Source organism: Copidosoma floridanum, unplaced genomic scaffold (genome assembly GCF_036245765.1).
Source record: "Copidosoma floridanum isolate Cflo_tuat_1 unplaced genomic scaffold, Cflo_Japanese_pri ptg000014l, whole genome shotgun sequence".
Classification (NCBI taxonomy): domain Eukaryota; kingdom Metazoa; phylum Arthropoda; class Insecta; order Hymenoptera; family Encyrtidae; genus Copidosoma; species Copidosoma floridanum.
In genome coordinates, this window is record NW_028321891.1 from 7,387,025 (window position 1) to 7,531,203 (window position 144,179).

Genomic DNA, 144,179 nt, shown 5'->3' on the forward strand with positions numbered 1-144,179 from the left:
AAATAAATTTGAAACAAGTCAAAAGAAAGTTCTTCAATAATCCTTGCAAAGTTTGATCAAAAGCGGCTAGTTTTGATGTACGTAAAAACTTCACTTCGTATTAACTATTAGAAAACACTTTTACCTGACGCAAAATTCGATTCAAGATAAACAAAACTTCAATTGGAATTGTTTTACTAGTACAAAGTTACTGAGTAATGAATAATTTTAAAACAAAGAGTACCGAAAATTTATTTTTGAATACGCTTCTTGAGTTTCTATAACTTCGAGCTTCCTCAAAGTCTAACGGATGACTGGCGGTGAGCTCAGCCAAGCGCAGGTTGAGGCATGCTATAGTTGTGATGCCAAGCCAACAGAAAATCCCCACTAAGTTTCATGTTTTCGCTTCTTGTGATACATATTCTCGTTCAGCCAGATCTTTTTACTTTGTTATATATGTGTATGTATTTATATCTTACTCTACTCTAATGGTACTTTATTTATAAATGATACTGATTGTAGATATTTTTTTTTTTTTTTTTTTTTTGTTAAAGTTCAAAAAAATTCAAGATTTAAATGACAACATCGTATCAATTAAACATTTTGTATACATTTTATTTTTAATACCGTAATTTACAATGATACATTTTAATCTCAATTATTTACGGACAAAATTACTAAAAACTTTTGAAATCACAAGTTTTCAATTAAAACAAAATTTTTCACACTTATGTGAGAAGGCTTTTTATCTAGTTAGTTTGAGAAATTTTGAAACACCTGTTTTTATAACGAGTTAGCGCAACACATCATTAGTAATTAAAATTATGCAATTTTTTTTGGATAGTGTACAAAAATGATCACATAAATAAAATTTTTTTGTCAACAAAAATGTAATAAACAAACCTTTAAATAACCCTACATGACAGTAGCAAAACAATTAAATTTTTTTCAAAACAGTTAAGCGTTTATAGGAGAATAAAAGTAAAAGATATTTACGATCGAAAAAAATAATTAAAACAAAGTAAAACGTCATAATAAAATTATTCCTATACTTATTTTATGAAACCATTAATAATAATAATAGCTCAGTTTTAAATTATCTTTACTACTTTTACACTCTTGATCATTAAATTAAAATATTTCGGATTAATTGTACAGAGTTATAAATCATAAATAATATTAATAAGTACATTATTAATGTCAGTTTCGAAAAATTTTTATAGCTACGTTATGTAGGATATGTAATATATCAGGATAAATATTGGTTATGTTTACAAATTAATTAAATAACAAAACCTTTTATAATAGTAGGATTTACATGTAATTTTTACATACACATTACATACTTTTAGCAGTTTTCTACATTTTAAAGAATAGTGTATTGCATACTTGATGAACAAAAATACAGAAAGACCCCACTTGTAAGTAAAGTGAAAGTAAAGATATTTAACATGTATTATTGTTTTATACATTTGTCAAAATCTTAAACGATGAAAATTCAATTTAAGTTCATTTCTAGTCAATACCGTGCTATTAATACTATTTCAAACCAATCTTTTTGGAAATGGCACCCTTCTTATGTACACAGTGAATAAAAGTACTGCCATTGATCAAGACATACTAGAAAGTGATGTATATCAATGTTATTTACAGTCTGCATGTAGTGGTTTGTTGTGTTTATTTATTAATCTATGTCAATCCTAAGTATTTCATAATATATGTATAGTTTTATAAAAAATTAATTGTAGGTTTTAGCTAAATATACATGATAAATTTTCAGAAAGGAAGGTTGCATACTATGAAAATACAGTTCGAGACACTGATGATATGGAAAAATTGGGAAGTAAATCGATTGATAAAATAAAATTTGGATCTCTAGTAGATGAAGCTACTTTAAGAGGGTTGTCTAAAAATATCATTGAATTTGACGAAGAAGGATTACCAATTGGTACACCTTTGCAACCGGGAGATGAGTTGTTACCTTGGCGAAAAGGCAGAGTACATCACAGACCTAGGCCCTTATTAACCACACCTTGGAGAAAAGTTAAACCACGATCTCGAGATACCTCTACTGAAAAATTGTATCAAAAGATAGCAACAGTTGATGCTGTAAAACCATGGACCGAAGAAGAAGTTGTTTTAAAAAAAGCACCTCAAATTATTAAAGAGTTTCCCAAAGAGAAATTAGAAGAAGTTGAATTACGACCTGCGAAAACTGAAAAACGAGAAATTCAAAAGGAAACATTACAATGTGTCGAGCTGAAGCCTGTGCAAAAACAATTAAAAACAGATGATCTATTACTGAAAAAACTTCTAAATGAAGAGTTTGAAGATGACGATCAGCTGAATATTGATAGTGAATCAGAGAAGGAAAAAACTTGGAAAGACGAGAAAATAATTCTTAAGCCGTCGAAACCGGAAAAGAAACCGATTGTAAAAGAAGTACTGGAGGAAGTTGAGTTAAAGCCTGTTAAAACTGAGAAAAAAGATTTTCAGAAGCCTCAATTAGAAAAAGTTGATCTTAAATCTGTTAAGCAAAACGAAAATACTACTTTCAATCAACTGTTGGAGGGATCTGCAATATACACAGAAACCGAAGATTCTCAAATATTGAAGCTTGATGGAGACATAGATGAAAGACAACAACTAAAACCACATAAAAAAGATGTAGGAAAAGTTAAACCTTGGACACAAGAAAAAATAAGCCTAAAAAAAGTTGAAACAGGTAAAAAAGAACTCTACAAAGAACAAATTGAAACAGTAAAATTAAGACCGTTAAAACCTCAACAAATTGAAACATCAACTATTAAACTGGAAGAAGAAATACATAGCCAACCATACATTTCAATAGAAGACGTAACCAAACGAATCACAACTATAGATAGTAAAATAGATAGCGTTGATTCCAAGATACCTGCAAAAGAGGATATAAATGATTCAATTCTTCATAAAAACGAAATAAGACTACCATCATCCCAAATCAAAAGCACCAGCGAAAGAAAGCACTCAGAAAAATCTAGATTACCTTGGCGACAAGATAAAAAAACTGATAAAAAAGACTTTCATTCAGAAATGTTATATGTTGAAACAGACGACCATTATATTATGAAAAATATCACGGATAAAGAAATCGAAGAAGACAGAACAAAATTAGAAAAACCAATACAAAAAGTGAGATTACCTAAGGAAATTGAGACTTTGTCTACAAAGCCAATAAAAAAAGATGTAGAATCACAAGACGTAAAAACTTTAGAAGAGCCAAAGAAGTACACTTCTTCAACGTCATTAAAAAAGAAAGAACCTGAAGTAGATAGAAAAGAAACTGAGAAGTTGGTGATTGAAGAAGAAAAAGAAACACAAAAACAGACAACGGAAAAATCTACTATGCCATGGCAACGTAAAAAACAAAAACCAAAAATAAACGTCCCTTCAGAAATTATCGACAATGTAAAGGAAAAAAGTACTGCGTTTACTGATATAGACAAACAGCCAAAATTAATAACAGAGCAAGTTTCCAAAGAAAAGAAAGAAACTCAGACTCCAGAAGAATTACATTTACCTTGGATTAGAGGCAAGAAAAAACCGGAAATTGTACTGCAAAAAGAAAAACCTGAAGGGAAAGAGTCAGTTTCTTTGAAACCCACAAAGAAAGCTGCTAAACTACAAGATGAGTCGACTACAGAAATAGTTGCATTAAAACCAGTTCAAAGAACAGAAAAAGTAATAGAAGAAAGTAAAGAATTTTCCTTGAAACCAGTTCCACAGAAAATTCCTGAAAAAACTGAAGAGGAAACTGAAACAAATGATGTACAAAAAGATAAGGTAATCGAAAAAGAAAAAGTCGAAAAATCGACTGTGTCTTGGCGACGAGGAAAGAAAAAGCCTTACAATGAACAACTTACAAAAGATACTCAAGAAAAAACCACAGCAGAACTTGAAACTGATACACATCAGGAAACACTTACAAGGCATATTTCAGAAGATAAAGAGGTTGAAAATCCACAAGAAGAATCCCGTTTACCATGGATAAGGGGAAAAAAGAAGCCTGATAAGGTAGCATTAAAAGAAAAAAAATCTACAGAAGAATCAGTTAGTATTCTAAAAACAGAGAGAGACGTCCAGATAGAAGATCAAAAAACTCAGAAAACAAAAGAATTGCAGCCGATTAAAAAATTGGAAGAAAATGTAGAAGTAAGCGAACGTTCCCCTAAACCAGTTGAAAAGAAAGTACAAAAAGACCTAGACAAGAAAACCAAAGGTTTCAGTAATGAAGAGGAAAAGAAGGAATCAGAAGAATCTGCAGTATTAAGGCTACGAGAAAAGCAAAAACCGAAAGAAAAAGTCCCTTCAGAAAATATTGATAATGAAATATTGAAAAAAAGTACTGCCTTAATTGATGTAGATAAACAGCCAAAATTGATAGCAGAGCAAATTTCTGAAGACAAGGAAGAAACTCAGACTCCGGAAGAGTCACATTTACCTTGGACAAGAGGCAAGAAAAAAGTAAAAATCGTACGGCAAAAAGAAAAACCTGAAGAGAAAGAGTCTGTCTCTTTAAAACCCACAAAGCATGCTGCTAAATTACAAGATGAGTTGACTCCAGAAATAGTTGCATTAAAACCAGTTCAAAGGTCAGAAAAGGTATTAGAAGAAAGTAGAGAATTTTCCTTGAAACCAGTTCCAAAGAAGATTCCTGAAAAAACTGAGGAGGAGACTGAAACAAATGATGTACAAAAAGATAAGGTAATCGAAAAAGAAAAAGTCGAAAAATCTACTGTGTCTTGGCGGCGTGGAAAGAAACAGCCTTACAATGAACAACTTACAAAAGATACTCAAGAAAAAACCACAGCAGAACTCGAAACTGATACACATCAGGAAACACTTACAAGGCATATTTCAGAAGATAAAGAGGTTGAAAAGCCACAAGAAGAATCCCGTTTACCATGGATAAGGGGAAAAAAGAAACCTGATAAGGTAGCATTAAAAGAAAAAAAATCTACAGAAGAATCAGTTAGTATTCTAAAAACAGAGAGAGACGTCCAGATAGAAGATCAAAAAACTCAGAAAACAAAAGAATTGCAGCCGATTAAAAAATTGGAAGGAAATGTAGAAGTAAGCGAACGTTCCCCTAAACCAGTTGAAAAGAAAGTACAAAAAGACCTAGACAAGAAAACCAAAGGTTTCAGTAATGAAGAGGAAAAGAAGGAATCAGAAGAATCTGCAGTATTAAGGCTACGAGAAAAGCAAAAACCGAAAGAAAAAGTCCCTTCAGAAAATATTGATAATGAAATATTGAAAAAAAGTACTGCCTTAATTGATGTAGATAAACAGCCAAAATTGATAGCAGAGCAAATTTCTGAAGACAAGGAAGAAACTCAGACTCCGGAAGAGTCACATTTACCTTGGACAAGAGGCAAGAACAAAGTAAAAATCGAACGACAAAAAGAAAAACCTGAAGAGAAAGAGTATGTCTCTTTGAAACCCACAAAGCATGCTGCTAAATTACAAGATGAGTTGACTCCAGAAACTGTTGCATTAAAACCAGTTCAAAGGTCAGAAAAGGTATTAGAAGAAAGTAAAGAATTTTCCTTGAAACCAGTTCCAAAGAAAATTCCTGAAAAAACTGAGGAGGAGACTGAAACAAATGATGTACAAAAAGATAAGGTAATCGAAAAAGAAAAAGTCGAAAAATCTACTGTGTCTTGGCGGCGTGGAAAGAAACAGCCTAACGATCAACAACATGTCGAAGATACTAAAGAAAAAACAACAGCAGACCTTGAAACCGATAAACATCAGGAACTAGTTACAGGACTTATTTTAGAAGAAGAGAAGATGGAAAAGTCACAAAAAGAATCTCAATCACCGTCTATCAGATATAAAAAGGAAAAAAAAATGATCGTCGAAAAAAAAGAAATTCTAGAAGACACTGTTACAGCGCTTCCCATAGATCGTTTAGAAATTATAACGGATACATTCGAAAGTATACAAGAAACTCATTTTGAAAGAAAAGAGATATCTGATGAAAATGTTCAAGATTTAAAAACAGATAACGAAATGCATCATAAAATTTTAGATAAACAACAAATGCAAACGCAAATAGACATATCCATTATTGATGAAAGTAAGATCACAGCACCCAAATTTACTAAAAAGTTGAAGCCAGTTGCAGTTGATTCTGCTGCATCTCCTGGAAATCTTGTTGTATTGGGTAATTTCTTAGAATTATTTTATAAATCACTATATTATATTCCATTTTATCATTTTTTTACGTACGGTAGCACGTAGAAATTAACGTAACATAATTGAGAGATTCAACAAATCTCGCTTTTTATAATTTTTTTTTTTTACAAAAGTTCAATTTTCCTAGTTTGAAATAATGTTCTACACATCAAGTATTTTAGAAATTCTGTTAATATAACTTTTGATATAACGAATTCAAGCAAAATTAAAAGACTATTCTTATACATGCTGTCATTATATTTAAATGAGTATTTTGGTAGAGCTACAAGAGTAAACAGCATTAATTTTTATACTTCACATCCCTTCATAAAGTTTTACGATTTTAAAGTTCCGTAAAATACAAACTTTGCAGTGTGTGTATGAAAAAAAAACTTACACGCATCTCGGACAAAAGGTAAACTACCATCGCACATTAGCCATACGAGCTATAAAAGTTTACTTTTTAGCCTACGTGTATAATATATTACTTTTGTGAAAAAGACTAATGAATTCAGTATCTATGTATAAAATATATATTACGCTAGTATATTACTGAAAAATAAGTATTGATGACTTAATCATACTTAGTTATGTTCTAGACCCACTGATCGTTGCACAAGAACTAGATGTATCAATCTAAAATATGATGTCTTTTATTATAATAAAAAGATGAAAGACATCAAAACGAAATATAAAATGCTTGTGGCCATTATAGAACATAAATTACCCTCCATATTAGATTAACAATACTTCGATATCTTAGTGTAGATGTAAACATCTTAAGTATCCGTGGTGGAGATAGTAAATTTATTAAAGTATAATTTTCAGAACAAGAAGTAGAAGGCATTGCTCCTTACTTTATAAATCCAATAAAGCCCGTAGTAATCGAAAACACTGAGCCCAGAGTATTTGAATGTGTACTCACAGGAAAACCGTTACCTGAAATAAAGTGGTATCGCAATGAGACTGAAATTAAACCAGAAAAAAATAAGACTGAGATAAAGTTCATGCCAGAAACAGGACAAGCAAAATTAATGATTATGAATCCAACATTAGAGGATGAAACTGTTTATAGAGTACGTGCTGTCAATAAATTCGGAAAAGCAGAATGTAGAGCCAATCTTGTTCGCAAAACGGCCATTGTATCAAAACCAGAGATACTTTATGCACCAAAGATAATTCGACCTCTACCGGCAACGATTACACAGAGTGGTAGATCATTGGTTCTTTCAGTAGAATTTCAAAGTGATTCTATAGCAGAAGTTAAATGGTACAGAAATAATATCGAAATCGTTCCATCTGATAATAAAATAATTAAAAATTATAAGAATACTTCAGAGCTTCATATACCAGAAGTTAAGAAAAAAGATACCGGAAAGTATGAAGTACGTGTACAAAATACTGTCGGAGAAGCTCGAAGTTCTGGTTCAGTCTCAATAAAAGAAGAACAAGAAACAGACAAAGTAAAGGGGCCAAGATTTATTCAACCTATTCAACCACAAATTGTATCCGAGGGTGAAGTTGCTATTATGGAAACAACTGTTGAAGCTTACCCAACGGCCTCATTTCAGTGGTTCTACGAAAATCGTCCATTGGAGGTAAGTACCATTTTAAACGTTTCTATGTATTACAATAATTCTTTACATTTAAGAAGAGTAATAGTAGTGATAACAATTATTACTATGATAACCATTATGATTATTACTACAATTTTAGCAATTATTATAATAATTATCGTTATTGAAGGCTTATTTTTTATGAAAGTTCATATTAAATACCTCTACGTAATTTCTTAATGAAGTGTGAAAAAAATAAATAATTTTTTAATAAAAAAAAAAAAAAATAAGCTTCTCTCATAATTATTAGCTTAACAAAAATTAGAGCATCAAAGAATGTAACTATGATATGTATATGTCTTCAAGATTGAGTTTTGTACCCAGTATCCCGGTAATTGATGTATGACAAAATGAAAGTTTGTCATATTCACGTCTATATACATATTTTTTATTCTTTTTTATTTTACAGTATAAGTACTGACCCACTATAGGTCCACAGTACATTATATATATATATATATATATATATATATATATATATATATATATATATATATATATCCCCGGTCACGCATGACCGGTTATCTAGAACACATCAACAATTCTATATTTTGTTTTAATCGCTTATTATTTTATTTTCATCTTAGTATTGAAGCCTTATCCTAAGTCAATGTCATGTATTCGAAACCTGTCAAAAAGCATCAGAAAAAATCTGAGTGCCCCGACGGGTAATCGAAACCACGACCCATTGAGCTATGTTGTTTCAATGGCTAGTACGCTAACTAACTAAGCCAACGACGAGCTCCTCTATACTTATCATAGAATATACATATAATCATAGTATAATTTTAAGGAAAAATGACAAAAAATATATCGTAACATAAACATTTTTATAATACATACAAATAAAAATATTTTCAGTCGTCTCATGAAATACGCATTACAACAAAAGAAAACAAGTCTGTTTTGATGATCAAAGAAGTAAAACCTGAATTCGCTGGAAGATACACCATACGAGCTGAAAATGTTGCTGGGTCAGTAACAAGCTCAGCTAGTGTGGATATCCTAGAAATACCATGGCAAGAGACTGTAGAATTTGTATCACCTTCTTTCGTGAAAAAACTTTCTCCCATTCGCGTTATGGATGGTGAAAGTGTCAATTTAAAGTGTACAGTACATGGTAAACCAATTCCAAAAGTTGAATGGTTCCATGATAATAAACCTATTAAAGAAGGAAAACAAATCACAATCTTACAAGATACAGAGGGTGTGTGTAATCTCGCTATCAGCGAAGTATTTCCTGAAGATGCTGGCGAATATATATGTCAAGCTGTCAATCAAATAGGTACAGCTACATGCACGACGTCTTTAGAAGTTGAAGGTAAGATTACGTTTATAATTTTTTTATGGTTAGTATAAATTTTATTTTGCATGTCTTCACGGACAAATACAAGTTTCACAATCTAAAAATAATATCGGTAGTATTTTTAAACATTAGTTAAATATTGTTAAAATTTTACAAACATTAAGTGAAAGAATATCTATATTTGTAAACTATTTAAACAACAAAAAAATTAAAATATGTCTTATATGTACGGTTAGAAAGTTAGAATTATATTTTGGGGTGGTTATCTAGTCATTCATTAGTTAGTGTTAGTATCTAGATAGTCATTATACAGTTGTTTAGTAGTTTTTAAAATGTCAAGCTTACAGAAAGATCAGAATGAATATATGGTTGTTGATTTATTAACTTAGATCTAAATATGGAAGTAAGAAATTATTACACTTTACAAATTCTCAATCTCTTTACTAAGTCATAATATTTCTTGAAAATTAAAAAAAAAAAAATTGTCTGTGAGAGGTAATGATTTCACCTATTATAAAGCTTCATTATAATAAGTTCAATAAGTCCGTAACAATCTTCTCTTGTCCTATCCTTAAGTATACCTCTTAATTAGCCAGCCCTCTTAACTAGTATACTACAATAATTTTTTCAATAGAGTAAATTTGTGAAAAATTTAGTACCCTAGGATGGAAAAAAATCAAAAAACCGAACTAAAAGTTAATTCACATAAATCATATTATTTTAGCTTATGAATACATTCCCGACTCAGAAATATCATCATCAGCTGTAGCGGCATCACTGACAGGACAAAGTGAATCTGAAGAAGACTTATTATCACCTAAGGTAAATATGTTTCACCTTCGAATTTGCATTATTCTATAATTTATATACAACTTCTCGACTATCACCACACTTACACAAATATGTTTAGAAAAAACATATAATTATTTAACTCTTCACTTAAATAGATAATTAGATTAACTCTGTACATCAATATTGAAATAAATTTTATGCAAACAAATAATGCACACCAAGCTGACATTTTGAGTCTACTTTGAATAATCTAAATCAGAGATGCGAAATTTATGTACCAAATAAACGGTACTCTTACATCGTTTATTTTTTTCTTCCATTTAAATAATTCAATGTGGCATCAAATGCATGTAATAAGTAATATAATAATTCTTATAAATTGACGTTAACACAAATTAACTGATATGCGTAAATTATTCATGATTTCAGTTAACATAAATAAGAAGGAATTTATAAACGTTTAACAGTTTAATCTAAATAAGTAGCTGAGTAAAACTTTTTATTATAATTAGGAAGTACCATCGGAATCTGACACGGAAGAATTTGCTCCAGAAATTATTAAGGAACTTCCACAGTTGATATCAACCAAGGATGGCGTATTAACAAGGTACGGAATTTTTCATGGGGCACAATTTAAATTTATGCACATTAATAAAACAACTATTATACTGTGATTGAGCAGTATAAAATGTTGTAATGATATTTACCAGCAACACTGCGAATTCAACAGTATGATCAAATTATGATTTTACGATCAATGTTTATATCAGCCAATTAAATCAATAACATAAGATTTGATAAGGACTTTTTTAGTATCTGATAAATGTTTTGACAAAGATGTTTTGTAAAATACTAACATATAAATTACTTTAAAATAAAAAACGGTAGAACGATGTTTATTGTGTTTGCAAATTCTTATTCTTAGTATTTAAATGCAACAGAACAAAAATATTAATAATACAAATCAAACAAATCACTTAAATCTAATGACATTTTAATATTCAAGATTGGAAGTAAAAGTCAAAGGAAAGCCTAAGCCTGATGGCAAATGGTATAAACAAGATATAGAAGTACAACAATCCAATGAATTCCAAATAGAAGAAATAGAAGACGGTACACATGTTCTTACCATTACCGAAACTTATCCAGATGACACTGGTGAGATCACTTTTAAAGCACATAATCCCTTAGGTGTATCGACGACGACTACATATTTGACTGTGGAAGGTAATCAATTATGCAAAATTTATCTATACTATGTGATTGCATAAAATTATTAGAAATAAAATATTTTTTTCCGTTATGGAAGTTATTTTCAGCAATATCAACTGACCTCGTCTGCACATTAACAAAACTGCTCATCTTCCTTTAATACGCTTCCTCCCATCAAAACCAACACTTTATTAACACAAATGATTAGTTCACAGATATTATTTATACACGTGTGTGTACATGTATACATATAAAATTTAATGAGTGTTGACTGTAAAACATATGTTTTTTAATAATCTATCTAATAGGAATCATTGGAACTAAACAATATCGAAAACCTGAGTGGGTCACACAAATGGAAGAAATGCAAGAAGCCCTTCGAGGTAAGCATGAAAACTAAAATAAGTTGTAATAATGCATACACACTTATGTGTTTGGATGAGATCATATCGAATAATTCTGGTTAAAGGACAAGAGTCCGAGCCTCACGGCGGTTTCGACTCATTGCATGTATGTCTACATCTAAAGTTGCAATACACTTTGACCCACTACAAGCAGTTCCATCAGATGGAACTTATATAACGACAGAAGCCATTGACTCTGTTAAAAAAATTCTTTTCGTACTGAGTAAATTGGCCATCGCAAGTAATTTTTATGTTCTGTAGTACGTGTAAATTATACAATGGAGGCATATTCAAAAAAATAAAAAAGATATTTGTATTAATAAGTACCATAATAATATACCTGTGTTCAATTGAAACAGATCTAATTTATAGTAGATTCATGTCGTTTCATACATTTATTTCTTTAAAAAATTTAAAACATCTAATATTACAATAGATGAATTTTTTTTAATAAACTCATTAGTACTTATAGGGAGATTTTTGCAGTAAGGAGTCAATACTCGTGTACAATTTTTTTCTACCTCATGACCTTTTTTGGTACTCTCTGTAAGAAAAGCAGAATGTCACATAAGCACCATCCAACTGGGACTATACAACAACCCTGACTTAGTCCTAGAGACGATGGTGCGTGTGTGATGATAAAAATTTTTTTGCATCGATTAGTGCAATTTTCATCGGTATACAACAATTTAAGTTTAAAAACCGTAGATTTCAAGCTGCAGATGATTTCTGATTTCTAGTTTTTGTCTTATTAACTAATACGTGAATTAAAAAATTATTCATTAACAAAAAGTTGCGTTTTTTATCCTCTATAAGACAGAATTTTTTATGTATTAGTTGATTGATTTGAAAAATTACGGGTATCACACAGCCTATTCTATGATATTCCAGTTCTTGACTAGTATCTTGATACGGGTGTTCGCGTTGAAAGTTACATATTTATGATCTTCATTTTTAATGTTTAGAACAAGAAAATGCGCGTATCCAAAAAGTTTTTAAAAATAACCATAAAAATGACTTTAATTAGAATTTAACATAATATGTCCATGAATTACGTATACTAACTTCAAAGTACGATGACATTAATCGTGAGATTAATGATTTGAAATTCGAATTGGAATAATTTTAGTCGAGTTCCTCAGTATTCTATTTATCACGATCAAAATACATGAGTAGTAAAGTTCTTGATGTTAAGTAATATAAATCCATTTGAGCTTTTATCACGGTTTTGCAAATTACGAAATTTATGCCATATTAGAATAATATACAGGAAAACATTTTAGACCATAATAACAGTACTTATTTTTTTACTACAGCTACCCAATCAATACCTAGGTTTATTCAGGAATTTACTGATACTTACGTTCAAGAGGGAGAAACCGTTGAACTTGAATGTAAATATTCTGGAAATCCTACACCTGGTAAATGCCTGAGAACCGCTATTGTTTCAGTAAATTTAAAAAAATTAATTAAGCTGTTGATTTTATAAATCATAAACTGTTTTAGATATCGTGTGGTTTAAAAATGATAAAATGATGCGGAACACAGACAATATTAAAATTAAAATCGATGATCGGGAATTCAAAACATCATTAGTCATAAAAGAAGCTACTCATGAAGATTCTGCTACATATATTTGCAAAGCTACGAGTGATATTGGTTTAGCTACAACTAAAGCCCAATTACAAGTGACAGGTTGTATGCTTCTGACATATTTAAAAACATTTTATTTTGATCGTAAATGCAACGAGATTGATGTGATATTAATACAAGATTTTCTCGTTCATAATAGATGCTACAGGAGAACGACCAACATTAATTGAAGATAAAAAAGAAAAAGTGTCCGATAAAGTGCCCAAAAAGAAAAAACCAGAATTGAAAAAGTCTAAGGAAGTTCGAGAAAAAATAAAAATGGAACAAGCAAAAAAACAGACGGATAAAAAAACTGTTACTAAAGAGGAATTAGTCTTGAAAGATACATCACAAGAAATGTAATAAACATTTAAATTAATGTTTTTGAATTTAGATTTTTATACGAGGGTTTCAAAAAAATTAATTTGGAAAATGCGTAGACAGTCTTCAAATAGATTCTACTCCTGTTTAACTTTTTTTTGCAGGGAAGCTATACATGTTCAAGATACTCAGTTATTGGAAACTGTAGAATTGGTAGAAGAGGAAGCTACGAAGGTAGGAATTGGTTTTTGTATGTTCATGGTTGCGTGTGTTGGGGCCACGTGTGCAGTTAGTTAAATCTTAACCAAATAAAAAGAATAGATGAATCAGAATCAAAGTTTAGCATTAAGAGCTAATTTCATGATTGTATACGTACACACATATCGTGCATACGTATACGTAGATGTAAGAATTTATTCCGTTTTATGAAAAATTTTTTACTGGAAAAATTGAGAAATCCTATATCTAGTTACATATCTGTTTTAAAATACTTCCTCATGCTACAATACCTTACTTTACGGATCTCTTAAGTTATAAAGCACATTATAACAATTTTTTTTAAGCTATCGAGAGGCCAGATGGTAGTTCCAACGCATGAAGCGATAACAGTAGAAGTGACATCAAGTATGAAAAAAACTGATCATGAACCACAAGACCTAACTCGGGATCAGGCCCAAGTAACATCTGAAACATTAGAATCTGTATCGGAAATTTATACAGAAACTGATTTGCGGGAAACTAGAAAGAAAAAGAAAAAGCCTGAAAAAATAAAAGTAACTCAAAAAGAACTTTTGAGTAAAGTCGACGTAAGACTAATCATAGAAGGACAACAGGAGAGTATTGCTCAGGAAGTGGAAGAAATCATGGAACTATTTCATGCATCGGAATTTGGACCAGCAGAACAACCTCTTCGTGAATTAGCAACTATTGGCTACTTAGTACGGCAAGGAGTCACAGTCCACGAAATTAATGAAAGCTTATACAAAACGGACAAGTTTCCAGCATTGAAAACTCCAGACGCACAAAATGCTTTGGTGCAACTAGTTGAAAGACAAGGTCACGGACCATTAATTACTCAAGTTCTTACCGAAGAAACGACCACAGACGAAAGTATTGTTGCTGCAACAGTTGGATTCAGAGCTTTTATGAAAATGGTAGAACTACAACATGCGACTGTTGAAGAAGTCATAACACATTTTAAACCAGAAGATTTCCGACCACGTGCATGGGAAGTCGCAGAAGCAATAGAGGTAAAAAATTATTTTACTCTGAATAATTATCTTATGGTTATGTTATGAAGGTTCATATGTTCAAAGTACTACTTTTTAAACTGAAAATTAATATTATTTAATTACGCCCTATAAATACGTTATTCCAAACGTACTTAATATACGGGTATAAGTAGTTCTAAAAAGAAAAATTATCAAAAATTGTTTTACATTAAAAACAAACATCTAGTATAATCTGTTCTTTTAAAATCATACAGTTAACATACTTCCAAGTCTATTATTTCAACTTTTAAAATCAAGCTCATGTGTTGCTTTGTCATTTACTATTTCAATGGTTATTTAACATCAAAAATTTATAATTTTAATAATCAATTTTCCTAACACCCATTTTGTGTGGATGTCACGTTTTTTTTATTAGAAAAAATACTCCACAAATGTAACGAATTATATTATAATAAATTTTTATTTTTAATTAGAATACTGGAGGTGAACAAGTGACTACAGAAAGAGTTACAATTATTCAACAAACAGAATTCCACGTTGTAGGTAAGTTGCAATACTAAAGTTTGAATACTATTTATTCACGTAAAAAATAAATGGTTAGCAACTAATAAAGTAAAATATTGCTGATCATGTACGTGTGAAATAGGGATTTTGTTCGAGTGATAAAAAAAAAAAAAAAAAAAAGGTTTTTCTATAAAATTGTTAGAAACTTGCTTTTTCGTAATAATATGTTTTTCTTACAAAATATCAAAATATGCTACTTGAAAAGTAAGTGACTAAATTTATGAACAATAGTTTACTTTTGCGTAAAAGACATGGCTGCTGCATTTATTATTTATCACTAAGGCAAAAAGTATAATAACAATATACATAAACAATTGGATGCTGTAAAATAATTTTAATATCCTCGAAATAATATTGCAGGTAAAAGTATTTAATAAATAAATAAGAGCACTTTTTTGAATTTCATACGTTTTGTGTTCAGTACTTAATGGTAGAACTTTAATTTCTTGCAATAATAGATAAAAAGGTTTGTCCATTACATTATAAAGTAAAATTTAATTCACATATTAAACGTCAATTTGCAACGTTATGGCTATTCAGCAGATTTTTTTTCTGAGTGGAGTTAAAAGCAGAAGTGCTGGGAATATTTTTTCCTTTGATAAAATCTCTTTTAATGCAAACTATCAAATCCAAGTATGACGACGAAGTTGTCCATCAAATAAAAGCCCTTTTAGGTTTTATTAGCTCAAGTAACTCCTAAAATTTGATTTTGTACTTAAAGAGTCGATTCCGTCTATAATGTGAAAAACTAATTGTATTAAATTTGTTTGAGACTTAAAACTTTATTCTTTATTCCTTGCTAAGGACTCAAAATAGTAGTGGATTCTTGTATGTTTGTGCCCAAGAAGCGAACGGTATTTTTTTTTTTTTTTTTCGAGGGTGCAAAGTCTTACTTTCATGGTACTATTAATTATAAAGAGGTTTAAAAATTAGGCTTATCTTAAAATTTTTGCTTTAAGTAACGTATTTACCAACAGTAACTGTTTAAGAAAATCAAAGTACAAATTTCCGTGTATATACTGTAAGGAAACATGTCTTAGACCACACTAATTTTTTATTCAAAATTTTTTACAACATAAATGTTGGTTGCATATTATACTTACTTTTTGCTCTAGTGAAAATGCATAAAGCAATTTTGCCTGAAGTATTAAAAACTAACACAATGATTAGCGATAATTGAATTAAAATACAATCCTGTAGTTATAATTAATGACTTTAACACAATTGAATTATATTTTTATAGTAAAACATATTTTTTAAAAACCTTTTATACTCGAAAACAGTTAGGATTATATTGATAGTCAGTAAAAAAATGTAATAACAATTAAATGCATAGTATTTCTTATGGATTGTATTATATAATGTACACCGTAAAATTTTTAAATAAGCCTTTCTAACGCATGAAAAAAAAAAACTTGTATTCAACTTTTACGGGAGGATCCTAACACTAATGTTATAAAGTCACACATGTGGTCCATGTCAATAAGTAATGAAGAATGACGAATGGGACGAATCAGTACTATTCGTCAATTCTTCCATTCGGTTATTCGTCAAGTGCGCTGTTCACATGGAGCGGAATCGAATTGACGAACAGGTCAAATATACAAATTACCTTACTTGAAATCACTGTTAATAATCCATAACTATTTGCCATTCGTCATTCGTCGGCTCTATTCTGCTGCACGTATGTTCAGCCTAACTCATGACATGCGATCAAGTGGGATTCGTTTCCAGCAACTCCAGACAACTTATGCGCGTCTATCACTGCATTGTCGGAAAGTCATCTTTTTCTATTTTAGACATTAATTTGTTTTCAACATTTGAACGTTTGATTCGCCTTCAGTACAAAATCTAGAGTTCGACACTGATGCTCATCCAACTAGGACAATCACAAGGGTACCTCGGGCCCTGCTTTGCAGGTTCCTCAGGCCTTAGTACGAAACGTACTTACTATTCCGGCACTTGTTGCATAATAATTATTTACATAACAAGTGTAGGAAAGATAGCTTTTTATACAAGTGGTGAGAAACGCACATGAGCTACTGGTATCGAAGGCATTGGCTACGAGTGTGATATTATCACACGAGTGTTGGAATAATCTCACATGAGTTGTGTACAAGATTTTTTGTAATATTATACGGAAAATATTAAAATGCGATTTTGAAACTGATTAGTAAGTTTTTATAAGGCGTAGGGCTGGCGGTTAGGAAAAATAAAATCTTTAAAATGTCGGTATATGCTAGACAGATACTGATAGCTGATAGACAGAACTGTTTATGTGTCAAAAGTATATCATAGTGATAAGATTTTGTTTTTACTAAAATCGATGATTTAAAAAAAATGAAAATAATAAATAATTACCTGAATTAGTGGTAGGCTTAATTTAAATATCAAATTATTTAACAACTATAAGAGTAACTGCTTTTGTTTTTACTGCTCTTTATCTTTGTTAATGTAAATTAACGCCGTTAAAAAATAAAAACAAAACCCAAATTATACTTACAATTAAACTTCTAGATCCTCCCATTATTAATAAGAATTGCGTATCATTGAAAAAGTTATATGTTCAGATTTACAAAAAGTATTTCTTTCGCTGATTAGTGTATAAATTTTCAGAAACAAGAGAAGAAAGAACAGTTGTGCAACTACAGGATATTCGAGAAATTGAAGGTTTGGTTTCAAAAATTTAAAGCATGATTTGATATTGTGAAATTAAGAGTTCAAGTTGTTAACTTTAACGTTGCATTACAGTAAAGAATTAAGAAAAATGTGAAAAGTAAGAAATCAAGTGATTTAACATCATAAATTTCATTACATTAGTATAAAATAATCTTTTTAGTAGCATTACAACAACCGCATAATAAAATTGATAAAAAATATTTTTTTTTTTTAATTTTTTCATTTCTCACTTATGTATGAAATTTAGTATTTTAAAGCAATCATGTGTCATATTGCTGCAAAACAATCTGCTTATCTGTTTTAACCAATGATAGCGTGGAATAAGATTTGATGGTTCTGCTTACAACGCATTTAAATTTTTTTCCATTTGAAAGAACATAATGATGTTTTAAAAATTTACAAGTGTAGAAAACAAAAATTTATAAAAAAAAATTAATTTTCAATGAGAAAACTACTTAAGGTGGTTCCCTTGACTTATAGATTTATTTATAAATATTACGAAACTAAGGTACACAGTACTTTATGAAACCAGGTTGTCTGAATTCTTAAAAATTCTTTAACCGTCTAGTTTTTTAATCTTGTTGTATCATCAGTTTAATAAATTATTTTTTAAATATTTTAAATTGGAAATAAAGAAATATTTTTCCTACTCACTTTTTACTGATGCAGAAACAATATTGATATAAATATCAACAGATTATTGAGAATTCATACCAATTTATTTATTGAAGTATTAAAATTCTAAACCCTTAAAAGTTGTAATTTTTTTTAGTAAATGAAGATAATTATTAATTTTTATCAAGTGCGTAGAAAATAATACCACTAAGGTATAGTAAGGATGAATTTTTTATACGACCGTCAATTCTGTAAATACTAGTAAGTTAAAAATAATTTGAATTTTTGCGAATAATTATATCCTTGTTTTACTGAGGGAACTACTTTAAAGGTGACATCAAAAGATTCATACCTTTGTGAATTATAATTAATAAGATATATCAATTGATAAACGAAACTTTCTTACCCATAAGAAAACTTTCTTTCAAATATCGTATGTCTGACATAATAGAAATTAATGTAAAATTCAATTAACATAGTGAAAAACTATAATTTCATGTAACTGCTACATTAAGATCTATCTAATTATTTTATATTCTTTCAGATGCATGATGATTTATTGAATATAGCTGTGAATTTCCGCTTACGCCGCTATGCTTTCTATGCGCAGTATTCTCTCTTTTTCAAATATAAATTAAATTACACATTTTTTCAAATAAAATAACATTTAACTAATTAAGGAACATATTTTATCTAACTTTATATTAAGGTATCACCTAAAACGTCTCTACTTGTGATAATTTAAAGTAAGTACAATTATAACTTGATCATATTTTTCTATGAGGATAAATATGTAGTAACAAATAAATTTAAACTTTACATTTGCTAAAAATTTCCGTAATTTTTTTTAAGTGAACTTCATACGTTACGTACATTAATATCGAAGACTTTTTAAAATGAATTTAAAAAAAAAATTATAAGAATAACTTGGAAATATCATAAGTAAAAATATATTGCAAAAAATTAATGTTACCTCCAAATAAAAAAAATTCTAGATAATTTTGAATAATAAGTTCAAGATTAAGAGCGAGAAAATTCTTCACTTACGTTAAACGAAAATACAATGTCTGATTCCTTATACATACCGTTCCAAACATAATTTGGTAGTATTTGTGACTTAATTATTTTTTATTACCACTGTTATTTTTCACTATTAAAACGATCACATTTTAGACACGACTAATGTATGGGAGTGCCTTATTATACTTAAAATACTTGTACTTATAATCAATTACCTATATTCATGCTAATGTTGTATAGTACAACACTTATTATTCATACAATAAACTATTGTTTTAAGAAAAATTTGTTGAATCTTCTTGCTATTGTTCAACTAGAATTCCGAACGTCGGTTTTTATCCACTAAATTCTCGTTTAAATATACGACTGAGTGCTTTTTTTACACAATCGTGGTAACAAGATAATAACAATTACTCTTAGCTCAAAATTATTAAACTTATGCTTTCGCAAGTTGTTATTAATACCCATGTAAATGTTGTATCTTAAGAGTTAGAAATTAAAACATTTTTTAAAAATAAGTTAATTGATTTAAAAACATACAAGGCTAAGCTTCTTACTCTCGTATAAAAAAAAACATAGGTGCACAGAGCTTTTTACTTTGATGCAGTTGGCAGTTGCTTCACTGCGATACACTATCATGCGTAAGCTGAAGGCATTAACTTTGCTTTAGTATATTTTGTTAAAAAAGTTGCATTATGCTTTTTGTAGAAAATATTTCAAGTGTATATACACTTATAATATCAAGAATATTCGCTTTTTTTTGTGGTGCGTTCTCTGTGTGCAAAGTTCTCTCATAAAAATGTAATCGATATTTTGAATCCTGGAACTGGACTTAATAAAAATCATAACACATAAAACTATTAGTGATATTAATAAGTTAAAAATATTACAATACAATCAAATCACATCATGTGTATGACCTTCATCATTTATTTTTCACCAGGGTTCAAACAGCATCACAATTCTGCACGCAAAACAAAAAACAACAAAAATAAACTTACAATTAAATTTATAGTACAAAAAAATTAATAGCTTTCTAATGGTTACTTGCAAGCATTCAATTAATTTACATAATGCTGATTTGTATAAAACAATATTTTTAACCTATTATTTGCTCAGTAAACTACATATTTTTTATAATAAATTTTAAGATTATAAAATACTGATTACACAAATTTTTTAACGCACGAATTTAAAACAATTTAGGATGATTGTAAATCATTTTAAATGTAATTAGAAAACTGAGCAAGTAAAATATTACTGTACACGCTGTTCCTCATACGTAACATTCTCACATACTTTCCACAGAATACGAGGACACTCGGCAAGCACACACGACATTGCGTAAACCAAATGATACAAAAATAAAGGAACAATATCAAGTAGACGATACACATCAACACAGGGAGGAGGGGGTTGAAATCGTAGAAATCGAAGACACTGAACGCAGCATTTTAGACAATCAAAGTATTGGCCAACAGGAATCTGTAAAAGAAAATATAAAAATTGACACCAGTGAAATTATTAATAAAGCAGTAAAATCAACAATTGGTCCTGAAAAAAATATAAAAAGTTTAAAATTAAAAAAGTCGGAAGTTAAAAGTGAAGAAGCACCTGTTGGGAAAGTTGAAGATTTAAATGTTTTTCCCAGTGAAGCGATACCATCCATTTTACTGAATATCCCGTATCAACAAAGTGAAACTACGTCTACAAGTAAAGTTGTAGAACAAGCTCCTCATAAAACTGGGGAAGAAAAAGCAATTATGTTGTTAGATACAGTCATGGCATTAACAGAAGAACATCGTACAATCCAAGAAAAAGAAATTGACGAAGTAAATATTCACATGCCATTATCCCGGAAAGCTTCCTTAACTGTAATGCCTTTCGAACCATATTTAACTACCGATACCATGATAGAAAATAAAACAGAACAGTTTAATGAAGTAGAAAAGCCATTTTTATCTGAAGCTGCTTTAACATACACATCAAAAGAAGGGTTAATTATAGATGAAACGTACCTTAATGAAGCAAAACCAGAAGAACTAGAAGTAACACAAAATCAATTTAGTAAAGCTAAATCAATATTACCCTTACAAGAATCTAAAACTGTAAATGAAATAGTTTCTGATGAAAGAAAAGTTTTATCTAAGAATTATGAAGTACCAAACACAGAGCAAGCTAAAACCTCAATTATTCAACAACAAAGTATGATAGTTTCTGAAGTTCTAGAAGGTTATAAAGAAGAAAACTTAAACAAATTAAAGACTTCTACTGTAAAACCTAAAATCAAAGTAAATGAAATTGAGTCCCTCCAAATTCAAGAAGTTAATACAGCTGAAAGGCCTGATAAATACTATCCTGAATTGACAGTCCCAACAGAAACAGCTACCAGTTCAATTAACGAACATCAACAACATTTCACCCAAGTTTTAATTGTATCTGAAAAAGAAGGCGAGTATTTACCATATACATCACCAACGTCACAAACCGCTGACATTCAAATTTTTACTGAAAATAAAGCTGCCATGATTCAAGAACATTTGATTCAGGAAAAAGAAAAAATTTTTGCCCCAGACTATAAAGTAGATTCATACAAAGCAAGATCAAATATTAATTTGTTTGAGAGCATTAATGTCGTAAGTGTGGATTCTGAACAAAAAGAATTGGAACTAGATACACGAAAATCAGAAAGTTATAGTGCAAATGTTAATATTCAAGAAACGGTTTCTGTAATTACTTCTGAAGTAACAACAGCGGAAAAGGAAAATGCACATTACTCAAACGAGAAGACACCGATAAAGGTGGCAGAAAAAGTTATATTACCGTTAGAGTTAGGAATCCACTTGAGTACTGTAGTTCAAGAATCTGAAGGGGAATATCTAGAGTGCATTAAACCTACTTTTGCAAAAGCAGAAACTAATGTATGTTTAAAAGAGCATATTAATACGTCTGAAATCCAAACGGCTGATCAACCAGCTGAATGTAAGGACATAATCAAATACGTTACAGAAACTGGATCTACTATAATTGAAACAACAGAAGCAACATGTGTGCAGGAAATAATAGTCCATGATCAAGAAATTCTCCTTGAAAATTTGCATAGTCCAAAACAATACAATACACAGATATCATTGGATGAAATCAAAGGCTTACAAATACTTCAAATCGATACTGTAGAAAAGGAAGGTAATTTTAAAATGTATGATATACCAGAAAAGCAAAAGGTAAAAGAAGTTGCACCTCAACCAATGGTATCCTATCAAATGAGTGAAACACATTTACTTGATAATATTGGATCTTTATCTGAAGATATCCCTGGTGAAATGAAAGCTAAGTTAACTAGTAGTAATCTTGAAGGAATGATAGTTGATGAAATAATATCAATTGAAAATGTATCGTCAAGAACTCTAGAAATTCAGCCTGATTTTAAAATAGCTGAGGTAATTCTAAGTGAAGCTGATAGTATAAATACAACAGAGATAATAATAAATGAAAAGGAATGTGACTATGAGTCTTCACCAGATATTAGGAAATCAACTGCAGTTTCAAGCGTTTCTACCCAAATTGTTGCAACTCAAGAAGAAACTCGAAGTGAGTCTCCAATTGATAAATTTTTCTCAGATAAAATATTGGAAAAACAAATAACTCCATCTCAAGTACCATTACAAAGCATATTAGTTACTATTCAAGAATCAGTAGAAAAAGAAAATGTTTATGCAAAAGATTTAAAACCCGATAGTAAAAAAGCTACTGTTAATTTACCTGAAACTCAAAGTGGGGTCTTAGTAATGGAAGTCATAACGAGTGATAAAGAACAACCTAATATTCCAGATGTTGTGAGACCTTCCAATGAAACTGCCAATTTAAACGTCTTAGCACATACAGTTGCTTCAAAATCTGAAATTATAGTAGAACAAGTAACAGAAAACATTTCTAAGTCTGATTTCACTTGTGCTATAGCTTTGCAACATCAAGACGCTTTTCAAGAACTCACGATTACTGAAACAAATGTAGCTGAAGTAGAAAAACAACGTGAGAAAGATGTGTTTCCAAAAATACAAAAAGCTGATGTAGATTTTGAAACATCTGAAAATTTAACGCTCAATGAACTCGTAACTGTACTACATAAGGTTTGTATGTCTTAAAATACTTATTAAATACAATGCTGATTTTTTAATAACGCATAATTTTATTTTGATCATTATCCATTCATTTAAAGTAAAGTCACCTATTATGAAAAATCTAGAATAGTGACTCTTATTATTTAAACGCTGTTTGAAATCACATTTTCTTTAAGTAAAAAAGTAAATCTTTTTCTAAAAAAATTTTGTTTAGTAGTTTAAAATCAAAGTAAAAAAAATCAAAGTTTAGTAATTAAAAATTAAAAGTTAAATTATAACTGTAGAAAGAGTTGAAAATTATTCACCTTACATGTGGACAACTGTAATTTAATATGTATAAACAGTTTCATTGAATTACTTTTTTCTACATGAAAAAATACAATACACTACTCTGTTAACACAAAGTTCTTAATTATAAAACATAAAAAAAATAACGTTATAATAAGAAATTAGCGATTCTATGATCAGAATAAGAAAACCAGCTATTGTTTTTAATAATATTCTATTAAAAATAAATTCCTCCCACTCTAAAGTATATTTGTAATCATGACGTTATTGAAGTTCAGCCTTTTTTTACGTAATACTATCTCTTTCTTCAAAAACCAACAACTTTTTCCATCAAACAACAATTATATAAAATTCATTATTTTTCATTACTTATTAAAAAAAATATATATATATATATATCACTTAATTCAAATTTTATCTATTAAATCTTTATATTGATTTACTTATATATGATTAACATAACCTGAGAGCATGAATCAATGATTTGTGTAGAAGACTTTGTTAATGGGAAGTGGTTTTAACATAATTCTATCTCCGTACTGAATGAAGGTATTTCCAATGGTAACGAATCATGAAAAAACCTTAATATATAAATAAAGTATGATTAACAAGTTTTTAAAGGTTAGTATAAAAATGTCTAAATCCACTGTAAGACTGACGCCGTATATTATTTAATTGTACGAAGGATATTAAGATTCTTCGTTTTTATATCGATAACACAAGCTAATACAATTTAAAGAAACCACACTTGTGCTTGAAAAATAATTTTTAATTAATAATTGTTGACTTTTTAAATCATTTTATAATAAAATCCTTTACTACAGAATAAAAGGTGCACCTTTAGAAACTGCATTTTATAATTGGAGTTTAAAGTCCTGCATTATTTTAATGATATTAATTTGAAAAATCGACTGTATTTAACTTTTCAAAGCTATTTTTAAGAGAATAAAATCCTGGAGCTTCCGAAATCGTTATTAGCAAAAAAATTGACTGAAATCTTTTTCACAATAGGTGCCTTTACCTTAAGTGTTAACGACTTTTAAGATTTTCATTTAAATCTTACTTAAAACTATATTTTTAAGTATTACAATTTTTTGCATAACTAAGGCTACATACAATATTCATAAAGTATCTCAAAAAAGTTTGGATTTTTAGTAAAAAACTATGAAAAATTATTGGGATGGATTTTAAACTATAAGTCGTCTTTATTGATTCATTTTCATGAAAAATTTTATTTCGCAGGAGGACATTCATATAACGAGACACTCACCAACGGCACAAAAAATTACTTTAGATATAACAAGAAGTCATAAAGTTCCACAAACGGAAGAAATTGTTGCTGTAAATAGTGTTAACATATTAGTGAACGAAAGTGAAACAGTTGAAGCTGCAAGACCAGTGCAATCAGGTCTAGATGTTGCTCAAAAAACTGAAATAATTTTATCTGAGTTAGAAGATTTATTAACATCAGATACCAAACCAGACAGTAAAATAAGTGATGTAACTTACAAAGAATATGAGGGTCTCGAAATTGTAGAAGTTAATACACAAGATAAGGAAGGAATACTGAAAGAAAAAGAAAAACCATCAAAAAGTGAAGCAATCATCGGATATGATGTTAAAAAAGTTGTGACTAGTTTCGAAATTTTAAGTGACTACGGATTAGGAGACTTACCAGATGAAAATATAAAGTCCTTAGAGCCTAAAAGTACAGTATTGTCGTATCAGTCAACTCAAATTGAAGAAACAATAGTTCAAGAAAAAGAAGAACAATTTGCTGATGCTGAAGTTGTAGATAAAAAGGCTGGTATTAGTTTTGAAATTGATGAATCTTTAGTTGTTTCTACCGTTGATGCAGTAGAAAAAGAAATTGCCTTGCCAGATATTAAAAAATCAGAAACAAAATCCGCATCAACAATTATTTCAAGTCACTTAGTAGCTCAAGTAAGTGAAACCATACCGAGTACTGGTGTTCGTTCCTTGGAACTGATGAATACTGAAAAAACTTTCACTAAAATAGATCACATTCCTCATCATAGTATTCTTATGTCAGAAATATCTACTGAGGATAAAGAATCACCTCTTAACGACTTTATTCTACCGCAAAAGAAAAAATCTAATGTGATTTTTGAAGAAGGAGTAAGTTTACAAGTTATAGAAACAATTACTTCAGGTGACGAACCAAGACAATACTATAACGAAGAAAATATTACACAAACAGCTTCTAGTAGATACGAGGGTCACAAAGTAGCTGAATCAATGGTAATAACTCCCGAAAATGCAGTAGGCGATTTAACAGAGGTAATTCCAGACTTAGGCTCAGCATCAGAGCAACATACTTTGTTAGAGAGTATTATTCAAGAAGAAACAATAATTTCTGATAAGGAAAAAGAAATATCACAAAAAGAGAAATTATTAGGAAATAAAGCCAAGGTTGAAATTGTAGAAAGTATCGGCGTATCCTCGATATCAGAAGTGATTGTAGAAGCTAAAGAAGAAGATTTGGAAGTTTTTGAAAAATCAATGCCAAAATTCGTGCAGGTGAATTTATCTGGTCATAAAATTGCTGAGGTCTTAGAGATTGATGCAAATATTTATCCAGGAAATTTAAAAGAACAAAAACCAACATCTTTTTCAGCTGTAGAAAAATCCATTACTTTAGAAGTACCAGTAGTGGAAGTGATCGAAACTAATGAAAGTGAAAGCTATTTGAAGCCAGAAAAAAATTCTGATAAATTTAATGCTAATGCTGGAGTCGTAGAGGAAAAAAGTTTGATAATCTCATCGGTGATATTAGGGGATAAGGAGGATGTATATGAATTGGGAATAATGCCAAAATCTACATCTGCGAAACAAAATCTTGTTAGTGGACACCTTGTTCCAGAAGTTATGGAGTATACAATAAATCAAAATGCTAGTAAAATAGAAAGCGAAAAAGATTATGTAGTAAAAAATGCAAGTTGTATTGTTATGGAGCAAAATAGCCTACAGACATCTTTAACAGAGTCTCAAGTAGACATTTTTAATAAAGAAACATCGGAACTGTTTGATTTCAAAACTGCAAGTATGAAACAGGATGTAGTAGAAGGTGTAATTATAACCCAAAATACAATAGAAGAAAAAGAAAAAATACTTGATGAAACTATAACTGAAGCTGTACATCAAGCAGCATTGAATGTACAAGATTTACAACATGTAGAAGTATTTGAAATACTTCCTAAGGATAAAGAAGATACTTTTATATCAAAACCATCTTTTCAATGTATTGGTAATAGTGACTTTATCCCATTGTTACCTGTATCTGTATCTCAAATGATTTCTCAGGAGATCGAACCAGTTTTGTTTAACACGGATAAGCTAACAGTTCGAGTGGCAGAAAGTAAACTTGCACCAATCAATCAAAAAATTGCAGAAACAACTGAAGTTTCAACCTCAGTACACAGTGATATTTTTGAATCTGAAAAAGTTTGTCAAGAAAAAATAATAAAAATTACAACAGATGAATTCACAGCTTTGATGGTTTCTGAAACAATAGTAGAAGAAAGTGGTAGCAAATTAAAAGAGGAAAAACCTTTTGAAAAGTGTGCACAGTTAAATGTGATGGGTCAAGATATAGCAGAATCATCAGAGATATCAGCAATTTCTTCACTAGGTAATTTACCAGAAATAAAAACCCCTTTATCTGACAAAGGGGCAGTTAAAATTGAAATAAATTTACCTCTTCAAATAACTCAAGCAGTATCTGTAGAACAAGAAAATCCCTTACAAGGCTCAGATATCCCTACACATCAAAAAGCTAATACAACTTTACTTGGTAGAGAAGTTGCCGAAACTACGGAAGTATTACCGTTGGCAGTAACGAACGATTTCGACAAAAAATACGTTTATCAAGAATACACTGGAAAAGAAATACTGGACACCCAAAATCCTTTAATTATAAATGAGACTATACTTAATGAAAGTGAACAGATTTTAATAAATGAAAACATTCCTTGTTCTCAAAAAACGAAGACTAATATTGTCAGTACAGAAACAGCGGAAACTTTAGAAGTGTCAACAAACATAGGTGTTGAGAAAATTTTTGAGACTGCGATTCCGCAGGCACAAATTGGAAAAACAAATATCGAAACCTTAAAATCTGCTGTAACAACGCAAATAATTTCTCACGATGCTGAGGAAAATACTCCAGTCTCTGATGTACCACAAGTAGTGAGAACGGAATCAAAATTAGTTGAGAATGCTGCAATTCAAACTTTAGAAGTAACTTTTGCGAGAGATATAGAAAAGCTTAAACAAGATGTAGAAAATATAGAAAGAACAGGAAATGAAAAATTAGAAACTGTATCACCTTTAGTTATTTGTCAAACCTTAACAAATGAAACTCTTGATGTTCTACCAGCTTTAGCTATGCCAAGTATTAAAAAAGCTGATTTAAACATCGGTAGTAGAGACATCGCTGAAATATCTAAGGTGTTAGTTCTTGGTTTAACGCAAGAGCTAAAAAAATCTGAGGTACCTGATGAAATAACGTGCAAAGAAAAAATAGAAGCCTTTTCAACAGCACTAACTAGTCAGTGTACTATAAATGAATCAGAAATATCTATACCCGATGAAATGAGACCTGCAGAAAATTTTGCAACCTCTGATGTCAACAGTTATGAATTATTAGAGGTTACTGAAACGATACCATTAAATAATTTATTACCATTAGAACAAAAAAATTTTGAGAAGCAAAAAAGTAAAACATGTCTAGACTCCTTAAGCACAGTAACTGTTTCTGAAATCATGTGCAATGAACTGGAAAGCCTATTAACGAAAAAAAAAATTCCCATGTTATTGACTGCAGATTCACAAATAAAAGAAATAGAAACAACAGAAGTAACAGAAATCACTACTTCATTTTCAGTTGACCAATTGAAAGATTACGTTATCCCAGAATCACAAAAAGCAGTAGCGCAAATAAATGAAATGCCATATTTAAGTGTTACTCAAATAATTCCTACTGAGGCGGACAGTAAAACTGTTCCAGAAAAAGTACCAGAAAAAAGTATTGCTGTCGAAAGATTTAAGGAATACGAAACACTTGAAACCACAGAAGTGACAACTATTTCGGCGACCACAGATCTTCCCAGTAAAAATGTACCAGTCGCACTTACAGGTACAGCAAAAGTTGATTTTGAGAAATCTTTGATTGTCTCCCAAATTCAACCAAGTGAGCAAAGTGAAATTGTACAATTTCCAGAAGTACCTAATGTAAAAAAAGTTAACATAAATATTTCCAGTAAAGAAGTTGCTGAATCTTGTGAAGTATTATCAGTTATGGATACTAAAAATCTGGAAGATAATAAAAAAATAAAAGAAGAAGTTGCTATTATAAAATTACCTGAACATGAATCTACTCAAATAATAGAAGTTGTATCCTCCAATAGTGCAGATGATTTTTCTCTACCCAAATCATTATTGAGCCAAAATCTTGACAGCTCTTATCAAGAGTCATCCCCTATATTGATTATAGAAACATTCACTCATGAAAAAGAAGGAGTAATACTCACTACCAAAAAAACAGAAAAACAAGTAGCATCAATCGATATAAAAGGACAAAAAATCGCTGAAACTACAGAAATATTAACAGATACTAGTCTTGGTATCATCTACGAAACAGTTGCACCTGATCATCAAATTCTCACAGAGAATTTAAGTACCTTGCTTCCATTAAGACAAACATTTGTAAATGCTAACGAAGAAGGAATTGAGTTCAAAGATAAAAAAATGCCATCAGGAAGGTCAGCTTATATAAATTTACATGGAAACGAAAGCGCAGAAGTAACAGAAGTGATCAGTGTCATGAACGTCGAAAAAATAATAATACCTACAACTGATGTAAAACATAACAGTATATCAGAGCTTGAAGAATCATTTCCGTTAATAGTTTCAGAAACTGAGTTACGTGAAAGTGGAGAAGAAATTACTCCTAGCCACTTACCATTACAACAAAAGGTCGTAACATCATTTAGATACAACGAACCTACAGAAGTAACTGAAATAATAACAAACGATGACGTAAAAGAAATCGAATACATTTCCAAGTCACATGAGCATAAAGGAGAAGAGCAGTTACTAGAATTAAAATCAGTAACAGTTTACCAAACATTACCAAATGAAAAAGAAACAAAATTGTTTACATCACACGAAAAAGAACAAATTGCCCAAAAATTAATTTCTGAAAAGACAGCAATGACAGTAACAGAAACAAATACTGAAATAAATATCGAAAATATGAAAACAACATTATTACCAGCCTCAGAAACTGGCACTTCTAAAATGGATACGATGATACCACTGCATACATCAGAAGTGATATCAAATGACTCAGAATTTTGTTTCAAAAAAATGAATTCATCAAGAGTCGAAAAAATTGTACCAAAGATAGAAAAAAATGAGGCCGTAGGAATTTTAGAAGTTTATCAAATAACAAATGTTTCAACAATGACAGACAGTTTACAGCCTACAAAGAAAAATTTATTGATACAAATAGAAGAGGAAATAAAGAAGGTACCAGAAAAAACAGAAACCATGGCATTAGAAAACGTAGAAAACATTTTACAAAGTAAATCACCAGGTAAACAAGTAGGTAGGCTTGTTCAAGAAAATCTTCAAGTAATGACAATTTTAGAAACAACACCAACTGAAAAAGAAATAAGTATGCACAAAGAAGATACAAGAGAGAACCTTGCAAATATAATAATAGAAGGACGATTGGTACCACAAGTGAAAGAAACACTAGAATTCGTAAATACTAGTGAATTTTTAGGCACTACCTTACCACAAACAAGTGACGCTATATCAAAAATTATTGTTGTTGAAAGTATCGAAAGTAGTGCAGTAACACCCCTTGAAAAAGAAAAACCAATAAATTCAGAAGAGCAAATAACTGTCAAACATGCAAACTTACAACTTGAAAAGGCTGAAGGGGTATTTGTATCAGAAACGATTTTAGATGAAGAACTATTAAGTATAAAAGATCAATCAGTAAAAGAAACAAAAGTTCACGTTTCTTTTATTGATATCGCAGCAGCAGTAACGTCAGAAACAAAGCTGGAATCATTACCCACAGAAATCACACACAAAAAACCTATCACAGAAACAGCAAAAGAAGTAACAGACATTAAACATAGCATTATTTTATCAGAACAAAAATCTGAAGAAACTCAAATAGACATAAAACCCATTGAACAACATAAAATGAAAGCTGATATATCAGTAGAGATGAACCGTTTAAACACTATACGTAAGTATCTCATGTTGTAATTTAAAAAATATTTTAATCGTAATAGCATTAAAAATAACCATATACTTACTACAATACCATAAAAAAATAATATAAGAATAAGTATAAAAATGCATGATTCGATAGATTTACTTTAATGTAAAGTTTACTTTAAGCAAGAGTAAACATTTTATAATCATACTTTTTTCTAATTGAGCTTTTGCCATATTTAAATCAAACAACAAAAAAGTAAAAATGTATTAAGCAGATAAATAACAAAATTATTTGCCTTATACATAAAACAAAAACTTATAAAATTTATTTTACAACAATAAAAAAATTTTGATCTGATTGGTACCGAGGATACAATTACGCATAGACACAAAAGATCTTAACAAATCAGACCATTGTGGGCTCAATAATATAAACATCAATAGGTAAAAATCTTTGATACCATTTAATCAGTATGAAACTGTAAAAAAAATTGTGCATGTGTGCAAAAAATAAAAAATGAAAATGCATATACGTTAATTAGAATGCTGCAGTAGGAAATAAAGAAACTATAACATCGAAAAATATCATGTTAAAAACCAATGTAAAAGGTAACTAAAAAATTGTAACGGATACCAATAGCATTAAAAATCTAAGACCCACTACAATAATTGACATTGTCAAAAACCAACAACGTAAGCATTCAGACTAACGAAAAGGAAAGTCAATAAAAACTAACAATCAAAAAATCTACTGCATACATTCTCACATGACCAATATAAACAAATATATACAACATAATAAAACGTAACACGACTATCTAACATTTCAGAAACAACAAAAAATGAAGAAAAATGGTATAAAACACGTACACAAAATCAACCAGAAAACGCACACACACCCATGCCACAACAAAATAAAGAACAAGAAACTGTAGTAACAGAGGAGTATACGACAACGTTTGAGAGCGACAAAAATAAAGGAAATAAGCAAAGAAAGACAAAAAAAACAATAATTAAAAATATAAACAAAAAAGAAGGAAAAGATAGTACAATAATAATTGAAGAAGAAATAGACATAGATGAAATCAAATCACCATTTCAATCCGCAGAGAGCTTATTAAACATAGAAGAAGTATGCGAAAATGCTGATTCGGAAACAAAATCAGAAAATACGGAAGAACCTTCAAAACCAGATTATCTTGCTTCCAACACTAACCTCTTCCTTGAGCAGACAAGTTGTGTTTTACAGGATGCCAATAGAGGCCCATCAAAAAATATTAGTGCAGAACAAGTAAAACCACCAGTCACGAAAGATCACAAAACTCCTGTGGAAGACGTTATGCTTGAAAAAACCACTTACCTTATACCAATTGCTAAAGAAAAGCCTACTGACGATAAAATAACAAAACAGGTAACTGTATCAGAAACTTTAACGCCTAATAGTAAAAACGTTAAAATGACGAAGAAGACACTTACGAGAAATGAAGGCGAAAAGCAGCAAGTGACCGAAATTGTTACAGTCGAAAAAGAAGGGAAATCTCCTGTTACGACTGTTCATGAAGTACCAAAAGGAGTTGGGTTTGACGGAACAACTGGTCTCCTTCCTGTAACAGAGCACGAGACTTCTGCAGAATGTAAGGAGGTAATGGAAAAAGTGACTGTGGTGCAGAAAACAACGCCTGAAGGCAAAGACGTGAAAACCACAAAGAAAAAAGTGTCCCACAAAAAAGGCAAAAAACAACAAGTTACAGACATTGTCACGAACGAAGAAGAAGGAAAGCAACATGTCACTACAGTTCAAGAAGAACCTGTCGAAGACGTGCTTACGGAGACAACTTGTCTTTTACCAGTTGCTGAAGAAAAGCCGTCTGACGATATAATTACGGAACAGGTTACTGTATCAAAAACCTTAACGCCAGATGGCAGGGACGTTAAAATTACAAAGAAGACACTTACAGAAAAAAGGGGCAAGAAGCAGCAAGTAACCAAAATTGTTACAGTCGAAGAAAAAGGAAAATCTCCTGTTACGACAGTTCATAAAGTACCAGAAGAAGTTGTGTTTGACGAAATAACTGGTATCCTTCTTGTACCAGAGTACGAGACACCTGCAGAAAGTAAAGATGTAAGGGAACAAGTGACTGTGGTCCAAGAAAATATGCCTAAAGGTAAAGACGTGAAAACGACGAAGAAGAAAGTGACGCACAAAAAAGACAAAAAACAAAATACAGAAATTGTCACTGTCGACGAAGATCGCAAGGCACCTGTCACTATAGTTCATGAAGTTCCTGTCGAAGACATGCTTGAGAAGACAACTTGTCTTTTACCGGTTGCTGGAGAGAAGCCATCTGAAGACGTTATTACAGAACACATTACTGTATCAGAAACTTCAACGCCTGATGACAAGGACGTTAAAATTACAAAGAAGACACTTACGGAAAAAAAGGGCAAAAAGCAGCAAGTGACCAAAATTGTTACAGTCGAAGAAGAAGGAAAATCTCCTGTTACGACTGTTTACGAAGTACCAGGTGTAAATGTGTTGGACGGAACAACTAGTCTCCTTCCTGTAACAGAGTACGAGACACCTGCAGAAAGTGAGGAGGTAAAGGAACAAGTAACAGTGGTCCATGAAACAACGCCTGAAGGCAAAGACGTGAAAACAACAAAAAAGAAAGTGACGCACAAAAAAGGCAAAAAAAAACAAGTAACAGAGATTGTCACGGTCGAAGAAGAAGGAAAGCGACCTGTCACTAAAGTTCAAGAAGTTCCTGTCGAAGACGTGCTGAAGGGGACAACTTGTCTTTTACCAGTTGCTAAAGAAAAGCCGTCTGACGATATAATCACGGAACAAGTTACTGTATCAAAAACCTTAACGCCAGATGGCAAGGACGTTAAAATTACAAAGAAGACACTTACAAAAGTAAGGGGCAAGAAGCAGCAAGTAACCGAAATTGTTACAGTCGAAGAAGAAGGAAAATCCCCTGTTACGACTGTTCACGAAGTACCAGAAGAAGTTGTGTTTGACGAAACAACTGGTCTTCTTCCTGTAACAGAGTACGAGACACCTGAAGAAAGTGAGGAGGTCAAGGAACAAGTGACTGTGGTGCAAGAAACAACGCCTGAAGGCAAAGACGTGAAAATAACAAAGAAGAAAGTAACGCACAAAAAAGGCAAAAAACAACAAGTTACAGAAATTGTCGCTGTCGAAGAAGATGGAAAGCCACCCGTCACTACAGTTTTCGAAGTTCCTGTCGAAGATATGCTTGAGGAGACAACTTGTCATTTACCAGTTGCTAAAGTGAAGCCGTCTGAAGATGTCATCACGGAACGGGTTGATGTATCAGAAACTTTAACGCCTGATGGCAAAGACGTTAAAATTACAAAGAAGACACTTACGAGACAAAGGGGCAAGAAGCAGCAAGTAACCGAAATTGTTACAGTCGAAGAAGAAGGAAAATCCCCTGTTACGACTGTTCACGAAGTACCAGAAGAAGTTGGGTTTGACGAAACAACTGGTCTTCTTCCTGTAACAGAGTACGAGACACCTGAAGAAAGTGAGGAGGTCAAGGAACAAGTGACTGTGGTGCAAGAAACAACGCCTGAAGGCAAAGACGTGAAAATAACAAAGAAGAAAGTAACGCACAAAAAAGGCAGAAAACAACAAGTTACAGAAATTGTCACTGTCGAAGAAGATGGGAAGCAACCTGTCACTACAGTTTTCGAAGTTCCTGTTGAAGATATGCTTGATAAGACAATTTGTCTTCTACCGGTTGCTGAAGTGAAGCCGTCTGAAGATGTAATCACAGAACGGGTAACTGTATCAGAAACTTCGACGCCTGATGGCAACGAAGTTAAAATTACAAAGAAGAAACTGACAAGAAAAAAAAGGAACAAGGAGCAAGTGACCGAAATTGTTACAATTAAAGAAGAAGAAAAATCTCCTGTTATGCCTGTTTATGAAGTTCCAGAAACAGAAAATGTGTTTGACGAAGCTACTGGTCTTCTCCCTGTGACAGAGTACGGGACAACTGCAGAAAGTGAAGAGGTAAGGGAACAAGTTACTGTGGTGCATGAGACAACGCCTGAAGGCAAAGACGTTAAATCAACAAAAAAGAAAGTGACGCACAAAGAAGACAAAAAACAAGTTACAGAAATGGTCACTGTCGAAGAAGATGGGAAGCCACCTGTCACTACAGTTTACGAAGTTCCTGTCGAAGACATGCTTGAGGAGACAACTTGTCTTTTACCGGTTGCTGAAGAAAAGACGTCTGAAGACGTAATCACAGAACGGGTTACTGTATCAGAAACTTCGACGCCTGATGGCAACGAAGTTAAAATTACAAAGAAGAAACTGACAAGAAAAAAAGGCAACAAGGAGCAAGTGACCGAAATTGTTACAATCAAAGAAGAAGAAAAATCTCCTGTTATGCCTGTTTATGAAGTTCCAGAAACAATAAATGTGTTTGACGAAGCTACTGGTCTTCTCCCTGTGACAGAGTACGGGACAACTGCAGAAAGTGAAGAGGTAAGGGAACAAGTTACTGTGGTGCAAGAGACAACGCCTGAAGGCAAAGACGTGAAATCAACAAAAAAAAAAGTGACGCACAAAGAAGACAAAAAACAAGTTACAGAAATTGTCACTGTCGAAGAAGATGGGAAGCCACCTGTCACTACAGTTTACGAAGTTCCTGTCGAAGACATGCTTGAGGAGACAACTTGTCTTTTACCAGTTGCTGGAGAGAAACCATCTGAAGACGTTAATACGGATTTAATTACTGTTTCAGAAACTTTAACGCCTGAGGGCAAAGACGTTAAAATAACAAAGAAGACAATTACGAGAAAAAAGGGCAAAAAGCAGCAAGTAACCGAAATTGTTACAGTCGAAGAAGAAGGAAAATCTCCTGTCACGACTGTTCATGAAGTACCAGAAGAAGTTGTGTTTGATGAAACGACTGGTCTCCTTCCTGTAACAGAGTACAAGACACCTGCAGAAAGTAAAGAGGTAAGGGAACAAGTGACTGTGGTGCCAAAAACAACGCCTGAAGGCAAAGACGTGAAAATAACAAAGAAGAAATTGACGCACAAAATAGGTAAAAAATCACAAGTTACAGAAATAGTCACTGTCGACGAAGATGGGAAGCCACCTGTCACTACAGATTTCGAAGTTCCTGTCGAAGAGATGCTTGAGGAGACAATTTGTATTCTACCAGTTGCTGGAGAGAAGCCATCTGAAGACGTTATTACGGAACAGATTACTATATCAGAACCTTCAACGCCTGATAGCAAAGACGTAAAAATTACAAAGAAGACACTTACAGAACAAAGGGGCAAGAATCAGCGAGTGACTGAAAATGTTACAGTCGAAGAAGAGAGAAAATCTCCTGTTACGACTGTTCACGAAGTACCAGAAGAAGTTGTGTTTGACGAAACAACTGGTCTCCTTCCTGTAACAGAGTACGAGACACCTGCAGAAAGTGAGGAGGTTAATAAACAAGTGACTGTGCTGCAAAAAACAACGCCTGAAGGCAAGGACGTGAAAATAACAAAGAAGAAAGTGACGCACAAAAAAGGCAAAAAACAACAAGTTGCAGAAATTGTCACTGTCGACGAAGATGGAAAGCCACCTGTCACTACAGTTTACGAAGTTCCTGTCGAAGACATGCTTGAGAAGACAACTTGTCTTTTACTGGTTGCTGGAGAGAAGCCATCTGAAGACGTTATTACGGAACAGATTACTGTATCAAAAACTTTAACGCCTGACGGCAAAGACGTTAAAATTACAAAGAAGACACTTACAGAAAAAAGAGGCAAGAAGCAGCAAGTGACCAAAAATGTTACAGTCGAAGAGGAAGGAAAATCTCCTGTTACGACTGTTCATGAAGTACCAGAAGAAGTTGTGTTTGATAAAACGACTGGTCTCCTTACTGTAACAAAGTACGAGACACCTGCAGAAAATGAAGAGGTAAGGGAACAAGTGACTGTGGTCCAAGAAACAATGCCTGAAGGCAAAGACGTAAAAACGACAACGAAGAAAGTGACGCACAAAATAGGCAAAAAACCACAAGTTACAGAAATTGTCACTGTCGAAGAAGATGGAAAGCCACCCGTCACTACAGTTTTCGAAGTTCCTGTCGAAGATATGCTTGAGGAGACAACTTGTCATTTACCAGTTGCTAAAGTGAAGCCGTCTGAAGATGTCATCACGGAACGGGTTGATGTATCAGAAACTTTAACGCCTGATGGCAAAGACGTTAAAATAACAAAGAAGACACTTACGAGACAAAGGGGCAAAAAGCGGCAAGTGACTGAAATTGTCACAGTCGAAGAAGAAATAAAATCTCCTGTTACGACTGTTCACGAAGTGCCAAAAGAAGTTGGGTTTAATGAAACAACCGGTGTTCTTCCTGTAACAGAGTACGAGACACCTGCAGAAAGTGAGGAGGTAAAGGAACAAGTTACTGTGGTGCAAGAAACAACGCCTGAAGGCAAAGACATGAAAACAACAAAGAAGAAAGTGACGCACAAAAAAGGCAAAAAACAACAAGTTACAGAAATTGCCACTGTTGAAGAAGATAGGAAGCCACCTGTCACTACAGTTTACGAAGTTCCTGTCATAGATATGCTTGAGGAGACAACTTGTCTTTTACCGGTCGCTGGAGAGAAGCCATCTGAAGTCGTGATTACAGAACAGATTACTGTATCAGAAACTTCAACGCCTGATTGCAAAGACCTTAAAATTACAAAGAAGACACTTACAGGGAAAAGAGGCAAGAAGCAGCAAGTGACCAAAATTGTTACAGTCGAAGAGGAAGATAAATCTGCTGTTACGACTGTTCATGAAGTACCAGAAGAAGTTGTGTTTGATAAAACGACTGGTCTCCTTACTGTAACAGAGTACGAGACACCTGCAGAAAATGAAGAGGTAAGGAAACAAGTAACTGTGGTCCAAGAAACAATGCCTGAAGGCAAAGACGTAAAAACGACAAAGAAGAAAGTGACGCACAAAATAGGCAAAAAACCACAAGTTACAGAAATTGTCACTGTCGAAGAAGATGGGAAGCCGCCTGCCACTATAGTTCATGAAGTTCCTGTTGAAGACATTCTTGAGGAGACAACTTGTCTTTTACCGGTTGCTGAAGAAAAGACGTCTGAAGACGTAATCACAGATCGGGTTACTGTATCAGAAACTTCAACGCCTGATGGCAAGAACGTTAAAATGACAAAGAGGACACTTACAAAAGTGAGGGGCAAGAAGCAGCAAGTAACCGAAATTGTTACAGTCGAAGAAGAAGGAAAATCCTCTGTTACGACTGTTCACGAAGTACCAGAAGAAGTTGGGTTTGACGAAACAACTGGTCTTCTTCCTGTAACAGAGTACGAGACACCTGAAGAAAGTGAGGAGGTCAAGGAACAAGTGACTGTGGTGCAAGAAACAACGCCTGAAGGCAAAGACGTGAAAATAACAAAGAAGAAAGTAACGCACAAAAAAGGCAAAAAACAACAAGTTACAGAAATTGTCACTGTCGCAGAAGATGGAAAGCCACCCGTCACTACAGTTTTCGAAGTTCCTGTCGAAGATATGCTTGAGGAGACAACTTGTCATTTACCAGTTGCTAAAGTGAAGCCGTCTGAAGATGTCATCACGGAACGGGTTGATGTATCAGAAACTTTAACGCCTGATGGCAAAGACGTTAAAATTACAAAGAAGACACTTACGAGACAAAGGGGCAAAAAGCGGCAAGTGACTGAAATTGTCACAGTCGAAGAAGAAGGAAAATCTCCTGTTACGACTGTTCACGAAGTACCAGAAGAAGTTGGGTTTAATGAAACAACCGATGTTCTTCCTGTAACAGAGTATGAGACACCTGCAGAAAGTGAGGAGGTAAAGGAACAAGTTACTGTGGTGCAAGAAACAACGCCTGAAGGCAAAGACGTAAAAACGACAAAGAAGAAAGTGACGCACAAAATAGGCAAAAAACCACAAGTTACAGAAATTGTCACTGTCGAAGAAGATGGGAAGCCGCCTGCCACTATAGTTCATGAAGTTCCTGTTGAAGACATTCTTGAGGAGACAACTTGTCTTTTACCGGTTGCTGAAGAAAAGACGTCTGAAGACGTAATCACAGATCGGGTTACTGTATCAGAAACTTCAACGCCTGATGGCAAGAACGTTAAAATGACAAAGAGGACACTTACAAAAGTGAGGGGCAAGAAGCAGCAAGTAACCGAAATTGTTACAGTCGAAGGAGAAGGAAAATCCCCTGTTACGACTGTTCACGAAGTACCAGAAGAAGTTGGGTTTGACGAAACAACTGGTCTTCTTCCTGTAACAGAGTACGAGACACCTGAAGAAAGTGAGGAGGTCAAGGAACAAGTGACTGTGGTGCAAGAAACAACGCCTGAAGGCAAAGACGTGAAAATAACAAAGAAGAAAGTAACGCACAAAAAAGGCAAAAAACAACAAGTTACAGAAATTGTCACTGTCGAAGAAGATGGAAAGCCACCCGTCACTACAGTTTTCGAAGTTCCTGTCGAAGATATGCTTGAGGAGACAACTTGTCATTTACCAGTTGCTAAAGTGAAGCCGTCTGAAGATGTCATCACGGAACGGGTTGATGTATCAGAAACTTTAACGCCTGATGGCAAAGACGTTAAAATTACAAAGAAGACACTTACGAGACAAAGGGGCAAAAAGCGGCAAGTGACTGAAATTGTCACAGTCGAAGAAGAAGGAAAATCTCCTGTTACGACTGTTCACGAAGTACCAGAAGAAGTTGGGTTTAATGAAACAACCGGTGTTCTTCCTGTAACAGAGTACGAGACACCTGCAGAAAGTGAGGAGGTAAAGAAACAAGTTACTGTGGTGCAAGAAACAACGCCTGAAGGCAAAGACGTAAAAACGACAAAGAAGAAAGTGACGCACAAAATAGGCAAAAAACCACAAGTTACAGAAATTGTCACTGTCAAAGAAGATGGGAAGCCGCCTGCCACTATAGTTCATGAAGTTCCTGTTGAAGACATTCTTGAGGAGACAACTTGTCTTTTACCGGTTGCTGAAGAAAAGACGTCTGAAGACGTAATCACAGATCGGGTTACTGTATCAGAAACTTCAACGCCTGATGGCAAGAACGTTAAAATGACAAAGAGGACACTTACAAAAGTGAGGGGCAAGAAGCAGCAAGTAACCGAAATTGTTACAGTCGAAGAAGAAGGAAAATCCCCTGTTACGACTGTTCACGAAGTACCAGAAGAAGTTGGGTTTGACGAAACAACTGGTCTTCTTCCTGTAACAGAGTACGAGACACCTGAAGAAAGTGAGGAGGTCAAGGAACAAGTGACTGTGGTGCAAGAAACAACGCCTGAAGGCAAAGACGTGAAAATAACAAAGGAGAAAGTAACGCACAAAAAAGGCAAAAAACAACAAGTTACAGAAATTGTCACTGTCGAAGAAGATGGAAAGCCACCCGTCACTACAGTTTTCGAAGTTCCTGTCGAAGATATGCTTGAGGAGACAACTTGTCTTTTACCAGTTGCTAAAGTGAAGCCGTCTGAAGATGTCATCACGGAACGGGTTGATGTATCAGAAACTTTAACGCCTGATGGCAAAGACGTTAAAATTACAAAGAAGACACTTACGAGACAAAGGGGCAAAAAGCGGCAAGTGACTGAAATTGTCACAGTCGAAGAAGAAGGAAAATCTCCTGTTACGACTGTTCACGAAGTCCCAGAAGAAGTTGGGTTTAATGAAACAACCGGTGTTCTTCTTGTAACAGAGTACGAGACACCTGCAGAAAGTGAGGAGGTAAAGGAACAAATTACTGTGGTGCAAGAAACAACGTCTGAAGGTAAAGACATGAAAACAACAAAGAAGAAAGTGACGCACAAACTAGGCAAAAAACAACAAGTTACAGAAATTGCCTTTGTTGAAGAAGATGGGAAGCCACCTGTCACTACAGTTTACGAAGTTCCTGTCATAGACATGCTTGAGGAGACAACTTGTCTTTTACCGGTTGCTGAAGAAAAGACGTCTAAAGACGTAATCACAGATCGGGTTACTGTATCAGAAACTTCAACACCTGATGGCAAGAACGTTAAAATGACAAAGAGGACACTTACAAAAGTGAGGGGCAAGAACCAGCGAGTGACTGAAATTGTTACATTTGAAGAAGAAGGAAAATCCCCTGTAACGACTGTTAACGAAGTACCAGAAGAAGTTGGGTTTGACGAAACAACTGGTCTTCTTCCTGTAACAGAGTACGAGACACCTGAAGAAAGTAAGGAGGTCAAGGAACAAGTGACTGTGGTGCAAGAAACAACGCCTGAAGGCAAAGACGTAAAAATAACAAAGAAGAAAGTGACGCACAAAAAAGGCAAAAAACAACAGGTTACAGAAATTGTCACTGTCGAAGAAGATGGAAAGCCACCCGTCACTACAGTTTTCGAAGTTCCTGTCGAAGATATGCTTGAGGAGACAACTTGTCATTTACCAGTTGCTAAAGTGAAGCCGTCTGAAGATGTCATCACGGAACGGGTTGATGTATCAGAAACTTTAACGCCTGATGGCAAAGACGTTAAAATTACAAAGAAGACACTTACGAGACAAAGGGGCAAAAAGCGGCAAGTGACTGAAATTGTCACAGTCGAAGAAGAAGGAAAATCTCCTGTTACAACTGTTCACGAAGTGCCAGAAGAAGTTGGGTTTAATGAAACAACCGGTGTTCTTCCTGTAACAGAGTACGAGACACCTGCAGAAAGTGAGGAGGTAAAGGAACAAGTTACTGTGGTGCAAGAAACAACGCCTGAAGGCAAAGACATGAAAACAACAAAGAAGAAAGTGACGCACAAAAAAGGCAAAAAACAACAAGTTACAGAAATTGCCACTGTTGAAGAAGATAGGAAGCCACCTGTCACTACAGTTTACGAAGTTCCTGTCATAGACATGCTTGAGGAGACAACTTGTCTTTTACCGGTCGCTGGAGAGAAGTCATCTGAAGTCGTGATTACAGAACAGATTACTGTATCAGAAACTTCAACGCCTGATTGCAAAGACCTTAAAATTACAAAGAAGACACTTACAGGAAAAAGAGGCAAGAAGCAGCAAGTGACCAAAATTGTTACAGTCGAAGAGGAAGGAAAATCTTCTGTTACGACTGTTCATGAAGTACCAGAAGAAGTTGTGTTTGATAAAACGACTGGTCTCCTTACTGTAACAGAGTACGAGACACCTGAAGAAAGTGAGGAGGTCAAGGAACAAGTGACTGTGGTGCAAGAAACAACGCCTGAAGGCAAAGACGTGAAAATAACAAAGAAGAAAGTAACGCACAAAAAAGGCAAAAAACAACAAGTTACAGAAATTGTCACTGTCGAAGAAGATGGAAAGCCACCCGTCACTACAGTTTTCGAAGTTCCTGTCGAAGATATGCTTGAGGAGACAACTTGTCATTTACCAGTTGCTAAAGTGAAGCCGTCTGAAGATGTCATCACGGAACGGGTTGATGTATCAGAAACTTTAACGCCTGATGGCAAAGACGTTAAAATTACAAAGAAGACACTTACGAGACAAAGGGGCGAAAAGCGGCAAGTGACTGAAATTGTCACAGTCGAAGAAGAAGGAAAATCTCCTGTTACGACTGTTCACGAAGTACCAGAAGAAGTTGGGTTTAATGAAACAACCGATGTTCTTCCTGTAACAGAGTACGAGACACCTGCAGAAAATGAAGAGGTAAGGGAACAAGTAACTGTGGTCCAAGCAACAATGCCTGAAGGCAAAGACGTAAAAACGACAAAGAAGAAAGTGACGCACAAAATAGGCAAAAAACCACAAGTTACAGAAATTGTCACTGTCGAAGAAGATGGGAAGCCGCCTGCCACTATAGTTCATGAAGTTCCTGTTGAAGACATTCTTGAGGAGACAACTTGTCTTTTACCGGTTGCTGAAGAAAAGACGTCTGAAGACGTAATCACAGATCGGGTTACTGTATTAGAAACTTTAACGCCTGATGGCAAGAACGTTAAAATGACAAAGAGGACACTTACAAAAGTGAGGGGCAAGAAGCAGCAAGTAACCGAAATTGTTACAGTCGAAGAAGAAGGAAAATCCCCTGTTACGACTGTTCACGAAGTACCAGAAGAAGTTGGGTTTGACGAAACAACTGGTCTTCTTCCTGTAACAGAGTACGAGACACCTGAAGAAAGTGAGGAGGTCAAGGAACAAGTGACTGTGGTGCAAGAAACAACGCCTGAAGGCAAAGACGTGAAAATAACAAAGAAGAAAGTAACGCACAAAAAAGGCAAAAAACAACAAGTTACAGAAATTGTCGCTGTCGAAGAAGATGGAAAGCCACCCGTCACTACAGTTTTCGAAGTTCCTGTCGAAGATATGCTTGAGGAGACAACTTGTCATTTACCAGTTGCTAAAGTGAAGCCGTCTGAAGATGTCATCACGGAACGGGTTGATGTATCAGAAACTTTAACGCCTGATGGCAAAGACGTTAAAATTACAAAGAAGACACTTACGAGACAAAGGGGCAAAAAGCGGCAAGTGACTGAAATTGTCACAGTCGAAGAAGAAGGAAAATCTCCTGTTACGACTGTTCACGAAGTACCAGAAGAAGTTGGGTTTAATGAAACAACCGGTGTTCTTCCTGTAACAGAGTACGAGACACCTGCAGAAAGTGAGGAGGTAAAGGAACAAGTTACTGTGGTGCAAGAAACAACGCCTGAAGGCAAAGACATGAAAACAACAAAGAAGAAAGTGACGCACAAAAAAGGCAAAAAACAACAAGTTACAGAAATTGCCACTGTTGAAGAAGATAGGAAGCCACCTGTCACTACAGTTTACGAAGTTCCTGTCATAGACATGCTTGAGGAGACAACTTGTCTTTTACCGGTCGCTGGAGAGAAGTCATCTGAAGTCGTGATTACAGAACAGATTACTGTATCAGAAACTTCAACGCCTGATTGCAAAGACCTTAAAATTACAAAGAAGACACTTACAGGAAAAAGAGGCAAGAAGCAGCAAGTGACCAAAATTGTTACAGTCGAAGAGGAAGGAAAATCTTCTGTTACGACTGTTCATGAAGTACCAGAAGAAGTTGTGTTTGATAAAACGACTGGTCTCCTTACTGTAACAGAGTACGAGACACCTGAAGAAAGTGAGGAGGTCAAGGAACAAGTGACTGTGGTGCAAGAAACAACGCCTGAAGGCAAAGACGTGAAAATAACAAAGAAGAAAGTAACGCACAAAAAAGGCAAAAAACAACAAGTTACAGAAATTGTCACTGTCGAAGAAGATGGAAAGCCACCCGTCACTACAGTTTTCGAAGTTCCTGTCGAAGATATGCTTGAGGAGACAACTTGTCATTTACCAGTTGCTAAAGTGAAGCCGTCTGAAGATGTCATCACGGAACGGGTTGATGTATCAGAAACTTTAACGCCTGATGGCAAAGACGTTAAAATTACAAAGAAGACACTTACGAGACAAAGGGGCGAAAAGCGGCAAGTGACTGAAATTGTCACAGTCGAAGAAGAAGGAAAATCTCCTGTTACGACTGTTCACGAAGTACCAGAAGAAGTTGGGTTTAATGAAACAACCGATGTTCTTCCTGTAACAGAGTACGAGACACCTGCAGAAAATGAAGAGGTAAGGGAACAAGTAACTGTGGTCCAAGCAACAATGCCTGAAGGCAAAGACGTAAAAACGACAAAGAAGAAAGTGACGCACAAAATAGGCAAAAAACCACAAGTTACAGAAATTGTCACTGTCGAAGAAGATGGGAAGCCGCCTGCCACTATAGTTCATGAAGTTCCTGTTGAAGACATTCTTGAGGAGACAACTTGTCTTTTACCGGTTGCTGAAGAAAAGACGTCTGAAGACGTAATCACAGATCGGGTTACTGTATCAGAAACTTTAACGCCTGATGGCAAGAACGTTAAAATGACAAAGAGGACACTTACAAAAGTGAGGGGCAAGAAGCAGCAAGTAACCGAAATTGTTACAGTCGAAGAAGAAGGAAAATCCCCTGTTACGACTGTTCACGAAGTACCAGAAGAAGTTGGGTTTGACGAAACAACTGGTCTTCTTCCTGTAACAGAGTACGAGACACCTGAAGAAAGTGAGGAGGTCAAGGAACAAGTGACTGTGGTGCAAGAAACAACGCCTGAAGGCAAAGACGTGAAAATAACAAAGAAGAAAGTAACGCACAAAAAAGGCAAAAAACAACAAGTTACAGAAATTGTCACTGTCGAAGAAGATGGAAAGCCACCCGTCACTACAGTTTTCGAAGTTCCTGTCGAAGATATGCTTGAGGAGACAACTTGTCATTTACCAGTTGCTAAAGAGAAGCCGTCTGAAGATGTCATCACGGAACGGGTTGATGTATCAGAAACTTTAACGCCTGATGGCAAAGACGTTAAAATTACAAAGAAGACACTTACGAGACAAAGGGGCAAAAAGCGGCAAGTGACTGAAATTGTCACAGTCGAAGAAGAAGGAAAATCTCCTGTTACGACTGTTCACGAAGTACCAGAAGAAGTTGGGTTTAATGAAACAACCGGTGTTCTTCCTGTAACAGAGTACGAGACACCTGCAGAAAGTGAGGAGGTAAAGGAACAAGTTACTGTGGTGCAAGAAACAACGCCTGAAGGCAAAGACATGAAAACAACAAAGAAGAAAGTGACGCACAAAATAGGCAAAAAACAACAAGTTACAGAAATTGCCACTGTTGAAGAAGATGGGAAGCCACCTGTCACTACAGTTTACGACGTTCCTGTCATAGACATGCTTGAAGAGACAACTTGTCTTTTACCGGTTGCTGAAGAAAAGACGTCTGAAGACGTAATCACAGATCGAGTTACTGTATCAGAAACTTCAACACCTGATGGCAAGAACGTTAAAATGACAAAGAGCACCCTTACAAAAGTGAGGGGCAAGAAGAAGCGAGTGACTGAAATTGTTACATTTGAAGAAGAAGGAAAATCCCCTGTTACGACTGTTCATGAAGTACCAGAAGAAGTTGTGTTTGACGAAACAACTGGTCTTCTTCCTGTAACAGAGTACGAGACACCTGAAGAAAGTGAGAAGGTCAAGGAACAAGTGACTGTTGTGCAAGAAACAACGCCTGAAGGCAAAGACGTGAAAATGACAAAGAAGAAAGTGACGCACAAAATAGGCAAAAAACCACAAGTTACAGAAATTGTCACTGTCGAAGAAGATGGGAAGCCGCCTGCCACTATAGTTCATGAAGTTCCTGTCGAAGACATTCTTGAGGAGACAACTTGTCTTTTACCGGTTGCTGAAGAAAAGATGTCTGAAGACGTAATCACAGATCGGGATACTGTATCAGAAACTTCAACGCCTGATGGCAAGAACGTTAAAATGACAACGAGGACACTCACAAAAGTGAGGGGCAAGAAGCAGCGAGTGACTGAAATTGTGACAGACGAAGAAGAAGGAAAATCCCCTGTTACGACTGTTCACGAAGTACCAGAAGAAGTTGGGTTTGACGAAACAACTGGTCTTCTTCCTGTAACAGAGTACGAGACACCTGAAGAAAGTGAAGAGGTCAAGGAACAAGTGACTGTGGTGCAAGAAACAACGCCTGAAGGCAAAGACGTGAAAATAACAAAGAAGAAAGTGACGCACAAAAAAGGCAAAAAACAACAAGTTACAGAAATTGTCACTGTCGAAGAAGATGGAAAGCCACCCGTCACTACAGTTTTCGAAGTTCCTGTCGAAGATATGCTTGAGGAGACAACTTGTCATTTACCAGTTGCTAAAGTGAAGCTGTCTGAAGATGTCATCACGGAACGGGTTGATGTATCAGAAACTTTAACGCCTGATGGCAAAGACGTTAAAATTATAAAGAAGACACTAACGAGAAAAAGGGGCAAGAAGCAGCAAGTGACTGAAATTGTCACAGTCGAAGAAGAGGGAAAATCTTCTGTTACGACTGTTCACGAAGTACCAGAAGAAGTTGGGTTTGACGAAACAACTGGTCTCCTTCCTGTAACAGAGTACGAGACACTTTCAGAAAGTGAGGATGTTAAGGAACAAGTGACTGTGGTGCAAGAAACAACGCCTGAAGGCAAAGACGTGAAAACGACGAAGAAGAAAGTGACGCACAAAAAAGGCAAAAAACAACAAGTTACAGAAATTGTCACTGTCGAAGAAGATGGGAAGCCACCTGTCACTACAGTTTACGAAGTTCCTGTCGAAGACATGCTTGAGGAGACAACTTGTCTTTTACCGGTTGCTGGAGAGAAGCCATCTGAAGACGTTATTACGGAACAGATTACTGTATCAGAAACTTTAACGCCTGACGGCAAAGACGTTAAAATAACAAAGAAGACAATTACGAGAAAAAAGGGCAAAAAGCAGCAAGTGATCGAAATTGTTACAGTTGAAGAAGAAGGAAAATCTCCTGTTACGACTGTTTATGAAGCTCCAGAAAAAGATAATGTGTTTGAAGAGGTAAGGGAACAAGTTACTGTGGTCGAAGAAACAACGCCTGAAGGCAAAGACGTGAAAACGACGAAGAAGAAAGTGACGCAAAAAAAAGGCAAAAAACAACAGGTAACAGAAATTGTCACGGTCGAAGAAGAAGGAAAGCTACCTGTCACTACAGTTCAAGAAGTTCCTGTCGAAGACTTGCTTGAGGAGACTACTTGTACTTTACCGGTTACTAAAGTAAAGCCGTCTGAACATGTAGTCACGGAACGGGTTACTGTATCAGAAACTATGACGCCTGATGGCAAGGACGTTAAAATTACAAAGAAGACACTTACGAGAAAAAGGGGCAGAAAGCAGCAAGTGACCGAAATTGTTACAGTCGAAGAAGAAGGAAAATTTCCTGTTACGACTGTTCATGAAGTACCAGAAGAAGTTGTGTTTGACGAAACAACTGGTCTCCTTCCTGTAACAGAGTACGAGACACCTGCAGAAAGTGAGGAGGTAAAGGAACAAGTGACTGTGGTCCAAGAAACAACGCCTGAAGGCAAAGACATAAAGACCACAAAGAGAAAAATCACTAATGAAAAGGGCAAGAAACAGGAAGTCACAGAAATTGTTGCTGTCGAAGAAGAGGGAGCCCCACGTGTCACGACAGTTTTTGACTCTTTTGTCGAAGAAGGTATTGTTGCGGATACGACTTCTTTTTCAACAGTATCTGAGAAGAATTTTTCTGATGATGAAGTCACAGATCGTGTAACTGTTTCTCTAATATTAGGGGTAGTTTCTGATGAGGTTCTTAGTATTTCTCTAGCTTCTATGTCTTCAAATATTTTAGAGTTTGAAGATATCGATGAACAGGTTGATTATAATACCTCTGTACCTATGGGTTTGTCTGAATGTTCTTACACACACGATACTCAAGATTCTGACATGCTTGTGAAAGAAATACCTTATCCTTACACAAGGGCTAATAGTGCATTATTAAATCACACACTACAATCTATTAACGAGCCTGTGCTTGCACAAGTTGAGTCTGATTGTCTTGGAGGTTAGTCTCCTTTCACTTTTAATACGAATTAAATGTACCCATATTTACATGCTGAATCATTTTACATATTTATTTTCATACTGATCGCACTTTTGTTTTTTTAGATTCTGCTATTTCGCCTGAAATAGAAGTAAGTTAAAGGTTTTAATTTTTTTATTGTATGGAATAAGGGTTTGTTTAATAGTTTTGCCCTCTTCTTCCCTGCTTATATTAGTATGGTTTTTAGTTAGATTTTTTTGTATTTAACTTATATTTATTAACGTTGGCGCCTTGCCTAATTTTCCACATTCATTGGTTGTGTTGCTTTTTCTTTAATAATGTTATCTAGTATGTCATTAAAATTGTTTTGTGATTTAAAAAGATAGCTATGAAACAATAGTATAGGTTAGTTGTTATATACAATTTTCTATCAGTTAATAATCCAGGAGAATTTTGTTTGCAATACTTTTCTTAATCTTTTTTTTTTCGTTGTAAAATTCCTTTTACTTTTTTTAAATTTTATTAATATTTTGTAGAATTGATATTTACTATATGTAATAAATGCTAATATGTCTGAGATAGACAAAAATTTGTCCTAATTAACGAAATGTCTTTTTGATTAGTTAGATATGCATGTGCTTAATTTTTTTTTTTATTCTATAGTTTTATTCAAAACAGTCCCTTGAACTTCGAATATTATTAATTTTCGTCATCAAGTTAAAACTTTTATAAAATTTTACTTATATTTCTTAAATTCTTTGAACATCGAGCTATATAACGTTTAAATGGATATATAATCACCAAGTTGTTTAATTAGTTTGCTTTTCGTACATGATATCATTTAGTTATGCTGTACGCTGAGAAATTTCGAAACTGTGGGTAGAAAAACTTGATATATTTTTTATTGAAAAGTTTTTCTTAATAAGTAGACTTTTCAAATAATTTTACAAAATATTTAGTTTTTTCAAAAGTTTAGTTACTACTAAATTTTTTTGAAGCGGTGTAACAAAATGCATGTAGTACATGCAAAGATATTTTTCATCAATATAGATGTACCAATACTTATTTTATTCAGATTGGGAGTCACCACAGTAGACATTGACATATTTAACATGATTTTCTTACCTAGAATAACTGCCGCTTTCCACCCTCAGAACGCACTTTGCGCTTTTGTAATCACTTTTCGCCCTTGGTATTAAAAATAGTAAACGTGACTTGGGCATGTTCATACAGAAACGTACGAACAACCATGCTCTTTCGGAGTTCAAGTTTGTATTTTGCGTTCTAGGGACGTAATATCTTATTCAAAATGTAGCAGTTGAGTTCGTTTTTTTTTTTTTTTTTTTTAATTATTTGTTTTTTATAGCAATGTTAAAAGTGTGGGCTTTTTCTATTTTTAATTTATTTGATGTGGGTAAGTCTGCACTAAATAAAACTGAGAAATTCTTTTTCAGTACGGTCTGAGAAAGTATATAGATGTTAGAACATGCCAAAACGGACAAATTAAATATTCTTTTTACAGTTAGGCTTATTTACAAATATATCAAACTATGGTTAAAATGATTACAAACAAACTTTAGAATTTTAAAAATTTAATATTACCCCCACTATGTTTGACAAGTAGCGTTATTGCATGAATATCTATTGTCAATATTTTCTTTAGCAAATTCTATAATTTTTACATTATTTACTTTATAAAAAATCACTGTAAGACATTATTAATGCACCACTCTACCAGGTTGGCAATGCATACACGATGGTGCTAACTGACATGTCCAGAGTGAATGCTTTTTTGAAATGTCTTATATTGATACATGTTTCATTAAGTAACTATACAATTTTATGTATCAACAATAATGTACTAATGATACAATTTTTTTTTAGATTTTGAAAGTAGAAGAATCCATTAGTATTCAATCAAATGTGGTTGACACAAAGGCAAGTGAACAAGAAATAATTCAACATGACGAGAAAATGGAAGGTATTTTATCTAATGACAAATTAGATACTAATAATGAAGGGCACAAAGAACATTCCAAGAAACCTAAAAAAAAAGTCGCATTTAAAATAAATAATAATACAGAATCACCTAAAGAAGAAAAAGAAACTCAAATCAAACAAGTTAATGCTAAAACTGAAGTTGCCGCTCCAGAAGAAATCGTTCCATCTCAAGAAAATTCTGAAGTACCTGTACAATTGCCACCATCGTTTTTAAAACCAAATGAACATGATATGAAATCTGACCATGAACCAGTTGCAATTCCAAAAAAGAAAAAAAAACCAATGAAAAAAAAAGCAGACTACGAAGAATGGGTTGAACCAGAATACACGGCTCCAGTACTTGAACCAATGCCTGAAAAAATTCAATGGGAGCCAAGAAAGCCGAGAGATAAAACAAAAATACCTCCAGAATTGCAAAAACTAGTTTCCAGTAAAATTGAAAGAAAAGAAATAAAATCAACGCAACTTAAATACACCGAGTCTTCAGAAAAAATTCAATTTGCCGATATAAAGTTAAAAAAGACCAATACACCAACGAAAAAAGAATCAACAATTACGCAAGTTCCAAAAGTCAGATTAAAAAGTCGAATAACTTTTATATCCGATTGGCCAGCGCCTTTGCAAACACCTGTAATAACACTTATAGAAGATAATCCAATACAAAATGGTATAGTATCTCGCAATACAGAAGAAGCAGAACAAGTCCTAAAGAAGAAACTTAAAATTAAAAAAATTCCTGAAAAGGAAGTAACTGTTTTGGAAAAATTAGACAAAGAATTTGAAGACTTAAAGAAAGTTCCTCTAGAAAAAATCGAGGATAAATCTGTCTACGAAAAACCAAAGAAAATTCAAAAAGATAAAGTTATAGACAAGCCTAAAAAATTAAAGATAGGCAAAGGAAGTGTACCAGAAGAGAAAATCCTTCAAGATGATGTGAAATTAAAAATAATACCAAGCAAAGAAGAAAAAGAAGAGTTGGAAAAAGATGAAAAACAATCGAAGTCTGCTGCTGATAAAGCAGCTTCAAAAAAACTCGACGATACCCAACAAGATAAATCTTTGAAACTCGACGAGTTAAAACCTATTGATGACAGTGAGATAAATCTTGATGTTTTTACACCGGAGGATACTGAAACTGATAATAAACAGTCACCTGATCGTCAGTCAGACAAATACAAACGGCCAGACAAGAAAAAAATCGAGCAAGTTACTGAACAAACACAACTAATAAAAGGAAAACCTAAACCAGATTCACCTTTAAGTGACAGTGAAATTAAATTTAAAATACCTCCTTCTGACGAAATTGATCATACGCCAGATCGAATCCAATTAAAACCTTGGTTGAAAGAAACATTGACCGATCAAGAGCACTTGGCAGGAGATAATATAGAATTACCAAATGTATTGCCCCTACCATGTAAAGACCAAACAACTAAAACAATGAGAAAACCATCATTGAATGAATTATCCATGACAGAACCTAAGCCAAACAAACATACAGATCAGCCAGCTAATATTACGGAAATTATGGAATCAGAGAAATCAGTAACTAAACTTCAAGAAAATAATAATGATCTACCGTTAAAAGGCCCATTAATGACAGAGGTTACTCAACCAAAGAAGTCTGTTAAAAAAATTAAAAATAAAAAACCAGTTACAAAAACAACTGACATCGAAGAATGGGTTGAACCAGAATACACGGCTCCAGTACTTGAACCAATGCCTGAAAAAATTCAATGGGAGCCAAGAAAGCCGAGAGATAAAACAAAAATACCTCCAGAATTGCAAAAACTAGTTCCCAGTAAAATTGAAAGAAAAGAAATAAAATCAACGCAACTTAAATACACCGAGTCTTCAGAAAAAATTCAATTTGCCGATATAAAGTTAAAAAAGACCAACACACCAACGAAAAAAGAATCAACAATTACGCAAGTTCCAAAAGTCAGATTGAAAAGTCGAATAACTTTTATATCCGATTGGCCAGCGCCTTTGCAAACACCTGTAATAACACTTATAGAAGATAATCCAATACAAAATGGTATAGTATCTCGCAATACAGAAGAAGCAGAACAAGTCCTAAAGAAGAAACTTAAAATTAAAAAAATTCCTGAAAAGGAAGTAACTGTTTTGGAAAAATTAGACAAAGAATTTGAAGACTTAAAGAAAGTTCCTCTAGAAAAAATCGAGGATAAATCTGTCTACGAAAAACCAAAGAAAATTCAAAAAGATAAAGTTATAGACAAGCCTAAAAAATTAAAGATAGGCAAAGGAAGTGTACCAGAAGAGAAAATCCTTCAAGATAATGTGAAATTAAAAATAATACCAAGCAAAGAAGAAAAAGAAGAGTTGGAAAAAGATGAGAAACAATCGAAGTCTGCTGCTGATAAAGCAGCTTCAAAAAAACTCGACGATACCCAACAAGATAAATCTTTGAAACTCGACGAGTTAAAACCTATTGATGACAGTGAGATAAAACTTGATGTTTTTACACCGGAGGATACTGAAACTGATAATAAACAGTCACCTGATCGTCAGTCAGACAAATACAAACGGCCAGACAAGAAAAAAATAGAGCAAGATAAGGAAATAATACCTATTGTAAAAAGGAAGTCCAAATTTGAGCCCTTAAAGAATGAAGATGAAGTAGGATTTCGAATTACATCAAAAGATAAGGAAGACAAAGAGAGAGAAATGGTTGCGTTAAAACCTTGGAATAAAGATGACTCTGATAAGGAGCCAGTCGTTGAAAAATCTGAAGAAGATATTACGATCATTCAGCGATCTGATGTTGGTCCACAAGAAAAAGATACAGAAGTTGTTTCTACAGAAAAAGAGCGAAAGAAAAAACCCAGAAAAAAATCTATTAATGAGTCTGCTGATGAACTGACAGTTGAAAAACCAAGTTTCATAGAATCCGAGAAGATTGAGGAAGTTGTAGAGGAAGTGCAGATCTACAAGAAGCCTAAAAAAAAGCCAGCTATTGAAGAAACTGAAGAAGATACTACGATCATTCAACCTTCTGATGTTGGTCCTCAAGAAAAAGATACAGAGGTTGTTACTGCGGACATCGAGCTAAAGAAAAAGCCGAGAAAAAAATCTATTCAAGAGTCTGTTGATAAGCTGACAGTTGAAAAACCAAGTTTCATAGAATCCGAGAAGATTGAGGAAGTTGTAGAGGAAGTGCAGATCTACAAGAAGCCTAAAAAGAAGCCAGTTGTTGAAGAAATTGAAGAAGATACGACGACTATTCATCTTTCTGATGTCGGTCCTCAAGAAAAAGATACAGAGGTTGTTACTGCGGAAATCGAGCTGAAGAAAAAACCGAGAAAAAAATCTATTAAAGAGTCTGCTGATAAGCTGACAGTTGAAAAACCAAGTTTCATAGAATCCGAGAAGATTGAGGAAGTTGTAGAGGAAGTGCAGATCTACAAGAAGCCTAAAAAAAAGCCAGTTGTTGAAGAAACTCAAGAAGATATTACTATCACTCAGACTTCTGATGTTAGTCCTCAAGAAAAAGATAAGGAAGTTGTTTCTGCGGAAATCGAGCTAAAGAAAAAACCGAGAAAAAAATCTATTAAAGAGTCTGCTGATAAGCTGACAGTTGAAAAACCAAGTTTCATAGAATCCGAGAAGATTGAGGAAGTTGTAGAGGAAGTGCAGATCTACAAGAAGCCTAAAAAAAAGCCAGTTGTTGAAGAAATTGAAGAAGATACGACGATTATTCATCCTTCTGATGTTGGTCCTCAAGAAAAAGATACAGAGGTTGTTACTGCGGACATCGAGCTAAAGAAAAAACCGAGAAAAAAATCTATTAAAGAGGCTGCTGATAAACTCACAGTTGAAAAACCAAGTTTCATAGAATCCGAGAAGATTGAGGAAGATGTAGAGGAATTGCAGATCTACAAAGAGCCTAAACAGAAGTCAGTTATTGAAGAAACTGAAGAAGATACGACGATCACTCAGCCGTCTGATGTCGGTCCACAAGAAGATATTGAAGATGTTACTGCAGAAATAAGTTTAAGGAAAAAATCAAAAAAGAAATCGATCGCAGAATCTGATGATACACTAACAGTTAAGAAACCTAGTACGGCATCCGCAGAGAAATCTGAAGATGTTGTAGAAGAAGTGCAGATCTACAAAAAGCCTAAAAAGAAGCCAGTTGTTGAAGAAACTCAAGAAGATATTACGATCACTCAGCCGTCTAATGTCGGCCCACAAGAAGATATTGAAGATGTTACTGCAGAAATAAGTTTAAGGAAAAAATCAAAAAAGAAATCGATCGCAGAATCTGCTGATGAACTTACAGTTAAGAAACCTAGTGTAGTATCCGCAGAGAAATCTGAAGATGCTGTAGAAGAAGTGCAGATCTACAAAAAGCCTAAAAAGAAGCCAGTTGTTGAAGAAACTCAAGAAGATATTACGATCACTCAGCCGTCTGATGTCGGCCCACAAGAAGATATTGAAGATGTTACTGCAGAAATAAGTTTAAGGAATAAATCAAAAAAGAAATCGATGGCAGAATCTGCTGATGAACTAACAGTTAAGAAACCTAGTGTGGTATCCGCAGAGAAACCTGAAGATGTAGAAGAAGTACAGATCTACAAAAAACCTAAAAAGAAGCCCGTCGTTGAAGAAACTCAAGAAGATATTACGATCACTCAGCCGTCTGATGTCGGTCCACAAGAAGATATTGAAGATGTTACTGCAGAAATAAGTTTAAGAAAAAAATCAAAAAAGAAATCGATCGCAGAATCTGATGATACACTAACAGTTAAGAAACCTAGTACGGCATCCGCAGAGAACTCTGAAGATGTTGTAGAAGAAGTGCAGATCTACAAAAAGCCTAAAAAGAAGCCAGTTGTTGAAGAAACTCAAGAAGATATTACGATCACTCAGCCGTCTAATGTCGGCCCACAAGAAGATATTGAAGATGTTACTGCAGAAATAAGTTTAAGGAAAAAATCAAAAAAGAAATCGATCGCAGAATCTGCTGATGAACTTACAGTTAAGAAACCTAGTGTAGTATCCGCAGAGAAATCTGAAGATGCTGTAGAAGAAGTGCAGATCTACAAAAAGCCTAAAAAGAAGCCCGTCGTTGAAGAAACTCAAGAAGATATTACGATCACTCAGCCGTCTGATGTCGGTCCACAAGAAGATATTGAAGATGTTACTGCAGAAATAAGTTTAAGAAAAAAATCAAAAAAGAAATCGATCGCAGAATCTGCTGATGAACTAACAGTTAAGAAACCTAGTGTGGTATCCGCAGAGAAACCTGAAGATGTAGAAGAAGTACAGATCTACAAAAAGCCTAAAAAGAAGCCAGTTGTTGAAGAAACTGTGGATAATGTTACCATCCTACAACCTTCTGATGTCATGCTAGAAAAAAAAGAAATTGAAGATGTTACTGCAAAGATAGCTGTGAAAAAGAAACCAATGAAAAAAATAATTGAAGAGTCAGCAGCTGAGCTAACTGTAAAAAAACCTAGTTTAAAACTAACAGAGAAAGTTGAAAATGAAACTGCAGAAGAAATCAGCAGTACTAAGCCATCTGATGATGTGCTAGAAGAAAAGCTAAAAGATAACATCACTGCTGATATAAGTTCTGAAAATGAAAAAATATCTGAATTCACTGATGAATCAGTTGTTAAAAAAATGTATATGGAAGATCTGCATTTGTCTGATGATATCCATGAGTTCACGCTATCTAGAAAACCACCAAGTTCACCACCAAAGCCTATTGAAGAAGTTTATGAAGATGTAACAATAAAAAAATTACGTCCTCGGAAGAAGCTTCCATCTGATATAAAAGAAGTTACTGAGACTGAATCTGTGACGTTCAAGCCTCGTACTACGAAAACGAAAGAAGATGTCGAACAAGAATTTAAAATTTCTTTAAATACTTATGAAGAAGAAGATATATCTATGAGTGGAAAAGTTAGGTTAAAACCTAAGAAAAAAAAACCAACATATTCGGAAGAGGCTGATGAAGAAACGATAAAAATTGTTGAAGAGTATGATTCTAGTCCTACCACCACAGAATACATTTATGATTTGGATAAGGAGCAGTATAATATCCAAGAGTTAGAAACTGATGAATTTAATTTACCACTTAAATGCAAACATCCTTTGAAAAAAAGTACATCTTATGCAGTAGAAGAATCTTCAGATGATATAAAATTAATCTTGAAAACTGAACGCAAATATTCTCGAGAAGAAACTGATGAGTCATTGGCATTAAGGCTCAAGCCTACACAACGGGTTTCTACTTACAAAGAAGGTTTGAATGTTTATTTAACTTAATATATTTATGTTCTTGATAGTCTTTTATTTTCAGAAGATTATAATTTTATATTCCATGAAATTTCTAATAGTAAGTAAGATTATTTATGACCTCCACCTCTATTCTCTATTTATAACACACAGCGGTAGAAAAGCATATCGGTAAAGCGGCACTGTACTTTACAGAATTACGTAGTAAAATACTTAATACAATTTTTTGTGACTTACAGAAGAGGCAACTTTAAGCATAACAAAAGAAGAAGATGTTTGCGAAGAAGGTAATATTTTAGATGAAAATATAACTTTAAAAAATCTAATAAAATTGAGATCTCTATTGATAAGAATACTTTTACAGATGTTGAATATGCAGTCCGTGATGGAGATACGATGATTTCTATTTGTTCATATGTTGCTGAAACCGAAGAAGCAACAAATTTGATAGAAGGAGAAAAAGTGTATATAATTGGTAAAATTTTTGAGTTTTGACTATACTTACTTCAATTTAATATGCAATTCAAATAATAATTTCTAATCATAGAACATACCAACTCTGATTGGTGGTTTGTTAAGAAACATCTTACTCAAGAAAAGGGTTGGGTTCCCGCGCAATATCTTCTCGACGAAGCACAATATACAATTTATTTGCAAAGAAAACTTCATGAAAAAATTGATAAATTACCAGTTTTTGAAAGTATGATTTTAATATCATCTTGTATTTTTTTTGTATGCCTATGTATAAAAGTAATTTACAATTATTTTTTCTTATTTAGAAGCTTCATTAGGAGAACAAACGTTTGCCCCACGATTCATTGAAAAATTGCAACCAATTCATACTCCTGATGGATATACAGTGCAATTTGAATGTCAAGTTGAAGGTGTACCACGGCCACAAATCACTTGGTTCCGTCAAACAGCTATTATTAAACCTTCTCCAGATTTCCAAATGTTTTATGATGATGACAATGTCGCAACTTTAATTATCAAAGAGGTTTTTCCAGAAGATGCTGGAACGTTTACCTGTGTAGCAAAAAATACGGCTGGATTTGCATCAAGTTCAACAGAATTAACTGTAGATATACCTGGATCCGATCATGCTTCTGATATAACGATTCTTTCGAGAAAAAGTTTGTCAAGGTAGAATTTTTTTATAATTTTTAAACTTTGTGAACGATACAAGTTTACTTATGAAATAAATGTATGTATTTATATATATATTATGTATATGTATATATATTAGGGTGGTCGTTGAAAATTAAATTTTTTCAGGCGCCCAAAAAAAACTTTCCTTTTGACGAAAAACTACGGGGGAATTTTTTTTTTTGAAAAAAAAAAAATTATAATTAACACGTGCCGCCGGCCAATTGAAGTTTATTTTTCGATAAAATTGCAGTTTTTTTCAGTATATTCTGAAGATTCAAATTTTAATTAAAAATGATAAAAACGTGCTTGTAGGATATTAAATTCTCTACATAATAGTGTCTTTCGATTTTTAATGAAGTTAATATAATATATTTTATTTTTCATAATTTAGGAAAAATAAATTTTTTAGTCTTCAAAATGATGATTGAAAAGCGGTTATGAATTTATTAATAAGATTACTCGGATCAATATTAACTTCATTAAAAATCGAAAGACACTATTATTTAGAGAATTTAATATCCTACAAGCACGTTTTCATCATTTTTGATTAAAATTTGAATCTTCAGAAAGTATTGAAAAAAACTGCAATTTTATCGAAAAATAAACTTCAAGTAGCCGGCGGCACGTGTTATTTTTTTTTTCAAAAAAGAAAATTTTCCCCGTAATTTTTCGTCAAAAGGACAGTTTTTTTTGGGCGCCTGAAAAAAATTAATTTTCAACGACCACCCTAATATATGTATATATATTCAATATATTGGAAATGCATTGAAAAACTAATTTTTTATAAGTTTTGAGTTCTTTAATATCCATAATTATATTTCAGGGAATCATCACTAGCAGATATCTTAGAAGGAATCCCCCCAACATTTTCTCGGCAGCCAAAAGCAAAATGTGTTAAAGAAGGAGACAATGTTATTCTTGATTGCAGATTAGTTGCAGTACCTGAACCAGAAATCATTTGGCTATACGATGACAAGAAAATCATGACGAAAGAAAATATTACTATTGTTACAGAAAGCGATATGCATATGTACTGTAGTGTTATAAAAATTACCCAAGTATCTAAAGAACAAGAAGGAAAATATACAATCGTGGCAAAAAATCGGGAGGGCGAGGCATTAATTGAAATACCTCTTAAGGTAAATGCAATAGATAATTTTAGTATCTCTGATGATAAATCTAATGATTTTATCATTATTTTATATATGGCACGACACACACACACACACACATTAATTTTACTATTTTTTTACTAGTTTAATCAAGATACTGTTTATAAACTTTTTGATACGTAATTAACATTTTAAAATTACTTTAATATAGGTTCAAACTGGAAACAGAGAACCACCTGAAATATTAGAACCATTGAAACCATTTTCTGTTAGAGAAGGAGAAACAGTTGTATTATCAACGCAAATTGTCGGAAATCCAAGTCCATTAATCAAATGGCTAAAAGATAGCAGACCTTTGGAAGACGTGACACCAAAAATAGATGGAAATATCAATTCTCTCACTTTGATTCAACCTAAAATATTGGATTCAGGAGAATATGCTGTCGTGGCAACTAACGAATTAGGAACTGCTGAAACCAAAGCTATACTTACTGTCGAAAGTACGTACAAAAAAAATGTTTAATACTCAAAAAAGGATATGATTACATGCAAAAATATTAACTGAAGTAATTTTGCCAGCCTTATTGCTTAGAATTTTTTTTAATTATCGTACATATTTGTATACTTATATTTTTTTATACTTATTTTTATTTAATAATATGCTTTTCTACTTAAATATGCTTGTTTAAACTAATCATTGCAGCTGCCGCTACTTTAGATGTTGCTCTTTCTTTAGCATTTGAATTAGCTAGAGAAGACTACGTGGGGCTTCTTTCACTCAAGGGTATTTTTATTTATGCTAAAATAACGTTATTCTTGATTAACAAACTATTTTTTTACAACACTTACTAAAAAATAAGCACTGTAATAGATATGTGTCTTTCAAAACCTCCAAAAAAACTGTGGTCTAGATCTAACACAATTTTTATGCTTAAAATTAGATAAAATTCAAAGTGGGAAATAAGAAATTTTTTAAGATAAGTTTCATTTTGTTTTCGTCTCTAAATTTATGTTTCAATTTGTTATACTTTCTACAATATCTGTATCCATACCTTTTCGAATCCAAAACTTAATAATACTGACCAATATAATTTCTGAAACAAATATACGTATTTAAGGTGTTTATTGTTTCTTAAATTGAATTTCAGTTCTAACCTCTACCATTTCAATAAATCTGAAAACTAAAATTTTTTCCGCAAAAATTTAAATAAATATAGATTTTTTTCCTCATCGAGGAAATTTTTTTAATTTCGAAAATATTGCGTAATTTATTTGTACTGCTGGTAACTAAAAAGATTTGGAATCATGCATGCTTGTGAATAAAATTTGGCCTTAAAGGAACTCTGACTTTTCTGTAAAACATATAGTTGGGTTTATTTGGCTCGAGTATAAACGTTTTTATAAAAGTTCTTAACATGAAAAAATACACGAAACTCTCAAGGTACCATTGTTTCCATGACGTGAGTCTCCACTTTAATTTTTTTCCACTGGTTAGACTTCCAACATTGTGCAATAACCTCAGGATCTCCTGACTTTATTTTATTAATATATGGTATTATTTGGACGATCATTTATTAATTTTAATTAATCATTAAGGTTCACTTTTTTATTCTGCAATTATCTAAAAACGAAGAGAACAAAAATTAATCACTACATGTTTTTTTGTCTACAGTACATTTTAAGATTGTTGCAAAATGAAAGAATGAGTCTTAAAACCATGCATTTAAATGAAAGCTTATGAATAAATAATGATGATTCCAATGCTACATAGTTTGAAATATAGCTAGCAGTTAAAAGTTAAATAGAGTTCCACGATTTTTTACTTTAAGAAAAACTTGAAGAGCAAGGAAGTATAGATTTCAAAATCAAGACAAAGTTCTAATATAAAAATAAAAAGATAAATAAAGACATTTTTTGCATGATCTTTTTTAAATTATCACTGTATCTTTAATTTTAAATAATTTTCTTAGAGGCATGTTTATGCACAAATTTTTTAACTTTTCATTTAACATCATTTTCATTTAACATATTTTAATGAAAAACGACTGCAAAGAATGCCACTATCAAGCTATTGAAACTTTCGCTAATATTAAAAATTAAAAACTTCTTATGAACCAATCGTTAATTATAGGCATTTTTAGAAGAAAAAGGTTTTCGCTCTAATTAAATACTTACATTTGAAAAATTATTTTAAAATTTGAGTTGATATAGTTCTGGAGGACTGAGAACGATAAGCATATTTGTCATAAAACATTTTATAATATCATAATGCCAAGATAACTTTAATAGAATGATTACTTTCTCGAGTTCAGCAGTTAAAAATACAAGACCCTCTTTTAAGTATGAAAAGGGTAAACATTTTCTCAAGATTAAACCATTAATGATAAAAAAAATTTTTTTTTAATCAGCACGATTCTTCAACATCAATTAATAATCTTGAAAGAATCAAGATTTATCTCTTCAAAACAAAACGAGAACCCATACAATGTTTTAGCGAAATGAAATTGCGTGTACGTGCGTATGCTTGTGTATAAGTGTTTATTGTCTTACAAATTTGAATATGTTAACTTCCATGTTACTTCCAATTAGGTTGATTTAAGCCTACGACTATGATTCAACTTTACAATCCATATATTAAAAATTAATTTGCGCATCTAGCACAAATCCCTGTATGACAATGTAATTCTTTATAATGAGAAATGATGGGCACTATATAATGTGTATGCGTATCTTACTCAATTTTTTTTTTTTTACAGAGATGCCCAGTGGTGCTCCAGAACCTCCATTGTTTACTGAAAGATTCCAAGAATTGACTGTGCCCGAGAAAGGAACGTTTAAACTTTGTGCTAAAGTCACCGGAAATCCAGTGCCAGAAGTAACGTGGTTAAGGTAGGTTTACAATAAACAAATCATTAAAAAGTCAAATAATACAATATAACTAAGAAATATTTGTATGCTAACAATTAGAAACAACAAGCCACTGGGAAAATCGGCGAACATTACAGAAAGTTATGATGGTGAATCTATTACACTGGAAATCAGAAATGCTGACTCGGAAGTTGACGCGGGAGATTATAAATGTGTTGCTGCAAACCCAGTTGGCAAGACGTCTCATGGCGCAAAAGTCACTGTAGACGTCGAAAAAGTTAACTTTGTAAAGAAACTCGATCGAAGAAAAACTATTGACGAGTACACAACTTTAGAACTAGTTTGTGAAACCTCACATACAGTGTCAACAACGTGGTGGCATAATGATAACGAAATAAGTGGAATGGATCACCGTGAAATCGCACAAGAAGGAAAAGTTCACAAACTCGTCATAAAACGCATAAATCAAATTGATGAAGGTACCTACAAGTGTACCGTTAAAAACCAAAAAACTTTTTGTGATTTGACAGTTAAACGTGAGCCATATTTTTCATATTATAATAAAATGTAATTTAGTCTTTTTAGTTTAGCATTTTAAATTGGTGTTAAAACATATTTTACAGCTTTGAAACCAGAGTTTACTAAAAAATTGCAAGATTTTGAAGTGGTCGAAAAAGATGAAGCTATTTTAGAAGTAGAAATAACGTCTAAAACAGCTGATGTATCTTGGTTCAAAGATGGTATACCTCTAAGTCCATCAGTTCAAAAATTCGAGTTTATTAAAGAAGGCACTATTAGAAAGTTACTTATACGATCCACTTCTATTCAAGATGAAGGAGAGTATGTGTGTACCTTAGTCGATCAAACATGCTCTGCTGAAGTAACAGTTGTTGGTAAGTAGATAAATCTAATGTTGGGAAATAATTATTTAAAAACTTATTCATATTAGACGCTTTGATTCTTTGGTCTACATTCTACACATGCAAAGAAAGGAGATTATTTCATTGAACATAATATAATTCTCTGGATGCACATTCGATTGATCACTAGGTTTAATTATTTAAAAATATATTTCAGAATTGCCACCTGAAATAATCACAAAAATTCAAAACATCACAATTGCAAGAGGTGAAAAGGCAGTCTTTGAAATAGAACTTACAAAAGGTGACGCTCTTGTACGTTGGTTCAAAGATGACCAAGAACTCCAATTCTCGGAACACATGCAGCTTTTAATTGACGGTAAACGACAAAAGTTAGAAATTCACAATGCAAAGCTGGATGATGCTGGAACTTACTCTTGCAAGGTTGGAAATCAAATGTCAAGTGCAAAACTTACAGTTGAGGAGCCAGGAGTTGAATTTATAAAGCGCTTACCTGAAATTACGTTAGTTCCACTGAATGAAGTTGCAATATTTCAAATAGAACTATCAGATCCAATGATTCCCGTTACATGGCTAAGGTTCGATAATTAAAATTTTTATGTATAAATTATTTCCATTCCATGAAAGTTACGTATTGAATTATCTTAACCATTCCAGGAAAGATCAAGAGATACATGAATCACCAAAATATACAATCATCGACGAGGGCCAGAAAAAAATACTAAAAATCAACAATTGTACAACAGAAGATGCTCTGGAATACAGTGTTATCGCTACTAACGTTAAGTCATCTTCGAAACTAAAAGTTGAAGGTACACTTGAAATGAAAAAAAAACTTACATATTTTAACTGGATTTTGATAGGATAGTTGCTTCGCAAGCACCCTGAAAATGCGCACCTGTGACGAAAACTATTATTTTTGTGGTTTAAAAAATCTGATGCTCATCTTAACAGGGTTTTTAAAGACATTTTAAACATGATACAACTTAAAGTCATTGAGTCTTCGAGACTTACACATTTTCTTTCGTCTTATTCCTATAGAAAGATATCCTAAAGTTTTGTTAAGATCCTTGACCTTAAAGAAATCTTTTTTTTGCTAAACAAACAGGAAATTAATTGTCGTATTACTGTAGAAATAATGCATAATAATCTCAAAATCAACACTATTTCAGTTCACGAAGCTGCACCTGTAATAAGCACAGATTCTCCGACAATTTACAAGGTCAAGGTTGGTGATGATGTCGAAATGAAAATTCACTTTACGGCTGCACCAAAACCAAATGATGAATGGACTGTTAATGGTCGTATATTGGTAAAATCGGAACGCAAAGTGCCTACAATCGATGAGGAATCAGCTACGTTGACTATTAAGAAAACAGGAAAAGACGACGTAGGAGATTATAACTTGAAACTTACAAATATTCACGGCGATGCCGCGATAAACATTAAGCTGGTCATCATGCGTAAGTTTCGTATTTGATGAATTTTTGTGGTTTTTTACTCTCAAAAACATCAATTTTAATACATAACTGTTAAATTAAGTTACTCTTTAAAGTAATGGAAAAATAGTATCAACTTTTATAGTACTTTAAGTCCACAGTTTTTTTAACCACACTAGGTCAAGGCATGCAAAAAAAGTGTAATTTTTAATATTTAACTTTTTTTTTGTCAACAGACGTACCCAGCGCTCCAAGTGCCCCAGAAGCCACATACATTACAAATGAGAGCGTAACACTTGAATGGAATAAGCCGAGTTCCGATGGAAATTCGCCAATCACTGAATACATTTTGGAGTATCGACAAAAAGAAGCTACGACGTATGTTCTCCTCATTTGTAAAACTGTTATAAGTTAGAAAAAATGTTTTTTATACTCTTTATTCGAATATAAATATAAATGAAGATAAATTTCCAGTTGGTCCAAGGTATCGGAAAAAATAACAGGAACCACATATACGATAGACGAGATGAAGATAAACTCAGAATACGTTTTCCGAACGAGAGCCGTCAATGCTGTCGGACCAAGCAGCCCTTCACCTGATTCAAGTACTATCAAAATTTCGCAGAAAAGTGGAGAACCCACGAGCGTACCTGGCGCCCCAAAAGGTCCTCTGGAAGTCTCAGGCATGACCAAAACATCATTTACAATCCAATGGCAGCCACCTGAAAGTGATGGAGGACTACCCATTACCGAGTATATCGTGGAAATCAAAGAGAGTTCGAAGAGTACTTGGAAGAAGGTAAGAATTATTGTTAAAATGAAAATTCTAATGCTTCTAAAATTATTCAATTATTTTACAGTTAGCAACAACTAAGGGTGATACCACACATATTTCTGTATCAGATTTGAAAACTGAAAATTCATACGATTTCCGAATAGTTGCGAAAAATAAGATAGGCACAGGTCCACCGTACGTATCCGAAGAACCTATTGTGGCAGGTAAAAGGCTGAGTAAGTATCTTAAAGGCGAAAAAAGTATCACTATACATGGTTTATTTGAATTACGAACGATGCTTTCAATCATGCACGTACGCCTCGCACATACGCACTAACATACATACTGAGAAAAATATTATGAGTATTTTTGTTCGAAAAACTATCGTAAGCTGAAAGAATTTTTACTCGGATTTATAGTTAATTTTATTGTACTTCGTGGTAATTTTTACAATGTGTTTTTTCTTACTTTTTTTCTTTATTTGATTATTAATTTTGAAACATCGTTACTTTTCACTGTGCTGCATAAATCCAAGAGCGCTTTATCGATAATTTATACAGCCAATGTGAACTTCACATAATAGTTGACTTTATTTACTTTATTGATGAAGAAATGACTTAAATCACTATCCATAAACCTTTACTGAGGTTTAATATTATTAAGTTTACCTTTCCAATGCTCGTTTCCTTGAGATACGAAAATATAATATCACAACCTGTTTTAATTAATCAGTTAGCATTTTTATAATTCTGTTTTTTAAAGACTTCGTTGTTACTCAGTTAAAATAGAATTATTTCAAAATCAGCTTGAACAGATTACTGTACAAAACAAAACTAAGACTTACCTGGAGATTCATTATATTATCTACACAAATTATGACAACCTCCTTTGCGCACATAAAAGTCCCATAAAAAATATCCGAATTCTTTTCAAGCTTCAAAAGACTTTATGAATCATTCAAGACTACAAATGACTTTAACATGCTAAGTGTGGACACTAGTAAGCTATTGTGCATGTACCATTTTTCATTTTCTTCCTCCCTTGCCGTTTTAAGTCACCTAAAGCCATTTAAAGATATCTGTAAACTTTGAAGTTAAAAAAAATTATTGATTGGAATCAAAAATCTTTCAAAGTACTTCAGAAATATTTAAAAGGCATTAAGTATCATTTAATGACTTCTAAAGTGTAACACAGTATTTCTGTTGTTTTCCCAAAGTTAACTTTGATAAAAACTTTGAGTGGCTTTTGAAGACATTTAAAGACTTTTGTCTCTGATTATTAGACAACGCAACCCATCTAAGTTCTCTCGAACATAGTTCAATACAAAAAATTCTGTAGTTGTTTTTGTCGTACACTTTTTATACGCAAAAACTTTTAGTTATCTCAAAAAATAAATATTCGCACTAATCTCTGCTACTTGCTAATTGTGTTGAATTTATCATCTTTTAAAATGCTGCTTAGAAATAACAAAAGTTTCGGAGAAGACAATATACGCTTTGCTTGGAACTTTCCCTGGCACGAGAGTTCTTGCTTGCAAAAGTAAGTTGAAATAAAACCATTGAAATTGCTTGCAACACATGTATTTACATTTATTTGATTTTTGGTGTCTAAACTTTTGTACTAATTATCATTGTGATCCAGCACCACCGTCACCACCACTCAATGTACAAGTGACGAATGTCACCAGCAGAAGTGTGACACTTGAATGGTCACCACCTGCAAGCGATGGAGGAACTGAAATTACAGGTGAGACCAAGAAATTTTTTTTTCGTCGAATAATGAAAAAATTCATGTACATACTTATAGAAATTTATATATTTATTTATTATCGTAAGGGTACATCATTGAAAAGAAGCCATTAATTGGCAAAGGATCGAGATGGACCAAAATCGTCACTTTAGATGCCACGACCACTACTTATCTTGTCGAAAATTTGAAGGAAAGCGAATTCTTGTTCAGAGTTTTTGCCGAAAACAGCTTAGGCCTGAGCTTACCAACATTGAGCGAGCCCGTTTTACTCAAATCTCATGCTGGTAAAATACTTATTTTACTCGTCACGAATAGGATTTTAGTCAGCAGAAAAATTTTCAGCCATTTCAAACGCATCTCACTATAAATTTAAAAAATAAAATAAAATAAAATAAAATAAAATAAAATAAAAAGAATTACAGTAGCATATTGACTCAAACATTGAAGATACGACGACAGCCATAAATTATTTTCGAATTGCTCATATTCAAAGAGTTGCGTTTGAAATAGTAGTAAAAATTCAGGGGTGTTCCTTAGTTTTAAGATGAAAGCCCGAGAAACGACTTACGATGCATCAGTAGTACAGTTATAAATATTGAGTACTATAAGTACGTGAATTATTTAATCAAACTTTTTAGTTTTAATCTCTACCATGTGAAGTCATTTTCGACATTTCGTACTGGATGACTTTTTCTGATAAATACGTTTAGTATTTGTTGAACTGCTTAATTTATGAATTAAGTTTTTGTTTTGGTATCGGAAGAAAACGTTAATAGAAAAATACAAGGTATTCAGATTATTTAACTAATATAATTATTTTATTTCGGCAAATTCTTACAATTCTTTCCTTTTAAACAATATCAAGAATTTTCTAATTTCCAAAATATGCTATATTAAAAACTAGATCTTCATTCAACTTTTTCTCACAGTTTTATTATTCAACTTGCACACCACACTAACCAAAGAGATAATAAATAGTTTTGCTTACATTTTATCGCTTATTCAATCTTTATAAGTGACATTTTTGAAATTTGTATAGCTTTTAATTTAAACGCCACAATATGAACAGATGGATACTTAAATAATAATTTAACAAAGTGTTTTAATAAAAATACATACAACGTATGTCAGGAAAATTAAAAAATCATGAAAATAAAAATAAATTACGAATACATTTTTTCAATATTAACTTCAATTAAGGACAATTGTTTAGCTCATTGTTTTTTTTTTTTTTTTTTTTTTCATAGCTCAAACAAATGAAACAATATCATTCTTGATTATTTTCACACAGTAAACTTATTTCATCTTGAATACGAGTACAATTAAATCTAATTTACCAGTTTTAAAAATCCGTCAAACAAACAACTGGATTTGTCTTGAATAACCAGGAAATGAATAAAAAAAACTTCAGTCACGTAAAAACCAATCGTACGGTAGCACATGTATTTATACTTTAAAAAACTTCTTTAAGTGACAAAATACACTATACAAACTTGCTTAATTAAAAAATACAATTTATATGCTTATTTATTCAATTGATTACATAATGATATACGTGTATTTTCACAGGCGTACCATCACCACCGACGGCTCCCTTGGAGATCCGACAAATAGCCGGCAACACGATATCGATCGGCTGGGGCAAACCAGAGTTTGACGGTGGAGCGCCACTCGATGCCTACAAGATTGCCATCAGGGACACTAAAAAGACCATGTGGATGGAAGTTGGCCGCGTAAAGGCTGACGTGCAAAGACTGACCATCCGTGATCTACAAGAGAATCACGAATACCTGTTCAGGATCTACGCAAAGAACGAGGTCGGCTTCAGCGAGCCCCTCGAGTCTGATGAACCTGTTAAGATTCTGCCGGCATCAGGTAGGCATTGCTATCTAAAAATCCTCATTAGATTACTTAGGTCATTTACCGTGTAAAAAAAAAAAAAAATAATAATAATAATAATAATAATGTATGCAAGTTCTCCATGGTTAAAAATGCTTCATTGAGATTATTAATTTCGTAAATTTCTTTCACAGAATTAACAGTTATAGAGCCACTTACGGACGAGCCGGACCATGGAGAAGTTACCCTCAGCTTCAGCACAGAGAACACGAGCTCCTGGCTACGTGAACACAACATGGACGCAGACATTCGCTCGTATGCCAGGGCAAGGCTGTTGCGCAGGGACGAGTATTTCTTCCGTATATGGCACTATGCAAAAAAGCTCTTCGAGTAAAAAAAAAAAAAAAATTTCGCAACGTAAGCATTTCCAAAAGTACAGCGAGCTTTACGTAACTCGCTTACTGTACCTTTTTTTTTTTTTCTTTTGATTACATGAGTATATGTATAAGTGAATTCTTTTCGATTGCAATGTTCCTGTCTTGTTCTTAGTTAGGAAAAAAAAGAAAAAGTTAAAAAAAGACAGCTGGTTGAACGATGCGTCGATGTTTCAGTCACATGATTTCAATAAATAAGTTTTTTTTTTTTAAGAAAAATAGATACGATGCTGAAAAATTATACAATTTTGGAACTTGAATGAACATTTGAGTCCAATAAAAAAAGTGCCTTATGCATGAAAGTTTAAAAAAAAATTGTGGTATACGAACGGAAACAGCATGGGATCCCTGTACAATGACCCACAAATATATAAATTCGTACGCGAAAGTACCGAGGCTAAAAAAATTACTACAGCGTATCAGGAGATTGAGATGTCTAGTCAATATAACTGTTCAATGTGCATGCCAAAGTATAATTTTCCTATTTGAGCTGTAGCTTAAACAAACCAAGAGAGAGGATCCCGTTTTTAATAATAAAGATATTCCGTTCATATATATAAATATATTTATTTTTTTTTTTAGAAGAAGAAGAATTCAAGTTTATGGATATATTGTTAAAGGCGAGTTTAAAGCCATCCTTACATTTACCCTTACATTTCCTCGGTTATAGACTTCATTATTTCACACAACTTCACATCGAAAAAGGAACTCGTTCGAGAAAATATTTTTAGAGCATTGAGATACATGCAAACGAGTTGAAAAATTGTGATAAATCGAATCGTTCACTCGCGAAGCAAAGTTTGTTATGACTTTTATAAGAAAATTAAAGAAAAAACTGATAATGTCGGATTCAAAAATTACCCCAACAAACTTTGCAAATGTGTTTATTTATGTATATTGAAGAAATACCGTATGATATAATAAATATGTTTATCAATCGTTACAATCATAACTTATTAACGGCACTTTTGACGTTACTTTTCAATGACTAATATTACTCTCAGTTTAATTTTTAATCGTGATTTAAGTGAAAAAACGAGACGCTGATTATATACGTACATATAAAATAATTAACGACAGTGATTTTTTTTACCATCACTGAGAAATGTATTTAATATACGCCATGTGAATAATTTATTTTTCTGTAATTCAAAGTAAGAAAGAAATGCCACGCGTTGTTGGTACCCGGAGACGTACAATATAGGTGCAATCAACATCACTGCATTAACCAACATCACGTCGCATACTCTCGGCAAGCGATTTTAACTACAATGTAACGACTTAGCAAATAAATAAGCGATCAAATTATTAATTAAAACAATTTTTTTTATTATTTTACCATTAAAATGATAAACCTTTCCTGAACATAATTATTGAATCATCAGTAATTTAAAAATAATTTCACAAATTCAAAAATAATTTTTTTTTTCTTATCATCATACATACAAAAGTGAGTCTGCATCGAGAAAAAGTCTCCGATTGAAATTTACGCAACAAATGTGATTAATAGTCAAAGCATCGTTGTTATTATTAACACAGGTACAGTGAACGCAAAAAATGGCATCTCAGATACAACAGTGAGCTACCAGTCAACTTGTGAATTAATGAGTTTGAAAAAAGTAAATTTATAATTTTTTTTCAAGTTATGTATTACTGATGCTCTCTCGTTAATTTAAAATCAGTTTTGCAGGAAAAAATGTTTCTCTTCCCATTTACAATAAATTAATTTTATTTTACAAACTAATAAGCTCACAATGTAACTGTAGAAATTATTTTGTAAACCAAAAATTCGTTCTGAATTGTTTCTGAACAAATTTAAAATTTTCAAAGCAGTTAACAGATTTACTAATTTATTAATAGTATTCCAGTGGTCATAGTAAAGGATACTTAATTGGACTCAATTTGGTTTAAGACATAAAAAGTTGGAAAATATGAAAAAAGATGGACAATCATTTACAGCATTACTGAAAAAAATTGATGTTAAATTTTAACTCGTTCAGCAATCAGCTATAAAATAACTTAATAATTTCATTTAACTTTGTCACACTGAAATTGAGAAAGCTATTCTTTTGATTATATTCAGAAGTAGAAGTAAAATCATAATTATGACAATTATTTCGAAACTATTTCTATAAACAAAAACCCATGCACAAACGAAAAACTTAAATCAAATACAAATAATTTTTTTGAAAACCATAAAACCATTGATTTTCTCATATATCAGGCATGCTAAGTTAAAAAAAATCAAATGAGTATCTTGAGAATTAAAAAATGTTTGAAGTGCAAAGTTTTTGAATTTTTTTTGTATAATTAAGATTTGATTTTGAAAATGATTATTAAAAAAAATCATTGACTATTTAAGCTCTGAATTTTATGAATATTTAGTTTCCGTGAGAAAATTTACAGTTAGCACCACAAAACTTTGACAATCTCGAATTTGAAAAACAAACTCGGCAGTTTTAAAACTTATTTTCTTTAGTTCAAAGTCAACCATGCAACCGTGGTCATTAAGTATGGATTTTTCTGTAATAAGTTGAATTGATAGATTTTTCTATTTTTTAGCAAGCTTGATTCAAAGAATAATAAATTAAATATTCTATCACAACAATTATCGAAAAATCATATGCGCACGTTAAGCTTGCATGTATTAACGTAGGCGACGAAAACTTATTCCAGAAAGTCAAGAGGCTCGTGACTCGAGAGTCTTTGTGGGTATACATCAGATAACAAATAGACTACGGCTTCGAAGGTCCCAATACCAGAAAGCAACGTCTCATTACAAGAGACGATACATCTCGTGCTCACATCAATTAATTTCAAACGTTTGCACGCAAGTATACCTAGTTAGGATGGTAACCTGTTTATGCGACACTTTTGTATACAAGCCACTTATGAGATGGTAGCCAAGCCTCTTCTTGAGCCACTGCTGCTGTTGATTTAGGGAGGAGCCAGAAGTTTTTCAGTGGTAAACAAACATGTCTAGTCCGTACCCTTTTTACAAATTTACATCTTCTAAACAGTAATTAATCAAATTTATATATTCCAAGTTTTACATGAAGCAGTTCTGAAAAATATCTTTATTTATTTTATTATTATTATTTTTTTTTTTTTTTTTAACCAGAGTATTTTATCAGTTAAAATTTATAAAATACGTAATACAAATAATCCGGAGTAGTCAACCAGCTTGTAAAAAAAGTCCTCGATCTGATACATTTTGATTTGGAGGCCCTATCCTTAACTACGAGAAAATGGAGAAAATTTAAATTGTTGAATCTTGATTCGAGCGGAAAAAGCCGAGCATTTGTTAGCTGCAATCGCGAGTCTCGCGTAGTTTCCAAAATAGCTCCAACTCCCAGATAAACAGATCTTATTTTCAGATCACCAGCACTCTCCCTCTTTCGCTTCCTTACGATTTCTACCTCTTCCTCCTCCTCCTCCTCTTCTGAATTAGCATCTTGTCTTCGACGCGTGTGCGCTTTTCCTCCTCGCGGATAATTTTTTTCTTTTTCTCTTTGCGCGTGGCTTTAAATTTTCCCATTCACCTTGGACAATCGGCCGATCGTTTCCTCCAAAGTTGCTCTTCATGCGCGAAGCAACACTAAACAGACGCGCAAGCTGTCGCTGGGTCCAGGCTACCCACAAAAATCTGGTATTGGAAGAGATGACCTCCTGCAGCCACGCATTCTTTTCGAGTGTTCGTAATGATGTATTTTTATCGAGCTTGCTTGTTTTAAACTTTTCAATTGTTTAACTTTTTATTTTTCAATGTAAATTAACAAAATAAATCCACGAATACTAAAAATTTATGTTTACTGACTGCAAAAAAATACATTTTAATACAATGAAATTCCAAACTGTTAGACAATGGAGTTAATTGTACCTAATAATTATTATATTTAATGTTTCGAAAGAATTAAACTAAAACTAGTAAAACTGATGAGAGTGTTGAATTAACATCAAATCAATGAGTCATTTTTTTTTTAAATTGATTTTTAAGGTTTCAAAGAGACAGAAAATATTTACATTTACTTTCAACTAAAATAATTCCGACTAGCAATATTAACAATAATTGATTATATTATCATGCCAAAATACGTATCCATATAAATATTGTAATTTTCCAATAAGTCAACACTTATAATTAAATCGTGTTTTACAGAATAATTTAATTTAATTGTTAATGAAAAGAATGTTTAAAAAGGAACGAGACTTAATTACTGCTTAAAAGTTGTTTGAATTCTTGATTTAGATTAATTTTTTATCAAAAGATGTTATAGTTAAAAATTAAATTAGTATAAATTAGTATTTTTAAAATTAGTGTTGTTCAAATCAACAGATCAACATAATTTTTAATTGAAAATTCTTTGAATCAACTACTAAATTTAATGTTTAAAGGTTTTTTTTTTTTTCGTTAATTAAAACGACATTAAATTAAAAATAAAATTTAGATTTAATTAAAATACACACGGAATAAAAATTGTTTAGTTGCAAAAGTAAATACATTTAAAACCCCTGATCACACATTTAACACTTTTGTTAATAAATTAATTCATCTGTATTTTTGTCAATCCCATCAAGATTGTACTTGTCAGTGAATAAAAGGTAAGGCACCCTACGATCTTCCTGCAGTAATTTTTTTATAGTTAACATTCTTTAATTGTTCAGAGATGATTGAGCGATTTCTCAAAAACTACCAGCTCTAGTATGATGTGTTTAAAAAAAGATAACAATTCGAGCTGCAAGCTTGAATGGTATTGTTTCAACGCACTTGGATTAACAGCGTAGCAACAACTTGGGGCCATCGGCAACTCCGTCAGCCTATATAAACGATCGAAGCAAAGCGCATCAAAGCGTACCTACCTCGCGGACAGTATCTCCGTAGCCGAGCGTGCAAGCGCTGGGGCGGCATGAAATTACGGGGCTCTCGTGTAAACAGAGCTGGAAAGCTCGAGCTTGCCAGGGTCGCGTCGGCGTGTCTGATGACGCCGGCGCGGCCTGGGTGGGCCGCGAGCCGCTTCTTCACATGCTGTCCAGAAGTAGGTACAAAGATCCGTAGCAACGAGAGACACCGACTGACGTGCGTCCGTCAGGATAGCTCTGTCCTCCTTTTTTTTTTCTTTCCCTCAACTCTTTTTGTTTTAGTATTACACAGAGTTTTCAATTCAGTGGCACTACACCCCACTGATGTTTCTACATGTTTGGATACACTTTTTTAGGGCCCCTAAGCGAAAAGACCCTCTGACGTTTGATGGCTTCAGAGTTCTTTCGCAGCTTCGTTTTGTTTTTTCTGACTACCGATACTCTCCGTCGCAACACAATTTCATACGCGTCGTTTGTTTTTCCGTCCGTGATTAATATTAAAAATAGAAAAAACCACAACTCCTCGAATAACCATAATATATAGTATCCAAAATGTGGGTAAAAAAATTAAAATACTCCAACAAGTAGCTATGATTCGGTAAAGGCATCCCTCACGCGTTTCTGAACCACGTGTGTTTTCCACATTCTGAGCTAACCAAATCAAGAGTGGAAACACATCCAGTTGTAATAACTCCCTAAAAGTACGTGTTTTACCGCCTTCTCGAACATCCAGCAGCTCCTCCATATCAGTTGACCTATGGATCATGCATGTGTGACTGAAAATCTGGGGCTTGTCGTTAATGGGCCGGCAATTAAACATCCATGTACGATGGTGTACGCGAAGAGAAGAAAGAAAAAACAGAGGATGAAAGAAAATGTGAAAGCCCGATCCACGTCTTCGATCTGCGGTTTTCCTTTCGCATGCTGAGTAAGGAACACGTGCTCTGCTATTAAAGGAGATCGTAGGGCCCCGTCGGGTGGTCTATCATGTATGCGTCGTTCATTTTTATCATCAAAAAAGCTAAGACGTGCAGAGCTATAAAAGTTTGGTTCCCGCACGGTTAAGCTACGATGCATCTCGTGTATGTGTTACTTTTTCGATTATGTAATGGGCATTAACTGGGATTATAGTGGCATTCTGTTTTTTGTAATGCTGATATTAATGAAAATTATTCAAGATTTCATTATCAATCAAATTTACTTTTTCAATGATTATAATTTATTAATTAAAAATAATGTAATGTAATATTGGCACTGTAACTATAATATTTACCGAATAATCACATTTACTACGATTCAGTAGAATTTTTTATTTTGTCAGTAAGTTTTGGTAAATTTAATTGAATCAGTCATGTTATGACCAACTCAATTCCACTACTCTTCAGGAAAATGTTTATTTCAACGAATTAAAATAATATGTATTTCAAGTTACTACTTCTCACAAAAATTTTTTTAATCAACTATCTGAAACAATATGCATTTATAAACAATAAACCTACTTGGATAATTTAAACAATTTTGAAAAAAATCGTTTTCCAGTAACAAGGTTGTAAAAGTATAATTGAAATCAAAACTGAAGTTTTTTAATTATTAGATTTAAATATTGTTTGTAAAAATCATTAAAAGAAAATTCCTTAATCTTTCCTTAATTAATTCATTCCTTAAAAGAAAAAAAACATGTCATGGTTTGACTTTTAAGAACACCAGATATAATCAACCGAAATTAAACATACATCAATGACATTCATTTTCAAGTGTACGTGACTACGTGTCGAGTATCAATCGATAGATGCGTGATGTAAGCACCAATTTTTTCTCACAGAAGATAATATCTTCATTGGCTAATCAATTCTATATCCAAACTAAAATTCATCTATTAATTTTGTAATTTCAAAATAATATAATATATGTACTACTGACGATTGTATCACCGCTACAGTGATTGAATTTTCCTAAGAACAAATCAGATTGTAATAAACCACATTTATTTATGAAAAACCATAAATTAAATTTCACACACATATTTTTACTGTTTTGGGAACGGTTTTCCCAGCACCCGCAAATCTGTGTGCGGTCATGAAAATTGATGTACAACATGTGCGATCTTATAAAACTTGCTTTAATTTCTTACTATTTATTTAAGTTTTTTATTTATTTACTTGTTTTCGATTATTTTCAGTTTGCTTATCATGCTATGTAATTATACTTTTGAGAGAATCTGCAAAATATAACGTAAGTGTCTTTGGAGACTGTCAAAATTATCCTGTGCTCTTACAGTTTGTCTTAATATTGGGCGATTACAGGAATCTTTCTAAAAATCATGATACACTAGTTTCATCATAGTAAATAATACATCAAAATTTAAGAAGATAAATTGCAAATGTTATTGGATTTACTATGGTTTTTTTACTATAAACAAAGATACTTTACTTCAAACTCAATGAATTAATTACAGAATCGCATGAAAAGAAAAAACTAATCTAAAAGTTAACTATAAGCAAAATTATCGTTTTAGAATAAAGTGCGCCCAGCTTTAGGGTTTGGAAGATGCATTAGTTTAAATTATTCATGATGTCAAGACAAATAGCAATATTGACGACACCAGTGATTTTTCAATTCGTAATTTTTTTTGTTTTTGTTATAAATGTTATGCAAGTAAATCAAACTATATAAGCTTATACACACTTTTCTGACAACAACACTCGTATTTAATGTGTGATCATATTTATATAAAACTTTTTTATAAGGTTAATTGTACCACGAGAAGCCCATCAAGTTGTTAAATTCAACCAAGGAATCCAACCTCTTAATTCTTAAAAATCAGTAAATTTGGTTCGACCCAATACACGCTACAAAACACCGCTCACTCGTCACGAATCAGACATTTAATCCCGCAATTTCTCCATCTCAAAAAACCCTCGCTCAAAAATCAACAAAAACAAAAACAAAAAAACAAAAAAAAACCCAACCACGTTAGGAACAATGACAAGATCTCCCCCAAGCATCTCTCCCCCGAAGCGCTCGCTCGCCACCATCTCTCAACGAAGCCTCCAAACGCCGACTCCTCCAATCGCTGCACCCCGACCACGCAGCCTCCACCGTCCGATGCCCCGCCTTCTCTCAACCACACCGACCCACGAGCCAATGGCGCGTCACCGGTGCAGCCTCCGCGCGCGCTCACCCATCTCCTCCGCTCGCCAGCGGCACGAGAGCACCCAGTCGAGCGCGAGGTACCGAGGACCGCGTCCGCCAAACAACTCACCCCCCGAGTAAACAATCATCTCCTCCGCGAGCTAATGAAGATTTCGACAGCGCCACTCCACCGAAGCCCCGGAATGACGAGTTTGCGCTCCTCCGCCGTTTGATTATCACCGCAAACAAACAACCCACCGGTGGACGGACACGTGCGCGCGTGCTCTTTGTTTTGACGGACGCGAAAAATGCAGCTCCGACCGTCCTCCTATTGAACACCGTCGCTCCAACCCTCGTCAGCCTCGACATGACCAACGAGAGCGAGGTGGTGTCCTCGACGCAGCACCTTCAGCACCACCACTCGCATCTGATCGCACCCCCGCTGTCCAACTACTCGATGACCGGCGTCGTGGCCAGTACCGGCAGACCATCAACCACCTCCAGTGTCATATCCTGTCCAACCCAGGTTCAAAACAGCAGCCTGGACTCGGGATCCGGTCAGGAGCGCAAGCCCGGCGCCCGGAGACAGGAGAAGCCACCCTACTCGTACATAGCTCTGATCGCAATGGCCATCCAGTCGAGCCCCGGCAAGCGGCTCACGCTGTCGGAGATCTACGCGTACCTGCAGCAGCACTTCCCGTTCTTCCGTGGCAGCTACCAGGGCTGGAAAAACTCGGTGCGGCACAATCTCAGCCTGAACGAGTGCTTCATCAAGCTGCCCAAGGGCCTCGGCCGGCCCGGCAAGGGCCACTACTGGACCATCGACCCGGCGAGCGAGTTCATGTTCGAGGAGGGCAGCTTCCGCAGGCGACCCCGGGGCTTTAGGCGCAAGTGCCAGGCCCTCAAGCCACCGTACCACCACCATCCGCAGTTCCACCACCACTTGGGTGTCCAGGTGCCCGGGCCGTACGAGAACGGCTTCACCGGTGCGGGGGTTGAGTACGCCAACGGGTACCAGAACCAGTATCAGAACGGGTACCCGGAGTACGCGGTTTACGGGGCGGCGGCGACGGCGGATTGGCCACCGGCTTACGGGGACAGCTGCGGGCCGTACAAGGCCCCAGCGGCGCCCATAGCCGAGGTTACGTACAAGACGACCGAGGTGACGTACAAAACGGGGACGAGTGACGTGTACAGGAACGGTGAGCTGGGCTTCAAGAGCGAGCCGGGCTACGGGCACCAGGCGAAGGATCAGGTGGCCGAGGGGTTTCAGGGAGGGTTAAAGGAACACTCGCTCGGCCAGCACAATCAGGAGTTGGTCGCCGAGGGTGCTGGGGGCTACAAGTGCGGCGGTAACGGTCAGGTTCAGGATTACTACGTGGCGTATGGGGGGCAGCCGGCGGCGTCGATCAACGTCAACGCGGCCATACAGGCGATACAGTCCATGTCACCGAGTCCGGCCGCAAGCGCGGTCAATTCGCCGCATGGGAGCTGTCACACGCCCGGGGCAGATCAGGGTGAGTTTTTCTTTTTCCAAGTTGGTGTCTTCATGGATTTTTGTCCCAACAACTGGTTTATGATGTAGCTTGCGAGATTTTATTTAGCGGGGATTACAGAAAAAACGATGGATCCGTGGTTCATTTGAAATACGTACTCTTAGTTGTACCATTTTAGTTTAGCCAATGGACTTATTTATTCGATTGTTTGAAGCGAAAGGTAATGATGTTCATGAAAAACAAGATCATCGGTTGCGTTGAACGTAATAATCCCTTCAAAAACATTATTTTATTATTATTACCTAATAAATGATATACTATAAAGATATGATCAGTTAAAACTAATCAGAAAACTTATTTGGGAAAATTGTTAAAGTTAATTGCAGTGAATTGCTACAACAATTGAAATTTTGAGTGTGTGTCACAAAAATTATTATAAAAACGTCTGTAGACTACCTACTCCTGTATAGTACAAAATATTTAATTATTCATATATCTATCCAGTATAATACAATAATAAATAGACAGTATAGTACGAGAAATGGATATTTTATACGATAAAAACAAATCATTTTTATATAATTTACTATTTTTCATTTGTGTATAGTAGTTAATTTTACAATTGCACTTAAAAAAGACAGGAATATCTTTTTGATTTTTTATCCAATTTTAATTTTTAAAAGCTTGTTGTACTCTTATGACAGTTTAATAAAATATCACCATGAAAAAATTTCTAAAAATATTTAGTGCGTAATGACATAGATGCAACTATTTACTGCAATGATTCTTGAAATCACAAAAAGCCGATATTTTCTTATTAACTATTGCATCGAATTTATTATACATCACATATTTCCAAAAATTTTCTATGGTGATCATATGTTAAATTGTTGAATGAAAATAAAACAAGCTTTAAAAAATGAAAATCGGATAAAAAACTAAAACTATTCCTCTTTTTGTGAGTGTGATTCTAAAATTAAATATAAATTTTTTTATTTGATCAAGTACCTCTTTTCCATCTTACACTATCTTTTTGTTACTATATTAAATCAGACAACTTTATAAATTTATATAAATCGTATGCTATGTAGTGGTAGGGAGCCAGCTTAATCTCAATATGTTTAACTTAAAATAGTAAATATATTTTTCATACATAGAAAATTAAATAAAATAAATTGAATGGAATAAAAGAAGATTCTAATCGATCAATGAATAACAAAATACTTACGATAATAACTCGGGTAGCACGTTTAGCTAAAAATATTTTATGAAAAGGAAGCAAATTAGCACAGTGAATGCAGCAAAAGTATTATTTTTTGAACGAGTATTAATTTGAAATTCAATAGAAGTTGAAAGAATCACTTCAGGAAACAGAGTCATACGCAAACAATCAGGTTACTGACACAAAAATACAAAATATGAGAAGTTAAGGGATACAGCACATGGGTGGTACAAGTGGCGCCATAAAAAAACAAAAGACGCGTTGACATTTAAGCTTAAACGGGTAGAATACACTGCAACCTTTCACATTTTCTTCGGCTTTCAACGCTTATTAGGGAATTTTCTTACAGTTTTGAAATGAACACGGAGAAACAACATCTGGATATGACTGACGTGAGATGTAATAAAAAAAAAAAATTAACGGGAACACATGTGGTAATGGGGCATTTAGTTTTGTATTTTGGGGTCGTAAACCTTTTTTCTGAGCGCATAAGAAAAATATTATAAACTATTTCTTTTTCATTTCTTAAATTAATTTCTAAGAAATTAAAGTTAATCATTTCCTAAACTATTCTTCAAATTCTAATGATTTTTGGTATTTTTAACAGTCGTGGTTACCACTTTAATCTGTAATTAATTATGTTTATCTAGTAAATAGTAGCGTTACTTAAAATATTTAATGAAAACAATTATTTAAATTCAACAAATGTATTCATGCAATACAAAAAGAGAAATTTTTCATAATTTTACAGAAACTTTTATTTTTTGTTTACCATATCACATACTTATAGGACATCCATAGTAGAAAAAAATTTATGATTTAACAAATAACATGATGCAACTTTTTACACGTAAAAATATTTTTGAAAATTCCCTACACTATTTTGTATAAAATCCTTTAAGAAACATACTAGCTGCTGCAAAATTTTTGTTTAAAGATAAATTTAAACTGCACGACATTACACAGTACAAAATACAATCTTTTATTGTATTGCATGGATTCATTTGTCATTAATTTTTTTATTCAATTATTTTGAAACAAATATATTTTTTATAAATTAAATCTGCTTTATAATGGAAAATTTTTTTTAATAATTAAAAAGAAAAGAAAATAAAAACGAAACACTAGCAGAGGTACAACAAACGGCAGACTCGACACTGTTGCAAGTGCGGACCACACACGAGCATAATTTTTAACTGCAATCATATCCTCAGACCCTTTCCCACACGAATTTTTGTTATCTTAAGACTCTTTTAACGGCGCAATATGCCCGATGACGTGGAAAGAAAAACGGCTTTCGCTTAAACGATCAAACTAGGCAAAAAACGAGCTCCCCTAACTCTTATAGACGTGTATTTTTTCATTTACAAATACAACATAGTAATTGTGATAAAGAAAAAAAAATTTGGCTCATGCAAAGATATGCCAAGTGCTGTTAGTTCAACCGAAATTTGATTGGAACGGCAATAAAAATGATATAGTACGAAGAAAAAGATTAAAGTGTCCACTTGAGCTTAGGACGCACTTGAGATTCCGTACAGTCGCACAGGCTGCTCCAATGATTTTTTAGTAAAATGATCATAATCTTTTGATCACTTGCCCACGCTGTATTAATTTATTTTGTAGTTAATTAATCAAACAATAACGTTAACACAAAATAAATTCCATTGAAAAATAATACAAAAAAATCTTCAATAATAACACAGGATCATTAAAAAAAATAAGTAAAAGTGTAGTTTTCAACGACAATACATTTTCTACGTATTTTAAAGTACTGAATTAAAATTCGGTGTCCAAATTGCTCTATCACGTAACAATTTTTTACACTTGTTAATATGGGGACTATTTTAATCACTGAAATAAAAGCATTGCCACTTATGGACACGTTTTTCGTTGATGAAAAAAAATTGTGACGTGATAGAGCCATTTGGACACCAGAATTGAAGTCAGCACCTTAAAACACATTGGAAATGCATTGTTGCTGAAAGATACCCTTCCACTTATTTTTTTTTATGGTTCTATGTAATTGAAAGATTACTCGAAATAGGTATCGTCTTCCTTACAAAAAAGACTTAGATTTTCAATTATTATATTTTGTCGTTGAATTCTTCTGTGAAAATAATTTTAGGTAGATAATTGTATATTTATTTGTATGTTAATATTTTTATGTACAAATAAATATTTATTTTGTAATTGTGTTTACACATTTATTAAATCATTAAGTTTTTTATCAATGCATTCATTTATTTATTCATCACAGAACCCAAGACTATTATATTATTTTTACAATTAACAAAATAGTAACTTTTAGTAAAAGCTATGCAGACACAAAGCATACAAGTATTAATACTTTGATTGAATTCAATAAAAATATCTATTGGAACTGTCATAGTAAGAAAAAAAAAAAAAAAAATTAAACAAACTAAGTATTTGCTACTACATTAAAGCCGAATCTACTTTATCATGTAACAAAAATAATGTTTTAATAATTTTTTAAATATTTTAACAAAACATATAAAAATATTTTATAGAAAATTAAATCATTTATTGAAATATTTTGAACCAACAAATTAATTTTTAGACTGTCAAAATTTTATATAAATATTTATAACAATAGTAAACAAATCGAGTTTGTATGTCCTCTTTTTACATACGGGGCAATTGATATCATATCTCTAAAATTGAGTATAAATCACAGATGAAAATCATCTACTTTCGTAAAGCATCAAATAGCCCCTAAACATTCCAACAAAAATCCTAAATCACATTGTAAATCCAAGATCGCTAAAATCCGTATCTTTTTCAGGCATGAGGCTCCAGTGCTCGAGTGGCAGCAGCATGAACGGCGTCGGCAGCGCGGTCAGCAGCTCGGGTGGCGGGATCGTCGACAGAAAGCCGTACATCGGGCACACGGCGGGCACGCTGGGGTCCCTGGGCTCGCTGAGCCTGGGAAGCATCAGCAGCCTCGGGCCCACTAACGGCGTCGCGGGCGGTAGCGTGCACTCGACCACGGCACCGTCCATGTATTACGATCAGATCAAGTACTCCATTTAGTGGCGCTGAGGCGCCGTCGGCTGTTGTATTACGTGCATGTGAAAAGCGACGCAGAGACGCCAAGGAGCGTGTTGTGGTACCGATTGGAAATTTCGTCCTCTAGTGCCGTTGATGGATATGCCTTACCGATGTGCGTTGTATTTCCGTGAGAAAGATATGTCGTCGTCGTCGTCGCGATCACTCGTCGATCGGATATCTGTACCGATCGTTTTCGATGATTCACGATGTTCTGCGTGATTTATCGCATTGGTTCTTGTTGTAATGATTTTTTTTTTTTTTTTGCGATGCTCAAAGAGTTTTTACGATATTATGGATCATTGTTTTACGGATAGGAAAAAAAATCGATGTACCCCGAGTAATCGACTGATACGATGATTGTAGGGTTTAAAAGTAAAATTCTGCGTCACGTCAAATAAACAAATTTTTTTTCAAAGTTTTTTGTTTCGTCGTAAGTACTTTTTATGTAATTTTGTAGAGTTGTTATTCATAAAACATTAAATTTTTGACATTAAAATAACTTCAACTAAATAACGTGCAATTTTAATGTTTTAAAGAATTTATCGTATTCCAAAAAATAAACGCCTTGTAAGGGATGCTTACCAAAGACTAGTGACTTGAAATAAAAAGTATAAAAAGTTTCTTTTTGACCACTTATTTAAAAGCGTGAGATAAAATGTAAAAAATTTCACACCATTTAGAATAAGTGCGTTCTCTTGAATAGTTATACATAATCAAAGAGTTGCGTGAAGCTTGTCAGGAGAGAGTGCCATTGTTTGAGTCATTTTAATTAGTTTTAAAAAAATAGTAGTAATAAAAATAATTGTAATAAATTTTTTTTCACTTTAACACTGATGTTATTTATTTATTTTTTTTTTTTTTTTTTAGTGTTAGTGATTTCAGTCTCTATTAAACAGTAATTTCATAAAGAAATAAGACATGTGAGAATAATTTACTATCCAATCTCCAAATATTTCCCTAATATGTTTATGGTATTTGATAATTTTTTCAAACTGTTTGTCTCGTTATCAAACTTTAAAAACCGTTCACATCGATTTTCCAAGGGGAAGAATGAAGACGAAGAAACATGCTGTCAGCAGATTTTGGAAGTGCGCTCTCCTTTTTCTCGAGCCAAGTCGTAAAAGAACACATGATTCTTTACTATCTCGGCCTTTCAAGGTTTTATAGGCCTTTTTTCGTACCAATCATAAATTCTAACTCATGCATTTGAAAATATGAATTTTTTTTCTTTGGTTCAACCGTTTTTTAAAACGGCCATAAAAACATTCAATTCGACTATTTTTTGTTGACTAGTGTTTACTAGTTTGTAAGATTAATTACAAAATTATTCAACTCCGAGAAAAGGATAATGAAAGTAAGACTAAAAACGTAATAATTAGCTGTAGTATTTGTTTACAAGGATAAATCAGGCAAAAATATTATTCGATCGAAATTCTCAGGAAGCAGCTTCCAGGCCTCTCGAATAGCTCGATTATTTTCGTGGCCTAGAAATACCGATACACACCACGATGTGCAAGCTGAGCCACTCAACGACTTCGATGACGGAAGAACTTCGCTTCATTGGACCGACGGACATTGTCGACCTGAATTACTAACAACACTTGACAAACTCTGTTTTTTTTTTTTTTTTTTTTTTTTTTTACTGATTAACGATAGAGATTCAGTGATTATTAAGATGAGCCGCATATATAAAAAAACTAAACAAAAATGGAATTTTTTGAAGAGTTTTTTCTAATTAAAAAATTATTACGATCAACAGTAAAGCCGACCGTAATTTTAACGCATTAACATTCATATACTTGTTAAAATAATACTTTAATAATTTTTCAACCAATTCTAGCACTCTAGTGCTACCAGTTTTAGCTTAGTCTACCATCTAAACATATCTACTAAGGCCACGGTAGAACAGTGATTTTGGCTGCGGTTCTTGTAGATCAGGGGCTCTGTTAGCACATGCTTACGAGACACAGCCTTTTACTCACTTGACTCGCACCTTTGGGAAGCTAATTTCTAATGCGCGTGTACAATGTAAACTGAGAGAAAAAAATAATAAAAATTATAGAGAAATTCCAGCAAAAATTACCATTCTGCACAGTAAATTGGATGAAAGTTGGTAAAAAAGGAAAAAAAATATTATTTTTAATAGTAAAAGTTATTGTTTCAACAGTTAAAATTATGGTTCGAAAAGTGAAAATTATGGTTAAAACAGTAAAAATTACTGTGCTGGAACAATTACCTTTAAAAGGATCGGTAAATAAATTTTACTTTCCATCATAGTAATTATAACTGTTCTCACTCTAATTTTTACTTTTTGAAGCATAATTTTTACTGTTGAAGCAATAATCTTCATTGATAACAACGATAATTTTTTTCTTTTTTGCCAGCTTGTATCCGATTTACTGTGCGGAATGGTAACTTTTACTGGAATTTCTCTATAATTTTTATTATTTTTTTCTTTTAGTGTACAACCGTGATCCGATGGTTCAAAGCCGTAAGATGATGCCCCATTGCTATGCAATAAGCACATTTCATCAGAATGACTAAAATATATTAAAAAACGTCTAATAATTTGGAGGAGTTTTTTTGAAAACTTGCATAGATCAAATCTTCGTTATGTGTGTTACTATTGTCACGTACAATAGCATATGGCTACGCGTTCGTCTGCCTCTCCTAATTAACGTTTATTCGGTCAACAAATGATACAACTATATATAAATACTGCAGTACAAGTTACGCAAAAAATTTCTTTGTAACCTTATACAGGTCATCAGAACTTTATTTTCGTCAAACTACTAGATTGCACCCAACATCTAGCAATTCTCGACTAATCTATTGAAAAGTAGTAACATAGTTCATCTACTTTCACCAACAGTTTAACAAGCCTTCAAAATCTTACTACATGTAAGACACATGGCAGCTACTAAAAATTAGTGATGGATAATAAGAGCAACTAACGGTGCACTGTAAGAAAAAAAGAGAGAGAGAGAGAGAAAAAAAAAGATCCACAGAGCAGAACACAACTTGACTCGCGTTGAAGGAAGGGGGTTAGCACTAAAATAATAAACCATACATCCCTAGGCCGCATGTATGCTGCTTGTAGCAGTGCCGAAAGCCGCGGCTCTGCAACTCTTTACGTAGTAGCACTGGCGACGCAGGAAATTTCGAAATTCGAAGCTCGATTTGTTTGTTTGCTTCTGCATGTGCTCTCCTTTTTTTTAAACAGACACCCGATGGCTTGTATATAGGTGGTCCTGGAAATTCTTTGAAATTTTCGTACGAGGCATAAAGCTATTTTCTCCGCTAGAACTTCCTTCCTTCTTTTTTTCCCCTTTCGTGCTACGTAGTCTTTGTATTTATTTTAATTATTCTGTATATGTTTGCACTTTGCTTGTGAACGTTTAAGCAAGTAACTAGATAATTTTTTAGTTAAATGTTTCATCACATTTATAAATAAAATTTTGGGGGCAATAACATACATATTATTTTAAAAGATACTACTTACAATCGGACTGTGTAGGTACGATGATCAAAACATTTAATGGTAATTTTACAATTTTTAATAAATAATTATTACGGCTTATCTATACGTCGTGCAAGAACTTGTGCATTAATACCGTAGTAAGCAAATAGCATTACTATTTTTATCTAAAAAATTGTTATTTATTCCTTTTATTGTAATAATGCAGTACTTACTTAAAATGTGACTATAAAAATTTTCTACTAATTTAAAAAATAAAATAAAATTTTTTTCAAGTATTTGACAAAAAAATTCCAAATGTACAATAAAATTCCAAGCAATCCAAAATAGTTGAAATAAATTCTAGATATGAATAGTAAATTTCTCCGGATATTTAATTACAAGTAACTATGTATAAACAATTTTTAACAGAAATTTCATTTTTAGAGACAATGTTTATTTTGAAGGATTTAAAAGTTTACAAAATCATAATGACTGTTTGTATTTGTGTATAACGTCATATAGTTCCAAATGATGAGGATATTTTAACTGACGTTAAAAAAAAAACACACACACACAAATTATGACCACATTACAAATATACAGAGTTTTAGTGTTGTAAACATTTATAGCGTGCGATATTAAATACTCAAATTTTACGCAAACGTTTATTTCTTCAGATACGAAATTTATTTTCGTAATTCATCGGACCACGAAGCTGTTTGACAATAAGAAATCTGACTGGTGAGATATAGCGGCTTAAACAAAGCGATTCGAACATTCCCGAACAAATAAACATGCAAGAGTATGGACGGAGGACTCGTGATGAATCTCTTAACCTGTTATTGTTAACGTACTACGTTTGATTTTCATTTTGGGCTAAGTGGATAATCTGAATTGACAGAGTTAAAAACAAACAATTACGGAAAATGATGTTGATAATTCTGATCACTAAATGTTACTCGCAATAAAAAAATTTTTGCATTTCTAATTTAGTAAAAGGTTTTTTTATATTGATTTGTTAGTATATATCAGTGCCCTCCGGTGAATTTGGAAATTCAAAGTGATCAGTGATCCGTTGGGGGCGAAATGTAAGAAAATAAATAAATACAAGTAAAGTGTATTTAAATTTTTTTTATATTAAAAACTTTTTTTTTAATCATCGATAATCCTACAAAAAATCAAAACAAATTTTATTTTATCATCAAAAGTTAGTACTGAAAAATAAACACTTAAATTATTTTATCACCAAATTTTTTAATAATGAAAAATCTAAATTAATTGAATAAATAAATTTATTTATTACGAGCAACGAGCTGAAAAATACACCCAAATCTATGATGTATGAATTTATATACAGTTTTTGTCAGCTGAACGGTTCAATCAAAGGAGTGTGATAAACAAATGACATTTCGATCAAACCACTCTTTTCGCTCGTTTCCTCCACGATGATTATAAACAGAATGTCTCATAGCAGTCTACGTTTACGATACGCAAAGCATGTACGTATTGAGCAGACGTTTCATTATACTATTGTATATTACTCCCTCAGCGGGCGTGGTAAACCCTTTTTAGTCAAACATTTACAAAACACTCGTCCACGTATATACATACGTTAATATAGTGGCTCTTGATAAGTTTTCACGATGACGTAAGTACAGGGTGGAGAGTGAGATTTAGAAATCTCGCGCCATCTGTGTGAAAATCATTTAGTTATTGGGTTTTAGGGTTCGAGGGTAAATAATAGTAACATATTAATAAATATATTGATCATTCATCAATAAAATATTGCTACTATGTAATAATTTTTGTAGAGCTTATCTGTTTTATGAGCATTACTAAATAAACAGGCTTTAGAAAATTTTTTTTCAACACTAAACATTGTAGGCATTTCCGTAAAAAAAATTTTTTTTTTAATAAATAATTAAAAGTATTAATTACCATGAGTGTAAGAAATACGTGAAAGGGTGAGGCATTTTTCAATGGTTATTCATTATTTATTTTAAAATAAATATCTATTTATTTCACATGTTTTATTGAAACCGCTGTATAAGCTTGAGATTTAAGATACTGTGAGTAAAAAATTTTTGAAGATTGTATTTCGGCGCCGTTCGTCCACGTGCCACCTACAGCGATGACTAGCATTCCATACATATATGTGGGTAAGGATCTCAAGTGGCTCTTTAAGGAACCACCCCTAACGCTACTGAAGTATCGTCAGGACTGTTTTCTCGTCGCCTCCTTGTTTTGACATATAATTGCAGTCCTTTTAGTAGATGGGAGGTACCAATACTACACAAAATCACTACAGCAATAGATTATACTAAATAAAAGCCACACAAACAGCTGATCTAATGTTGTATTAATTTTTTATCAGCTGTATGTAAATAAAGTATAATGTAATTTTTTTTTCTTTGTATTGAATAATTATTAAAATTTTGAATAACCTTAGTGATTGATTACAAATTATTAGACCTAAAATTTTTTGAAAACAAGTAACTTATATTTCATAACACTAAACGTACTTTAAAATCTTATGCACATCTTGTTTACGGCTACACTTGATAAACAATTTTTCTCAAAGTGAAAAATCTAAAGAAGAATGATTTGGTATTAACGGCCTATAGTAAAAAAAACACCATCAGTGAATAGTTTCGAATAAGACACACGTACAATTATAGTTGAACTTTAAAAAAATTCGTTTTAGTATAAGTTGTGAGGAAAATTCGTGGTCTTTAAAACAAAACTTGTATAAAAATATCCTGAAAAATTCTAATTTCTCCCAAGCAAGTATATTTTTAATTTTAATAATTATTTTATTAATTGAATAATAACTAATTCTATAAAGACAGTTTTGATTCAATTAATTTTCAATAGTTTACTAGAAAAAAAATTATTTTTTTTTTTTTTTTTATTTCTTCGCGCACTACATGGTAAGTTCATTCTATTGCCTACTGATGGAGTAATATTACTGAGTTTCTTACCGTCTGTTGGCACTACATATTCCCGCAAGACAGACAATTGATATAATAGATGGCTGTGCGTAACAGTTTTCTCAATGAATATTTTTATATTTTACAATTTTTATGTAACAAAGAAATTATTGTTAACAATAGTTTATGAAATGAAAATCAGTATTTTCCTTTAAATGTTGAACCACTTTCATCATAATTTATTACAAAAATAAAGCATCACAAAATTTGTTTAAAAAATCGACATAAATTTTTGAATTTTGTCAAGTACATTTAAAAATTATCTTCACTTTAAGTAAGAATAAACCATTAGTTTGGTAATTACAGCTTATAAGATATTTATTAAAGCTATAAATAGCTTTATTAAATCCGATAAATACCTATTATATTATATATTTAAAGAAAAATATGAATATATATTTTGTATGCTAAACGGTACGAAAAATGATAACATATTTCAACAAAAAACAATAAACATATGTTATCCATGTCAGATAAAATTATAGAAATCTAAGTTATCATACGTAGATTTAATAATGTAACACCCATGACAGTCATCTACTTTTTTTTTTAATAAATCTAATTTCTCAGCTAAATAGTTAAGTACTTAAATAAATTACTGAGAAACCAATTTTAAAATATACTAATTATATAAATAAACTTTTTTTATTAGACTTCAACAATTTGCATCAACCTAGATGATGTTAATATATTAAATTTATTTAAAAAATCCTTGTTAATTAATAGTATTTTCAACTAACAAGGAATCAACTCCGAAATGTGCCTTTTAAATCTCCATTTTAAACTAAAAAAAAAAAGGTAGAGTTGACGTAGCCAACCTTACGTGCTTTATCCCAGACTAAATAAAAACATTGTTGGACCCCTTCGTGTATTTTCTGAATCAATATTGAAGTCCTTGCGTAGCCTTGAAGTAACAGGTAGTTCCGTCGACTGATCTAGTTTTTCACAATAATTGAAATTTCTAGTTATTTATTTATTTTTTTATTTTTTAGTATTTTTTTTTTATATGCTTTTACACTATTTTCTCGCATGATTATTACTTTTTGATAATAGTATTAAATATTATTTATCCATAGTATATTTTTTTTATAATTATGATATTCAGTAAAAAATAACGATCTGGTATGAAAAGTTTAAATATATTTTTATTAGGTTTTACTAATAAACTTATTTTTATTTTATTTGAAATTTTTTTTTTTTTTATAATTTTAGCGTGTTTTTTTTTTACAAATAAAAATTTACCAAAATTGAGACGTAGGTTTCGTCAATGCTTTTATATCCTCTTGTTTTGCAAGAAAGCGATAATCCAACTTGACTACTGGTTTGCCAGTCATTCATGAGAATGCAATTGGAAATAGAATCACACAGCAATAAAATTTAACTTTACGACTCGACTACGACGGCTTAGCCCTGCAGGTCTGAAGAAACAGATCTGTTGCATCGAAAATACTCCCGGTTCTGTTGCAGTCATCCAAAGTCTTAATACTATTTGAACTGATAATAAAAAATAATTGAACGTAAGATATTCTAACTGATTAAAAACGAAGAATAAAGTAAGAAAATACCATCATCAGTTTTAATATTATTTAGAGAAAACAAAAAAAAAAAAATGATATCAAAACCAAAAAACATGAGGATTGCAAGAGAAAAAAATGTAATAATGATTTGAAGAGAAGAAAAAAGCTGTTTAATTATCGAGTGCAAAGGGTTATGACGCAAGGGGATAGGAGAAAAAAACGAATACAAAAAAAATTCAATTAAATTATTATAGGTGGGTTAGGGAACTAGATTTTTGTATCCCCAGATACATTGTATGTAATGAAAAACAATATTAAAAATTGTATAACGCGTGAATAAATTTCGAGAAAAAAAATTAGAGTTTTTTTGTATGACAGGTTACCTACAATATTTTGGTAATTAAATGAAAACTCAGGAGAGATATATCTTCACAGAAAGGACAGAAATTTTTTTTTACAAATATAGTACTTTCGCCATGAATTTGGATGTAAATGGAGATAATGATTGGTTGTTAAAAATGAAGAAAAGAACGAATTACGTCGAAAATCAAGAGGTAGAAAGTTAGATAGTAAAATCGAAGTAAAATAAAACTATACGAAAAAGTGAATGCCGAAAAACTTCCAACATTTTGAGTTAAGTACAAGGGCAGCAATACCAGTATTATAGCGAAAACGAGATGCGACCACGTATAATCAGGAAAAAAATGCAGGTTAAATAAATCAGATACCTTTGTGTGTATTATGTAAAAAAAAAAGATAAATATTCATCATTTAATAAATAAATGCGAATTGTGACTAAAATAAAAAAATAAGATAGACCAGTAAATTAGGTATTACTCAAATAATCAAGCTATACTGAAAAGATTTAAAAATATATCTTTGTTAAATGCTGAAGAGTAAGTTGCAGCTAAGATTGAATAAGCCACAATGAGTGACGTGAGTTCATGCGATTGGGAATTCAACGGTATGTAAAGATATGATACAAAAGCGGATAAAAGAAATAATAATAAATAATAATTTGATACATTGATAATTATATGATAAGAAATGATGAAATAGTGCCTCTGCGCCACTGCTAAAAATAAATTGATGAAATAACTCTGCCAACTTCTTTTAGTAGTATAAACAGTAGAATATCGTTGCGATTTGCAAACTGATTGTCTTTATTAACAAATCGATTCTAAAAATTATTATACTAATTTAAGAAACATGAACCCTACCCCTAAAAATAACAAGTACAAATACTACTCCCGCGGGATCGACGTGCATCCGCCGGCACGATTCATTTCAAGAGTCTCAAAGGACAGAAAACCCTATCAGTTGTCTATAGCATCTCAAAAAATTGCAAGACGGACAATAAATTGTAAGACCAGTTACGAAAAAAAAGAAAAAAAAAAAAAATCATAAATAAACAGAGAAACTCCCCTGGCTCCCAAACAAAGAAGCACTTTCCACACATTTCCCAAGACGTTGGTGCACATGCTTGCGAGTCCCTTTTCCTTCTCCCTCGTGCATGTGTCTGTCTGTTGCCGACGCTATTTTTCGGCCGACCACAAAAAACACCCACTGAGAGAACGGCCCTCGGACATCTTCGTCTTCGAACTTCGCTTACATTTGTTTCGGCTTAAGGGATCCGACGGTCTGCCCGCATTATACCTGCGCCCCGCTCTTTTGGCTCGGCATCTGGAAATTTTTCGCTGGTGAAACAAAAGGAGCGAGAGCTAAGCAAACGTGCGCCAGCCGAGCTTTGAAGGATGTGTACACCCTTCGTACCTGATGGACTCCTTTAAGTCCCACGGATTATCAGCGGTCCGGTGATAAGAAGCCATCCGGTAATAATGACCAATGAGGCTTATGGGTTTTCCCGGCAACCCGACAAAGTTAAAGTCGCGGTGTTAGCGTTTTTCCGGGGCTCCCGTGCCTTCCCTTCGTCAACAATGTGAAATAATGGACCTTCATGTATATGTATATATACGTATGGGAAAGTCCTTAAGACAAAGCTTCGGGTGTTACAGCGCCGGTGTGGATTATTCGGCGGAGATGAAATCGCCGTGGCTTCGTAATGAGAGATAAAGCAAGATGTTTGTGCCCAGTTTTATGGACAATACCAATACTTTCAACCCAAACATCCGTCTCTTCGCAACGCAATGGAAAAAAAAATTGTTTGTTCATTGTGTAAATTGGAGTACCAGGCAATCCTCTACTGTTAGGGAATTGAATTGATAAAAAATGTTACCGAATGGAAAATGTTAGCCATTGCATGCATACAAAATCACATTAACGATGATTCCATTGATTAGGGATGGATAACAGAGACGGCAAACTTGTATTCTAGTGGTACTGCATGTTTATGTTGACGCCCGAGTCAAAGTCGAAGCAAAAGGACAACGATCTCTTAACCATACAACGATTGACTAAACAACTGTATCAATGGTGGGTGTAAATATTTCAAAACTTCTCTTTACGATGGCAATGGGTTCGCTTCGATGCTCCATCGACTGCCAGAGGAATCCATCGAAAAAAGCAACACTCGACAACTGAAAACCCGCACCATAAACTTCATCCTCGCGCGCGCGTGCACGGCTCTGCTCTTATGCATTCTAAAGAAAATTTATCCCCAGCTCCTCTGATAGATGGGTATTACACTTACGGTTATTTTCGGCGCTTTGTTGTCGCAAGCGACGGAAATAGTATCGCCGGGCCGGGCCCCGGGAAGTTTTGATGGCTTATTAGAGATAGTTTTCTGAAACAACAAGCCGCGACGGCCAACATTTAAAGGCGCCGAGGGTATACCCAGCGCGGAGTTAACGAAGGAGCCGCGGTGCGTACGCTCATTACCATAATCCCTGCCGATAGACTAGGGGAAGGTAGGGGGGGAGGAACTGCCGTACACAATGACGATGGATCCTGGCTGTTGCTGCGTAGCAAGCAAGGGTCGGGTTATAAATCTTGGGGGCCCAAGTATGCGAGGGGAGGGAGATGATGGGCTAATGGTGTTTTTTGACCGCGGCATGAAAGAGGCTTGGCCAACAGTGCTGCTTGCGGACCTCGAGGCTGCTGGACTTACGTGCAGGGGGTTGGCCACTTTAGGCGCAGGTACGAGGTGTCGCGATGGATATACGAGGGAACTCGGGGTCAGTTGCAGTGCGGTTTGGAGGACGCTTTGCTCGCACAACAAACAACTGGGTGGAACATTCCTGCAATGATACATTGGCTTGCTGTGGCGCTAGTTTTTATGATGATACTTTCGGCCCTTCCGTTATTGTTGTACTTGAAGAGGTTCATCTGGTTTGAAAAGTGGCAAAGCGATTTTAGCTACCAAAACTTACCAGTTAATACCCATAAAATTGGAATTGATTACCTACAAGTACAATTAATATCTGAACCGTTCCTTAGATAAAGTATCATCTTTTTTATCCAGAGTTTGATAAAAAAAAAAAAAAAAAAAAAAGATGACGACCTTTGACAGCTTACTCATGTTTAAATGAGGTTGTACCTAACGATCCAAAAATTCAAAAGATCGTTCTCATACTTTGATTAAATTAATACATAGTGCTTAGTTGTTGACATATACGTAAATAAATTCAAGTGTATTTTTCCAAGTCCATACATTTATGAATCAGGTACATTCTGGAACCAATAAGGAGCTTTTGATGGACGTGCCAATCAATTATCAACTATTAAATTGTGTCAACAATACAGAATCATATAATTTTAATACAAAAAATTAAAACACATGGATTTTGGGACAAATAAGACATCCTAGTCCAGATTAAATATGAATCTGTAACATGAATATTTGTATAGTAAACAAAACGTTCATTAAAATCACTGCTATGTATGCGTGTTACTAAACAAAAAAATTCAGATTTCAACTCTAAACGAGTTATTTTCGTTTGAGATTATACACACAGGCATGGATACGAGCTGCAGTAATCAAATCACAACTCAAGGACGAGAATTCCTGTTTAACTTCTTACGTACCTGATCAACATCCTGAAGTTCCACCCTTGGTTATCCACAAGTCCCCAGCAGTGGAAAAAAAAAAAAAAAAAAAATTAATACAATAACCACCTTCTCATCTCACTTTACGCGTAAACCTGCAAAACCAAAAATTACACGCAAACGATATGTTGGGCAAAACCACTATGTGGCAGGAACTCGGCTTTTGCCGGCGGATGAAGAAATTGCGCGTGTCCACACAGGACGACAGGCGAAGGCACGCACGCACCCCCCGCTCCCTATACGTATAATACACAAGATCAAAGCGGTCGCGACAACGGATATGCCTGCCCGAGTCTGCCGAAGTATCCACCCTCGGGCCGTCAAAGACCCGAGGACGGATAAACGCAAGCTGCCGTTTAACGCGAAGCCGTCGCTAATTTTAATTGCCGCCTGATTTACGTCTCTCTCTCTCTCTCTCTCTCGCTGAGCTCTCTATCTTCCCGACACCTACGTGTTCCTCCACTTTTCGCGGGGATGTCGCCGAAAGGGCGGCCTCTTTTTCGGGGCTCGAAGCGCTGATGGTTCGCATTTCCTTGTCGAAAGGGTGCTAAGGTTTATGGAGAATTAATTTTCAGAAGGTACCGTTTTCGAGGAAAGTGCGCACAAGTTTTTTTTAATAAAACGGCTCTAAATTTGTTGGGTACGAATATGTACCACGAAAGTTCAGCAAAAGTTTGTCCAAGTTCAGAAGAATTATTAGCATTGATTTTAAAAAGTTATCTACATTGGTCAACGTAAAAACATTTTAGAAACCTAGATGAAATAACATATTGTGCAGAAACTTTTCATGTCGATATACATGATGTGGGTATATTTTTTTGAATGATCTAATCCAGTATGCTTACATGATTAATACACATATTTACTTGTGTTTGATCTTTACATATCACCAGCATTATAGCTCCTCCTCGTTACAAGTCTATCAAGACTTTTATTTATGATTTTTTGCATGAATTAAAATTTAAAAAAAAAATATTTACTTACTTTTATTATCAATTGAACTAACTTTTCGTCAAATTTTGGTTGCACAGTATATGTAGTAATAAGGTTATATCTCTCGCTATAGTCCATGCAAAGTTTGCTATAGTTTGCTATGTCGTCCGTATCCTTCGTTCACCTGTGAAAACATAACCTTTAGTAGTTTTTACCAGTTTTTACCTTATTTATTAATTTCCACTCTCACCAATACCCTCGGGATGTTTCATAAAATTAAATAAAATCATCAAACATTTTTTTTTCATTAGTCAAATTTTTATCAAAAGTTTATTGTTTATAAGCGAAGTAAATGCAACAGAAGTGCTCAAAAGGACAGCAGCCGCCGATAAGCCTACATGTAAAAATTGGCTGAATATTAACATCACTTACTCCTATAGGAACCCTGTACATTAAAATATTTGCAAATAAATTTTCATCAAATTCTCATTGTTTATTCTGTAACCAATAAGGTAAATGTCCCAATTGTGACCATAAATTTCATCATACTTGCTTCTTTGATTTTTTTTCTTAACTGTAAACTTTAACAGTAAAAATTTTGGTATTAGCTGGTGCGCTATTAATTTACTATTATTATTCTAATTTTTAAATGTGGTTCTTAATTGTTAAAATACTTTATTTTATAAAAAAAAATATAAGACCAAAATGTACATGTTGTACCTATTGTTTCATATTATGTCCCTATTTATAAAACTTTTTAAAAAACGTAAATTTAGTATAATATTTTAAGAGAAATAAAGTTTTGTCACTTGCATAACACTATTTTATTTAATAAAAATAATTATTTCGTTTATTTGTTTACTAGAAGTATATAAATTCCTTGTTGAAGTTTGGTGCCATCATACGTACAGTTCAAAAGATAGGTTACGTACAACTCTGTCCCTATTTATGGAATTATCTTTAAAATTGGTAATTTATTGTATGTAAAATGAAATTTTTCTTGTGAATTCATAAAGATACATAAAATATACAACTACCACAAATTTTTTATCAAGTAAGTTGTATAACAAATACACGAATTGTCATATTCCATGAATAGGGACATATTCCACGAATAGAGACATTTACCTTGGAACCCTCTGAATTTATAAGTACAACTAGAGTGTTTCTATTAATTGATGTAGTTATTTTTTAAACTTATACAAAGTTTACTATACTACACAAATTTGAGAAAACTACGTTGACCATACTTGGGAGAAAAATTGATACAAAAAATCACCACGGGTTTGAAAAAAACCGTGATTTTTGACATCGAATGGAGGACAAAACCGATATTATGGTGAAAAATTATCACTTTAAAGAAGATTAAGCGTCCAGCTGGTAAGTTTTGACTGCTAAGTTGTCGCAGTGATTTTGAAAACAGCGCGATCCGTTTCGATTGTCCAAGCGCCGGCAAGAGTTTTCTAAAGAAACACGCGAAATGTTGTTCGAGAAAATAAACTAATATTTCTCGTGTCGCGCTAGAGTGTCTGATTAATGAGAGAGGGCGCCCGGCTCTGGATTTTTCTACGAGACCGTGTACCACTCTCCCCACCTCACTAGTCTTTTTCATCTGGCTCGGGTATCAATATATCGCCGAAAAAAAAAGCAGCACTGCCAACGAACGAAACTCTGTACGAAGGAAAAACAGATTACCGTCCCACTTTTTTCATCCGTCCACGCGTATTTTCTCGATTTTCCGTACGATTTCCCAGCGTGGAAGGAGCGCTATTTGCTCGGCCACCGCAATATTCGGTTCTCCTCCGTCGCCCCTCGAGGCTGTTTTCATACAAAACAGAGGCACCGATCCGTGGGCGATATTTTCTTCGGCTTGTCCGGCCGCGTCTTTTCCACGTTTTCATCCGAGCCGTCGGAAATTTTTCCCCCTCGTCGTCGTCATTGGGAACTACTGGTCTTCGATAGAAATAAGTCCTTTGGAATGATGAAATTGTTCCGTGGTACTAATGACTTTTGATACGTTATTTTTATAATCGACTTTGTACTTTATTTGTTACATTCTCAATTATGTATGGATGAAATAAATACAGTAATTTTTACCAAGAAACTACGGTAAAATTAAGATAATACGACTAATATTGTAATTTTGACCATTTTTACGATAATCTGTACCGTATGTTTATAGCAAACATTAATTCCTGTACCAGCATATTGTTCCACTATGAAGTTGTTTCAAGGCAATAATTACTGCAGTTCTTTTCTACATACGTATTTCCATTCGTCACGAAATTCCCAACTTATTTGATACGTAGCAATTCAGATTTAATTTTGAATTCAGGAGTAGGATCATTTTGAAATACCCACCACCGCTTTCAGTGTTGAAAATTGCATGATGTCGTTCGGGTTAAAAATAATAAAAATAGGGTACCTTCTGTTGCGTAAAATTTTTAATTTATCGTTCACTCGAAATGACTAAAAAAAAATCAGCCAAATCTCCTGCTTCCTCGGAATAAAGCCATCACTTCCCAGAACGGGCCCCCGTATTCTTCTAACTCTCGCGCCATACATCAGCCTCGCAACGAAGGTCGCACGAGCATAAGTTCAAAGCGATCCTCGGATCAGATCATCAAAGCCCCTCACGGACAATTAGCTCGCGAGCAGCTCACTTTTTGTCCAACTGTGTCATCCCCATTTTTTGTTTCTTCACACGTATAATATATGTATGCACACCGTAGAAAAATTGGGCCAACACACATGTATCCATATATACACACGTATGGTAAAAGTACCGCAGAGGCGTTATACATATAACATATATAAAAAAGAGTCGGGCCAGACAGCGTGGCACCGGGAAGTGTCACCTCGCACCCCTCGACCCCCTCCCGTTTCTCTCTCTCTCTCGTAGGGTAACGAGGAAGTGGGCCCGCTGAGCGCTTGAAAAAACAGCCGCTAAACGTCGGACATGCGACGCGCACACTGCACATATACCCTACTATATAGCACCTACTGAATAGTGCACAGTAGTAGGTATATTATATGCACAGCAGCGAGTTCCCGTTGCGCGTTTTCGTGGCGACTGAAAAACAACTTTGCCCTTTTTTTCTCCCGTAATTTGTTGAGTCTTGTAATCTCACACGTTTTCATTCGTACTCCAATGTACGATTTTTTTTTTTTTTTTTTTTCAATTATCTGTCTTGCGCTTTAATAATAATGAGACGTCGGCCTTATTGTAATGTAAAATAAATGACCCGTACGAATATATTGATGAACCGTAGATCTAAGAATTTTGAAAAATTTGAAAAAAGAGTAGAAGATGTGAATGCCTTTAGAGAGATCAACATGTTTAGTGTAACGCAATCATTATAGATAAAAATAAGTGTAACTTAAAAATTTTTTGAAATAAATAAATAATTAAAGGATGAAAAAATAAACCAATGAATGAAATTAATAATCATTAAAATGATTAGAAAAAAAAAAAAGATTAGTACGTACTTCTTAATAAACTAGCTTAAGTACAAATAAGTAACAATTAATTTAGCTGATTAAAGATATCACCGAGATGATATCTTCGAGAGGCAATGAACAATCACCAAATCTTAAGTAATGAACTTGAATATATACAAAATACACGCACCAAATTTCTTTGTTTGTCTTACACGTAAAAAATTAATCATAAATTGTCTACCAATACGAGATTGCGTGTTTGAGGAAGTAAAAAAAAAAGTAACATAAATTGAAAAAAGTAAATACTTTTGGTGTCCCGTGTATGTCATGCAGTCGTAAAGAGGATGTTTTTCCATTTGCCGCAACGTATGTCTAATAATCGATACATCATGTCACCATCACTGGGTCAGTTCTTTCAAAACTATAATTAGCCCCGAGCCCTTGTGAAAACATAGTCATATACGCTCTCGAAGGGCCGTGTAAGTCGTCAGGGCCATTACCACCAACGTCAACACCGATCGGCCGTCAAATCGAGGCTATACGCACCTACATTTACATCCACATTACTCTCCGTCGGGAACCGCCCCGACGAGTATTCACACCCATACACCACGTACTTCCCAAATCAGTAAACACACACGTAAAAGCTCCCTCGAATCATCATCCAAACGCGCATCCGAAAAATAACAGGAATTTCCAACTTTGGCTCACCATTGCCCGTGCATCCATCTCTCTCTCTCGATTGAAAAAAGGAAGAGACGAGCACCGCCCATCGGGTGCTACTGCAACGGACGCACGCACGGAAACAATAATTTTCTCTCCCGTGTGCAACGCCCGTGATACGGTAGCGCGTGAAAAATCCCGACTCTCAGCGATGTTTACCCAGCCCCCGAAAATTTCCATCGCCCGTACAGTGTAACACACGCATCGGGAGGAGAAGCGCGCGCCCACAACTCAGCGCGAGCGCATACATTAAGTGTTCCGAGAGAGAGAGAGAGAGGGCCCACGCGTGCCCCTGCCTCGAGGCCTAGACAGCGTGGCACCCGATGAAATTTTTCCTGCCCTCTCTACGGGTCATCTATCGTAGCATGTCGCTTCGACACCTCTCGCTTGCGTTGTAAAGGCTGGGCGGGCACCAAAGTCATTTTTCTTTCTTTTTTTTTTTTTTTTACACGCAGTTGGCGACTGGCACTCACTGCATGAGAGTTAACACGTGCTGCTGTGTGTGTCAGTATGTTGTTTTTTTATTTTATTTTTCGTTTCACGTATACCACGGGCAAACCGCAATGATGTCCTGATTCGCATTTCTATGGTTGCAATCCGAGTTTCAAATCGACGTGTTTGATGAATTAACATTTGTATTAATAAAATAAATCTTCGATGTGACAAAAAGATACAAACGTGTGTTCACATATGATTGCTTGGATTGAACGATGATGGACGGCGGCGTGTTTATACGTATGATTTTGGAGGACAGTTTAACTAAAGCATCATCTGATTTCTGGAGGCTGTCCGTTCAGCCATCGTGTCAATAAATTAATCAATCAGGATTGTAGAAACGACAACAACATCGCACCGGCGTGCAAATTAATCACTCGTCAAATACATCAATACCTATAACAATGTGTTATGGCGCTGTGTTGAACTGAGTCTATCTTGGAAATCTCACCATCACATTACCACCACGATGGTTGTACGGTTCAATAAATTAATGAATTGCTAAAGTTGCTTTTTCTAAAATGATAATGTAAATGATTTTTTTTTTTTTTTTTTTTTTTTTTTTTTTAAATACATGAATATGAAAATAAACTCAACTGAAGCTTATTTTTACATCATTATTGATACAACCAGTTTTATTTTAAGTGTTTTAGCAAAAAATTATCGATTCAAGTAAAATTAATGCTCTAAAATACAGTTTCGACAGCTAATTTGTTTACTACCAACGTTACACTCGATAAAAAATTTTTAAAAAAGAAGTAATATAAAATTTTCGTCATTGAGAGATGCTAGGATCTTTTACTGTGAACTTACATGCTGATCAATAAATTTCTAAATAACACCGACACATTTGCCTTCAAAAAACTTAATAAAGAGCCCTTGATAAAACCATTAGATAAATTAAAAAAGTATTAATTACAATTAAAAGATACATGTATGTGCAACCAATCAAATTATACATATACCAGGTGCACGATCGACCGCTACTATCTCGTAACAAATATTCGTTTGACATTCTCATTTCTCCCGAGCTTTGAGCCACTCACGCATCAGTCGTTCCTTCCATCTAACAGCCTAATTAACGGCCTGACGATACTTAAACACGTTCAGTTGCCTATACAGCCCAGCACTTCCTTTTCTATCGAAAGACGAGGAGGAGCTCGAGGTCTCCGATAACAGTTTGAAGCATCGTCCTCCGATAGGTAAGTACACCCTGTCAGCGGATCGAAGAAGGAGGAAGTTGGACGTGCGTTGCGCCCAGGGATGTTCACCAGTCACGTTCCAGAACCACGAGAGAATCTTTGTTTTCACTGAAAAATCGAAAGGAGGGTGGCTAAGGGAGGAAACGAGGATTTACGTGAGCTGTCGCCTCGCTTTTAAATCGGCTTTCCTTTTTTTTTTTTAACTGGGAATTTATCTTGAATTAGTACGCCATTGCCTCGTTGCGGTTAAATTGTTCTGTTTTCACAAGTGTTTGGATGGAAATTCACAGGCATGTATGTTGGTCGAAAAATATTTTTTATTTTGTTTGTTCAATTGGCCGATGGTGTCGCAGCTTGTTTCACGCGTGAAGAAGCGAATGATTGAAACGGAAATAATTGCAAAATAGTATTTTAGGACTGTATTGAGCCCAGACTTAATTTAACGTAACACAAAATGCGCATTTATACAGATGCTTTATTGAAAAAAAAAAAAAGTTGTATCTTAATTAAGGTCAAAAAAATAAAGTTATAATTAATAATAGGGATGGATTGTCTTGACTTTCAAGAGGAACACGTGGCATCTTTATTTTTTAGTAAAGGCTGTAGTATCTTTATTTTTGGTTGAAGAAAGCAGTATGTCTAATTTTGATTTGAGAAGGTAGTATCTCTGTTTTTGTTCAAAGAAATCAGTATATTTAATTTTGATTTAAAAAATGAAGTAGCTTAATTTTTAGTAAAAAGTACCTCTATTATCGGTTGAAGAAAGCAATATCTTTTTTTTTTTTTAAATTCAATTAAAAAAAAGTAATTTTATGACTTTAAGTAGTGTCTTAATACTCTACTTCAAACAGAGCACTATTAATTTTTACATCGACATTGTCCTTCCGATTAAAAACAGGCACGCAATAAAAACATACGACAGCCAACAAAAAAAAAGAAAGAATCACCACTTCTTCCTTACTTCATGCGGACGCATAAGTATTGTTTTTCACTTACGCAGTAGCCGTTTCACTGCTGCCTGCCTGTCCGACGAAATGACGTGTATGGGCGTTGACATGTAATTGGTCGCGATCAAAACCGGCCCTCTACTCCAATGCGTTGGATGTATACGTGAAGAATCTGTACATAAAAATAATAATATGGCCGAAGGTCTTTTCGTCGATCGAAAGGAGGAATAAAGTAGGGGGTCGAGCGAGGAGTAGGGGAGTGTCCAGCGACTTTCATTCGTCGCTCGCTTAATAATAGGTTGAAGGCGTGCTCAGCGTACGAGTGGACCTACATGTATATATATTGAGTATGTGTATAAAAGTCACACCTAGGTCCTTTTTTTCCCCATTTTTCGTACAGCTCGATGATATGAATTTGAATGACAAATTAATTTTACTGCTACGTATTTCATGGATGTTTATTATACCGAATCAAGTACTCGTAATTATACAATGCAACTTCTAAGATAAAATATTTTTATATTTCTTATACATTATCTGCATGTTACTATTACATCTGGTTTATGATGGTAATATAAAAGGTCTGATTTTTGCGAGTGTATGTGCATGTTTTTTTTTTTTTTTTTTTTTTTTTAATGTACAAGCTGCCAAGTGTTAAAATTATGTTTATTTTCGTACATTATTTATTGAGAACTATTTTTTCTAAGAACATTCAAATCTTAATAGAGTGTAATAATCCAAATCCATTTCTTTTATGAATTACAAAAAGAAAAAAATCTGGATGAAAATCATAGGGTCAGACATTCATTTTCTCCAGAAATTTGCTACTCAAATACCGTATTTTCAAACAGCTAAATGACCATCAGCAACAAAAACATTTCGAACAATGCGCACATTGTAGGGCAATAATTCGATGACAAAGGAGATCACGACTTGTTATTCTATCCACACATCAAACGGTTCCTGTCAATTTTGTACATCCCACAAATTAAGCCATTTCCGTTCCATCATCACTTCATTAAAAATATGAACAAAAACACCTCGGCCGAAAATCCGCAAGGCAAAGTTAATTTTCCATTGTCGGCTGACTCCCCAGCCCACAGCGGACCTTTGCCCGCAAATAATATAAGAAAAGATGAAAAAAAAAGGTTGACCAGCGTCGGCTCAGCGTTTGACACGACTGGGTGGCCTATTTGTCCACCCTTGCCTTTGGATTCTCCTGTAGCGTTGCCTGTGTTTATTCTGGTCCACTTTTTTTGTTTTTTTTTTCCCTTCCCCATCCCCCTAACTCCAGCCCCGGCTACTAATTGTCTCGAATCTGCACATTTTCCCACATTGCTTAAGAGCATCCGTATTGTTTGATTCGCAAAGAAAGTGTGAAGATTATTTTTTGGGAATCCGTGAATTCTTTTGTGCAATAGAAATCGGGGATCGAGTCATTCCGCGGCCCGCAAAACGACCGATGAAAGGAGCAACATTCCTCCGTAAGACAAAGCAGCACGTCAAACCCATCCCTCGTATGATTCAATTGAGCCGACACAGTGGCAAGAAGCATCGAAATCAGCGAAAAATCTGACCACCAGCAGGACGAGGAGTGAGCGGTCACCCCGTGCCGTCCGGATGCCTCGACGCAACGTCAAAGGAAAACGGCCTAATAGTCCGGCGCTGAAAAGCACCGGCCCGTGTGTTTTTACACAACACTACCTCGACGGATAATCCTTTAAACGGCACGCGCGACGGGCGGTCCCCCTATTTCTTCCCTCTTCCTCCCGCGCATTCACATCTTCCCGAAAGGAGGCACGCGATGCAAAGCTCGGACGCGCACTTTAATCCTCGGAGCGCGTGTGTGCGTCGACGAGGGCACGCTCGTCGCTGCACGGGAGTATTGTGGACTGGACGAGAACTGCGGTGTCTTCCGAAGGGAGAAAAAATTGTCGTCACTCGAGGGGATTATTCGGCCGGGCCGGGAGTTAGTGATGGGGGTTACTGGTCGTGCCTACGCCAATTACTCTTTTGCGACTTGGACTTGCTCCGGTGAGTTTATGATTTTACGAGTGGGGAAACCGAGTGATCTTTTCGACCGCCGAAAGGTATTTTGGAAATGTTAGCCGTGCGGACATGGACACGTCTATCGGCGCTCCCTTTGTACGTGGTTATTATTTTTGGGGTGTGGTGTAATAAAAAAGATTACGAACTGCAAATGATGTTCTCTCTGGATTTGCATTCCACTGAGGATGTTGGGCTGTTGTTGGTTTGCTCTGGTCTGACGTTTGCGCGGATATTATGCTTTCTCTTTGGAAAGGAAAAACATTTTTCAGTGTATTATCATCGAAATGTTTTTAGCCATGAGTACGTGCATTTTGCGGGATATCAATGTTTCAAGACGATGCTGGTTCCTTAATACCACTCGAAATGGTAATAATGTGTGCCATATTTTATAATAAATATTCCCGAAAGATTTTGGTGCACTGAAGTCTCTCGATCATGTTGCATCTTCTATGATAATTTAATCAAAAAAGAGCGAAACACATGGAAATTCCTTGTTATCCTCTATAAAATACTCTTTAAATCTTGCAGATATTTTTTTCATTAGGTTTTGATAAGCTAAAGTTAGTGTAGCATCCATACTCATAGGTTCAGCCAAAGAAATAGAACGAACAGAAGTTTGCAATTTGTAGCAAATATATCAGATTCGGTAATATTACAATGTGAGTACGTATCAAAAATTACTTTTGTTAAAAATCTATCTGGAACTGTTAAGTCATTTTTTCAGGTATAATAAGTTCATTACAGTAATATCATCATGATACCATTTATTTTCATTGTAATGCAGCGAAAAACCGTATTTTTATGCTTTAAGGTTACAAAAAATCTCAAAATCTAACGTTATAAGCATAATTCAAAGCCAGATTCAGATTGAGCAAAAAAAAAAAAAAAAAAAAAACATTCTTTTGACTCACTTAATTTCACAAGCAGAGTAAAAAATATTTTATTTGCAGATATCGTGTCAATAGCACAAATCTACAAAAAACGGAGTAATGATTGGAGTTAGTTTGAAATCATTTTCAAACCTATTTCTCATGTCAAATCTAATTGAGAAATTAAAACTGTCTCACCATGAAAGAATTTTAAGATAATTTTAAGGTTATGTACAGGATGAAAGAATTTTTTTTATAGAAAATGAACATTCAAACAATCACTTTATAGAAGAAGAGTAGTACTAAACTACACGATTACTTAAAAAATTTTCATATAGTTATGAGCGTTCTGTATAATGTACCCTTAAAAATTTTCCAAAAAGCTAACTATCAAGTACATAAACTTAAATATCTGAAAAATTTGGCACGATAGGCCAAACACAATTTTTTTTACAAAACATAAAAGATTACATTAAAAATAAAATTTGAAAGAGAAATGATACTGTTGAAATCTAGTACAAAATAATGTACATATTAAATAAAAGTTATAATCAAAGTCTACAAAGGAAAGCAATCGATTATGGGATCATCAACCTTAAAATTAAAAAAAAAAATATCATTGTCACAATTAACAATTATATCATCGTAAAAAGATCGATTTAATCGATCCTGTGATAAGACTATGTTTTTTAAAAATAAATTTGGATGTCTGCATGACGCGTTCTCAACTCAACTCCCGCGACCCAGATACAACAAAGACATCTTTGTGTCTCCGAACGCAACTCTCCTAGCAAGAAACTCGCGCACTGACAGTCAACTTTTTTCCTTCTTCCTCTTGTTGCGTTTAAAAGTAAAGTAAAAGAAAAACGAAGAAGGAAAAAAAAAAGAAAGAGGAAGAGGCACTCGTATCCGTCAAGGAGTGAGGCGCGTATACGCGTTCACTGTCGAGCGTAAGTGGCCCAGGAAGCCACCGCAGGCGCAACACGTGGGGAAGGGGGAGGGAGAGGTGGGACGAATAATATGATCCGTAGGCGTCGATCTCGCGTGGTCATCTTGCGGATCGAGAGCTTTATTATCCGTGTATCTCTCGGCTCTTATTTCTTTTTCTCTCCTCTTTATTTTTCATTTCTATCGCTTGTTCCGTTCGTCTTTTTTTATCGAGCTGTCTTTTCGCCCGTAATTCCGTTTGTTTTTCTTTTCGCCCCGTGCTTTCTTACGCACAAAACGTAAGTAAGTATATTTCCAAGCACACGAAAAATGATCGTCAACAAGATTATCCATCAGCTGTTTTATTGATTAAAATGTCGATTGAAACAAAAAAAAAAAAAAACTTGTACTCGAGTAATTCTATACTTTCAACTAAGATTCTGCATATTACTGCAGATCAAGTAAATTACCATGTAAGTTTACGAAAAAAAAAACCCCCTTTCAAAAGAGAAATAATCAATTGTCAAAAAAATAATCCCAACGAACCACAACGATTGGCCTATTTTTCCATGATTCGCGGGTACTTCCATTCCACACAAATTCCACCAAGTTCTTCCACCGTCCACACCTCGCACTGTACATTATTTACTCTTTCAAGATCACATTGTACGCAGCGCACGCACAGACACACACATGCTCACCTCTTAAAGCGGGCCATGCGTGTGTGTATGTTTATCCAAGCCACCTTCTTTCAAGCTCACCTCGTTTCAGATGACGAAGTGGATCCGCAATCAAGAAACAGACATATTGTCCGCGCTACCGGAGCGACGGGCTCCACCAGGTGTGGAAGTCACGCGTAAGCCTGTGTGTGTGCAAGCTTCTCATTTGGCGCGGTCATTTTGTGATTCAACGGAGAATCGTGCATTGATAGGCAGACTGCTTCTGTGCATTCGTGGCTTCTCCGAGGGCACCTGCCCAGCTGACGGTGTACGTAATGACTCTCGGCCTATATGCTTGCTCGACTTTCTTGGCTGTTTTTTCAGGGCAGCAGCTCTTCTGGATATTTTCGATTGCCCTCGTAGGTGGGGTTGCTCTTTTTTTATTTTTTCAACAGTGTTATGTACCATTTTCGACACGAGTGTTGTGTTAAAATTAAAAAATTGATAAAACGAGCAAGTATGAAAAGTTTCAGATGAAGTAAGTCAATGGAATCGAGGTGTAGCGGTCAAGGGAACAAACGCTTCTTGCAAATAATATTCAGTAGACTTATACTTCCAAACAAAAAGAGTAGGGATGTTAGTTAGCGTGGACATCTTTTGACCAGAGGAGCATGCAGTTATGTTCCGATTTACTCTACTACCTTCATCCCTTGTTTATATTATTTATCTTAACAAATTGTTTCTACTTGATCTTTGCTTGAACCAATCCTATAACGAATAAAAAGGCTTCATTCGCAAGTATTCTCCTTTCTAAGTAGGACAAGTCTTTTTTACATTACTGGGACATTCAGGCGAGTTCGTACAGTCTCTTTAACTACTTTTTGTGAAGGTAGTGCCCAATATTATTAACCTCGTTATTCTAGGAGCCAGTATTCTTGACTTCTAAGCATATTTTACCTCTTGATAAGAGGAATATGATAAATTAATCTTACAGTGAGGTAATAACAAAGCTAACCACTATACTTACAATACATAAGCGGTAAAACAGTAACCCAACAACCAATAACTCTCTCAAAGCGTATGAAAGGTCATACATGGCCAAGATAATGAAAACTACTAATTTGAACATCATAAATGGTTACAACTCAGTTCATGGCTATATATAATAATAACTCAACTAAGAACCATAAATTACAATGACTAAACGGTATACACGTTATTAACGCAGTCAAGTAGTAAAAAAGGTAATAACTCAGCTAAGACCACATGCTATAAGGTAATAACTTAGGCAAGATGACAAAAGGTAGTAACCAAAACAAAATCATAGAGTGCAATAAATTAGGCAAGATAATAAAGAGGTAAATTTCATCGTTAGATAAGCTCACAATGGAGGAACTCTCGAATTGTAAATGTACATTTTACGAAAGCACTTTTTACGATATTTATTTTTTGTACTTCATCAAAGAAAAAAATTCCCTTTTAGCCTGTTTCATCAGTTTTTATATGATGTATACGTCTGAACATATCGATGACACCTCCTAATCTTCTATTTTTACACCTATCTCATGGTGTTTCTTATCTTTATCATCCATTCTTTTCTCCAGTTCTTTAAACTACCTCAAACCACCTAACTAACTATTTACTGCTCTTGTGAGAGAAAAAAAATCTCATAAAAAACTCATTGAGACACTATCTAATATTTTTGTACAAATGGCAAATTTTGGACTCTCTTTCTGCTGGCATTCAAGAGAAAAACATACCAGGCGATACCATACATGACTAGCTGATGAATACCAATGGATGAATGTTTAATAAAAAATTGCAACACATCATTTCAAATACGATGTATCTTACAAATCACAACAGTAAAGCAACTCATCTCGAATAATGAAGAATGTCAATCGCAACGGAAGACCCAAAAAACCTCCAAAGGAGAAGTTATGCCGCCAAGCAAAAGAGGGTCAAAGTGGCCCACATTGTGGGCCCATTCGATTTTTCCTAATAAACGAGTAAATAATTTCAGTCACGTTCCACGGCTCTGCCCTTTCAAGCTGTGGCACATATAAAGCACAAATAGAATGGCTACGCGAGCGCCAAAATAGGATTATATTAAGCTGTTTCTACAGGCGCGCGCAGTCGAAGCCGCAGGCAGTTTCCAATAGTAGCTTTTTGCTCTCGGAAAAATGAATGGCAAGTCAAGGTGGAGCGAGCGAGAACGAGGAAGAGGGAAAAAAAGTAAAGAGGAGAGAAAAAAAAGGAGACCGCCGAGTGTTTTGGTTTCGAGGTGTGGGTATTGGTAGCGTAACGGTGGCGAGAAAAGACGAGCCCCAGATCCCGGTTGGTACAGCGAGGAAAAGAGTTGAGACTGAAAGCTGACAGGTGAAAGGGGCGCGAAGAAGGTGTCCCTCTTTTTTTTGTCCGGCTTAAGGCTCCCTCGGTTGCTCTTTTATGTGCGCCCACGCGATTTTTTTTTTTTTTTCTTTTTTCCCACGTCCCTGCTGTTGCGTTCTGTAATTGTGGGGTTCGGAGGGGATCCGTGGGCCTTTATGTTCCTCCATTCAGTGCTTCTTCAATGTTGTGGCTTGATTTTTCACGCGTTTAAGACTTGTTGCGTTGATCAAAGCAAATGCATTATGTACCATGATGGAAATGACAATGATAACTTATAAGTCGTATACAGTTGACACCATCAACTGTTCGTTGATTTGGACTCTATAGCTATGTCATATCTCGGTATGACATGTTAGTAGATAAACAAAATGTTCATGTATATATGGTTAGACAAAAAAGTTTTTCGTTAAAACAGTTGTGTCTCAATGACCAATCAATCAATTCAAATATTAATGGATATTTGTTTATTAGTTTACTTATTCATTAATCAATTGTTAGTCCAAATGTTTCAATCACTCAATATGTAAGTGAACTTCATTAGTTTATCATATTTATGTACAAATTTTTTTTTTGTATCTAGTGTTTTTCTAACAACTACATTTTTTTATACGAAAAAAAATGCCTTATGGTTCAACCTATGTTTTCTTAAAGACAGTCTTATCACTATTTGACGAAATGTTGTAATTGATAAGACACAACATCACACTCCTGTCTAAAATGGTAGATGGGGGACTAGAATCATAATTTACACTTGACAACGAGGTCTCCAAATCTTATATTGATCGATTGGTTGAACTGGTCCTTTCCGATTGGCAAATTTTTTTGGCGTTCGAGACATTTTTAGCTTCTTAAAAAAAGGGACTTTTTCTCCATGTGCAGATCGGCACTGAATGGTCCAGAAACTCGGTACGAGCTCCGAGAGCTTCAAAAATTTCGTGGAAAGCCAATACGCTTCCCGAGATAGACCATCCTCGTCGACATCGCATCCGCGTTCTTTTATAAACCCAAAGACTGCGTTCTCTCGCTTTTTCACCCGGCTACCAAACAGTTTTGTTATGATTCCGGAGTTTTTGGAATCCAACGCGCCGCTAATGCTCGGTACATCTTCGCTGCGAGCCCTTTCGCCTCCTCCTACACCGTAAACTTTCCTTCCTCACCTCACTCCGACGAAAATACAACCAACTCGCGTAAGAGCTTGCCCGAGAAAGCTGTGCTTTTTGACGTGTAAACCGCTGCCACTTTCCTCGTACGTTCTATGTCAACACACGTGTTTCCGAGCTGTTGTGGATACGGAGATTCCTACACATCTACCCCGTGCCTCGGTACAATTAGTATTTGGCAGTTCCTGTTGCAGAGGGTGTTGCTACACTTTTTCAGGTTGCAACTCTTTGTAATCTAGTATTGTGCCCAAATTTCGTTAGGTCTATTATACTTGCACTTTCTATTGGTCCCATAATCCAAGGTGCAAATGGTTCACGTACAGAATATATCGATTTCATCTCCACATTCAGCGGTAGGGTAACCACAGCTGTTGTAATCTTTCATGAAATTCGCGTGACTCTGAACAGGATCCTATGATTATCCCAAGTAGGGCAATAAAAACTCAACGTAGCAACAATCTCAAACATAAAAACATGTACATTAAACTAACTGTCACGTGACTTTCATTCGAGTTTTCATTAAGACTGGAAATAAAAACTTACGATCTATAATTAAGTTTGACATCGCATTCGTATACACTTGTGAGTTAAATTATTAAATCCAAACAAGAACAGTGAATTTAAAGAAGCTAATCTATTTTGAACAGTCTCCATAAGATTTTATTTCCGTTAATAATCGCGAACATCCAACTGCGCCGTAAATCATAATCCACAAATTATGGCTCGGGAAATTTCGCAAGAAATGAATTTCCCGCGAAACAAAGCGAGGCACACTGTCCAACTGTCCAACTTTGCGAGACTTTTTCGCAATTGAAAGTAAAAAAAAAAAAGAAAGAAAGAAAAAAGAAAAAAAAAGTATGGAGGGACGGAAAGAAAAATTGCCGCAGTGCAGTGGAACGGCGTCGAATTATTTTCGCGGCCGATATTTCCATCCGTTCTGCTATCTCTCGAAACGCACTCAGGTCTCCATACGTACGTAGATATATACGCGCAGGGCTTCGAGCCAAAATCAACAAACGCGGGACTTAGGCTTATACGCACCCGTTCGAGTGAGTAGTACGCGCCCGGCATCATCTTTCTGTTTCTCTCCTTTTATTTTTCACTTTTTCCGACAGTAATTTTCGTCTTTTTATTCCCTACTTTTTCTTAGTATTACTTTAGTCCGTATGGCATTATCTATACACGTTAATTTCCATCTTTATCCCTGCAAATCGAGTAAATTATATATGACTTTTCTTCCGAAAAACGTTTGGAAAAGATAAGTAATGAACAAAATTATTAGTTCGCGGTTCAGAAAATTCTCATTTATAATTTTGTACAAGTCTACTTAAAGTTTGAAAAATATCTTCTCCAATGTATCACTGTACTAATACTATCAGTGACACAGTGGTAACATTATGTTCGCTCGTACTTGTGAGTGTACATCCATGCCAACAATACAACGTGTTCAGACACTTAGCCACACGCTTGAAAACTAAGCAATATACGATCATTTCGACACGTGGCTATTACCCAAGGTATACCACGAATCTCGTGGTTGCAGTCTCACTTGTTGACTTGTAAGTAAGTGTGTATACTTCAATCACGACATGAGAAATTTCTTAATTTATCGCAATTGGAGGTGTAAGCCGACTCTTAGCGCCCCTAGCGTATTTAATCTGAACTCGAGTTGGGTCAAGCCGTCAATGATTTAAATTTAAAGGGAATCCTCTTGGTAAGTAATTTCATGCCAAAAAGTGTGCGCTGCGTACAGCATACTTGGATCCAATCTGCTTGGTTATACTACACCTTCGTATCCACTAATTTTTACGATCAACAGATTTTGGAAATTTACGTAAGATTATTCCTACTTCGGGATTTTTTCTTTAAAAACAGTTGGGAACACAGCATTTACAAATTAAATCAGTCTTATAACATTACTTGACCGAAGAACAATAAAAACCAAACATTAAATTTAACTTAGAGAGTTTTCATATATTCAAATCATTGGTGGCTGAACCCAACTCGAGTTCAGATAAAATACGCTAGGGGTGCTAGGAGTCGGTTTACACCTCCAGTAGTTGGACATTTTTAAGTTGACGATTCTTTGTGATAAATTCGTAAGATTTTATTTTAAGACTTTACGAGAATTTTTGAGTATTTTTTTTTAATTTTTTAAAAACTTTAATGTTATTTTAAAATCATTCGATGACCCCGAATGGCTTTTTAAAACTTCAAAAAACTTTTAAAAGCATTCACGACTTCGAATGTCTTTAGAGATATTGAACATTTTGACTGACTTTAAAATCATTGCTCAACTTCTAATGACTTTGAATGATTTTGAAAATCTCGTTTCACTGTCTTCAAGACAACAATCCTACTTTACTTTTTAAGGAATAAAAAAAAAAAAAACTTCAATTCTTAGATTTCAATAAAAAATACGCACTCATACACGCCCATCAAACGAGAGGGACAGAGGCAAGCCCAGCAACGAAATTCCACTCTTCGAGGTACACATTCATCCGTCCTCCTACACTTATTCCACTTGACGCGTAGAAAAAAGAAAGAAAAAGAAAAAACGCCGAGAAACTTTGCATACACGGATAACAAAACGATGAAGAACTGTCTGTATATATATATTCTACGTCCATGCGTGAAGAAATGAATGAAATCTACGGAGAGAGTGACTCGCAGTTAGTTCCTCTCCAAGGTTGGCCTCGTCCTCTCCAGCCTCTCCTGAATGAAAGAGATAGCCGTGGCTGCGAGTGCACTTCATTGCCTCATGATGATCTTTTTCCCCCTCTCTTTCTTTCTATTTGTTTGTTAGCTGTATTTTTGTTTGAATTCTTCTATCGACCTTAAGCGGCGTAACGTAAATTTCCTCAAAAAGGCCATTAAACGCGAAATGGTCCCAGTTCACATATACTTGAGGTATTTCATTTAAACAAATGTTAGGAAAACAGGGAACTATCAACTCTTAAAGTTAGTACAAAAAAAAACGTCAATGTCAATTGATGTCACAAAAAGACCTGGAAAATCGTCAGAAGTCATTTGAAAAAATTGCGACTTTTACTGATTCCAAAGAATATAAAAATCTTACAAAGTCACGTAATATACATCGAAACAAATTTTTATGGAGACTTTAAAATGTAGGTACTCATGTATGGAAACATACAAGTATCTGCCGTACGATCCAGTGTTGTTTTTCCATTTAAAAGTTACCATTAGGTGAAAGCTTGTACATCCGTGCAAGCAAATCCTCATATCAAAAATATGCGTAAAACTATCGTTCTCAAGTAAACCCCCTAAATTCCGTTGAACGAACGAAAACATCATCGTGACTTTGTCCCTGCACGAACGCATTCATCGCTTTCAAACGTACAGCAGCCAAAGTACCCGTCCCATCATTACACGAGTCCACTGCTCGTCGCACCTCTTCCTCCGCTATTCGACTATTCTCCTCCCGCTAAACGCATTCCATTAATCCCAATCAAGAGCGAGGGCTCACCTTCTCGCGCAGCGCAAGTTGTCACACAGCCACGGCATTTTGCCACGTCACCCTCGCCCGAGGAATGAAGAAACGGACCTCTTCGAGGCTTCTTCTCAGGGGCCTCGATTTATTTTCATTTTTCCGAGCCCCGGGGCCCACGCGCGTATTAAGAGAGATCGCGCGTGACTCGCGCGAGTCATCGCCGGACTTGATTGGGAGCGTTTTGAAAGGGATACGGCTCCTTTGGACAACAAACCTCTTCTCTCCCCGTATACAGACGGGTGTGCTCGGTGGTTCGGGACAGGTTGCTGCCCGCCGTGTGATTCACTCGAACCGTTTGGGGGTTTTTTTTTTTTTTTTTTCGTTATTTGTACGTGCACTTGGGTTGTTGGTGTACCTTGACGAAAAAATATTGTTACCTGGTGAGGAAGTCGAGCCCAACGAGTCTCATTCCAGAATGTAAATAGCGCCTTCGCCTCGCGTTCGAGATTGATACGTTAGCATCTTTATTAATCGGTGCTCCCGTGATGAGGCTGTTTTTTTTTTCTACCGAGTGGGCGCTGCTTCACTATATGGACATTGTGTTTGTCGAGTGGCAATGGGAGGGGGACGTGATTTTGTTGGTTCATTTATATATATTTTTTTTTTTAACTGCAGTAAGGAGCTTTCGCTCGTGCGAAGCAACGAAAATAGTTAATTTTACCCAATGTCGAGTCGTGCCGCGAGGAAGATGATCTCTGAGTCCTCGAGGAATACTCTTTTGTAAGGAGGTATTGCCGGGAGGCTGGATATAATTTATGTCGCCACACGAGGTGCGAAAAAACACACGAGTGGAAAATCACGGAGATTTCCGATCGATCAAACCTATACGTGTGGATCTCTCAAGCGGTAAAAAAAGAATCATCCTCCGACGAAATTCAACGCCGTCCACGTGTCAATCGGTCAAAGTGCGGGAGGGCGAGCCTTCGGAGGCGCTGAGCCGATTCTGTCACGTAAGAGGAGGGGGATGACTTCTTCTTTTTTTTTTTTTTTTTTTCCTCTGTCTCTCGTCGAGCGACGATGGAGACGTTGGCTGGCTCTCTTGGGTAAACCTTTTGACGACAGGTTGGCGTGACCGAGGAGAAAGACAGGCTCCGACGTCGACTGGATTTCGGCTGATGGGCTTTCAGGCGAGATGAGCGATGAATTTTTTATCGATAGAGACACAATAGCAGGTGAATGAGGAATCAAATATTTTTGTACGGGATCGTTTTGCGTATGTGTATGTGTACGCTTTGGTGGATAATTAGGAAGCTGACGCGGAGAAACGTGAGATAGTTATTTTACGTCTTGATGTCTTTGCTGGGCAGTAGTCGGTAGTCCGTGACTGTTTAACTTTTTCCTTCATTTATTTTGGGACACAATGGACTTTTATAAAAATACAAACACGGAAACAGAAATAAAACAAGCACATTAGTTTAAAAAAATATAAGGGGTAGCAATTGTGGGTGTACGGTGTGAATGGTAAACGAGCCAAATTCGGCAAAGAAGCGGAAAAAATCATGGTCCCTTCTACTCGAAATGGAACAATGTCGAGGGGCAAGGATGATCATACTCCAATTGTGGACAAGAGACCGAGACAATAAGCTGGTAGAGGTAAGAGACAAACGAACAAGTAAATCTTAATGTACTGATGGAAAATTGGTTCTTTGTTCCTGTAGCACCAAAAATAAAGAAAACATTAGGAATTACCCCTAAAATTGTAATTTTCAAGTAAATTTTGGGATGATCCCGTAATTGATAGGTTCTAAGTTACAATATTATTCAAATAAAATTAGTGAAACAAGTTTTCTTGCACATCGTATAATATTTATACTGTTTGTGAAACAGTAGCCCCAAACCTTGACAATAGGATCATCTATACCCCAACAAGGTTCGGGTAAAGTTCGCATGATGATAAAAATCACGTCCACGCGACCGACAAAGGCTAAACTAATGAAAACATCAGACTTCAAAAAACGTGATCCCGCGAATTACGCGCCCGAGAACATTTTGTCCCGGATTCCCTTCGCAGCCATATGCACACCAACGAACAGAAGTACAGCGCGATTTAAACGGCCCGCGAGACAAACGAGCACCTCCTTTTGAGACTCCTCGTTGGGACACACACGCGCATTATATACGTGCGTATCTTCTTCCCCACCGGCATCTGCGCTTGCACGTCGTCCTCCTCTCTTCCTTTTTCCGGCTTCTCTACGCACACACTTTCAAGCGTCATTGCCGTCTGGCTTTGAGCGACGAGGCATGCGACACTTTTTTTCCCTCGCCTCTCTCTCTCTCTCTCCTCGCACGGTTTCCCCGTTCCGGTTGCACGCCTTCGACACATCGTCGTCTTCGTCCCTCGCTCCCTTCCTTTCCCGAGGGCTCCGGCTCTGGGGGGACGCTGGTGGTGATTTTTCTCTCTCGTTTTCCGGCTCCGCCTACGATTTAACGCTACAACGCGTCCAAAGTACACTTATGTGTGTACTTCCATCAATGTAATACACGTAGGTACTCTGCATTTGTTTCACTTGCCGACGTTCCGAAACAATTCGTTGTTACATGGAAAAGTGCAAACGTTGTTCCGCGGCACTCGCGAGAATTCATTTGTTTGTTTGCCGCGAGAAGGAAGAAGGGGGCGATTATGTCTCCTTCTTTTCAGTACTTGGCGATTTGTAATTAGACGCTCGCTGGTTTGTGTTTTCAAAACTCTGCGTGTAACTCGAGTTGATTTATGTGTTTTCTCATTTATTCCGGACCTGACGATTATTACGGTTTTAAAAGAGTTTTTTGTTCTTCTAAATCCAAGTGAATACTTGACAATTAGTGGTGCTCTGCTTGTAACGATAAAATAAGCAATACTGCTTTTGTTGGTTACAAGTTGCGTCTCGATCCAGTTTTTCTCCAATCGCATGGCAACAATCGTGAACAATTCATGAGTTCTGGAGTTTTTTTCATTCTACAAGAAATTACATTTAAGGTCAATGTCCCAGTACTCGGTCATTGTCTCAATCACTTTTTCAATACAAATTAACGTGACGTATACCCAATTTAAAATATAACGAAAGCCTACAGAAGAAAAAAGTGATCGACTATTGGGACATTTCGTCTGCTTAAATGACCGAGTACTGGGACATGGACTTTAAGCTAATATATCTTGTACTTGAATGCTTTTTCAAAGGTAAACTAAATGAATGTCTAATGAAATGCCAAATTACCGAGTTCAAAAAATACGTTCTATACGTCTTAAATTTTCTTGTTATGAACGAATTTCCGAACTATCATTTTTCATGTCTTGGACGCTATCATGACCCTTTTGGCGTTTTAGAAACATCTAAAAATTGGATTTATTGACAACGAAAAAGGGTAGGCGGTAGTGGTCCCTGGCTTAATCAGCGAAAGAACAGTTAACCTATGATCTTTGACAAGAAAAAACAGGGTAAAATTTGAAACTACAAATGGAATTTTCTTAGCCATTATTGATTGATTGTCTTTTAAATATCACGATCATATCATTGTCCATTATTCATCCGGTGCTCAACCTTAAAAGTTGTGCAACTTCTTGGAATGTAATTTTAACAAAACACAACTTAACATTAGATCATATGAAGCAAGTAACGTGTCACAAGCAAGTGAAATATTCTCCAGAAGTGGAAGAAATCCGAAACACTTGGAACCATCCAATCAAGCGTGGCTTAGAAGATCATCGTCAGAATCCCTTGGATCCTTATTTATTGATACTCGTTGGTGCGTCCGAAGGGCGTCTGGGTGGATTCAAAGCAAAGGCAAACTAGCGAACCATCGATGGATATCCGTTCGAAAGGAGAAGGTGTAAGTGCACCCTTGCGATTACCCAACGTATACATAAACGCCCCCTTCAACCCAAAGTGCAGCCAGAGCGCCCGCGTTATGTCAACAGCCAGTGCTGCCAGCATCAACAAAATGCAGTTATACACATTAATCTTGTCCACGCGAGCGTCGCTATACTGTTCAACTGGTCTTTTGATCCCATGGTTTGCCTTGTACGAGTTTTTTTTTTTTTTACCTGTATTACAAAGTATATACTTAGTTGTCTGCAAATGGCCGCAGTTAACATTTTTACTTGGATTCATAATACCTCTACTATTCATTTAAACGTCACAACTGCCAAAATTTTGACGTATCGTTGCTAATGTTATGTGTCTTTCACCGATTTTCTCTAATAAATCATGTATCAATACGAACAGAAAAGAAGAGGAAAAAACCTTGAAATCGTCAAAACGACATCCTTGAACGATTGTTTTGTGTTTACCACACAGTCACATTGCACTCAGTTCAGCTAGCATATACAGATGCGGGAAGAATCGTCCGTCGCTTGCATGCGTCCCTTAGCGCCAAATATATCTGAGAATGCCTCGTCAATCGTCGAGTCATTAGCAGTGACTCGTCGTCCACGAAAGAGACTGGCTCGGCTGGTGATCTCGAAATAATCGCCAGGTCGGCCTCTCAGCGTCATTTTGCACGTCCGCGCGATCTCGAGGTGCCTCGGTTTGCAGATTTCACTATTCAAAGAAAATTGTTATTAACAACAAGCCTATAGCCACGTACGTTTAATTGCAAATAGTTCGTTCAGTATGGCTCTGAATTATGCAGTTGTTTTTATTATTATTATTATCAATATGATTATTAGTATCATTATTATTATTGTTATTATTATTATTATTATTATTATTATCATCATTATTTTTACTGTGTATAAAGGAGGATTATGATTTTTTAATTTATTGCGTGAAATTTCCAGCATTTGATTGCAAATAGTTCGTTCAGTGTGTCTCTGAATTATGCAATTGTTTTTATTATTATTATTGTTATTATCTATACTGTGTATAAAAGAGGATTATGAATTTTTAATGCATTAGGTAAAATTTCCAGCGTTTTACTAATTGCAAACAGCGAGATTGCAAATAGTTTGTTTAGTATGGCTCTGAATTATGCAATTATTTCTATTATTTTTATTATTATCATTATGATTATTAGTATCATTATTATTAATATTATTATCGTTATTATCATTATGATTATTAGTATTATTATTATTATCATTATTATTATTATTATTATTATTATTATTATTATTATTGTTATTGTTATTATTATTTTTACTGTGTATAAAGGAGGGTTATGAGTTTTTAATTTATTGGGTAAAGTTTTCAGTCAGTCAAAATTAAAAATAATCGTATAGTAACATCCAATTTATGATTTCATAATTTTATTGACATTATGTCTAGAATTTTATTGTTGTGATTGATACATTCATCACAAAAAATACAACGATTGCATCAAATAATGTGTACTACTTACTAAAATTTGTTCTCAAACATAATACTTAGTCTTGCGTATAATAATTTCTATCGTTTTCTTTATTATATTGATAAAAAAAAACTCCATTGCTTAAATACTGGGTGTAACAATTTCTGAGATTATCTAAAATAATGTTCATCATAGATTCCTTTACTTCATAAACTATTTTGTCGTTGTTTATTCTATTGTTCATGGCATCCAGGATGAAATCGACGTAAGGTCCAACTCTAGTGTATACTGCAGCTTGTTTGGACTCGTCACATCCAAATGGACTTGAGCTCAAGATACCAATTACAGTGTTATTATCAGCGACTAACGGACCACCGCTATCTCCCTGTATGACAAATATATTACATAGCATATTGACACAATGATGAGGTGCTTGATAAATTAACAGACAAAATCGTTCTTTAAGCGGGAAAACTTACAACGATGATGGAAATATAGGTGGTTCGAGGAGGTCTGAATTTCTGTGAAAATTTTGTGTTGCTTTACCCATACTTACTTACTACCAGGTGGTATATGTATCTCGGGAATCATAGTAATCATACTAAAAGTAATCGAAATAAATGTCTGCATTTACGATTAGCTGAGCTAAGTAATAAGAATTTTTTTTTCGCTATATTGATCAAATGGACGGACATAAATATATTCAAAAGTATAAATTTTATCAACACGGCGGAAAATATTCCGATACCACTTCTTGGAGGATTAGTAGAGGACCATTTATATAGTTAAACTTACTGTATAACAAACATTCTGTTATTCTCTGCTATTTAAAACTTTTTTTTATGTAAATGTAAATACTATGAATTTTTTGATAAATGTATCATCATGAAAAATGTATTAAATATTACACATGTAAAATAAAAAGTATTGTTACTAACATTTCGTACGTATGTATAAGTTCATTATACTTTCTGTTCAAGTGAGATAGCAAGGAAATTTACTAACATCAACTATGCTTCAAAGTTATTAATAGAATAAAATGATGTGGGTAATGTAATTTTACTTTTATATATAGTTCAGAAGATACATACTAAAAAAAATACTGAAACAAGGTTGAATACAATAAATAGTATGTAATAACGTAAATGAGTACAATATACTATTAAATTTGATAGAGATAAATCTTTTAATAAGTGAAAATGATAAGAACAGAAAATTTAACAAACTTTTGGACGAAAAACATCAGAAATAAGCTAATAATTTTCAAATCACAGATAAAAACTTACTGAATATTTAAAATCAATAATGTTTATATCATTAACATTAACATATTTTTTTAAACTTAATACCCTTATTTCAACTCTTTAGTATTGTTACGTGATTTTAGACTGATTTTTAAAATAAATTATGTTTGCAACGGTTTTAAGAAATTTTTTTTTTTTTTTTTTTAAATCATATCCTACAGCAACAACCTTACTTTAATATTGAAACAATTTTACGAAACACTGAACAATACTATGGAAGAGTTAAGTCCTTCATGCAACATTCATTATCCATCGTGATTGTTGCACGATTTAATTAAACTAACAAACATTGAGGAACAGTTATATACATACTTTATATTTACGTTGTACTTTATAGCTGGTACTCGAGAGTTGGTGTAAGCGATACAAAATTTTTACAAAAACATCTAGTAGACGTAATAGGCACACATGCCTTTTAATCACCATAAAAACTGATGAATAAACTTACTGAACAAACTCCTTCTGGAATAGTGATATATCTTTGGACAGTTTGGGCACAGATGAGTGTATCCGTAAGTACTGTGTGTGGATTTTTTTCTGCACAAACTTTATTACTTATGACATTTGTGATTGCGTATTTCAAAACGCTACGATATGCCCCACCAACTTCTACTGACTTTTGTTTTTTTTCGTCATATTTAACAGTAATCCAATCCCATCCATAACCTGATATTATGGCTGGCTTATCCACGTAATTCGTTAAATAATTAACATCTTTATTTGGCAGATTTAAGGCAGTCAAATCTGGATTCTGAGCAATGTTCAAGCTTCTTTTAACCTAAAACGAGATAAGGGACACTAGTTAATGCATATCTGCAAAGAATTAAAACTATAGGAAGTGCTAAAACTAAGCAACATTTACAACAATCTTTGCAACAAACAAAAACAAACAAAGTTACTAAAAAAGGTAGGTTAAACTCTCTTGATGAACTTTATGACAACGACCTAACCTACAACCCAATAGTAGAACTTACAGATTTTTCCATGGACTTACCAAGTGCAGTGTTTTATAAAAAATAATAATTGTCAAGCAAATTAAAGAAGGTACAACTTGGAAATTATTTTTCTCATCAGACAGCATCTTATTTTTAATAAATAAATAATGCAGAAACTCAGATAAATAATCAGTATCACGACATCACTAACTTACTTTCAGTACTGCGATATCATCTATTAATCGATCTGGGAGATAACCTTTGTGCACGTATACTTTTTCAACTTCAACTTCCACTCCAACTTTTTTAATCGACAAGTCAGTTTTCCCAGCGAAAATTTTGAAGTATTCCCCGGTAAATTTGCCACTTTTGTCGCAGACACAGTGAGCAACAGTCAGTATGTGATAGTCATTTAAAATGCCGCCACCACAGACACTTTTACCACAAACCTGAAGAGAAGCCATGTATTTAAAATCACCCTCGCAAGATGAACTACCACCACATAGTAATTCCGTTTCCAAAGTCATAACTAAAAAAAAAAATAATTGTTCTTACGATTTTACTCGCCTAAAATAATTTTATTACAAAGAACACGGTATGATGAGAAATGTATACAATGATTATTACTGTCTACAACTCTTAATATAGTTATACTGATATAAATAATTACCATGAGAAATCAATAAAATCACACATGATGTGTGGAGGTGTAAGTTTAAATAAACCATTTGTATTTTGAAAATTGACTGGAGTGAAATTTGAAAGAAAGTTAAAATACGTCCAGAGAAATATGGCTTCATAAAAATATCCGCGTAATAAGTTTAGTTGTATGCTAAAATGCAGTTCACAGATAATTTTTGTTTAAATACCAAGGTGTTGCGATTAAAATTCATAATTATTAGACTGTTGCGTGGATTACAAAATTTATTCAAATTTGTTCTTTTTTTTATGAATCATGCATTTCCAATATTGGGCTTAAATAATATAACATGTAAATTGACTATCAGTATTGTATAGAATAACGTTGTTGAAATGTAATCTGATGATTACTTTAGAATTAATCAGAACCGTTTTTTATGCGAAATTAAAGGTTTACCCTCTCAATTTATTCTTCTCCAAACTTGAAACTTTCATGAAATTAAATGTTAATATTCCAATCAGTGTAAACTAATTATAACCAGTTTTAATCTTGAATTTAATAGTTCTTGTAAGTCATAATATGATACCATACTTATAAACAATCAGTTTTATAATATTTACAACTTAGAAGAATGAAGTAAGTTCACCTCGGGTGAATATATATTTAGTTTTTTTTAAACAATATAAGGTTAACAGTTGTTGATTGTTTAAAATCTGTAGTCAATTAAATAAGAATTTCCATAACTCTTAGAAAATAAAACATTACAATTTTTAATTTAATGATAAATCTGTCAAGTACGATGTGCAACAACTACGATTTTCACAGCTGTTTAAATAAAATTTAAAAACTTAGTAGTATTAAGTAATACCTGAGACGTTTAATTGAAGTAAATTATTTCTAACAATCTAAAATTAATTTTTAATTATACTGTAAAATGAAGATATTTGTTATAAAATTTTTTTTTAAATCTTGTGTAGCCATGACTTAATGAATAGTAAATGTGATCATACTAAAAATGGGTAAAGTATATAAGATCCAACAAAATCATTAAAATACAATAAGACAGTTGTGCTTGTCTTACCCAAACAATATGTCAGAGATATCATATCAGGGTCTCAAGATTAGGCTACAAAGACACAAGCTAGAACTAAGTAAATGAAATTCAAACAAATATTTGTCAGTAAGTTTATGATACTACAGTTAATACGAACTTTGCAAATAAAAGAATTGTATGACTCGTAAAAAAATTTATTTGGCCACGTTACTGGAAATTAATAAAAAAAAAAAAAGTAAAAAAAAGTATCTTTATTTTTACTAAAGTTAGTAAAACTTTAGTATCATTAAACATAATGTTGATTTGTTTTTATTAAGGTATTTTACGAAAAAAAAACGTTTTATTTCTTATAGGTTGGCAACAAAACAATTATCTTGATACTTGTTTTTATTCACTTATAATAATTAAATTTATTTTTAGTAAGAATTGACAGGTTAATTGATTTTGTTTTATGCAATATTTCTCGTTATGGTGACAAAGTATTTAATGTTTAATGAACTGCAATCTCTAGTAAAGAAAAAAAACAGAAGTAAAAAAAATTAAACACATAAATTGAATATTTTATATTTATAGTGTAAACTGGATAATCCCAAAACAAAAATTATCTCATTCATTTAATTATTTATGAAAAGAAGTAAAAAATGTAAACTAATAATAACAAATAATAAAGCCCAGATTACGGACTATAATTATATTTATTTTCTAAGTAGTCATTATCAGTTATTATTTTTTTATTTTAAATTTTTTTTATGAATGTTAGCATGAAAAATATGGTTTCATTTCGTCATTAAGAAACGAAAATAAATCATTTTTATGAAAAATACTTATAATTTCAAGAAATTTTTATGAGCTGCCCAAAAATTTTCATGATAATTGATAATAAATAGTACATAACTATAAGTTATGTTTTAATTAATTATAACTTGTTACAGTTAATATTAGTTTGTTATTTTTTTTTGTTTGTTAAAATTTATTCTCAGTCACAAATCTAGACTTTATTAATTCTTATCTTCAATTTTATTACTCATCATTAGTAATTAACTTGGATAATTTTCACTTGGGTCTAACCAAATTTTCCACAAATAAACATGATCGCATGTGGAGAAAATGTAATCGTCTCGATGGAATGCTAGGACGAAACGTAAACAATTTTCTCATTCAAACACTCGTTATTTTCCAGCTCTTTACTTCTTTCCAACTGTGTACGTTCAATATATTACAATTACCCACTCACAGGACATGTACCCACGTAGACGATTTAGCCGTTCATCCGCGCAAAGCTAAGCTTCCCGTGTATCATGGCGCGCTGCACACGCTCGGGGGCCCAACGATGAAAACAATGCCCGGCCTATTGTGTTCTCGCATCCCAGTGGCGCTAATGCGGCTCGGTGCCCCTGAGGCATCATCGGCCTTCTCTTTCTGTTCTCTTTTTTTTTCCTACACGCATTGCGGACTGCTAGGGGGAGCATTGCCACAGTCCTCTATTTTTTATTGGGATATAATGGTGAGCTTGGACGACATGCTGGCTAGGAAGAGTATAGATATCGCGTCATCGCTCGAGCGCAAACTTTAATTCCTGGGTAACTGTGTGGGTGTGGGTTGATCGCTCTTTTTTTCGGTTTCCTTGATTATGAGGCTGATGCGCGCGCCTAATGTTGTTCAGCGATCGAGCGTACATGCGAGCTTCTTTTATACCTTGTACGTGTCCAAGGGAGCATGAGTTTGATTCGAGGTGGTTGCTGAGGATTTAGTTTGTGGGAACTTGCCTACATTAGGAGGCTTTGATGTTGCATGGTGGGGCACAAGGAAAACGTATTTGGATGGTCGAGAGGTTTTTTACTTGACGAAATCGACGAAAGTACGGTTTATGGGTTATGGTTATCATTTTGTGGATAGTGGCTGGTTAATAATGTTGTCCACTTCATTTTTGAAAAGTATATCATTTGAAGGTGATTTCAAAAAATTGTCACTTTATGGTTAATTTTTTCCCACGATTGTTTTATCATATTGTCCCATATTTTCAATAAAGTGAGAATTTCAAATTATTATGTTCAAATTTGACGAGTTGCTTCATTTTCATATCCAAACCTTACGCTTCGCAACTGGTGAAGTATCATCAAAGATAAAAAGTTGTACCATCCTCAAGATAGCGAAAATCTAAAAAAATTTGATGATTTTGCACGTGTAATGATATTGTGGTTTTATGTACAGTAGAGTACAGATTTGTAAACTGTGGCTGTGTGGCTTACTGTTCTTTAAAAAACATAATAAATAATTTCGACGTCCTAGAAATAGAAAACTATTCCGGTAATAACCTTAAAACTTGACAACATTGGTTTGTATGAGGTTAAGTTGGTTACAAATTTTAAACCTTGGAATAATACAATTTTTGCATATTACGTGTTTTTTGGTTCTCGATGTAGTCTTATTAATATTTTAAACATCAAAAATTGTGCTCTTTACCCATCATAGGAGAAAATTGATGTTTTACGATAAATTTATTAATTACAACGTTGTCACTTTTTTTTTCTTTAAATAATAAAAAAAAAAATTTTTTCTCTGTAGAGCCAATTGTTTTCGGATTAGGTGACTAAAAAAACTAAAAATAACAACCCTTTTGGATGGATGTTTTTGTCATATAGGTAACTTTTTTTGTAAAGAAATATTTATTGATCGAACAAAATACCAAGAAAAAGAAATAATTCATCGAAAAAACCAAATCACGCGAGAATTTGATAGATAAAGAAAAAGTCCCGAGGCTAATCAAAATATCATAACACGAGAGTCCCGAAAAAAAAGGAGGGCGAAAGCGAAAGAAAATCAGACTTGCAGCGATTCCGCGGTCCAGAACCTCTACGGCTCTGCTTTGACGTTCAATCGAGCGCGAAGTTATATCTTGTATATACACAGCCACGCGAGTAGAGCTGATCTCTTTTCTCCGGAACGGCAGGTTTTACATTGTACTTACAAATACCATACACACGTACAAGGAATTCCCCTCGTACGTATCTCTCGCACTATTACACTCGGGCGCACGAGCTACCTTTTTTCAGCGTAGAGATTTTCTTTCCCTTGCTCTTTCTGTTTTCTCTTTTATGTACCATTTTTTTTTTTTTTTTTTTTTTTTTAGCGACCAACGCCAGAGTTTTTTCCAAAAAGCCTGAAAATGGTATTAGTCGAGCGTTGCACAATGGCTCCATTGTAGATGGCTGGATTAATCACATTTTTAAAGTAATCTAATTCCTTATTTTATACAGCTGAAAAACATTTTCTTCCACCAATATCTTTATTAGTTTCCTTACAAAGTAGATATTTCTATAACATAAACTCTCATGATTGATTTCTACTTGGGCTCAACAATTGATTTCTACTTGTTTCGTGTTTTCGGGGAACCGTCGTTTGAACAATAATTAAACCTTAATTCTGGTAAATTAGAAGCTCGACGTATCCCGTAAACATCCATCCGGAGCGGCATCTCCGTTGGGGTCGGGTCCCATACCGGAGCGATCGAGGGCCAAAATAGTCTACAACACAACGAACCCCAGCCGAGCAGCACGTCTGTTTAAACTGTACGTCTACCTACGACTGCTCGTGTAGGTACAGAGTTACACGCGGAAACAATTCCAGGAAGCGAATTCAGCTCTCTCGCTTGCAATTGCGCTTAAACGACTTGTCGTAGCCCGAGGCTCCTTTCCATTCTCTCTCGTATAAACGTAGGGTTGAACACCCTAAAATTAGCCCGTAGTCGAACTAAACGATATCTTGTCGTCATGGGCATATGTGCGGGCGCGCGAACAAAAAATGCTTACATTATCATGTGTAATTTCGTAAACAAGCGGCAGCTATACGCTGAGAGCGCTAATGCCCCCGTCCGTCAAACTCTCTGTGGTTTCTTTTAAAGTTCGTCGACTTTTTTTTTTTTTTTTTTTAATTTGACGCTTCCTTTTTTTTTCTCGTTGCCCAACTATAGCGTTGCGGGTGGCCACTTGAAAAATGTTTCGGCGAGATGTCTGTAAACCTTCTAAGAAATTCAACGAGCAGCACTTGTCTTTTTTTTTGCAAGGAATCACGACGTATGAGCGAGTAGCCGTGTCGATTAAATAAATGAATTTAGTTGAATTATCAAAATTTAAAGCGGAAATAAATTTTTTGAACGTTTTACTCTAATCTTAATAGTATCAATTTCCCTCTGAACGGAACGAATAATAACTGGGCATTTTATGAAATATTTATAACCATGTTTTTGCGAGCAGAATTGATCCGAGTTCTTTAGACTTTGACTTTAATATTTTTGAGCTAAAATTCAAAAAACATTTTGTTTAAACAAAACCATTGTTGTAGTACTAACCGGAATAAGCTCCCACGCTGAGTGAGAATAAAAATAAAAGTTATAGAGAAGTTCTAGCAAGAATTATCATTCTGCACAGTAAATCGGATCCCAGTTGGCAAAAAAAGAAAAAAATAATTGTTTTAACAGTAAAAATTATATCATGAATATTAAAAATTATTGTTAGAACAGTAAAAATGACCATGGTGAAAAGTAAAATTTATTCACCGATCCTTTTAAGGTTAACTGTTCCAGCATAGTAATTTTTACTGTTCTTATCATAATTTTTGAGTATGGCAAAGGTTTTTCCACACACCGGAAAAAATGTTTCTACATACCAAAAATCTCGCGGGGAACGAATTAAGATACCGTGTGTGTACAACTATAATAACCCTACCTGGTGTAAGTCTCAACTCTCAACTAAAATTTCTTCTTAATGACTTTTTTTTGTTAATTCCATTAAACTAAATCATATTATAATTTCAGAACATTTCATTGGGAACCACAATCCTATTGTGTTGGTGTAAGGTACTTTACAAAAATTTGTTACAGTTGTAAAATTCTTTGAAAATGTTTTTGTTTAAGTAATTCAAAGTTTATTTTTAAAATAAAATTTCAATTCAATTCAATTTTTGCTTCTATATTTGAGACATAATAACACTTTTATTTTTTTTTTGAACGATCATTTGATATTTTTGCAGTCGGAGGGGCTTTGCCCTCGTACTCCCCCACCCCACTGATCCCCCTGGGGCTCCGCACAACCTTTTTTGCAAATCATCAACGTATTTACTATTTTCCTCACACTTATTGCGAAAAGTTTTGTACGCAACTCGTGCGGGACGATTTCCCACACTCGTGTGATAGACTCACACTCGTGGCTGGTGACGGTAACTCGTGCCTTACGATCACACTCGTGCTATGTACTCGTGTGCTCAACTGGCACTCGTTCCCATCAACTCCAGCCACTCGTGCGAGTCAATCACGACTCGTGCGGGAAATCATCTTTTCCGCACTTGTTACGTAAATAACTATTTTCTTACCTTCGGAATTTGTTGAAACAATTAATAAAAATAAACTTTCTTTATTTTATTCCATAACCTTAGCAGAGAAAAAATGTTTTTAGATAGTCACCAAAAAAATTTTTTTATTCACCAACCCAACGATTCAACGGACGGTGTAACATTTCAATTGAAATTTTACAAATATTTGTAACGTTTGTAAGTCTTCCAAAAAAGTAAAATTCAATGAAAATTGAAAGAAAATTCAATCAAATCTCGTTCTCCTACGTAAAAAATAACCAACTCGAAAAAAAAAAAAAAAGAAAGAACAAGAGTTACACGTCTGGCTATCGAAAGGCAACAAACAAGCCTAAAAAATACTCCCCTCGATAACGCACCCACGTATGCGTGACCAAACACTTGGAGCGCATCGGACGTTGAAATTCAGCCACGGGCTGCGGTAGTACGCCCAAACGCGGGAAGCGCCAGAATGGCCGCAGGACTTTTCTCGCGACTGCAGAGGCAAGGGTCAATTAGTTTCGGAAATTGCTGTGTTCCTATTATAAACGGTTCCAACTATCGATGACAAAATATTACTACTACTGCTGCTGCAACAAATTTACGGGTGGTATGTTTGCACACAGACAATTTAGCGTTTAATGTCATAATGTCACAGCACACAGCTTTTCCAGTGAGTGGCTCTGTTTACTTTGTTTATAGGATTAGAGCCGCAGCGCTACGGGCCAGCTAATACATATCGTTCGCGTAACTTTGTAATAGTTTTATTATGTTGTTTTGCTAAATCATTTCGTATAAATATGGGTTAAAGATATAGTCAATGATTCAATGTAATTTATTCATATATAGCTGTATAGTGATTCGTGAGAAAACTTTACAATACCATATGCATAATGAAAAAAATTGGTACTAATAAATTCAACCTTTTGTGCACAAACACTAAAATTAATGACAGCGATTTCGTTTAGCAGAAATGCAATTGAACTTGTTCGACATCGAAAAACAAATGATTGCATTTATCCAGGCGCTCTTGGTGGGCATCATCAAAAACAAGAACATCATGTGTTTCGGAAAATTTGAATTTAATTGAGTATTGTATAAGAGAGACAACAATCAACACGACGGCAAGTTTTTGTTTTTTATTGCAGTACAATTTTGAAACACTATTATTTTTATGGGATAAATTCTGCTGATTTAAGATTTGATGTTTAACGATGTCAGTTGTGCACTTTCACTAATGTTTATTTGGAGATGAAGTTCACATTAAAGAAAAAAAAAATATTTTACATGCGTATTTATAACACATTTATATTTTCATTGTCAACTTGCGCTATAAATTAAATAAATAGCGTATATTATGATCGGATACTTATCTTGTACATTGAAACAATAATAGTGTTCAATGGTACCTTCATTAATAATATTGAAAAAGATAAGTTCAACCAACTTCCCCAGCCTTAAGAAAAATATTTTACAAACTGTAATGCACGCTCGTTCGCATGAGAAAGACTATTTGTAACATTGTTGTTCTAATGTATTTAATGATTAATTATTATACATTTTTAAATATCAACTCGTTTATCCTTTCAAATACTGAACTGCAAGAAGTGACTTGAAAAATTGTTATTCTGAGATTACATAGGTATTGTGTAATTATTACACTGTAAAATAAATAGAGAATAGTTATGAATATTAGTTGGAATTTTTATAGATTCCTTTATAATACTGTATTTGATAAAATTGATTATAAATAATAATAATAAGGTATAAACTTTGTATTTTGGAGCATGACTATTTAAACATGATAACAAAGGAGCAAGTGAAAGGGGTTTATAGATATGTGTTAAAGTTGATTATAGTTTTATTCACAGGATTTATTACCATTTATTCTATCAAGTTTATTTAATTAACAAATAAACGATATTTAACTGCAGTGAAATCGATAAATAATTATTTTGCTATCAATAAATATAAGAAGCCAACAAACAAACTTCCACCTCATTGTGTAAGTCAAAAATAATTGTTAAATTTCAATGAGAGCGCTGAAAAAATAATTAAAACAAGTCTTTCCGACAAGTGCAAAGTAAAATATTATGCACACACTCGCACCACCTCAATGGGGCTAATGTAAACGTGGATGCGGAGCGATTTTTATCTATTTGCTTGCTGCATTAGAAAGGATAACGAGAAGTATTTGCCCAGAGTTAGGGTACAAAAGTTGGCTGTATGAGTTCAGGGGGACGGTGGAAGGGAGATGCAGAGTCAGCTAACTTTTGTGACCCTCCAACTTTTATTTCGTACAGATATATATATATATGCATACGCTTCAAAATGCGCCCACCTAAGCCTAAAACACACATGCAAACACAAGGGTTGCTGAGACTTGCGGCGAGCAATTGTATTTAATTGTGGGCTCGCAAAATTGAAGAAATATAAATTACAAAATGATTTGAATAAATATTTATCAACGTAAAATGTACAATACTACACATGATGCATGTGCATCCATCGAAATGAATTTAATAAGAATTTATTAATTGTTTCATAACAATATCCAGTCCCATGCATACGCGGAGCACAAATAAAATTTTAACGATTGCCCGATCAAATATCCAAATAAATTTTATAGAACAAACGAACAATTATTCGTCAGCTTTGATTCGACCAACAGGGAATTAAAACTACATTACAGTGCCAGTCCCATGTACTGATGATGTCTCTAGTTTACGGGCAGCCCCGAAACACGTAAGCAGCACTGTGTATTTCCAACACTTTCTAGCACATGTAAGGACCAAAAGCCTACCATATCCTCATAACTAAATAGTAAGTGCTACCATATTGAAATAGTAGCTGCAATAGATGGACACGTAGTTGCGGTCGTTCTTGAAACAGCCTGCACACATACAATCCGGCAGCACTCAACGCCCATCAAAAACGCATACAACCATTTGTATGGGATAAATGACCACAACTTCTGTAGGATCTCTCACCTCCGAGTTTCTACCGGTCACTCATTGGAGTTAAATATATCCATTCACTCCTCGCAGCCGAGTGGCCCGTCTCTTCAGTGTTATCCTCTCTTTCCTTTCATAGGTACCCATAGGATCTACTCACAGCTCATATGCATTGCGCGTAGTGCGTTTGCGTTGTTTAAGCCTTAAGGCTGTGTGAGTGCGTGCACGTGTAGGTAGTCAGCTTTCAGCTATGGTTGTCGAATCGGGAACGGAAGTCGGTGGGTGCGACTATTTTTAGATCATCGGGGGGTTTCGGTATGCAACGCGTCAAGCCGGACTTTTCGTGGAAGCCCGAGTGCCCAAGTGGATTCTCGTGCCTTTTGTTTATTGTATACGCGTGGTACCTCGACTTGTAGGGATTGTTATCGGTTCAGACGACCGCGGAGATAATCTTCCGCTTCGGTGTTCAGTGATTACCGTTAATTTGGATACTATAGGCCTCTGTAAAGTGAAGTTTCTGGCAGGTTTTCTCATTTCATCGTAAAATACAAAAAAAAAAACTTGTCTCAAAGTTTTTGTACAAATCTAAGTTAAGGATAAATACAAAAATCTTGAGAATTTTAAGAAATGAAAAAGTTTTTTTTCAACCCCCATTTATACAAATTTGAAAACTTTTAAAAATTTTCTAAAGTAAATCCCAAGTGTTATTGAAAAACCGTAAAAGTTTTTAAAAACTTCCAAAGATGTCGAAAACTTTGAATACTTTTATATTTAAAAAAACTTCTAGGAAATAACAAAAACTTTTTAGAAATCTTTAAAAACACCTCGAAAAACTTCTAGAAAATTCCAAAAATTCTCGAAAAACCAAAAACTTTTATCATCTTAATAACTCCAAAAACATCCGAAAAACTTCTAGAAAATTTCAAAAACATTTTCAGAAATCTCTTCAACTCTAAAAACACCCCAAAAAACTTCTAGGAAATTACAAAAACATTGTCAGAAATCTCTCTAACTTTAAAAAAACTATCAAAAATACCGTAAACTTTTGTTAGATTTTTTAAATCTTGAATTTTTCGAAAAATATCAAAAACTTCGGAGAAATCACAAAATTAACAAATTTCGAAGAATTTTGGTCATCCAAATAGTTTTGAGACGAGACGGAATTTCCGCTTCATATCGTCTCGAGACTTTACTGTTATAAGATCTCGTGTTATCTCGAACTAAGTATTGCATAAGTCTAGTTCGTTAACATATTTCTCAATATTAATTTGTTTCAGGGTGGGTAATTACGCGTGACGTTTGTGACTAAAACCCATGACGCCAAATTCAACATCTCATCAGTGATAAAAAAGACGTACTATCGTTATCTCAGGCCATGCATACAGCATACACGGAAGCGGTTTTACCCAGAATTGTCTCACTGTTGCATCGATTGTTTGCGTCGATGCACTTTTTTTCATCGTTTCATATCGGTGGCTCACTCATTAGGAGTTTTATAAATGACGAAACTCACACTTTTCATGGACTGCCCCCTGACTAAAAAAAACTCTGATCGAAATCACGCTACCGGATACTCGTCCACGAAAATTTCTAATTCGAAAAACTCTATTCGCAGTCACGCCTTAATATTGGCATTGCACAACACCTCGGTAAAAAGAATAAGCTGCTCTGCGATACCAAGATTCGCGGGGTGGGGGTATTAGAGCGTTAATGAGACGAGCCGGCCACTCTCTTGAAAACCGCGCGGGGCTTTGAAATGAAAAATATCCCCACGTCTCGTTCGAAATGTAGATCACCAATGTATGTGTGTGTGGATCTGTGTGCGAGTAAAAGAGACACAGTTATTCCGCTGCGGGGCGAGATTTGGACACAGCTGCTGCATCTGCCGAAACACGTGCTCAGGATAATAGAGCGGGGGCCGGCTCTCTCTCGAACCCAAGCTCATTGTCCGCTGGTATTACGGGGGGCCTTGCCCCCTCGTGTTGCATTATCGGCTCCGCGCAGTGCTCCTATTCATCGCGTGTACGGTTTCTCGTTTTGCTTTTCAAAGTCCGTCAACGCGATACCGTTTGGTTGTTATCGGCGCGATAGAATCTTCACGGCGCTTTAACCCTTTCTGATTGGATTTTCGAGCAGTTTTTGATTTTATACGATCACGCTTGTGGTTGATCGTCCGATTCTTATAAGGAATTCTTCTTTAGAAAATTTATTTCAATGATTATAATTTGATAAATAAATTAGTAAGCATGAAAAAATGCACTTGAATATACCTATGAAGCACTGAAATAAAATGACATGGGAATCAGTAGACATTATTGTCACAGGTGTAAAAACAAAGCAATGAATACAACACAAGTCAGATCGATAATATGTATGTACATTTTTATTTTTGAACATTTTGTTTTCTCTGCATTTCCCCTCGTATATATATCTATATATTTTATGATGATGATGTTACAACAATAACGTTCCTCGAAAAATGGCAAATCTCGAGTTTTGATCACACAATCGCTCGATCTCTCTCTCAACAATCAATTACCTAATCATCATATACATAATTTTTGATATTCATCGCGCTATATATATATATTTATATTTATAACATCCGCTATACAATAAATCAATAGACACTTTTGCAATCCCGCTTTTTTTCCCTCGCATACTTTTACAATACATACAGAGATCTAATGATTCCCGAGACTCGAAAGAAAAGCCGTGGATCTTCTTTGCGCTCACACGGACACGATGACACTTTGCTTTCGAAAGAAGAAAAAAATAATGAAAGAAAGAAAGACGAGTATTCCAAATCTTCCCTCAACAACGAGCCAATAGATCAGATCGGGAGAATGAAAAATTAACGCGCATTTCGTACAAAATACCAGTGACGTGTATTCACGTCGATAGTCCTATTATCAATACACACGCCTCATAAATCACTCACCGCGTTCTCGAAGCCGCTGTCGAGTGAATTAACACTTTTCGGCGTAACAAACGCTTCCTTCAAAATTGAATTGCCAACAGTGCACGGGTCTTAATTAATAACCAACGGAACGACTTGTATTCTGTACACTCCGCGTGGTCACACTATTGGCGAGGTTTATTTCCAATAATTTTTTTTCCTTTTTTTCTTTTTCAATCCGGAATCAAAGTGACACTCGTGTTAAAAAAAATCTCATCTCTTAATCCACGATTAAATTTCCCCGTATCATTCGTCATTCAGCTCTGATCGTCCCTCCGCACACGTACGCACACTTGTTCCTTAAAACACAATGCAGCTCTCTCTGAGCACCCCACAAATGATCGACGAGTTAAAGATCCAGCTTTTCATTGAGCCCGAGAGAGACGCAACGAGATAGAAGTACAACGGCATATATATATATATATATATATATATATATATATATATATATATATATATATATATATACTAAACTCGAAGCCGGTGTACTTTACTTTTTACGCTCTCGAGATGTAAAATTTTAAGCACGTGCGTGCCAATATACGTGTATAATATGTATGATAATGCTTATTACCTACATAACTTCAAATATCTTATCTATTCACACTAGGCTATCATTATACGAATCGTTAGATTTTTATTTATTTTTTTTGCGGTATTCATTACATTTTTTATTCACTACGTAGTATGTAATTGTCAGCTCTTTTGTGTGGTGCGTCATTTTTTTAAATTTAATTATCACACATAAATGCACGTGGGTTCGAGTTCCTGATACACGTAACACCCTTTAATTCTCGAATCGATTACAGGCCCATATTATACAAGCTTCCGGTCCTCGTGCGGGGAATCAACAAGTGGCCAAGTGTTACCACTATAATATTGTATTATTTATTTGTTTATTCATATACAGTGATGCATGGAGATGAGCTTTTATGCATTGTGGAGTACAAGGACCAAAACAATTATTGACTGAGAGGGACAGAAATATAACTCAAAAGCCCTGTGCCGAAGGAACGGGATTATTTTGTTTGCACTGGTTATCTTGATGATTTTTAATGATTTAAAATGAAGCAAAGCACCTCCTTGTCCCTTTTTATCTCCTGACACTGAGTTGTCAATTATTCAGAGCAAAGCTGAGTCGTATCCTTGTTTCTCACAGGTGATGAAACAAAAAAGCAATCGGATAGTTTTTTCTTAGTATTGACGTTAATTCGATTGAGCTTTCAAGTTCAACGCCAGCGGCATTTTTCATCGCATTAACCATGAACGCATTTCTTGATCGAATGCATTGAAACTGAGTTCCGCCTGTGGGTTAACCAAGTGCGCGTTAAAGCACGCAATTTATTGACTATCATAAAAAGGGGCGATAACCCCTCGCGTTTCATCACAAAATCGAGAGTAAAAACAATACGGGAAAAACGAGGGAGAGAGGAGCGCGGTGAGGGAGAACTCGGGAAAAAAGAGAGATAAGCAGAAACGAAAAGGAGGGGTAAAGTGACTTTAGAGCGTCCTCGGCGTGACTTGTGCGCGCATGCACGCCTTGCATTTTTACGCGCCCGCAAAGTTTGTACAGGTGAACCGCGGCTCCTCGATCACTCGGTTGGAATTAAAAAATTGGAATCGAGAGCTCGAAAAATTGGCCTCGGCCAAGGGGGGTCAAGGACGAGGCGTGACTAACTTTTTTGTTTTTTTCCAATTTTTCCTCCATCACTCCAACCGAACGATTTGCCTTCGTTGTTCGCATTTTTATACCTCTCCTGCACTGTCCCGAGGATTTTCAATTTTGCGTGTCGCATACATGTGGAAAAAGCTCTTTCACACTTATATTCGTATAGGGTGATTAGTTATCTAAAAATCTCAAGATTGATTTTTATTTTTCTTTTTAAATCCATTTATTTACATAAAAAATTGTTGTTTTTTTATATATGTGTATAATATATCAAGTATCTTTATTATTTAACGCGAAAACAGTCGACTACGAACGCACACCGTCGCTTCGTAAAGATTTTTTACACCTTGGGATGATAATCCACTGCATCGTTCGCTCGCTCGGTTAACCAATTTACAACCGCATCTCTCGATGATGAGAGTTAAATTAAATTTAAAAAAAAGAAAAATCGTAGAAAAAAAAAAAAAAAGACTCGCACACCCATATGTATGTAACATATATATATATATTATATAATACACGCAGACACTAACATTGCACATGTACACGCACACGCACAAACTCACTCCATCAACGGCGATTAGTGAACGGTATCAACAGTGCGACTATGTACTTTAATATACAGACTATATGTATAACGCGACCGTATGATTTTATTTACTCGACCGCGGGGAGCAACGGCCCGCGGTTTAGTTCCATTCCTTGGAGAAGTCTTCGTTGGCAGGAATCCACTCCTGTTTGACGTAGACGAGGCTCGGATCGTAGGCATTGTTGCTCGTGGCGGGGCCACTCGTGGTAACAGCTATTTGGTGCTGTTGTTGTTGCTGCTGCTGATGAGAAGACGACACCGTTGATTCAAGGTCCCGGCTGTGGGGCCTTGAATTTCGGTACTCTCAGTACTTGTGCAACGTTATGGGCAGATTGCCGCTGGTCTGGATCGCGTTGCAGTCCTGGTAGTAGCGGTGCGGGTGGTACAAGGGTGGCGACGACGCTGCCCCCGAGGACAACGATGTGGGAGGACTAGACCTGCAATTGGGTAAAATGGTGATTTTTTCCTCTTTAGTACATACTTTCATCGAGAAAAATTGTAGAGGGTGGTCGGACAAGGGATGAAAGCGCGAATGCAAAGCTTGTGAAAACGTACTTGCAACACGGATTTATAAAAAAATTTTTGTGGTGAAAAAAAATCATGACTGACGTTTGGGCGGCTGATGGGGTGCTACAATTTTCATTCCGGCTGATTGCGTCACATTGCCGTCTATATTACCAGTTTTTTGAAATAAAAACAAATGTAAAAGTTGAATAATTTTTTTTCAAGTTTATTGTTCAACCGTTTCATAATAAATAAGCACGAATCTTGGGTTACGATGAAAACATTTAATGCTGTAAAACGTTGCAATAATGTTTTATTGGAAAATAAGCTTCCAACTTGTAATGTATAAAGACAACCAAAGCGATTTGATTGAAAAACAAATTGACAGGAAACAAACAAACAACCTCGGCTACGTGATATTGTTTGAAAAAATCGATGTATCGTTATGTTGTCGATTGATAAAATTATCACATCCGGCAAAAATTTACTTTTAAAACGGTAATGATTTTATTTCATTAATACAATATCCGAGTACAGTCAAAAATATTATCCTATTATACAAATAAACCGTACAGCCAAAACACGACGATCGAAAAAAACATTTTTCCAAGTCTTGTTTTTAAAAGTCTTATTATTCCTCCATCAAGGCGTGACTTAATATTTTTACGAATTATTGTCTGGGTCATCTTCCCCTTCACTGCCACCTGAACATCCCTCCCATCGCCCATCAGAAACAACGAAAACGGATCACACAAACACGCAATAAAAAGTTCATCCAACTCATTTTTTTTTTTCTAAGAAATCGACAAACAGACGATTACAATCTTCCGTCGTCGGGATCGTTTTTCGCGACAGCGCTAAATATCATCGGCTTCAAGTCCAAAGGTTCCAGCCGTATGATAGACGAGAATACGTTAACGCTCGTATCTCGGGAAGGGGGCAAAAAAATATTGCGACCACATGGCTGCGACGCTAATATAACGGCAGGCGGCACCGTCTTCCAGCACGAGCCCAATGACGAGGAGGACGTTTTAAGACCGGCAATTTCACGGCTTCGCGCCTCATTCGATTACCCTCGTAATTTCGCCGCGCGACGCCTATTTTACGGCTCCGGTGTTCTCGAAAATTTATTCGGATGTTCGCGGATTTGTCGCTCGGTGATTTGCAAATTTTTGTGGTTTTTTCTTTTTTTTTTTTTCTTTTTCTTTCTTTAATTTCGAAGATGATTGACGCGAACAAACAAGAGAGCCGCGTAATCAGTTGGAAGGGCGTGACGCATAAAATGCATTTTTTTTTATCTGTCGCGCGTGAGCATTACTTATGCCTGCGTAATTAAACTTTGGATTGGGCGATTCTCTGTTTTTCCACCACAGTGACGCATTTATTTGACTCATCGCGATCGATATTACTTTTCCACGGATGGTTCGTCTGTGCTTTGTCGTAGTTTGTAGCAAACAACGAACATATTTTTATTTGTAACATTAATGTTAAACTTTTTCATATTAAAAAAGAGAAATTTATTAGTGTAAAGGAATAATCACGTGTTCTCAACGCAATGTCCGACGATTGGAATTAATGAATGCCATTAACACTGATAAGCGCTCACACCTAATTAGTCAATCTTACGCGAGATTACAATGCTCGTTGCTACGTCATAATCTTATACATTTCCGCAAACATTGCATTTCCTAATAAATTGATTTCAATATGTTCTTATTAAAAAAATGTTTCGGCTATAATGAATTATCTTTGATGCATGATGAAGCGAAAAATGATTCCGTCAATCTAGTAGAACAGGCATGCCAAGCAAGTTGTAGGAATCTCTTTCTTAAAACAATGCCAAGACTTTTGCTTCTCACAAATATAGTAAAAGAACTTCATGAAACGTCATTGAAACACGTAACCTCCAAAGTATCAAAAACTGAACCGCATACTTTATACATCTTTTTTTCTCCGAACAGATGTTTTTATTGCATTTTGTGACATAATCCTAATTTTGATATAACTAATAAGCCATCAACCCTTATTTTCTTCAATGCGATCCAAAAAGTCAAAACACGACATAAAAAAGTCGAAACAAACCTGTACATCTGACAGCTGGGCGATTGCGTCTCCTGGTACATGGCCGCGGCATCCGGACTGGCCGCCTCCTGGTACCATTGGGCGTGTCCAATGCCGTTGTGACCACTCCTGGGCACTGTGTTATAGGCATCCGGATGATCAGTCATGAGATAGCCAGGCGGGCAGTAGGCGCTGTACATGTTGGTCGTGGAGTTGGGCGATAGATTGGAGGGTCTCGCGATGCTACTGGTTGTAACGTGTCCGTAGGCACCTGAGGAAGCCATCATCGCAGCCACGGCGGCCGTTGTGCTCGCGGTACTGGCGGTCGTGGTCGCTGCCGCCGCAGCCACGGGTGTGGACAGGTCTCGGCTAGAGTTACCGACGGCCGAGACGACGCTACTCATCGAAGAGACCTCCGGTCGCGAGGTCATGATCCCTGGATGCTGTTGCTGCTGTGTTATGCTGTGGCTTTGGTGGTGGTGCTGTTGATGGCTACTGTCGCGACTTAGTTGGCTGCTCATCAGCTGGCTGGAACCGGTGTCGCGGTTGTTAGTCATGAGGGCATCGACGCTAAAACTCGTCGGGTCTAGGCCGGCCATTGCGACATCTTGAATCGTGGACTGGTGATGTGGTTGCTGTTGGTGATGCGTACTATTCTGGTGACTTGGCACCAACGAGCTCTGGATGACACTCTGGGTACCGCTGACCGACGACTTGTTGTCCTGGATAGGGCTGTGATGGTCGTGGTACTTGCTGCCAATCATACAGTGAACGGCCGAGTTGGGATCATTCATTGGTTCCCGTTTGGGTTTGCAGTGACCACTTTGATTGAGGAGTTGCTTTTTACTGCTGGAACTTGTGAGATCACTGCTGGACTGGAGTCCCACATTCAGACTAGACTTGGTGTCTTCCGTTCGCTGATGCTTAGTCTGAAGAAGTCCCTGGCGTTTGAGCGCCTCCTCCTTTTCCTTAAGGGCATCTTGCTTCTTAAAGCGCCTCCTACGTCTCAGGTAGGAGCCATTGTCAAACATGTTGTAACTGTCGGGGTCAAGACACCAGAAGCTTCCTTTGCCGGGTTTCTTGTCATCTCGCGGAACTTTCACGAAACACTCGTTAAGACTCAAATTGTGCCTAATGGAGTTCTGCCAGCCTTGTTTGTTTTCCCGGTAATAGGGGAACCGTTCCATTATGAAATTATAGATTCCGTTCAGCGTGATCTTCTTATCTGGTGCATTTTGAATGGCCATGGTGATAAGCGCGATGTACGAGTACGGTGGCTTGACCATGTCCTTGCCCGGATGGTGCATGTGCTGTTGAGCGAGGCCCGTCACGGGGTAACCCGCAGGACTCGCGTAGCCACTATAACAGTACTGAGGCTCGTAGTAACCCGGCGCAGCCCCCACGCTAGGGTAGGACGTGGCGCCCATGCTCATGGGAACCGTAGTCGGGCGCCTATAATAGGCATTTTGTTCGCTGAAGAACGTGTGCATTTTGCTTTCGATTGTGCGCAAATCGTTTATCACAGCTGTCGATGACGAGGATGGTGATAAGGTGGGTGGAGATACCTTGGTGGGATAGTGCGTTAGATGGTTGTCGTAGACGAACAGCTCACCACCCTTGGGACAGGACTTAGGGCAGGACAGGTCGTCAAACGTGTTGTTATTGTTAATGTTGTTGACTAGCATGCCTGTGCCTTTGCATAGTCAACAGATTATAACGTTCTCAATCACCGAGTAGTGTTATCCACTAACGAAACACAAAAAATCACAATATCAAACGGACACTCGCGAGTTTCAAGTTTCAACGGATATCTACTGCACGTCACCACAATGCCTTAGTGCAAAGGCTGGGCTACGATTCCTGGTAATGGTGTGCGATCGCAGGTACCACTTTTATTATAACTGGTAACAGCAAGAACATCTGGGCTTTCCCTCCCTCTCTCTCGCTTGACACTTCCACCAATGATAACACAGTGAGTTAAACTACACAGGTAGTTATACAGGTGAGCTGCAGACAAGGCGTGCAGTGCAACTGTCCACGATGCAGAAACAACGCAACGGCTGCAGTGGCGCGCGCGTGCTTGTGCGTGCACTTACGGACCGAAACTGCTGCTGGCAGTCTCTGCAGAGAATCCCAACACCTCTTCCCTCGAACCGTCTATCTCACTTTTCGATGAGTGTTAGTGTTTCCCTTACTCTCTCTCGCTCTCGTGCCAAATATGTTAAACGCCGTCTGCTCTCTGAAAACGCAGCGCGGGCCATGCGCGGGCGTACCCTATCATCTCCATCTCTGTCCCTTGCTTCTTCCCTCTCTCTTGATACTTCAGTAGTGGGTATGATGTACAATTCTCCAGTTATCCCGCATAGTATAACGGTGTAGTACCCACCTACGGAAGACCGGTAGAAAGGGTCTGGTTGCTGCGATTGGAGGGTAGAGTTGAGGACGGGGCATCGAGCAGAAGCGACAGCCAATGCGAGAGAGCGGCACTAGCTGGGGTCGGATGCTTGCCGAACGGAGAAAAGGCCGGGTTCTACGGACACACCCTCTACGCACTCTGCTTCGTACCGTGTGCGCGATGCGGTATGTATGGTGACGTACACGTATACGCGTGGGTGAGATGGTAAAGGATGAAGAGATGTACCACGTTATAAAGGAGCGAAAGAGACGAGCGAAAAACGATCGACTTTGGCAGTGTAGCTGCAGCATAGAGTTTTTTGAATGGAGCGTTTCATCGCGAGGGTGGGAGATGGAGAGGAATACTAATGTGCGTTTTGGAGCCCAAAAAAGGAGATGACGGATTCCACCTTTTACTCTTTATCTTTCTTTTTGTCTTCAACTTGATTTATTTTTTAATTCCACTTCGTTAAGCATACTCCATGTCTATGGGTCTTGGGTTGCTGCGAATTTTACTTGCAAAAAAATAGAAAGGTGTGCCGATACGCTGATTCACTTATACACATTGCCCACAATGGTGGGGATAATGTTGGAAATAAAATCTGAATGACTTTTCAGACTCAGTATGTGACGCAACAGATTTGTAGACGAGATTGAGTTTTTCACGATTACATCGGGAAGCAGGTAAAATATAATAGATAAATCTCACTAAAGGATGACCCAGTTCTGGCTTAAAGTGCCGGTTAATTTAAAATAAGTTTTTTTAACGTTAAAATACTACGTTGACTGGAAGCAATAGGATATCAACTCTAGGTCACTCGGCAACCATTAATAGAAGAAAATGTCATTTGGATAGCTGACCTTTCAATGCCATTTTTATATTCCAGTCACATTTCGTAGGGTTCGATACCACCGTAGATCCCCTGAATACCTGTTTATTTAGTCAAGTGAGAAAATATCTAACCTATTGTTAAAAGTGTTACGGTAATAGTTTTGAGCCTTTCTTCTTTCTGAGATAATAGTGCAAGCGTAGAAAATACACCTTTTGAAAAATCGTTGTCAGAAATACACTGTCTAGCTACCGATCACCATACTCCTATATTATCTCAGTGCAGACTTTATGGATCCTCAGCACCTTTGTGCTTTACTAAGTGGTATTTATTGTGGTCATGCAGGTTTAACCGGTTGGCGATTAAGGATTCGGTCGTTTGTATATTTATAAGACAAAAAAAATTTGATAATGCAGACTTGGGTTGTTAGGTTAATGGCTCCAAGTAAGTTTAAACTTTCCATCGTCCTTTTCTTACCTTAAACGATCGGACAAGTACGTTTGTGTCCAGCTGACAACGCGTCGACCGTCAGTTCAGATATTTGTATAATACATGCTAACACTACGTACATTAGATAAAGTCTTATAGGCACCCTAGACCACATACGTAACTCAATGTGAATGGGATAAACCGGACAAAAATGCCACTTTTATTATCGATAATTAAGGAAAAGTAAACATCCCTCTTACTTTACTTATCTAATTTTAGATACCATCTTGGCTTTAGTATAATCAGCCCTATCACAGTCAAATTTCATGCGAACAATGTTTCTTATCAAACGACTTATAATTCTAAATGATTGGTATAAAGTAGTTTTATGAAACCATCGACTGTGACTTATTTTAATAGGAAATTTTCGCAAAAAAATGTACAGCAATGGTTCACTAAAATGCACGAAACCACCGACAAAGTACAATGATAAAAAAAGTGTCGATGATACAAAAGGCTCATCAAAGGGACTTTTTGGTTAGCTGGACAACCCTTACTATTGACGAGAGAAGAGAGGCAAGAAAAGTAGATAACCAAAGACATGGTTATACATGAGGAATAGTAGGGCATCTGTAAGACAGAGAAACGCTTTTATAGAGTAAAGGATAGAAAAAAGTGGGGAGGTAACCCCACGTATAAACGCGAAGAAGAAGAGAAAGAAAAAGGATAGAAAGAGGAGAGTTAAGTGGCAGGAGAGGGAGGAGATTCAATTTAGCGTCTGTTTTCCCAAGGGTGCGACTCCCGGCTTGCGAAAACACTCGAGGACACCTTCATCTTGGCCTCGAGTCCTTCTCGTTCGTCTATCTCTGCGTAACCCTCCGGGAAAGCCGTCTGTCTTCCCCTCGTCTTCAACAAGAGCCTCGAGAATTCCTGTGTA

At 34.8% G+C, this 144,179-nt stretch overlaps 3 protein-coding genes across 4 annotated transcripts; 2 read left to right on the top strand and 1 right to left on the bottom strand.

Annotated features, from left to right (window-relative positions):
• The first annotated feature begins 1,806 nt into the window (after positions 1–1,806).
• LOC106636123 (uncharacterized) lies at positions 1,807–70,608 on the top strand. Its single transcript, XM_089592121.1, has 45 exons — positions 1,807–6,187; positions 7,126–7,796; positions 8,676–9,135; positions 9,845–9,942; positions 10,425–10,519; positions 10,919–11,139; positions 11,433–11,507; positions 13,035–13,223; positions 13,321–13,519; positions 13,646–13,715; positions 14,045–14,731; positions 15,187–15,256; positions 20,900–21,078; positions 21,181–23,721; positions 25,243–28,570; positions 28,847–31,288; positions 32,370–35,401; positions 35,636–35,854; positions 36,086–37,895; positions 38,100–40,171; positions 40,403–41,161; positions 41,396–42,107; positions 42,345–44,027; positions 44,265–48,755; positions 48,860–48,885; positions 50,619–57,012; positions 57,245–57,292; positions 57,370–57,480; positions 57,553–57,705; positions 57,785–58,148; positions 58,978–59,293; positions 59,478–59,766; positions 62,023–62,155; positions 62,234–62,670; positions 62,758–63,027; positions 63,212–63,593; positions 63,673–63,827; positions 64,188–64,478; positions 64,691–64,832; positions 64,929–65,253; positions 65,315–65,465; positions 66,871–66,975; positions 67,065–67,262; positions 68,548–68,853; positions 69,012–70,608. The coding sequence occupies exons 1-45, from the start codon at positions 1,807–1,809 to the stop codon at positions 69,209–69,211; spliced, it is 41,280 nt and encodes a 13,759-aa protein (XP_089448247.1). The 3' UTR covers positions 69,212–70,608.
• A 3,550-nt stretch (positions 70,609–74,158) lies between these two features.
• LOC106636116 (uncharacterized) lies at positions 74,159–83,169 on the top strand. Its single transcript, XM_089592122.1, has 3 exons — positions 74,159–74,336; positions 77,114–78,758; positions 82,760–83,169. Exons 1-3 carry the CDS (start codon positions 74,159–74,161, stop codon positions 83,013–83,015), a joined length of 2,079 nt encoding a protein of 692 aa, XP_089448248.1. The 3' UTR covers positions 83,016–83,169.
• A 54,159-nt stretch (positions 83,170–137,328) lies between these two features.
• On the bottom strand, positions 137,329–141,277 carry croc (forkhead box protein crocodile). Of its 2 annotated transcripts, XM_089592033.1 has the most exons (3): positions 140,261–141,277; positions 139,611–140,224; positions 137,329–137,461 (listed from the first exon to the last, which is right to left on the bottom strand). In XM_089592033.1, exons 1-3 carry the CDS (start codon positions 141,272–141,274, stop codon positions 137,329–137,331), a joined length of 1,761 nt encoding a protein of 586 aa, XP_089448159.1. In that variant the 5' UTR covers positions 141,275–141,277. The 2 variants fall into 2 exon arrangements, with proteins under 2 accessions (XP_089448159.1, XP_014207438.2); XM_014351952.2 differs by having other exon boundaries at positions 139,611–141,277.
• Positions 141,278–144,179: the final 2,902 nt, after the last annotated feature.

Excerpts from the sequence above, each read along its gene's own strand:
- LOC106636123 (XM_089592121.1), top strand. The coding sequence starts at position 1,807 with ATGGAAAAATTGGGAAGTAAATCGATTGATAAAATAAAATTTGGATCT. Across the intron at positions 7,797-8,675 it reads ACGAAAATCGTCCATTGGAG|TCGTCTCATGAAATACGCAT; the intron begins GTAAGTACCATT and ends AAATATTTTCAG. Across the intron at positions 68,854-69,011 it reads TAAGATTCTGCCGGCATCAG|AATTAACAGTTATAGAGCCA; the intron begins GTAGGCATTGCT and ends TTTCTTTCACAG.
- croc (XM_014351952.2), bottom strand. The coding sequence starts at position 141,274 with ATGCTAGTCAACAACATTAACAATAACAACACGTTTGACGACCTGTCC. Across the intron at positions 137,462-139,610 it reads CCCAGCTGTCAGATGTACAG|GTCTAGTCCTCCCACATCGT; the intron begins GTTTGTTTCGAC and ends ACCCAATTGCAG.
- LOC106636116 (XM_089592122.1), top strand. The coding sequence starts at position 74,159 with ATGAAATTACGGGGCTCTCGTGTAAACAGAGCTGGAAAGCTCGAGCTT. Across the intron at positions 74,337-77,113 it reads ACACCGACTGACGTGCGTCC|CATCTCTCCCCCGAAGCGCT; the intron begins GTCAGGATAGCT and ends ATCTCCCCCAAG. Across the intron at positions 78,759-82,759 it reads CACACGCCCGGGGCAGATCA|TTTTTCAGGCATGAGGCTCC; the intron begins GGGTGAGTTTTT and ends AAAATCCGTATC.